Source organism: Lycium barbarum, chromosome 11 (genome assembly GCF_019175385.1).
Source record: "Lycium barbarum isolate Lr01 chromosome 11, ASM1917538v2, whole genome shotgun sequence".
Classification (NCBI taxonomy): domain Eukaryota; kingdom Viridiplantae; phylum Streptophyta; class Magnoliopsida; order Solanales; family Solanaceae; genus Lycium; species Lycium barbarum.
This window is the reverse complement of record NC_083347.1, coordinates 15,731,137-15,868,639: the sequence shown is the minus strand read 5'-3', so window position 1 is coordinate 15,868,639 and position 137,503 is coordinate 15,731,137. Positions and strand designations below refer to the sequence as shown.

At 35.2% G+C, this 137,503-nt stretch overlaps 8 protein-coding genes, 3 long non-coding RNA genes, 1 other non-coding gene and 1 pseudogene across 18 annotated transcripts; 9 read left to right on the top strand and 4 right to left on the bottom strand.

Annotated features, from left to right (window-relative positions):
* Window positions 1-9,365: 9,365 nt before the first annotated feature.
* TRNAY-GUA (transfer RNA tyrosine (anticodon GUA)) lies at window positions 9,366-9,458 on the top strand. The gene is made up of 2 exons: window positions 9,366-9,402; window positions 9,423-9,458. It is a non-coding gene; the product is annotated as a tRNA-Tyr (tRNA).
* A 13,327-nt stretch (window positions 9,459-22,785) lies between these two features.
* On the top strand, window positions 22,786-26,097 carry LOC132619479 (uncharacterized; annotated as a pseudogene).
* A 465-nt stretch (window positions 26,098-26,562) lies between these two features.
* On the bottom strand, window positions 26,563-29,539 carry LOC132618065 (QWRF motif-containing protein 3). The gene is made up of 6 exons (XM_060333119.1): window positions 28,310-29,539; window positions 27,825-27,944; window positions 27,615-27,731; window positions 27,293-27,382; window positions 27,085-27,192; window positions 26,563-26,979 (listed from the first exon to the last, which is right to left on the bottom strand). The coding sequence occupies exons 1-6, from the start codon at window positions 29,471-29,473 to the stop codon at window positions 26,887-26,889; spliced, it is 1,692 nt and encodes a 563-aa protein (XP_060189102.1). The 5' UTR covers window positions 29,474-29,539; the 3' UTR covers window positions 26,563-26,886.
* Window positions 29,540-32,942: 3,403 nt separating this feature from the next.
* On the top strand, window positions 32,943-34,060 carry LOC132619477 (homeobox-leucine zipper protein HAT14-like). The gene is made up of 3 exons (XM_060334375.1): window positions 32,943-33,257; window positions 33,624-33,703; window positions 33,811-34,060. Exons 1-3 carry the CDS (start codon window positions 32,943-32,945, stop codon window positions 34,058-34,060), a joined length of 645 nt encoding a protein of 214 aa, XP_060190358.1.
* A 960-nt stretch (window positions 34,061-35,020) lies between these two features.
* On the bottom strand, window positions 35,021-40,803 carry LOC132616911 (putative F-box protein At1g49610). 4 transcript variants are annotated; one of them, XM_060331673.1, is made up of 5 exons: window positions 40,605-40,799; window positions 39,570-39,842; window positions 36,860-37,854; window positions 36,127-36,306; window positions 35,021-35,562 (listed from the first exon to the last, which is right to left on the bottom strand). In XM_060331673.1, exons 3-5 carry the CDS (start codon window positions 37,850-37,852, stop codon window positions 35,245-35,247), a joined length of 1,491 nt encoding a protein of 496 aa, XP_060187656.1. In that variant the 5' UTR covers window positions 37,853-37,854; window positions 39,570-39,842; window positions 40,605-40,799; the 3' UTR covers window positions 35,021-35,244. The 4 variants fall into 4 exon arrangements, with proteins under 4 accessions (XP_060187656.1, XP_060187657.1, XP_060187655.1 ...); XM_060331674.1 differs by lacking the exon at window positions 40,605-40,799 and adding an exon at window positions 39,069-39,263 and having other exon boundaries at window positions 39,570-40,398; XM_060331672.1 differs by lacking the exon at window positions 39,570-39,842 and having other exon boundaries at window positions 40,605-40,803.
* Window positions 40,804-56,635: 15,832 nt separating this feature from the next.
* LOC132616736 (protein LAZ1-like) lies at window positions 56,636-67,934 on the bottom strand. 2 transcript variants are annotated; one of them, XM_060331359.1, is made up of 8 exons: window positions 67,611-67,931; window positions 67,456-67,512; window positions 64,450-64,558; window positions 61,653-61,837; window positions 61,464-61,552; window positions 60,780-61,041; window positions 60,339-60,590; window positions 56,636-57,373 (listed from the first exon to the last, which is right to left on the bottom strand). In XM_060331359.1, the coding sequence occupies exons 1-8, from the start codon at window positions 67,785-67,787 to the stop codon at window positions 57,032-57,034; spliced, it is 1,473 nt and encodes a 490-aa protein (XP_060187342.1). In that variant the 5' UTR covers window positions 67,788-67,931; the 3' UTR covers window positions 56,636-57,031. The 2 variants fall into 2 exon arrangements, with proteins under 2 accessions (XP_060187342.1, XP_060187343.1); XM_060331360.1 differs by lacking the exon at window positions 56,636-57,373 and having other exon boundaries at window positions 60,437-60,595; window positions 67,611-67,934.
* Window positions 67,935-76,080: 8,146 nt separating this feature from the next.
* Window positions 76,081-78,081, top strand: LOC132618411 (uncharacterized). Its single transcript, XR_009574092.1, has 3 exons — window positions 76,081-76,266; window positions 77,045-77,101; window positions 77,850-78,081. It is a non-coding gene; the product is annotated as an uncharacterized LOC132618411 (long non-coding RNA).
* Window positions 78,082-80,488: 2,407 nt separating this feature from the next.
* LOC132618683 (putative F-box protein At3g29830) lies at window positions 80,489-86,242 on the top strand. 2 transcript variants are annotated; one of them, XM_060333702.1, is made up of 5 exons: window positions 80,489-80,770; window positions 81,998-82,960; window positions 84,501-84,674; window positions 84,768-84,872; window positions 85,288-86,242. In XM_060333702.1, exons 2-5 carry the CDS (start codon window positions 82,004-82,006, stop codon window positions 85,471-85,473), a joined length of 1,422 nt encoding a protein of 473 aa, XP_060189685.1. In that variant the 5' UTR covers window positions 80,489-80,770; window positions 81,998-82,003; the 3' UTR covers window positions 85,474-86,242. The 2 variants fall into 2 exon arrangements, with proteins under 2 accessions (XP_060189685.1, XP_060189684.1); XM_060333701.1 differs by lacking the exon at window positions 85,288-86,242 and having other exon boundaries at window positions 80,498-80,770; window positions 84,768-85,195.
* Window positions 86,243-87,048: 806 nt separating this feature from the next.
* On the top strand, window positions 87,049-92,271 carry LOC132619305 (uncharacterized). Of its 2 annotated transcripts, none has more exons than XR_009574666.1 (3): window positions 87,049-88,051; window positions 90,924-90,991; window positions 91,909-92,271. It is a non-coding gene; the product is annotated as an uncharacterized LOC132619305 (long non-coding RNA). The 2 variants fall into 2 exon arrangements; XR_009574665.1 differs by lacking the exon at window positions 87,049-88,051 and adding an exon at window positions 88,804-90,004.
* Window positions 92,272-99,206: 6,935 nt separating this feature from the next.
* LOC132617226 (uncharacterized) lies at window positions 99,207-105,536 on the top strand. Its single transcript, XR_009573681.1, has 2 exons — window positions 99,207-99,598; window positions 105,228-105,536. It is a non-coding gene; the product is annotated as an uncharacterized LOC132617226 (long non-coding RNA).
* Window positions 105,537-107,660: 2,124 nt separating this feature from the next.
* On the bottom strand, window positions 107,661-108,050 carry LOC132619475 (putative cell wall protein). The gene has a single exon (XM_060334374.1). The coding sequence runs from the start codon at window positions 108,048-108,050 to the stop codon at window positions 107,661-107,663; it is 390 nt and encodes a 129-aa protein (XP_060190357.1).
* A 7,078-nt stretch (window positions 108,051-115,128) lies between these two features.
* On the top strand, window positions 115,129-115,620 carry LOC132619474 (uncharacterized). The gene has a single exon (XM_060334373.1). It carries the CDS (start codon window positions 115,129-115,131, stop codon window positions 115,618-115,620), a length of 492 nt encoding a protein of 163 aa, XP_060190356.1.
* Window positions 115,621-120,311: 4,691 nt separating this feature from the next.
* On the top strand, window positions 120,312-120,953 carry LOC132619473 (uncharacterized mitochondrial protein AtMg00810-like). The gene is made up of 3 exons (XM_060334372.1): window positions 120,312-120,318; window positions 120,420-120,742; window positions 120,855-120,953. Exons 1-3 carry the CDS (start codon window positions 120,312-120,314, stop codon window positions 120,951-120,953), a joined length of 429 nt encoding a protein of 142 aa, XP_060190355.1.
* The last annotated feature ends 16,550 nt before the right edge of the window (window positions 120,954-137,503 follow it).

Here is a 137,503-nt window from a genome sequence, read left to right as displayed (position 1 = left end):
GTTGTTTAAGGTAATGAGAGGTTGAAAGACTTGGATTGTAGAAGGAAATAGAAAATGGGTCATAAATGTAAGAATAGTGAGATTTTGAGTAGTAGTTTGGAATGAGTCATGAATATTGATATGTTGTGAATGTAAGTATGCTATAAGTGACATTTAGAATATGGGATAAGTATTATATGCGAGAAAACGCAATAGTGAACTATGACCATGATTATGGAGGAATTGAAGTGAAATTGTGAAATATGGATAATGTAGATGAATGATGATTGTTGTTTATAATATTGTGAATGTTGTTATGGATGTTTGGGAGTTGATATGTAAAATGAAGGAAGTTGTATAAACAAAGGAAATGCTGCCCAATTTTCCCTAGCTTTAGTAAGCACGTTCTTATAATCGATTAGCTAATGTTAATACAAACTTTCTTGAAGGTAGAAACGCGAGCATCGAAGGAGAACAATCAAGCGATAGAATTGTTAAACGAAAGAGGTATGTAAGGCTAGTCCCTTCTTTCTAAGGCATGACTCCTATGGCATGAATTCTCCTATCTTTCCATGATTTTCCTACATATCAAAAATTATGAGTCTACGATTATAAAGAGCTTCATACATAAAGAAAAGAGATGCGTTACGAGCATGACAATACTGATGATGAATCTAAGTCTAGAAGTCCTAATTAAAGCTCATGCTATGACATTCCTACGAAGCTAATGATCCTTATATGATTCCTATGATATTATTTTCCCTACCTATCTATGACTTTCTTACATTCCGGGAACTATGAGTCAACGTTGATAAAAAGCTTTTTATGAGATAAAGATGAGAAATATGTCATGAATACGATGATAATGATGACGATGAGTAAGTATAATCTTAAAGTGAGGTACGATGTCTATGAGGTTAATGATCCTAAGTATGGTTCTATTGATGCTTTTCCTTGTGTACACTCACCTTAAAATGTTAGTCCCTTCAAGGTGAGATATGATGATTATGATCACTCCATAATGTAATCGGGGGTCCACGACCTTATGTCACCCCGACATAGCCATAGTTGTCTTCAAGTTCTAATGTATGTTTTGATGATAAAGATATAGTGATGCTAGTTATGATAAGGTCATGATATGCCTATGAGATGTATAATAATGATAAGTCTATGATGTTCTCACGATGATAAAATTCCACCGTGCCTAAATGGCCGGACATGTCACCGCTAAGGCGGGCTGCTTGTGATTCCACTGTGCCCAAATAGCCGGACATGTCACCGCTAAGGCGGGCTGCTTATGATTTCACTGCGCCTAGAAGGCCGGACATGTTCACCACTAGTGGGCGACGTATGATGTTTACCCGGATGCGGGTTAACGATGATGACATATATATATATATATATATATATATATATATATATATATATATATATATATATATAATACGATGATGTATGCGCTATAATGATACATGTACCACGATTATATATGATATATGTGTGAAATGTATCCACCCTTAAAAGTTACGCAGGTTATATCTTCATGTTATGTCTTATGATTTCTCTATATGTTCATTTCATTCATACCTCACATACTCAGTACAATGTTCGTACTGACGTCCGTTTTCTTTGGACGCTGTGTTCATGCCCACAGGTAGACAGGGAGGTGATCCAGACTCGTAGGAGCTACTAGCAGACTTTGATAGCACCCCATTATTCCGGAGGTGCCATTGATTTATTCTTTTGTGTATATATATATATATATATATATATATATATATATATATATATATATATATATATGTGTGTGTTTTAGGCATGACGAGGTCCTGTCCCGTCCCTATGTCTAGCACTCTAGTAGAGGCTCGTAGATACTGTCACGCCCCGAACTATGTCCTGGGCGAAACACGGCACTGGGTGCCTTACTGCATGTGACCGAGCGAACCACATGGCTTGCTGAATCATCATGACGCATAACATGAGCGAAATATAACGTGAATGCATGATGAGCCTTTATAAAACGTAGTAAGTCATAATACTTAATAAAAATACTTATTTAAACATGAGTGCGAAAATAACATGAATGAGCCAAAATGGCTATACTACTCCGAATGTCTGACATAACATAACTGACTTGTCTAGTCTATGAAACCTCTATCATGAGTCTGACTGGAAAACATACTTACTGGGATAAGGCCCCCAGCATACCTTAGATGCATAACTAATCATAAAACAAAAGTTGACTAAACCCCGAATGAGATGGGGCTCACCAATAAGCTGATACGAATGTTGTCCTACTGAGCAGATGTGTCGTCCTGTATATCAATACCTGCATCGTGAAATGCAGGCCCCCGGGCAATAAAAAGGGACGTCAGCACATTGAATGTACTGGTATGTAAAGCAACTGAATGAAATAACATGGGACATAAAGTAATAATGATAGGAACTGAAACCTGGTCATGAACATGAATACATATATTTATATATAACATGGTAAAAAATATCATAGGTTGGGAGAGCAATAACTTATAACCGATCCATGGTCTGGTGCTTGCATCCCGCCAGCAGAACACTCAGTCCTTGCCAGGGAACATGAGATTTAATAAAATATGAAAGGATCCAGTCATTATGAGAGATCGTCCGGGACATGGGTGGAACGATCCTCATCCTACGGTGGCTACGTAGTTTCAGGCTATCTGAAGCCCTCCTCGGTAATTAAAGCAACTCTCCAAAACATGAACATGTAAAATAAGTGGCACTTGCTGCCCATGGTTTTCATGAATATAACTTGCTTGTACATGGATATCATGAATTATATCTTGCTTGCATGAACTCGTAAAACATGTATAGTATTATCTTGAAATAGCATAATATATCATAAACTAACATGCATGAACCCATGGAATGAGATACATGGGTTTTTCATAGATTACGGACCGATTCTTAATAATCATAAAGAAATATTAAGAACTCAACGATGGAATTATAACAATTCACAGATAATATAATCATGGACATGGACCTAGGGTTATCATGAACATGGTATAGAAACCCTAGTTTTCGTAAAGAATCATAATTTATGGATTATGAGGCGTGGGGAAGAACAATGATGTTCCCACACGTAGATAGTAACTCTACATACCTTAATCGCTCCAAAACTTGAATTAAAGACTTGAGCTTTGAAGAAGATTTCCAAAATCTTGAATTCTTGAACCTTGAGATGGGTTTTCTTGAAAACCCTAGTTTAGGAATGATGATTTCTTGTTTAGATTATTAGAGTATGTTGGAATTGAGTTGGAATAATTAGAGTAGGCTTACCTTGGTGTTCTTGATGATGGAGAAGGGTAGGAGGTCGTTCTAGGGCTTGAAGGATAAAAAATAGTGATTTGAACTGATATGGACGAATATATACAGTTCTGGAAAAATTAAATTTTCGGCCTAGTTAAATACTGGCCGTATTTTGAAATACGGACTGCACTGCATCTCTTCAGTAAAATGGTCATAACTCTTTGTACAGATGTCTGTTTGACCCCCATAATATACTGTTGGAAAGGTATTTCAAAGCTCTACAACTTGAATCAAGGAAGTTTTCTCAAATTCCAAATACGTTTTGAAATACGGGCCATATTTTGAAATACGATCCGTATTTAACGATGTAACCTCTAAGTGTCAGATTCCAGAATGCTCAGAAATCTTTGGTACCAGTTTACGACTTGAAATACGGCCCGTATACTAAAATGTGGTCACTGTTCATGGGCGTAAACCCCCATCTTACAACTGAACTGGGAAATTCCAATTCCCACATTCTTTATCTGATTTTCTAAGTCTAGGATCATGGTCAAAACTTAGGTTAAAGGTACGGGGTGTTACAGATACGTATGTGTGGGTAGTATGGTCTCACGATGTCCTTATTGTATGTACATTATTTTGATAGCTGAAGGGCTTATGTATATAAAGGTTATTATGTTTCGAAGTGAAAAATGGTTTTTCCTATGATTTGAGTATAAGATTAATAAATGAACTCTTGATGAGTACGATGGGTAATGGTATGAGCGGTGCTCGGTGGTTAGCCCCGGGTACCCGTCATGGCCCCTAGTCGGGTCGTGACAGCGTACGCCTGTGTGTAGCACGGGCCCAACACTTTTGATTATAATGTATCTATGTGTATGTAATTGTGTTTGGGTAGTGATAATATATATATTTTATATTGCTAATAAACATACATAAGTTTGCGCTGTTTTATGTATACTATATATATATATATATATATATATATATATATATATGTGTGTGTGTGTGTGTGTGTGTGTGTTCAAAACACGATTAATATAACATTGTAGTTTGTGCTCCGTATCCAAAATTTTATTATATTAGTGTTTGCTACGAATATAAAGTTTGCAAAAATTTATTAATACTTTTTAAAAGAGAAGACTTGTTTAAAAAGAAACTATTTTCCTCTCTTTGAGATGAAACAAACCAATATTTAAGCATCAGTTAATACTTTGATTTTTAATTCGATTAATTTAAAGGTGTAAAATATTCTATTGTTAATGTATGTAGATTGGACCTTAATAATACTTATTATTTTTTATCAAATTTTGATTTGGATAATTCTAATTCAAATTATTAAGTTAATTTTACATGTTTAAAACGAAACAAAGTAGAAATTTTATTTTCTATTTAAACGAAGAACTACTATTTTTTTTTTAATTTTTGGTGAATATTCTTGGTTTAGCTCATTTTACTTATCATGTTGTCTTTTGCACGTTTTTTAAGGAAACATCAATTAGAATTATAATTTGACTAATTTAACTTATTTATTATTTGATATCCATTTAATATTATTTTTTGTTTTACGACATTAATCTCTTTTCATATTTATTAGAGTAAGAATAAAAATGAAAAAGTTATTAAATTCTATCTTATTTTAAAATATAAATATTTTAAGTATATTTATTTTAGTAAACATAACAAATAAATGACATGGCGGAATAGCAAATACAACAGTTAAATATCTAGATTAGATCTCAGACTAATATAAGAAAAGAAAGGAAATTATATGGTTTGACTACTTAATCTTTTGAAGAAAAGTAATAATATGAGGTCCACGTTTTTTTGCTGTACAATAATTTCATTTGCTCGCACTAATGGGTTGATACGCATGTGGCAATGAATCCACTATTATTGACTTAATGGGGATACTTTGAAAATTACATAAATATTGTTTGATTTTTTAATATGGGGTGCACTTTTTTTTTTTTTGATATTGCTTGTTTTTTTAATATGGGGTCCACTTTTTTTTTTTTTATATTGCCTGATTTTTTTAATGTGGGGTCAATTTTTTTTTTTTTTTGGCTTATTTTTTTTAGTATGGGGTATACTTTTTTTTTTTTACATAAGTTGGAGGACGGACGACGATCCTCCTCCAAACTCATATTTCTATAATAGTACTAGACGGCCGCAGCACGGGCCTAACACTTTAGATTATAGTGTATTTATGTGTATGTAGTTGTTTTTGAATAGTGATAATATATATATATATATATATATATATATATATATATATATATATATATATATATATATATATATATTTATATATATTATATATTATGTTCAAAACACGATTAATATAACATTGTAGTTTGTGCTCCGTATCTAAAATTTTATTATATTAATGTTTGCTATGAACACAAAATCGGCAAATTTATTAATATTTTTTAAAAGAGAAGACTTGTTTAAAAGAAAACTATTTTCTTCTCTTTGAGATAAAACAATAGCAATATTTAAGCATCAGTTGATACTTTCAATTTTAATTCGATTAATTTAAAGGTGTAAAATACTTATTATTTTTTATCAAATTTTTATTTGGACAATTCTAATTCAAATTATTAAATTAATTTTACATGTTTAAAACGAAACAAAGTAGAAATTTATTTTTTATTTAAACGAAGAAATACTATTTTTTAAATTTTTAGTAAATATTCTCGGTTTAGCTCATTTTACTTGTCATGTTGTCTTTTGCATAGTTTTTTAAGAAAACGTCGATTAGAATTATAATTTGACTAATTTACCTTATTCATTATTTGATCTGCATTTGATATATTTTTTTACGACATTAATTTATTTTCACATTTATTAGAGTAAGAATAAAAATAAAAAAGTAATTAAATTCTATCTTATTTTAAAATATAAATATTTTAAGAATATTTATTTTAGTAAATATAACAAATAAATGACATGGCGGAATAGCAAATACAACAGTTTAATATCTAGATTAGATCTCAGGCTAATATAAAAAATAAAAAAAAATGTATGGTTTGACTACTTAACCTTTTGAAGAAAAGCAATTTCATGGATTGACACGCTCGTGGTAATGAATTCATCATTATTGACTTAATAAGATACATTGGAAATTACATGAATATTGTTTGATTTTTTAATAGGGGGTGCACTTTTTTTTTGGACATTATTAATTTGCACTTTTTATTCATATATATATATATATATATATACTATGTTCAAAACACGATTAATAAAATATTATAATTTGTACTCCGTATCTAAAAATTCATTATATTAGTGTTTACTACGAATACAAAGTCTGCATTTTTTTTTTTACATTATTTTTTTTTAATATGGGGTTCACTTTTTTTTTTATTTTTTATATTACTACATTTTGTTAATATGAGGTCCACTTTTTTTTACCGTGAGTTTGGAGATGGTGGGATCCACTTTTTTTTTTTATATTGCTTGATGTTGTTTAGTACGGGGTCCACCCTTTATGGGGTGCACTTTGTTTTTTTGGACATTATTAGTTTGTACTATTTTTATGCATATAATATATATACATATACTATGTTCAAAACACGATTACTATAACATTGTAGTTTGTGCTTCGTATCTAAAACTCTATTATATTAGTGTTTGCTACGAATATAAAGTCTGCACTTTTTTTTTAACATTATATTTTTTTAATATGAGGTTCACTTTTTTTTTTTATATTGCTTGATTTTGATAATATGGGGTCCACTTTTTTTTTCCCATGAGTTTGGAGATGGTGAGTTCAATTTTTTTTAGGGACAACGGACGACGACGCATGGGTCTAAACCCATGATTTATATATATATTTTTTTATATTGCTTGGTGTTGTTTAGTATGGGGCCCGCCCTTTTGGACATTATTAGTTTGCACTATTTTTATGCATATAATATATATATATATATATACTATGTTCAAAACACGATTAATATAACATTATAGTTCGTGCTCCGTATCTAAAACTTTATTATATTAGTGTTTGCTATGAATACAAAGTCTGCATTTTTTTTTTTTTGACATTGTTTATTTTTTTTAATATGGGATTCACTTTTTTTTTATATTGCTTGATTTTGTCAATATGAGATACTATGTTCAAAACACGATTAATATAACATTGTAGTTTGTGCTCCGTATCTAAAACTTTATTATATTAGTGTTTGCTACGAATACAAAGTTTGCACTCTTTTTTTGACATTGTTTGTTTTTTTAATATGAAATTCACTTTTTTTTATATTGCTTGATTTTGTTAATATGGAGTCCACCTTTTTTTTTCCCGTGAGTTTGGAGATGGTGGGTTCCACTTTATTTACTTTTTTTTTTTTAAATATTGGTTGGTGTTTTTTTTAATTTTTTAATATTGGTTGGTGTTTAATATGGGCACCACACTTTTTTTTAAATGCTTAATTGGTTGATGTTTTTTTGAATTTTTTAATATTGATTGGTGTTTAATATGGGGACCATACATTTTTTTAAAGTATTTTAAGTATGTTGCTGTACAATAATTTCATTTACTCCCACTAATGGGTTGATACGCACGTGACAATAAATCCATCATTATTGATTTAATTGTTTGATTTTCTAAGCACTTTTGTATTTTAAGTATGTTGTTGTACAATAATTTCATTTGCTCCCTCTAATGGGTTAATACGCATGTGGCAATGAATCTCTCAGGTTATATGGGCCCACAGTTTTTTTTTCTTCAAAAATTGGAAAACGGATATATATATATATATAAGTATTTTAAGTATGTTGCTGTATAATAATTTCATTTTCTCCTACTAATGGGTTGATACGCATGTGGCAATAAATCCATCATTATTGATTTAATTGTTTAATTTTCTAAGCATTTTTGTATTTTAAGTATGTTGCTTTACAATAATTTTATTTGCTCCCTCTAATGGGTTGATACGCATGTGACAATGAATCCATCATTATTGATTTAATTGTTTGATTTTCTAAGCACTTTTTTTTAACATTATTTTTTTTTAATGTGGGATTCACTTTTTTTTTTTTAATATTGCTTGATTTTGTTAATATGGGATCCACTTTTTTTCCCGTGAGTTTGGATGTGGTGGGTTCCACTTTTTTTTTTTTATTATTTTTTTTATTACTGGTTGGTGTTTAATATGGAGCTCATATATTTTTTTTAAATATTAGTAGTTGTTTAAAATATGTGGGCCACAATTTGTTTTTAAATATTAGTAGTTGTTTTTAAATATTAGTAGTTGTTTAAAATATGTGGGCCCACAATTTTTTTTAAAATATTAGTAGTTGTATAAAATATGTGGGCCCACAATTTATAAAAAAATATTAGCAGTTGTTTAAAATATGTGGGGCCACAATTTTTTTTTTTAGGCCCACAAACGAACGACGAAAAAGTGCCCATAAACTGGCTCTTTTAAAGGGTAGAAATATAAAAGATAGAAATTTTGTCTGGTACATTCTTTCCAAATTCAAGGAAACATGTGGGTTTAATTATAATTTTTTAGAAATACACGTGGCAAGCTTATAACGTGCCACATGATTATTTTAAAGTGCCAAAAAATTGATCTAAATCCTGAGCTGTTATTTATAGGGGCATATTGAGCCCAAAAAAACGTTAGTGATTGTTATAAATCAAAAGGTTAACAAAGGGCATTTGTGAGCCATTTTTAATACGTAAGCATATTTTTAACCCTTTTTCATTTTAACTAGTGACCGTAAACTTATTTGAGGTGCCTGAAAAAAGCACTCCCTCCATTTCATAATAAGCGAAGTTTTTAGTTTGGGCACATCTCTTAAGAAAACTACTCGCTCCAAGAAAGTAAGAAGTGTTTTTGCTAACTTACCCTTAATAAAATATCTTGAAAAAGAAGTACTATATCTTTAATGGTTTCTTGAATCATGTGAAACTACATATATTTTAAATGAAGGTAAAAATTGGAAGAAAAATATTAATACCTTCTTGATTTTGTGAAATACCATTTATTTTGAAACAAAATGAAAGATAAAAACACTACTTATTTTGAAAAGGAGAGAACAACAATCATTGATAAATTTTTAATGTTGTACTTGGCTTTCAGTAACCGACCTTAGCTCAGTTGGTAGAGCGGAGGACTGTAGTGGGCAATGCCTAACAGCTAATCCTTAGGTCACTGGTTCGAATCCGGTAGGTCGGAACTGTTTTTCATTTTTTTTGTTGACTTGATTAACTTGAAATAACAGGTCCTATAAAAGAAATTGACAATACTTGACCAAGTATGTAACATAACAGAAGTTTGGCAAAAGAAATCTGAGCTAATCAACTTCTCTTATTTTCCTTGAATTGTGTGGTTTTCACAAAAGTGTATAAATCTTTTTTCATTTTTTTTTATTGACTGTTAACAGGTCTTATAAAAGAAATTGACAAGATTTGACCAACTATGTGACATAATTTTTTTTTTTTGAAAAATAGAACTGAGCTAGAGCCCGTTTGGATTGGCTTATAAGTTGCTTATAAGCTGTTTTCAGTTTTTTTGAATGTTTGGCTGGTCAGCTTAAAGTCATTTTGTGCTTAAAATAAGCTCAACAAAATAATTAGGCCCATTTGACTTAGCTTATCTAAAGCAGCTTATAAGCTGAAAACAGCTTATAAGCCAAAAAAAATAAGTTAAACTACCCCAACTTATTTTTTTAGCTTATAAGCTAGTCTAACTTATTTTTTTTGGCTTATAACAGCTTATAGGCATAAGCCCATCCAAACAGGCTCCTAATCAACTTCTCTCATTTTCCTTATTGAAAAGTGTGGTTTTCACAAAAATATACAATCAACTGTTTATTCACATTTTTCTTGACTAATTTGGTTTTCACAAATTTATATAATCAACATTTTTCACATTTTTCTTATAGAATAGTTTCGTCTTCATAGAATATAGCATGGAAGATATTATGTTGTAACAGTAATTACATGCACATTTAATTAGAGACCCGCCTTCACATATGTGAATTCATTCATACATATACAATGAATCCAGTAATATAATAACCCGAGGTTCTGGGTTCGAACCCCAGTTCAGTAATTAAAAAAAAGAAGTAATTTCGCAAGACAGAGGTTTGTAGCAAAGTTAGGCCTTAAGGCAAACTTTTACCCAAAATTAGGCCTATTTGGGCAAAAGTTAAACCTTAAGGTAGAAGTTTGTAAAATTTCAACTAAGTAAAAAAAAAAAAATTCTACCTTAAGGTAGAGTTTGAAATTCTGCCTTGCGATTTTTTTAAATTTTTTTTACTGAGCGGGGATTCGAACCCGAAATCAAGGAATTTTTACGAAGGACAAAAATTAAAGACCACCAATTTGAGGGGTAAAAATTAAACACCAGTGCCTTTCAAGGGTAATCCGCACAAAAAAATGAATTTGCGTATCCATTCAGTGTTAATTTATGGGTAAATTATGTATATATACATGTAGGAGAAATATTTATGAAACGTGACGATAGTTTTCTATTTACAAAACATAATATTACAAATTCTATAACAAGCATACTTTAAAAAAAATATATATATATTTTTTTCGCTAAAAAATTTATGTATGAAATGTTTATATCTCACTCAAGTCTTAAAATGTTCGCTCAAAATTTAGTGTAAGAAAACTATATGAAATGTGTATATCTCGTTCAAGGCTTAAAAAATCACCTCAAAATTGTATGTATGAAAACGGTATGAAATTTGTATCTCGCTCAAGGCTTGAAATTTCGCTCACATTTTTGTGTATAAAATTCATGTTAGATTTCTCTAAAATTAATACAACTACAACAACATTGTATACAACTTTGATACAACATTCAAGACTTAAAATAATCACTTAAATTTTTGTGTATGAAATGTGTATATCTTTCTCAAGGCTTAAAAAATTCACTCAAATTTTGTGTATGAAAAACGTATGAAATGTGTATATCTCGATCAAGACTTAAACATTACGCTCAAAGTTTATGTATGAGAATGGTATAAAATGTGTATATCTCGCTCAAGACTTAAAATTTCATTCACATTTTGTGTATGAAAAACTATATTAAAAACTTCGCTTACACATACACATACACATTTCATACATTTTTCATACACAAAAATTTAAGCGATTATTTTTTTAGCCTTTGAGCAAAAAAATAAATAATATATATATATATATATATATATATATATATATATATATATATATATAATTGTTTTTTTAAAGTTTAAAATAATTTTTTTTTTTTTTAAATAAAATTATTTTCTGAAAATAAAATTAAAAAAAGGAAAATATATGAAAATCAGTCATGTTTCATAAAATATGGTTATGTTTTGTAAATAAGAAAAATTATCGTCACGTTTCGTAAATATTTCTCCCTAACATGTATATATACGTAGTTTTCCCTTAATTTATTCTTCTGATAGCCTCATAGGTTATTAGGTTGAATTTGTTACTATTTCATAAGTGAATATGAGGTTAGTTAATTATTTTTGTTTAGTCCTTATTTATTGATCCAATAAAGAGTTTGTTTACAAAGAGAAAATTGTATACGGTAAAAACCGGATGTGAGCCAAACCGGTGGAACGGAAACCGAAGGAAGGAACAGTAATGCGCCCGAGGCTACTCGCCCTTGACCGAAACAGTGCCTGGGCCGAAGCTGAGCAAGGGCACCGACTGATCTGCCCTCTGCATCGTTGAAACGGCAAGCCTGAGGACTCGGGCTTTCATGGCCGTTGGTCCGCATGGCCGTTAGCCCGAGTGACCATTTGTCCGTGTGGCCGTTGCAGACGGGTCACGCGCCAATAACGTCCAGTCATGGTCAACTACCTACCATGCGTGTGTCAGACGGCGCCGTCAGTCTAATCCCACCAAATCCGTGCAGAGCAGTCCTTTTTATTATTATTTTATTAACTCATATTGTATGAGAACCATGGGAGTGCCACTATAAATAGGGCATGTCCCCTTCCTTTAGGGGGTTGGTCACTTTTATTTTCCAAGAACACTTGTAGTAGAAAAATTCATATATACAATGTCACGACCCAACCCCGTAGGCCGTGACTAGTGCCCGATCTGGGCACCCAGACACATCTATCAAATGCTATCTCAGATTTTATTAACCGCATTCCAGTATATAGCAGAAGCCGACAAGACTATATTTTAAATTTAGATAATTTCCAGAAAAATTTCGGCAGAGTTTCCTTTGTTTTACGGACTATCCAATATACCCTGCGCACAGAAAATACCAACAAAGGCCACATAGGGCCAACAAAGCAACATTTAAACATATGCGGACCGGCCGCCGCGGCGAATGGGATCGCCCAAACACAATATATACACGCATCCATACAGAAAGACCCCAACCCACAAACATGTCCCCAGACCTCTAAACAGACCGACAGAATCATATGACGGGACAGGGCCCCGTCGTACCCCTGAGTGACGTACATTTATACAATAGCAGGAGACTGTACCAAAAATATAGGCTCCGGATAAGAGAGCGCCTCAGAATAGCAGAATAAGATCCTAAGCGGGCGGATCAGCGAACCCGTCGTATGTACCTGCGCGGCATGAAAACGCAGCCCCCGAAGAAAGGGGGTCAGTACGAAATATGTACTGAATATGTAAAGCCTGAAGTAGAGAAACCAAAATCATAACCGGAAACAGAACGAACAGAAAGAAATGCAAAAATCCAGAATACCAAATGCATATTTCAAAACATAAGGAATGTGTACAGAAACATATGCCATATCATGTCCGGCCCCCGCCAAGGGACTCGGTAGACAGAACGTGGTCACCCTCCCGACGCTGGTGCCACAACACATAAGGATCAGAATAGGGGATAACCCCATAACATAGCATGTCATGTCAAATGGCCATATCGGATCATATCATATCATATCAAAATAGTGTACATGGCACAGCATACTCCACAACCCATGTACACGTATACCTGCCCCCTCACCATCGAGGCACGGCGAACAATGCAGAGGAATACGCTTGACAACATATCCTGGCCCGGGCTCAGTGAAGGAAACATTGAGACATCCACGAGTGGAGTAGTGAGAAACTAATGCAATATGAGACATAATACATTTTACAAGGACTCGATGGAGTATTCCGAACAACAACCGTATTAATGAAACCGCACGATAGTCACGGTGCGTATATTTCGGATAACAAAAATAGATTATGTGATAATAGTCTTCTTGGGATCATTTCCATATTCCAAAATAATTTATAAGACTTAAATATAAGTAAGTGACCATACTTGAAATTCGAAATGATAATCATACCAAATTCTTTCAAAAGTCGTCCGAATTACATAAAGGAAAGTCGCGGGACCCACGGACGGGTATTGACCCGAGTCGGGCCCGCCTATGGAAAACATACTCATTATACATCATGCAAACTCCTATAAAAATATTGGAGCAATCCGAGCCTTTATGCAAAAGATATGGCATTTCATAGTTACGGAATTCTTTAAAACAACTTTTTTTGTACAAAGTTTGGAAATCAATGCTTTCGAAGACATAATGGTTCATACTTCATCACAACATACATAAGAATGCCAAGAAATATATATAAGGATCATAACGTACTCGGATTTCGAATTTGGAATTTCCTCGAGACTTGTGATATAGCCTATTGAAAACTAAGGCATGCCAAAAGAAAGAAGGGTTGCGCTTTACATACCTTTAGCGTTTAGTCGTATTATAACTTGTACTTGCTGCCCAAAAACACTTATCCTATATCAAGATATCAAGAGCTACAATTAGTCTACGAGGGAATTCAATACGTACTTTAACGTTAACAATCCCTTTCAAACATTTAGACCACGTTTCGTTCGCATTCAAACCAACTACATACAACCGATCCAACGTCAATAATCATATGCTCAATACCAATCCGGACAACCCACATAACATTCCAAATACAACATTCCATATCGATTCACATACGGCTACTACATTCTCAAGTTACTCCTAATAATTCGTAGCCTTAACGTTTTCGTGTAGCAACTTTACAACAACACAAACAACGTAAATACAATATATATATATTCTTAACTATCATTAGTCTTTCCAATTTAAAGAAGACAACATGTCCAAAACAGTTCCTAACCACGACACGTCCAAAACAGTCCCTAACCAACAACACGCCCAAAACAGTCCCTAACCAACAACATAAAGGTGCCCGGAATTCTTGCGAACGTTTACGAACATACCAAGCAAACCACATGTGATTCTTACACATTATTTCATGTCTTAATTTCATATAATTTCAGTAAAATACGACCAGCAGTCACACGATAAATATATCACCAAATTCGTACGCAAATAGCTACATTGTCGACACTAAAACCTTACAACGACAACAACATGTTTAATGACATTACTTTCATGATTCTTGGAACTGTTTTAGCATCATTTCCATTCTTACAACAGCCCACAATTCATCTCAATTTCAACTTGAATCATTATGCTTCACTTCCACTAAACGTTCATAACAAGAATCAACACTCAACACATACAATTTCATCTCTAGCACTAAAACAGTTCACTGTTTTGGACTGCTCGTATGCTTCAACATAATTCATTTCTTTAACACCTTAATTCACATATTCAACATGTATACAATACACCACAATGTCCATAACAACAACAATCAAAATGTGACACAAAACAGTCCCTAAATCCCCCCAAAACAGTCCAGTCACACGGCTACAACACCACTTCAACAACTTCATGATTTTCATCCATTTATCCATACTACAACACATTCAATCCATTTCCAATACATGTACAAGAAGATTAAGCATGATTTCATTTATCTCTACAACACACGGCTCATTTCAAATTCAAGAGAAACAGCCCAATACCAACATACACGAATACAACACAAGAAAAATGATCATTCTTACCTTACAATCTTGTTCTTCACTTTGGCCGAATCTTCACCCCTAGTGAAATGCTACACCTCCTTGTTTCTTTCCAACAACTACTACACGTTATTATGCACCTTTATAAGGGTTGAAACACTTGAAGAAAATATATTTTTTGAATCTACATGGAGAACCCAATCTGGCCGTGAGCTATAGGAGCTTGAATGGCATGTTTATGGTTTCTTCTTCACTTGAAACTTAATGGTGAATGTGTAGAACACTTTAGGGGTTTAATGGAGGAAAATAAATGGAAGATCTGGCCGTTTTTGGTGGTGGAACAGCCATGGAAACCGTTGCTTTCTTTCTCTAGTTGGTGAAGAAGAGAGCTTCTCTCTCTTGTTCAACTTTGTCTAGTTGGGAAATGAGTTGGCTGAACTTTTGGTCAACAAGGAGACCATTGTGCTGCCCAAGAAGGCCTTACACGTTCCCCCAACTAAGAATGGGCAAAAAATCTGATTTTTGTTATGTGCTAGTGGACCCCACACGGCCACTAGTGCAAAATTTGTGTACATTTAAGTCTTAATCCCCACTTAATAATCCGACTTGCATCGTCTATATCTCCTTATCCCGATATTATTTTGACGAGAGGTTTGTTGCGTTGTAAACTAGACTCGATGAACTTAATTTTAGCCTTTTGAAACACCTTAAAACTCCTCATATGCAAGGAGATATGCCTCCAACAATATGGGCTAAAAATCTGGTCCGAGATTTTATTGAAGTTGTTCCGATTCATTTCGTTTAACTTCTAATCCTCTTCCAACCTCATGTAACCTCTTATGAATACATGTACACACTTGTATACATAAATAAAAATCCATATACACGTCTCGAAAGGTCCAGAGAATCACAATAACCTTAAACATAATTAGAGAACTCACAAAGCTTCGACGAAACTCCAATCGCAAAAGTATGTTCATATATTTTGTCCATCTTCTATATCATTACTAATGATCTCAAATACTTTAAAAGGTCACTCACATTACCTCATATACATACTCATAGCGCGATTTCACGTCCTTTAGGTAACCGTGTCACCTTGGGATACTTAAGGAAACCATATGTATGTAACGATATTCTTACTAACTCGACTAACTTTCCTTGAACCTTCTTAACTCATTCTTTCTTGTTTTAATACAAGTAGCACAGATTATTATGGAGTGTAACAATCTTCCCCCCTTAGGAACATTCGTCCTCGAATGTTACATTAGTGTTATATAAGCGTACTTAACCTTTCACCCTTCCTAGTCAATGTTATCCTTCACAACCTCACAGCCTGTCTTACCAATACATTCGCATCCGTCACATTCATTTTCCTCTGTACTGTCGTCTTAATCATACTACTACTTCTTTTACGATAAACTCGTCATAATTTTTTTTTTCCTTGCTTATCAATTCAGTCGGTACCTTACTATAACACTTTATCAAGATTATCCAGCCTTTTCTAAATCATCTCTTAGTATCATAAACCCTTTCCAAATTATTCTTTTTACCATATCGATATCGACTTCCTAATTACTATTACCATCGATTCGGCAGTCGACTTATTTCTCGAGGTCAACCATATTGGCAAATTAGTCAAATCATATCCTTACTATCGACACAACCTTTCAAAACATATTACAAACTAATATTTCATTCCTTTTATACTTGTGGAAAATTTTAGCAGAGTTCCCTCTGTATTTCCTTACTATCCCAGAACCTGCACGCAGGAAATACCAACAATGCCTCACAGGGCCAACATATATATATATATATATATACACATCATATCATATCATAGCCACACAGGGCTCCCAATATTAACAACAGTATGAAAATGATGGACTTACCTCGTATGTCTAATCCAAACTGCACCTGTTACACTTTCCTATTTACCTTCCCTTTCAATCTTTAACTTTACATTTCAATCGTACTTCAAATATCTTACCCGACATACATTCTTCGTACCGTTGCTTACCTGCGTGCTTTGAAACTTCCAATATCATTAGTCACTTTCTTCTGTCGATGCCGTTCTATTGCTGAAACCAAAGGTTAGTACAAGGAATTTCAGTTCCTATGACTGGGCTCTATCGCACGATCTTAGATATGAAAGAAAGGTAACTTCCTAAATATCCTGTAGCCTCCTGTTTATAGATGTGGTGCACAACACACCGATAAACAAGACTCTACTAGACACGGTCTGTAGACACTCCGAGGAAGGACCGCTCTGATACCAATTCTGTCACGACCCAACCCCGTAGGCCGTGACTAGTGCCCGATCTGGGCACCCAGACACATCTATCAAATGCTATCTCAGATTTTATTAACCGCATTCCAGTATATAGCAGAAGCCGACAAGACTATATTTTAAATTTAGATAATTTCCAGAAAAATTTCGGCAGAGTTTCCTTTGTTTTACGGACTATCCAATATACCCTGCGCACAGAAAATACCAACAAAGGCCACATAGGGCCAACAAAGCAACATTTAAACATATGCGGACCGGCCGCCGCGGCGAATGGGATCGCCCAAACACAATATATACACGCATCCATACAGAAAGACCCCAACCCACAAACATGTCCCCAGACCTCTAAACAGACCGACAGAATCATATGACGGGACAGGGCCCCGTCGTACCCCTGAGTGACGTACATTTATACAATAGCAGGAGACTGTACCAAAAATATAGGCTCCGGATAAGAGAGCGCCTCAGAATAGCAGAATAAGATCCTAAGCGGGCGGATCAGCGAACCCGTCGTATGTACCTGCGCGGCATGAAAACGCAGCCCCCGAAGAAAGGGGGTCAGTACGAAATATGTACTGAATATGTAAAGCCTGAAGTAGAGAAACCAAAATCATAACCGGAAACAGAACGAACAGAAAGAAATGCAAAAATCCAGAATACCAAATGCATATTTCAAAACATAAGGAATGTGTACAGAAACATATGCCATATCATGTCCGGCCCCCGCCAAGGGACTCGGTAGACAGAACGTGGTCACCCTCCCGACGCTGGTGCCACAACACATAAGGATCAGAATAGGGGATAACCCCATAACATAGCATGTCATGTCAAATGGCCATATCGGATCATATCATATCATATCAAAATAGTGTACATGGCACAGCATACTCCACAACCCATGTACACGTATACCTGCCCCCTCACCATCGAGGCACGGCGAACAATGCAGAGGAATACGCTTGACAACATATCCTGGCCCGGGCTCAGTGAAGGAAACATTGAGACATCCACGAGTGGAGTAGTGAGAAACTAATGCAATATGAGACATAATACATTTTACAAGGACTCGATGGAGTATTCCGAACAACAACCGTATTAATGAAACCGCACGATAGTCACGGTGCGTATATTTCGGATAACAAAAATAGATTATGTGATAATAGTCTTCTTGGGATCATTTCCATATTCCAAAATAATTTATAAGACTTAAATATAAGTAAGTGACCATACTTGAAATTCGAAATGATAATCATACCAAATTCTTTCAAAAGTCGTCCGAATTACATAAAGGAAAGTCGCGGGACCCACGGACGGGTATTGACCCGAGTCGGGCCCGCCTATGGAAAACATACTCATTATACATCATGCAAACTCCTATAAAAATATTGGAGCAATCCGAGCCTTTATGCAAAAGATATGGCATTTCATAGTTACGGAATTCTTTAAAACAACTTTTTTTGTACAAAGTTTGGAAATCAATGCTTTCGAAGACATAATGGTTCATACTTCATCACAACATACATAAGAATGCCAAGAAATATATATAAGGATCATAACGTACTCGGATTTCGAATTTGGAATTTCCTCGAGACTTGTGATATAGCCTATTGAAAACTAAGGCATGCCAAAAGAAAGAAGGGTTGCGCTTTACATACCTTTAGCGTTTAGTCGTATTATAACTTGTACTTGCTGCCCAAAAACACTTATCCTATATCAAGATATCAAGAGCTACAATTAGTCTACGAGGGAATTCAATACGTACTTTAACGTTAACAATCCCTTTCAAACATTTAGACCACGTTTCGTTCGCATTCAAACCAACTACATACAACCGATCCAACGTCAATAATCATATGCTCAATACCAATCCGGACAACCCACATAACATTCCAAATACAACATTCCATATCGATTCACATACGGCTACTACATTCTCAAGTTACTCCTAATAATTCGTAGCCTTAACGTTTTCGTGTAGCAACTTTACAACAACACAAACAACGTAAATACAATATATATATATTCTTAACTATCATTAGTCTTTCCAATTTAAAGAAGACAACATGTCCAAAACAGTTCCTAACCACGACACGTCCAAAACAGTCCCTAACCAACAACACGCCCAAAACAGTCCCTAACCAACAACATAAAGGTGCCCGGAATTCTTGCGAACGTTTACGAACATACCAAGCAAACCACATGTGATTCTTACACATTATTTCATGTCTTAATTTCATATAATTTCAGTAAAATACGACCAGCAGTCACACGATAAATATATCACCAAATTCGTACGCAAATAGCTACATTGTCGACACTAAAACCTTACAACGACAACAACATGTTTAATGACATTACTTTCATGATTCTTGGAACTGTTTTAGCATCATTTCCATTCTTACAACAGCCCACAATTCATCTCAATTTCAACTTGAATCATTATGCTTCACTTCCACTAAACGTTCATAACAAGAATCAACACTCAACACATACAATTTCATCTCTAGCACTAAAACAGTTCACTGTTTTGGACTGCTCGTATGCTTCAACATAATTCATTTCTTTAACACCTTAATTCACATATTCAACATGTATACAATACACCACAATGTCCATAACAACAACAATCAAAATGTGACACAAAACAGTCCCTAAATCCCCCCAAAACAGTCCAGTCACACGGCTACAACACCACTTCAACAACTTCATGATTTTCATCCATTTATCCATACTACAACACATTCAATCCATTTCCAATACATGTACAAGAAGATTAAGCATGATTTCATTTATCTCTACAACACACGGCTCATTTCAAATTCAAGAGAAACAGCCCAATACCAACATACACGAATACAACACAAGAAAAATGATCATTCTTACCTTACAATCTTGTTCTTCACTTTGGCCGAATCTTCACCCCTAGTGAAATGCTACACCTCCTTGTTTCTTTCCAACAACTACTACACGTTATTATGCACCTTTATAAGGGTTGAAACACTTGAAGAAAATATATTTTTTGAATCTACATGGAGAACCCAATCTGGCCGTGAGCTATAGGAGCTTGAATGGCATGTTTATGGTTTCTTCTTCACTTGAAACTTAATGGTGAATGTGTAGAACACTTTAGGGGTTTAATGGAGGAAAATAAATGGAAGATCTGGCCGTTTTTGGTGGTGGAACAGCCATGGAAACCGTTGCTTTCTTTCTCTAGTTGGTGAAGAAGAGAGCTTCTCTCTCTTGTTCAACTTTGTCTAGTTGGGAAATGAGTTGGCTGAACTTTTGGTCAACAAGGAGACCATTGTGCTGCCCAAGAAGGCCTTACACGTTCCCCCAACTAAGAATGGGCAAAAAATCTGATTTTTGTTATGTGCTAGTGGACCCCACACGGCCACTAGTGCAAAATTTGTGTACATTTAAGTCTTAATCCCCACTTAATAATCCGACTTGCATCGTCTATATCTCCTTATCCCGATATTATTTTGACGAGAGGTTTGTTGCGTTGTAAACTAGACTCGATGAACTTAATTTTAGCCTTTTGAAACACCTTAAAACTCCTCATATGCAAGGAGATATGCCTCCAACAATATGGGCTAAAAATCTGGTCCGAGATTTTATTGAAGTTGTTCCGATTCATTTCGTTTAACTTCTAATCCTCTTCCAACCTCATGTAACCTCTTATGAATACATGTACACACTTGTATACATAAATAAAAATCCATATACACGTCTCGAAAGGTCCAGAGAATCACAATAACCTTAAACATAATTAGAGAACTCACAAAGCTTCGACGAAACTCCAATCGCAAAAGTATGTTCATATATTTTGTCCATCTTCTATATCATTACTAATGATCTCAAATACTTTAAAAGGTCACTCACATTACCTCATATACATACTCATAGCGCGATTTCACGTCCTTTAGGTAACCGTGTCACCTTGGGATACTTAAGGAAACCATATGTATGTAACGATATTCTTACTAACTCGACTAACTTTCCTTGAACCTTCTTAACTCATTCTTTCTTGTTTTAATACAAGTAGCACAGATTATTATGGAGTGTAACATACAATCTCTCTCGTTGTTTGATTCGGCCAAGGCCACCAGTTATTATTATTATTGCATTCCATCCATCTAATATCATACTTTGTTCACTAACGCTCGTATCATTAGCGAATTATCGTCATTAGCCGTTTCACTAAGGAGCTCCCAAATACTTGTTTTTTCCCCCTAACACACATCAAGAACAAAGCACATATCCTATACCCATTCACAAATTTAATTGATTATCCGAATCCGGGGTAAACAAAAATATAAAATATAATTTCAGAATTTTAATAATAACTGAAGGTATAGAAATTGAAGAATTTATCACTAATATTAGTAATTTTAATTCATAAAATTCAATTTCTTACTATAAAAAATGTAACATTTTTCAATATATATTAACTATACTTTTCAAAAATTGCATCGGATCGGGTCGGTTTTCTTTTAATTGGATCTGTATTTATAAGATTAAAATAAAAAAAGGTATACACTGAACTTTTTTTTTTTTTTGGTTTATGGTTTTAATTAGTTTTATTATATTTGTTTTTGCAAATTGAAACTTTGCATGTTTCTTAATGCAATTACTTTTCTCTGTGTAAATTTGCGTATCCATTCAGTATTAATTTGTTCTTCTAATAGCCTAATAGGTGATTAGGTTGAATTTGTTATTTCATAAGTGAATATGAGGTTAGTTAATTATTTTTGTTTAGTCCTTATTTATTGATCCAATAAAGAGTTTGTTTATAAAGAGAAAATATAAAATATAATTTTAGAATTTTAATAATAACTGAAGGTATAGAAATTGAAGAATCAAGAATTGAGACTTTAAAGAAAATATGTTAAAGCTCAATAAATTGTTAAATTTGTTAAATAAATTAGGTAATTTTCGTGAATGGTTTATGCATGGAGTATTTGCACAAACTACTTAACGTAGTCCCTTTTCTTCCTTAAGATTCCAGGGTTTCTCTTCTCTTTCACGGTTCTTCTCTAATTTCCTCTCTATATAAGTGGGGTTCTCGTTCTTGATTATGTTTCTTGAAAAAAATAACTCAAAGTTGTACGAAATCAAATTTGTTTAGGATTTGATATTTACAAGTTTATTTAATCCATGTCTAGCTAGGAATAAGTTTACCTGAGTTAAAGTAGCTTTCGTACTATTATAAACAGGGTACAGAGATTGTAGAGAGCGTTACAATGAATAGAATATTTTCCTTCAGTTTCTTTCCTTTACAAGCTATACAAATTTCCTTTCTATATTAGTGGGGTTCTCTTTCTTGATTATTTTCTTTCTTAAGCTACCTCTATGGATGACAAAGATTCAGAAGGTCCTGAAAGTGCTACATCCAAGAATGTACGTGAAAATTCTGAATTAATGGGTTTAGAGGAGAATTCGAGCAATATGTTTGATTCAAGTTTTGATATTTCTGGTAAAAGTTTGGATTTTCCATTGTTGGATGGTGTAGAGGGTGTTGTGGTTGAGAGTTTGTACATGTACCAGAATGCATTTAATTTGATTCCCAAGACGATTGGTGCACTTGGGAAGGTTAAGGTACTTAAATTCTTTGCGAATGAGGTTAATTTGTTTCCAACAGAAGAGTTAAGTAACTTGGTTGAACTAGAGAGTTTGCAAGTGAGGGTGTCATTGCCAGGGATGAATGGATTGGATTTGCAAAAATTAAAGAAGTTGAAAGAATTGGAACTATGTAAAGTTCCTTCCAGGCCTTCAGTTTTTCCACTACTTTTAAGAGATATTGCTGGTCTTAAGTGCTTGACTAAGCTCTCAGTATGTCATTTTTCTATCAGATACATGCCTCCAGAAATTGCGCGTCTCAGTATTTTGGAGTACCTGGATCTTTCATTCAATAAGATGAGGAATTTACCTGTTGAGATAACTCATCTTAACTCGTTATTGTTATTGAAGGTTGCTAATAATAAATTGATTGAAGTACCTCCAGGGTTATGTTCTCTGCAAAGATTAGAGAGTTTGGACTTTTCTAACAATAGATTAACATCCTTGGAGAATCTTGATCTCCTTTCAATGTATAATCTGCAGAGACTCAATCTTCGGCACAATAAACTGCTTAGGTGTTGTTCTATTCCTTCATGGGTATGCTGCAATTTGGAGGGGAATTTCATAGATTTGTCCGAGGATGACTTCACCAGTTCGTCTTCAGAAATGGACGTAGTGCTTGAAGGTTATGATCAGGAGGAATCTTCTGAGAATTCACAAAATGGAGCTTCTATCACATTGTCGGGTCATTTATGTGGCTCATCACCCAATCATCAATGTTTTCGGCCTAGAAAATCCAAGAGATCGAAGCGGAAGTATTATTTGCAACAGAAGGCTTGTCAAGAGCGATTAAATAACAGCAGGAGATATGTTGCCTGCAAACATTCTGAGCTAATTGACGATTCTATGGTGGAAGGCTCATCAAGCATAGTGGATCACGACACAAATGATGAAGAACTGTTTACTGAAGAAGCTGAGTGCAACGACTCTTTAGCTAGTGTTGTTGATGAACACATCAGATTAAAGGAGGATCATTATGTAGAAAGATCTTCATTTGTTGCTCCTGACTCCGTTGAAACATGCATAGATATTCAGAATTGTAAAACTTGTGATGCTTCTCTTTCTGATGCTGCTGATATGGTCGAGGAAAGCTCGTCTTCTGAGGTGTCTTATAGTCCTCCAAAATCAAAAGGCATCTCGATGGGGTCATTGATAATCCAAAACCATGCAAAACCCGCAGACCAACGGATGGTCATTCAGAGGTATCCTGCAAATACAGCATGATGTCTTTCTGTGGTATTGATGATTATTTACCAGATGGCTTTTATGACGCTGGACGAGATCGTCCATTCATGCCACTTTGGAGTTATGAGCAGAATTTGCATCTTGATTCACGGGAAGTCATTTTAGTTGACAGGCAAAGAGATGAAATGCTGGATGTCATTGTTCTACGTGCTCAAGCACTGATCTATCATTTTAAGAAGATAGATGGTCTGTTTAAAGATAGAGAACATGTTGCTGTAAACAACTTGCAAGTTGCATCGCTGCTTGCACTTTTAGTTTCGGATCATTTTGGTGGAAGTGACAGATACAATATTGTACAGAGGGCAAGAAAAGAAGTATCGGGGTCGAACTATAGCAAGCCTTTTGTCTGCACATGCCCTAATGGAAATGATGTCACGAAAGACAGTCCTAGTGTCTTAGGAGATACAATACCTTTCCTTGATCTTTGTGAGAAAGCACTCTGCTCCATAAAATCAAGGCAAAATTCAGTTATTGTTCCAATTGGGAGTTTGCAGTTTGGTGTATGCTTATGAAGTACCTGTGCGACCGAATAGAACCTCGAATATCTTGTGAGCTTGTTAAGGGTTATTTGGATTTTTCACCGCATGCATGGAATGTGATTATGGTAAAGAGGGGTGAATCATGGGTTCGAATGATAGTTGATGCGTGTCGTCCCCTTGATATCAGAGAAGAGAATGATCCAGAATACTTTTGCAGGTATGTTCCACTGAGCCGGATAAATGTTCGTGTTGTGCCAGATAGTGGTAGTGCAGGTCAAGTTAGTTCTTTTCCTTCTCTATCCGGTTCTGATAAAATTCATAAAGCTCCTTCCTCAACCCTCGTCCAGTGTAAATTGGGATCGCTTGAGACCATGGCAAAGGTGCGAACCTTAGAGGTATCCAAGTCCTCGGCGGATGAGATTAAGAATTTTGAGTTTAACTGCAATGGAGAAGTTAGGATGTTGTCTGTCTTAAACAGTTCGTGCATTGTCAAATATTATGGTCATCAAATATCTTCAAGATGTGCTCCTTTATCAGATGGCAATTCAGAAAGTCGAAGTTTGCAGTCTGCCATTTTGATGGAGCATATTAAAGGGGGTTCTCTAAAGAAATATGTAGATAAGCTATCTAATGCTGGTGAGAAGCGTCTTCCAGTTGAGCTGTCGGTATTTATTGCCCGAGATGTTGCAAGTGCATTGATAGAGTTGCATTCTAAGCATGTCATATATCGTGATATAAAAAGTGAAAACATCCTGATAGATGTGGATAAGAAGAGAGCTGATGGTAGCCCTACAGTAAAGTTATGTGACTTTGATATTGCGATTCCACTTCGTTCATACTTACATACTTGCTGCATTGCCCATATTGGAAGTCCTCCACCAGATGTATGTGTTGGTACACCTCGTCCTGAGGTCTTTCAGTCTTTCAGGCGATGACTAAGCGCAAAATCTATGGGTTGGGTGCTGATATTTGGTCCTTTGGGCGCGTCCTTCTAGAATTGTTAACACTGCAACTTCCTTACTCAGAGTCATCTGAGTTAGATATCCACAATTCTCCTCAGTTGGGTAAACGGCCACAACTGCCCGAAGAACTAGAGGTACTGGCTGCATCCAAAGCAGAGCTAGAGGATCTAGCAAAGTCTTGTTCTGGCTCGGACCTTGACAAGAAACAATCTGAATCTCGAATCCTGAGATTTCTCATTTCTCTTTATCGTTGGTGTACTGAGAAGGATCCAGATGATCGTCCCACAGCAGAGAACCTCTACAACCTCTTGCTTACCTGTGCTAATTCCCTCCCTTCACAGAGTCGAGAAAATTCTTGATCTTCCTTAAAAGTTTGTAGCCTTAGGGTGTTGTAGATTAGCATTAGATTATTCAGGAGTTAAGGACCAAATATTTGGGTATACAAACCAATCATTGAGCTATTTGCTCACTTCAATTGAGCTTTATGATAGTTTTTTCTTTCTGTATCCTTCTCTTTATTCCTTTTCCAGCTTGTAGTTGTATACCACTTGTTCTCATCTACTGTATTTCTCTTCCCAAAAATCACAATTGGTAATTATGAATGTATTCTGAGTTTCTAGACTATCAGGAAAAGAAAACTATACGTACCTAGTAAATTAGTAATCCAATTTTGATATTCGTTTTCAAGTTGTTATAAAAAACTTGGCACAAAATAACGTCATTTTGCTATCGTTTAACAGAAAAAGGAGTAACAAAATGCTTATTGGGAAAGAAAAAAAAAATGGCAGGCAAGGCTATGGTACTATCTTCATGCTTGCACTAAATTTTGTGGACGTCACGAATATGCTGTATGCATATAGTGGAAAAATCAACAAAATAATACTACTCTTGCTTCTACCTCTAGAAAGTAGAATACGTGAAACTGGGGCAGAGGTAGAAGTCCTGATATGAATTTGGTCGAACCTCGTTATTTTTGCTCAAACAATATATTTATGTTAAAAAATTCATTAAATATGTACAGATATAAAATTTAGAATTGAGTTATGAACACTAGACGTCATCGTTGAAATCGAAAACCTATAAAGTTGAAATTTTGGCTCCATCTCTGGCGTTAAATCTTTGAGCATCCGTATGCTAAGATCAAATGATTAAGCAGATACCATTTCCTTCTCTTTTTTGCAGTACCTTTCTTGTTGCAGTCTTAATTGGATAATGCTGCATTTTAAATTGCTTTCTTGACTCTGCCAATACAAAACACACATTTAAAAAGAGAACTCAAATGCAAATCTTATCAAGTATAGCATCTCAATTAAAATAAGGAACTTTGTATAATGCAAGCAATTAACCTCTAGTGCAGAAACGTTCTTGAAAAGCTCCAAGCATTCTTCTAACAGCAATTTCTCTTGTACAACTACTTCTGCCATTTCCTTGAGTACTTCTGCAGTTTTCTCAGCCTGAACAAAAATTTCATCAACAACTTATTTTCTACTTCATATCATCTGTACTATTCGTAACAATATAAGCAATGCAAGAATCTAAAGCAACCAATCTTACTCTTGATGAGAAAGTGGACAATTTCAACTTGATCGATGAAGATACATCGGATGCATGTTGAAGAGCAATAATAGCCGATTGTGGTTCCACCTAAATGCTTAATGTTGTCAGTTAAATCCTCTGTTTTCAAGGTAGAGGAAAATAGAACCAGTGTGGTGTAGCTACATAAAGTGAAGGGTGGTTAGTTGAACACCCTTCAGTGGGAAATTATGTTAAAGTATACAAAATGATATAGTGTATATGGATCAAAAACACTTTTTAGACATATATATATTAAATCTTGAACACCCTTACGGCTTTTTTGGTTCGCCACTGGACTTACCGTCGCTCCTTCAATGAGAGGAACCCTACAGACTGCAGACTGTAAACAATCTATGGATGTTGACACTGCTGAAGAATGTTGTCTTTTCATAGAAAACCAGGCTTCTAGTAACTTAATCTGCACAATACATGCCCAAATATCATATTTTTAATTATTGTAATGGTTCTGTTGCTGTCTTACTGATATTCGTTAAGGGTAATTAGTTCTTACTTGAGAATGATGAATAAAACTCAATTTCATGTCCAGCTTTTGCATCTGTAGCTGCAGCTTCTTTTGTACCACGGATTGTCTCAATTTTATAAGACCATCCCAAGCATATACTAAGTTTGCCTGAGAAAACCAAATAAACTCATCAATTGATTATGGGACTAAGGCCTAGTACTCATTACAAAATTTTAAATTAAGGAAAAAGACTAATAAAAAGCAGCTAATAAATTTCAATAGTAAGAAAGTAAGCAAACAAAACAAGTAATTATCTTTTAAGCCACATAATGAATTGCCAACTAGCAGGAAGTTCTTATGAAGCATCAGTTAGACGGAAGGGTGGTCAATTGAACACCCAAACGTCTCGAAAAATTATTTGTTTATATAGAAAATAGTATTGCGTATATAGGTCAAATATTATTTTTTATCGATATATATATATATATTAAATCTTGAACGCTATAGCAAAATTTCCAGGCTTCACCACTGACCTGAGCTTGTTTACTGATATTGTGATGGACAGTATCAGCTCTGGTATTTACATATCTCCACTGCAACAATTTATTATGAAGTATCCTTAAATGATGAACGCTCTCCGTCATGCCTGGCCTAAGAGGAGATGCTGCACCAGAAGAAAATTTCTTACCTTTGAGCAATTCAAGCCCCATGCTAAGGAAATTCCCAACTTTTTTCCCTTTTGAAGGACTCGTTGGAGGCTTCATATTCGACGTAAAAATCCCTTTATTTTCCATCAAAACAGGAGGAGAACTTGGCCTTCCAGGTGACAGAGTCCATTTAGAAGTTTTACTCTTAGATTTGAGTCCTAAATTTGGAGAATTTGGTTTCGCAACACTGGAATCTGCACTCCATCTTCTCGATTTTGATAATGAATCTTGCATATACTTCGAAGGAACTTCAATACCAGCTTTTCTTGAACTTAATGTTGGTGCCATATATGATGGTGCTATATTTCTACCATTAACAGGCGAATCAAAGCTGTTGTTTGAACAGATGTCACTGTATTCTGATTCAGATTCATTTACTATATCTGATACGTAATCTGATCTAATTCTTGCAGAATTACATCTTCGTGGAAGGGAATTCGCATCAACAGAAAGTCTACCGGGGACAGATTGATCACCATAATCTTCCGATAAATTTGAAGACTTTGATGAATTAGTTGAAAATCTCCCCGGAAATTTGATTTTTCCAGTATACCTCATTGATCCACCAAAAAATGATCTACGTTTATCTTTCGTCCTTTCTTCTTTTTCATTCTCAAACCTACTAAACTCCGTGCAGCTCTTTTGCTTACTCAGAAACAGACGATGATAATTGGGATTTTCGCGGTTTTTTTGCTCTTCGATGTCTTTTAACCTATCATTTCCTAAGTGATTTGCAAGAGTATCAACCATTGAAGTTGAAGCTGGCCAAAGTTTACCCATGAATCTTGAATTTTCAAGACTTTTATGCTTTCTTGAATCAGTAGATGATCTTGGTTTTGGCACTATGCTTTGTGGAGACTGATTTTCATTATCAAGAATTGAATGATTTGAAGTTGGAGAGAGATATCTTGAACTTACTTCTCTAGATTTTGGTTTTTTAGGCTTCAATGAATGATCAAAAACCATATTTTCACAGTCGTTTTCCTTCATAGTAACAACAAAATATTAACTATCAAACACACAATAAAGTCACTAGGGAAGATAGTTTTTTGTTTGTTTGGTTTTTTGGTTTGTTACCGAAAATGAATGAGACTAAAAACAAACACTTAAAATGTGGCGGCAAATTAGATGCTAAGCCGGCATGTTTACCGGGTATCTGGTGAATGGATGTGTGAATTTACGTAAAAGGGTCTTTTATGGGGAGATTTTGGTGAGAAGGGAAAAGGGTAAATTTGGGTTTTTGATGTGCAAGTGAAATTTTGAAAGTTCGTTGACTTGGATAGAGACGTTAGGAAACAAATGACATGAAGAAATCAAGGACTAATCTTATCAAAATGGAGTGTTGTTTGAGGATTCTGTTTGTTTAGCTTAGCCGGCATTCTTAGTACATATTAGCATAACCTGGAGAGGTGCCACTTGCTGGCTCTTAAATTTGGGATTAACTTATACAATGTTAAAAATAAATGTTTTACACTATCAAGTGTATTTAAAGTGGATTATAATTTATATTTATTTTGAGTGACCTGATAAAAAAAGGGATACACTTGCAACCTAAGGTATGGTCTAATGGTCAATGAAGTGGATTGAGAAGTGAGAACCATGAGATCTCAAGTTGAAATCTCGACCGAGGTAAAAACACTAGGTGATTTATTCTCATCTGTTCAAGTTTTGGTGAATTGAGTTTAGCCGATATCTATGCTGATAAGAGGTAGTAGTGTTCACGAAATGTCCGAACAAGAGCCGGGAAGATGGTGTGATGTAGACAGTCAACTCTTAATACAAAGGTCAGTAGCTAATTCTACGGCTCGAACTCATAATTTATAGGTCATACATACATTGGCAACTTCACTGTTGCTTAAAAACTCCCCTACCATTGAGCTATAGGGGCCTAACGGTGTAAAAAAAAAAAAAAATTAAACTTTATATTTTGGCAGAGGAGATATCTTTGTGACAATAACTAATTTTAAAAAATTGGTTTATTCCCATAATACTAATAATAAGGTAAACCTTTTATAAAATGTTAAATTAGCTTAATATAATTGCAGTGACATCTCTTAAGTCTTAACCAAGGGGTAAGTATTGCATGTAACTAAGTTCTGGATAAAGTTAGTTACATAGCAGCAAAATTAAATATTTCTTAGTTCTATACTTCAAAGTTAACCCCCCACCCCCTACGGCTACAAACATGAAACAATCAACAGCAAAGAAAAACAAATGCACTACTATTCTTTCTCCTTTTTATTTTATTTAATTTATTCCGAACTTTATGCTTTATTTATTAGTCTTTTATGATTGTTTTTGAAGTACGCTCTGTAGCTAGCTCATTTCAGATTGTAATAGCTTTAAAAGTAAATATCAAAATTACTTTTCTCAAAAAGCATATATTGTTGAAGAAGCAATTTGAAATAGTGTATGCAAACACTTTAACAAGTTTTGAACTATTATTCTTTATAGTAGTTTTAGTCTATAATTTGTAATATTAAAGAGTAATTAAAATTGCCGAGGGTCTACCGAAAACATCATTTCTGCCCCACAAAGGTAGGGATAAGGTCTCGTACATCCTACTCTTTCCAAAGTCCACTTGTGAGATTACATTGGATATGTTGTTGTTAAGAATAATTAAATGCAAACATAAATAACTGGTGTATGTTAATTTTTCCTATTCACCAATTAGGAGTCTTATGTGTTATCAAAATACTCCAACATCCTTTTTCTGTTGGAATATCGAAGCTGCTAAATCGTAAAACATAATATTTTTGATCATCTCATTACGGATAGTTTAGCCCATTAGACTTCTACTGATAATTCATATTCTTTGCAAAATTTCCTCTTTGAATTTACGAAAGAAAAAGAGTCGTGTTAATTTATGAAAGACACATTGAGGGGCAATTCTATGATTGGTTCATTTCGTCAAGCATAGAAACTGGAAAGCCACATAAACAAATAATCTTGCACTCCCCAGTGGCCATAATATCAAATTTAGTGAAGATACTATGTCCGTCTCGAAATACTTGTCGTCCTTACTAAAAATATTTGTTTCAAAATACCTGTCATCCTTACTAAAAATATTACACGGTGAAATATTTTCAAGAGGGTAAAATACTCCAAACGCTTTTTTATCAATATTTTTTTAAAAGACGTGTAAATGCAAAACATGACAAGCATTTTGAGAGGGAGGGAGTGTAAGGAAAGAAACTCATTAGAAAACTAAAAGAATACCTAAAAAAAAGATGTAGGAAAAATCAAAAAACCCCATTGCGGGGATCGAACCCGGGTCACCCGCGTTACAGGCGGGAATACTTACCACTATACGACAACGACCTTGTTGCGTTAGATGTGATTTCATTTGATTATCTTATAATCAAGCCAGAGAATAAAATCTAAATAAATACACTTGCTATCTTATTTCATTTATATGCCTATATGTATTCTGTATTTTCGGCTAGAGAAGTATTTGTTTCCAGACTTGGTAGTGCGTCTAGATCGCATTACATTTAGGGCAATACAATTACATTCAGCATTTCACCTCAAATAGCAATTGTCTAGATTTTTATTAACATCCGATCGAATACTGAAGAAAATATGTTATCATTGTTAGGGCAGCCCGGTGCACTAAGTTGCCGCTATATGAGGGATCCGGGGAAGTGCTAGATCACATGGGTCAATTGTACGCGGCTTTACCCTGCATTTCTGCAAAAGACTGTTTCCATAGCTTGAACCCGTGACCTCATTGTTGTTGTCGTCGTTATTCACTTATTATTGTTACGAAGGCCATGATAATTTGTGTTGTATAAACTCATTCCAAACTAATGAGATTCTTATTTTAATCTAATGCTATCTACTGGAGAAAATTTATTTCTAACGTTTAAATCACCACCCCGAGTCCTCACCTAGGCAATTAGTACCTCATTACATATAATTCTTTTTGACCTGAATTATTCTTATCGTAACGAAATGTATGAATCCTATCTCATTAATTTATGAGAATCATAAATGTATTAAGAGTTTCTATACGCAATAAAAGAATACGTAATTGGAATAGGAAAAGCCCTTTGAATATATCAAAATCATTCTGGGAAACTGGGGGCAAGTCAAACAAAGTCTTGTTCAAAGTAAGTTATTGGTCTCCTTAGAGGAGTCAATAGTTTTAACGCCTGCCATAATTATCATTAACTCATGCTTAATTATTATTTCACTCCTCTCTTCTACAAACTTTAATGACTTGTATAATCAATACACAATTAATCAATCTCATTCATTTTCTGAAACTAAACATACTTTTACCATATAAAGATCCTGTTCAAGGAACAGTTTCAGTACTATTCTCAAATCATACCATAATATTCACTCATCCTTCTCTCTATTTTTTTTTTTTTTTGTTTCTCATTCGGTGTCTGGTAACACTATTGGGTGCTTCGTAGCAAAGGCAACTCCATCTCATCCTTTTCTCTGTGCCAATATGGCAAGTAATGATAATGAAGCTTGTGACACCAGGCTCACACTTGGACTTGCCACAAGTGATCATCACTCATTACCAAAACAGAACCAACAAGAACATAACAAGATTGTATGTCTAGATCTATCTATTGTTCCTCTTCATTCTAGTGATAATGGCACAAGCAAGATTGATGGGTCCAGCTCAAAAACTTCTAAAAATTACAATAATTTTAAGAATGTGATCAAGAAGAATGGTATGAGGAAGAAACTGAGGCTTACCAAAGAACAGTCCACTTTGCTTGAAGACAGTTTCAAACGGCATGCTACACTAGCAATGGTATCATTAATAACTTAAGAGTTTATATATCTTACTGGATTTAACTTATATAGGTTGAAAGGATTAAAAAGATTCAATTGACCCCCTTTTGTCGGAAATTGCAATATGTAGATTGGTTAAAATCTTTTTTTTTTTAATGTGTATATGTTGAATCTCCTTGGCTTCTTCCGGTATTCACTTCTTTATATTTTGGATCCTGTTAGTGAAATTCCTGAATCCGCCACTGATTATAGCAGTTAACCTGCCTTAGTTTGAGGATTATTGAAGTTAAACGTTATCTTTTTGCATGTGCTTTTCACAAAAGATTGTGGGGTGTTTTAACCAGTGCGAGTTAATAATAATGATAGGCTTTTGATTGATATGCAGGGCCAAAAACAAGAACTTGCAGCCAAATTAAAACTCAAGCCACGTCAAGTAGAAGTTTGGTTTCAGAATAGAAGAGCAAGGTAATTAAAATCCGATTTACCATCTCAATTTCATATTTCTCTATTTATATATAACTGTTTCTTGATTATTTTTTTTTAATTGTAAAATATGATGATATGTTATAAAGGACTAAACTGAAGCAAACAGAAGTAGACTGTGAGTTCTTGAAGAAGTGGTGCCAGAGTCTGAATGATGAAAATAATAGGCTAAAGAAAGAGTTGCAAGAGCTAAGATCAATCAAGATTGATCAACGGACGACACCATTCCATCTTCAACTTCCTAAGACAAGGACACTGGCTCTGTGTTCATCATGCCAGAAAATTTCAAGAAGTGAAACTGATGAAAAACATGAAACAGGGCCGAAAAGTGGCTACTAATGCTATGTCCAAAATAGCAAATTCAGACGATATTCATATCAATTTTAAGAACAAATAGTAGGTCTTATTTACCACAAAGTCATTATTTAAAACAAAGCATGACATGCTAATATAGATGAAGAACCAAAATTTGTGATTCACAACTGATGTTCCAATCCAACAAACATGAAATTAACCTTTTGTTTTATATTGCTCTAGTTCATCAATGTTTGGTTGATAATGTACGTACAAGTGATGGAGACACATTGCTATAAGGAGTGTCATCTAATATAGTCTGTTCGCCCGACCTTTCAAAATATGCTTATTTGAAAAGGGCTTTTTGTCAGAAGTCCATTTTGGAAAAATATTCTTGAAGAATAGCAGTTTGTGTTTGACAAATTAATTTGAAAAGCACTCTTGCTAATATTACAGCAAAATTTATGCTTGGCCAAAATTCCAAAAGTGCTTCTGCAGAAAAGCTATTATTTTCAGCTTCTGCAAAACAACAACTGCTACTGCTCAAAATCACTTAACTTTTTTATAAAAGTTTGGCCAAACACTCTCTCGAAAATAAGCACTTCTTTTAAGAAAAGAAAAAAAAAAAGCAATAGCACTTTTGACTTCCAAGAAGGTTGGCTAAACAGGCTAATAGTTTTGTGGAATTTATTTATCAAATGAATACATGCCTGTATATGTATATATATACATGTATAAAATTTCTGAAATTTGTATACATACACCATATGTATGGAAATAATGAAAAATAAAATATCTGGATGGAATTAAAGCATTATGAAACGCCTAACAGCTAATAAATAGTCCTGAGGACAATCTTGCATACAATGTTAAGTCACTTCTTAGTTCTCATTGTTTAATGAGTTTTAAGGAGTAGAAAACTGAACAACTAATAGAAAGTCCATCAAACTAGTTTTCTCCTCTTCTAGGACCTCATGTCAAACCAATTTCACCAACAAAATAAAAAAAGTCGAAAGGAAAAGCTTCATAACATCCAACAGGAAAGCCCTTTAACAGTTATTACAGACAATACAGGAAACGGTGTCCACAGCGCAATTCATTGTGCACATTATGATCATGAGTTGAACTTATTTACACCGATAACAACTAACTAATTATTATAAAAGAGTTCCCAGAAACAAAATGTTCGAACTAAAAGTATCAAGGCAAATACGTCTGAAGGGTTCACCTTAGTAGATGAGCACTTCAGCAGAGGCAGAGGCTATTGGTGCATTCATTAGCCTCTCTTCATATTCATGAACATTATCAGGCGAAAGATTAATTGGGCCACAAGTCCATGTCTGCTCTTCCGCGTATATCATCATTTTCTCCAACACCATGCAGTGCCCGAGCAAATATTCCAGAAACGGAACCACCTGTTTCTCCATTACATGACCAGCTATCTCCACCGTCTTGAGGTGATGAGTCAAGCACTGGACGGGAGTATCTACCGTATTCCAATATTCATCCGCATCAAACTCATACGGGTGAATCCAAGAGAGTGTGTCCTAAAATAAGCACAATAGTGAATCTCCCATTAAGAGTTGTACCAAACCCAAGTATAACGGACACTGACAAGGACGAAAAAATGCAAATTGCTAGGGTAACACAAGATGAGAACACGTCTATAGTTACTGTCAAACAATACGTGTAAAATCATACAAGGTCAGAATATTAAGTTCCCACCTTGAATACTTTTTTTGTCTTATGAGAAAAGGAAAAGAGAATTAGCGGACATGATAACCTATGTTTCTACTTGATGGTTTCTCATGACTCCCCAAACAACGAGTAAAAAGAAGAGGGAGATAGGAAAAATTATCCTATTTGCATATAGTAGAGAGACACACATTTCATAGGAGGGACATGTATATGAAATTTGAAAGAATTATTTTTTTAAATTAGGGAAATGCCAGAGTTAGTGTTCAACACATCCCGGTTTGTTTAGTGTCCTACCAGTGTCTGACACCAAAATGTTGCCAAATCTTTAGTGTCAGTGATAATAGTTTCGAATCAAACGTTGCAAAGAACACAGTTAACAACAAGAGCAATAACACAATTAAATTTTGTCATACTTGGGATGTAGATTCATCGTAATAAGTTATATCAATGATGAGATTCTCCAAGCAAGGACAGTGCTTCAGTAAGTTCAGTATTCCTGGCAGGTGCCATTTCACAAAATTCAATCGAAGATGAAGGGATTTGCAGCTGAAGGTGGGAGATAGTAGATTTGTCAACTGCCACGAAGAAAATACCTAGGCAGACAAAAATTGAACACAAAAGTTAAAGAAACTAAATAAATAGAGTTTCTTCCTTAGGCATTGACATGATAAAGAATGTAATCAAAGAGTTCTCACTATATATCTAAATTGCTTAGAAGTTAGAAGAAGTAGCCTAGAGTCATGTGACAGCTTCACTATGCTTTTGAGTTTTTACTGTCTAGCCTCCATAAGACTCTTTACTTGCAATAGATATTGAACTTTCTTTTTTTTTCTTTTTTCGGTAAGTTAAAATAAGTTTTCTTAACAACAATAGAGAAGCACAAAACCAAGATCACGACTTAATCAACAAGGACTTGTGCTGACACTGATTGGACAATGTACAAGATATATTGACAGACGACTGAACCTGAGACGTTAAAGACAAAATCAAACAACATAATACCTCCAGTCCACAAATGTACTGATATTCCATCTCTTGAATAGAAAAGTTTATAGTTAGTATATCCACCTAAAAGGTTATCTCCCCATAGAGTAAGAAATCATAACTATACCTGGTGAAGTTGCAAGAAAGAGAAAAAATATGTACCAGAGCAAACCAGGAACATAGCTGGAGACTTTTGGCCCCGCTAATTGTTTGGAGTAATACTCTCATCTCTTGGTAATCCTTGTACTGTCTAAAGTCAAATCTTTCCCTACGATTTACAGACACTTCCACAATAGATGATACATTTGTAATATCCAGTACCTCCACAGTTCCAAACATATTTAATGATATGAGAGTCGGACAAGAGACATGTATCCTTGTTCCAAACCATCTAACGCCAAGTACCAATGTCTTTAAATTCGAATTGACCACAACCACTCTTCTATGGCCATAGCAAAACCACAGCGTCAATTCCTCAAGCATTGGGCAACCAGATAGAATATAATCCATCGATTGATCTATTAGCATAACGTTATCAAGATACAATGTTGTTAGAGACTTTAGCGCACTCTTCTTTTTTGTTTTTATCTTACACTGTGTCAACCGGAGTTCAGCCAAATGAGGACTGCTTAGAACACAATTAGGCAGATCATAATAAGCCTGTGGCTGATATGTACCATGTGCAGAGAAAGACAAGTCAAGGACCTTCAAATTCTTGTTTAATGCGAACTGGATCCAGGTACCAATTTCATTAGCCATCCTTTTCTCACTCCTCAGAAAATCATTATCTGTTCTGTTGGATACTCTTTGCCGAATTGAATGACATAAGCTAAAATGAAAATCAAGGCAGAACTTATCAAGAGTAGGGCTCCTATTCCGAAGAAGCACGTGACGAACGAAATTCAAGAACCTTTCGTCATACTCGGGACTAACAGTTTGCCAATAATAGACACAGTTGTGCCCTGGAAACGTGCACTGATCAAAAGTGAGTGTGTGGATGAATGGCCAAAGTTGATGAAATCTTTTAATTAAGATTGTGTTAACAGCATCTGTTGATGGCAATAAGGAGAGAATATGGATGAGGATGGCATCTGGTAGTCTACTGATGTGGTCTTCATCAAAGTCAGAGCTCCTTTGCCTTGTTGACATGTTCATTCCTGTATAACATAATAACATATTTTAGGTGCGAAAAATTGAAAGCTATGAGGTGAAGGAAATCTTTAGCCTTAAATTGGGATATTCGGAAAGAACAGGCCATTCCAGATTGCGGATTAATCTATAGAGAGGAACTGGCATATGTTATTCCTACAAACCAAGAGGAAGGGAACGTACCTTTCCTCAATCTCAGCATACCAGTTTTCCATTCATTATAAAACATGAGATCAAACATATTGGGAATCTTTTTGAAATAAATAACTTTGAAGTTTGGATTAAGAAATTTCTAAGACAGGCCAATGTAATCTTAAATTCAACAACTTTCAAAGAGAACCCACTGATATAACAAACAAGTGCAAACTCAACTATCTCTTGCACAAAACGTCAAAAGGATGCCGCTTAAAAAAGTTTCAAGGGAAAAATAAATGTATATGCACACACATCCAGGGGATCGACCTAAAAGACAAACAAACAGATGACAAACCAAAAGAAAAGCTTAACGAGTCTCTAGTATCTAAACCTAAAATCTATCAACAGAACTCATGAACTAATAAGTAGCGATGCAGCTCATATTACAAAGTTACATAACTACATTTTCATTCTGAGATCCAAAAATTTGAAAACAGCGCAGAAATCCAGATTTGCTATTCTTAATGGCCCCACCAAAAGCTAACCTGCACACAGATGCGATAAGTGCAAACAATCTATACCACCAATTTCAGAACAGTTTTCTTCGCTTTTAGAACAGAAATGGCACATCTTTGCACAGACTAACACATACCGATAGGCGATAAGTTGTTTCTAAAAGAGACAACATTTAAAATAGTACATGAACACAATCCAAAATCTCAAATATATCATGGAGCTTACAATAGATTCAAACCAACTTTTAACCAAAAAAATAAAAAAAAAGAAGGGAGCAAGACAAAATTTAAGAATCTAAAACCAGAATACTTGGGCATTTTATACCCCGAAACAGAAAGAAATCGAAAACCATAAGATGCATTGACAAATGAAAGATCAAATGCAGGTCGAATCAAAGGAAGATTTTCATTTCAAGATTCAACATTTGGAACACAAAGAAAAAACCTAGACTTGCCAAGCCTAAATACTCCCTACTAAAGATGAAACTGTATAAACATGAGTAACTCCAGCCACAAAACTTAACAACTATCTAAAAGGAAAGAGAATGAATAGCATAACATTTTTTGTATACCTTCTTCAGGATCGATTTTCTAGTCTTTGATCAGAAATCAAGCCCTCTTTTAGCACAAGCTAGATATCGCCTATTTAGCACAGAAACGGTATGAACTGCTTCTTAAAGTTACAGAGTTACGAAACTTTTATAGAAGATATCGAGCATTTTCGAGCAAAATATCTTGCCACTGGGCTTGCTCCAGTTTGTGCTTTTCTGTCAGTAAATTTGATTCAACCGTCGGTTACAAGCAGCAACCCCCACTTTGCAATAAACAAGTCAAAAAAAGAAAATATCTAAACTTTATAACACAAAGGTTATATATACTCGATCATAAAAAGCAGTGTAACCATCGCAATAAATACAGCATAAGCATAACCCCGGAAACCAAAAACTACTCATATATTAAATGATTAATGTCTCGGCATGACCTTGATACTACCATATAGAGCTACCAATGAAAACAAAAATCAAATTGAGAAATGCTTATTTAAATGAAAAGGAAATAATCAAGGTATCTACCTCAACTATCCAGAAACCATGCGCCTCTGGTTTGACCTTGATTCCAGCAATTACAAGTGTCTAAGATGACTCCATTGTCCATAAGCGACTGCATTTTCGCCTTAAAATGGAACAAACGTTCTAGTTTCACCATCTAGTGGCGGAGCCAGGTATTTTTGCTAAGGGGTTCAAAAATATAAAGAAATAAACGCACGACGAAAGGGGTTCAACATCTACTCCGTGTGCAAATTCCAAAAAAATTGCAATGTACTTCCTAACCCCACCCGCCATCATCTGTTAAAAAAAGATTATTTTTTTTAAAAAAAAAGGAGAATTTGGTTCAACTAGAACAAACAATAACACGGTCCAAGAGTCTAGCAGAGCTACCAGTTAATTTCTTTTTTGTTAAAACTAAAAAAGCATATAAGCACATTGAAATAGAGTAATTACTAAAATAAGTACCTCTCATGCTTCCAAATAAACTTTTAGGATAGAATCAACACCCTTCACATCAAATATCAAAATTTTGAACTCAATCTTAACATCAAAAGGATACCCATAAATCAAAATACACAATCAAACACGTAAGTCAGATCAAATAACACATTAAACACATGCATGAATTACTCTGCAATTAATAAGCAAGTACATATATATAATCACAACATGAACAACCGCTTGTCATTATTCTAGAACAAGAAAAGAAAATACATGGTCTTGGTCTTGGTCACTACCCAGTGTAATCCCACAATAGTGGGTCTGGCGAGGGTAAGATGTACGCAGCCTTACCCCTATCTGGATAGGGAGGCTGTTTTCGATTTTATCCGGGCTTGGGACCGGCAATTATTGAAATTAGAATAATTACTGTTAATTCTCCAATGTTGAGCTTTGGTAGATTCTTGAAAGAAAGAAAGAAAAAAAAAGTTTGGTCCAGTATACTGTGTTTAGTATAGTACTCCTACTAATAAAAATTAGAATAAATTTTATATTATAATTATGAAACTATCTATCACATATAAAAAGAGATAAATAATCTGATCATAATCACAAGATAACCTGAACTTTTTAACCAAACGATCCCAAAGTTACCAACTGCCCTCAAAGTCATTCGTGTTAATTTCATGTATGCTCCATGATATTTACCCACCACTTAAAAAATAAAAAATAAAATTAACTAGTTGCTTTTCCGACACTGTCATTGTTTTCCTGTTTGTTGATATCGGGCTATACGATTCCCCTTATTCGGGTGTTCTTTAATTTTTTTTCTTTCGCTTAAAAAATTTTGGGTTCCGGATTTGAATTTCCGTTTAGTTAAAAACTGGAAAAAAAAAATTGCAAGGGAGGCATAAGGCAAACTGTGTCTTGCGAATTTTTTTAAATTTTTTATTGAGCGGGGGTTCGAACCCGAAATTTCAAAATATTTTTGGTCACTTTTTTAAATGAAGGGTAATAATTAAAGACCAATAATTTGAGGGGGGAAAAATTAAAGACCAGTGACTTTGAAGGGCAATCCGTGCAAAAAATGTTTGATATCTTGTGCAATTAAAGGAAGGGAAAAGGACACATAGTGGCCATTAGGGGTGTTCATGCGTCGATTTGGCTCGGTTTTTGGTCAAAATCAAAATCAAACCAATTTAGTCAGTTTTTTAATTAATAAAATCAAACCAAATCAAATAATACATAACCATCGGTTTGGTTGTTATCGGTTTTGGTTCGGTTTGGTTCGCTTTTTCGATTTATATAAAAACTTAATGGTATTTCTCTTTTTTTTTTCTCTACGATGAGGAAAGACTTTTTCATCATTTTTCAACTTATAATTAGTTACTACTCTTTTATTGTGTGAGCTGTAATTTTCTTTGATTATGGAGAAAATGTCTTAAGATTTATAAGTTTTAATCAATTGAACAAAGTTTATAAGAAATACAACTTTTTTTTAGGTAAATTTCAAAGTTTTTTCTTTGAATAAATAAGTTTGGATTCATCAATTTATTTTAAGAAATAAACTCAACGTATAAAGTTCGTTAGCCTAATATAGATGAAGAAAATTTTGATTAAAAAGTAAACAAAATATTTAAAATTATTTATAAAAATTAATATGAAGTATATATATAATTGTAAAATTGTGTATATTATTTTATTGGTTTGGTTCGATTTTTTCTTCAGTTTGTTTTTAATAAAACCAAACCAAATATTATCGGTTTTGTAGAAGCTTCAACCAAACCCAAACAACTATCGGTTTATTTATTCGGTTTGGTTTGATTTGCGTTTCGGATCGAATTTTAACCAAATCGTGAACAACCCTACTGGCCATCAAAAATTTGTTTGGCTCGCATTTGGGTTTAATACCCCGAGTTGGTCGTTCGGCCCAAAGTATTACCAATTGCTAGCCCAAAAGCCTATTCACTACAAAAAATCTAAAAGTCGTCACTATAAGGTTCGCTAAAAAAGAACAGGACTATTTAGTCGCCACAAAAAATCGAAAAGTCACCACTAAGATCAACAAAAAAATGTTCATATTATATGTAGTAAGTATATGTTAATTGGGCCATCAAGAAATATCCCAAAACATTTATAATATGTGTATATAATTATTAATTAGTAGGTATACATTTATTAAACAAAAATTATACACCAATGATACATTTTCTAATTATACGTTAATTATATATTTATTATACACAAATTAAACAACAATGATATATTTTCTATACATATACAGGAGTAATACATAATCTATACAATAATGATACAATTTCTATACATATATAGTAGTGATACATATACAACAATGATACAGTCTATATACATATGCTGGAATTAGTTGAAAAATAGCTAAAAAATGAAATTATTTTGAAAAGGCTAAAAAATGACTTTTACAATTCTTGGGCCATCGGATGTCAATAGTTTTACCCGGATGGTCATTTGTGTTCTTTTTCCATAAAGGAAATGAGACTAAAAGCCCAAACTGAATATAATTAAACTATATATAAATTGTTAAAAAAAATATAAATAACGTGAAGGAGGAATTTTCGGGTTGGCTTATAGCACATCACTCACTTTATAATTTACAAGAAAATCAAATTCTATTAATTTCATGGAAAAATAATCTAATTGATTTGCCTATTAGATTCTTTTTATTATTTAATGGCCTTTTTTTCTTTTTCAATATTTGAATTATCAAGTTGCCACTTAATGCAATAATATTTTTTTATAATTGACGTCCGTTAAACTTGGACTGCTTATACTCATGATATAACGGTGTATATCATCCGTGTCTCCTTACAAAGACTCCACTAGGATTTGGAGTACCCTAATTTTTGCCGCTATTTAACTATTTTTTGGAGTGTTTGGGATAGATAATATTTGATGAAACTCACACCAGCATAGTTATAATCCTAAATAAATGAAAATAATTTTTTTTAAGAATGAATATACTTGTAAAGTTCAAATTGTAAAATGAGCTATAAGTTTGATGACAAGTTCATAATCCATAAACTTCAAATTGTAATTTCACCTTTGAGTATTGCGCCTTAAAGCACCCCACTCCCTTCTTAGTTATTTTATTTTTGATCTGATGTTCGATACTATTGAAGTTCCGATTAGCTCGTATTCGCATCACGTAAAGTTCATATTTTTTTTAAAAAAAGAGCTTCCTAAAAAGTTTTTTTATGTAGTCATAGCTCAAACACAAAATCCTAATTAAGGGTAGAAGAATCTATCCCACCACCTTGTTAGTTGGTAGTATACCTGTACTGAGTTTTAAGTTATCCTGTTAGTTGGTAGTATACTTGTACCGAGTTTTAAGCTATCCTGTTTTGGGGAGAATAGCAAATTGACAAAATCTGGTACTAACTTTTGTTTTAACTTCAGTCAATACTTATCCTCATAAAACTCTGGCACAGTGCCCTATCTTCTTGCAAATGTATTCCATCCACTGGGGGTGCATTTTGTTGGAGTTTGGTGATTGTTACATTTATGGTTAAATGGTGTACTCTCTCTGTTCATACTTAATTTTTACATATTTCTCAAGAAAGATATTTATATAGTACATAAGTTATTCAATATTACTTGTTTGGCATAAAACATTAAATATTTTAATAATTTATTTAAATGACTAATATTTGGAACAAGAAAATAAAATTAGTAAATGCTTAATTCTTTTCACTTGGTACTGATTTTCACTTATAAACACTCTTAGATACATACTCTTGACTAGGGAGCACAACTGCACAGGGATCCAAAAAGAAAGAAAAAAAAATTGTAGCATCTATAACGGACTTCAAACTCGTATTAATCTGGAAAATAATGATAACTCTAATCTTATCTCCACTTGTCATAATAACACATTAGATAATGTAGCATTAAACCTGTTCACATTTGTATTCAGTTACAGGCTTGATCGTGAGGCTGTATTGACCTTAGACTTGTGAACACTTTGTGTATATCTGCATGGCAAACACAATTTTGTATAACTAGACCGCAAACCAGCAATCCTTAATTAGAGGTTATTGATCCTTTATAGTGAGTTAAAGGTTCTTTGATTTTCGGTAAATACGTGTATTCAATTGATGAAAATAATTATGACGTGGACCTGATGTGTCGTTCAAGTTAGATAAGTGAGTAACACAAGGAGTTAATGGTCAAAATACGCTTAAGCTATCACTTTTTCGCGAGTTTCATACCTCAACTATCCACTGTTCCCTTTCGCTTCCTAAATTATGACACCTTTTGTATTAAAATTGGGCTAAGGCATCAATACCCCTCCTGAACTATACCCAAAGTTCCAGTGACTCAATTTTCCTTTTCAGGGGTCCTATTAACCTCCTGAACTTTTTTAAAACGCAATAGTTATCTAAACTCTTATGGAGAGTGACATACACTCGCCCTACCACATGTATATTTATTTTTTTTTCCTTTTTTTAAATTCTTTTCGTTTACATGGCAATTTTTTTACAAAATCTGAAAAATTGAATTTTGTTTAAATCTTAAAATTGGAATTTTTTAAAACCCGTTTAAAAAAAAATTGGAATTGTTGAAAATTGGATTGTTTATTAAAATATATGGGAAAATGGATTCTTTTTAAAATATGGAAAATTGGATTTTTTTTTTTTTTTTTTACAATATGAAAAAATGGATTTTTTCAAAGATGTCCTAAAAATTCCTATTTTCATGATTACATTACACTTTTTTTTTCAAATAAAATCTGGAAAAAGTGTTTTTTTTAGGTGTGAAAAAATTGGATTTATAAAAATACGGAAAACCTAATTATTTTTTAAAAATCTGGAAACACCATTTTTCTAAACTAAATCTGGAAAACTAGATTTTTTTTTCATATATAGAAAAAAATAACCAGTTTTCCACATTTTTCATAAAAAAATAATCAGTTTTCCACATTTAAAAAAGTCCAGACTTTTTAATAAGAAAACTCAGTTTTCCAGATTTATTTTCTAAAACAACGGATTTTCTACATTTTTTTAAAAAAGTTCAGTTCTCCATATTTTAAGAAAATACAGATTTTTTAATTAAAAAAATTAATTTATCCACCTTTTTTTCAATATATATATATATATATATATATATATATATGTTTACGAAAAACTTTAAGCTTTAATGATAATTAATTAGGGATAATTAAATGTGATGCAACCAATTAAAAAATGACACGTGTATGAGTTAATCAGATCTTATGCTTCTCACTCTCCCAAAGAGAGTGAAATACACTCTACTTGCAAATTCAGCGCTTAGGGTGGTATTTATTACTCCATCCGTTTCAATTTATGTGAATATTTTCAAATAGTAAAAGGTTCACATAAATTGAAACAGAGTGAATATGTTTTAAAAAAGTTTAAGGGGGTAATAGGACCCCCGAAAAAGAAATGTGTATTGCTAGAACTTTGGGTATAGTTCGGGGAGTATTGATACCTTATCCCATTTTAATACATCTCGTTGTTGAGTTGGAAAAATGTTCGAAACCACTCGATAGTACGCACGTGGGGACTTAACAAAAAAGCCATAAAAATTGATCCACATGGTGTCGGGGGAGAATGAGGTGAGAGGACATCCAAGTCTTCAATTAACAAAAAGGGCCAAGTGGGTTCCACTTTCTTTTTGTTTTTTCATTAACTCACTTAAACATTAATTAAGTAAAATGGGGGCTAACTTGTAATATTCAAAATTTAAAGATACAAAAGAACCTCTTTCTTTTTAAAAATCAAAAGGCATTCACTTAGCCCCAAATTTTCTTCCATTGTTGAGTTGTGAAGCTTTGGGGTTATAAATTTATAATTAAAATTCAAAAATAATTGGTGAATTATTGCATAATTAAGTAGATATTATTTATTTGTGCTTAAATGGGTTATTAAAACACTATTTGGAAGGAGATTTGGTGTAAGAAAAATTAAAACTCCATTGTTGAGTACAGTTGAGTTTGTTGAAGTTGAAAATTCGGATATGGAAATCGGTTATTATTTTGAGTTAGTGTTCTTGGAAAACATTGTAAACACCTTAGAGAAGCTAAATATCAAATTTGAGATTATTCAAAATAAATTTTAGAACCAATAAATAAACTTTTGTAGTCGCGAACAACTACGAGAGTTGTTGGACAACTACATTAGTTGTTCGGCAACTATTAAAGTTGTTGTAACAAGTAATATTAAAGTTCTTGAAACAATAACTATTGTTGTTCCCACAACTACGATAGTTATTCCCATAACTTCAATATTTATTCCAATATTTAACAATCATAATTAAGTTAATATTTTACTATATTAAAAAGATATCACTAGTTCAAATTTGATACTATGTGTCCCAACTATTGCAGTTATGGACCAATTTAACTAGTTGTTGGGTCAACCTCAGCAATTGTCCATCAACGGCAGTAGTTATTGAGACAACTTCAACATTTGTTCTAGCAACTACAATAGATGTTGGGGACCTACAATCATTAGTATTATAGATAAGTATTTGATGTTGCTATTATTACTGATCTAAGTTTAACAAATAACCTTGATGTATATTTAAGAGCCTGTGGTAACAAGTCGTCGTACGAATTATGTTGCTTTAATGGAGTCATTTTATTACAGTAGTAACCACATGTTAAAATTATTGAGGTTTTTTAACAACTTCAGTAGTTGTCCCAAAATTACTATTGTAGTTGTCGGACAACTTCTGAAGTTGTTGAAAAATTCTATTAGGGGTAAGCAAACACCTTTAGCAGTTGTTGTACAACTAGCGTATTTGCCCGACCAATTACTAAAGTTGTCGAACTACGGCTAAAATTGTTGTAACAACAAAGTCAGTTGTTGGAACAACTTCTATAGTTGTTGGACATAAATGTAGTAACCCAATGATAATTGAAGATAGATCAAGTGATTCTATGAATTATTACACATTAGCTAAGTGATTTAATGAAAATTGATGATTAATTAAGCTAAATTATGACTTATTAAGGATAAACGTAGTGATTCAATGACAATTGAAGATCGGTCGATCTATTCTATGAATTATTGCACACAAACTAAGTGACTTAATAAAAATCGATAACCAATTGAGTCATTCGATAAATTACTAAGGCTAAACATAGTGATCCAATAAAAATTGAAGATCGATTGAGTGCTTATATGAATTATCACACATAAATTAAGTGATCTAACGACAAGTAATGATCAATTGAGCTATTCTATGATTAATTAAGGATAAATATAGTAATTCCATGAAAATTAAAGATCGATTGAGCAAATATATGTGTTATTACACATAACTAAATGATTTAATTATAATTGACGATCAATTGAGTCATTTTATGGCTTATTAAGGATAAGCGTAGTGATATAATGACAATTGATGCTCAATTGAGTCATTCTATGTATTATTAAGAATAAATGTAGTGATTCAAAGACAATTGAAGTTTGATCAAGTCATTCTATGAGTTATTGCACATAAACGAACTGATATAATGACAATTGATTATCAATTGAACCACTATATGAATTAAAGATGAACGTAGTGATCAATAACAATTTAAGATCGATTGAACAATAATATGAATTATTACACATAAAATAAGTAATTTAACGAAAATTGATGATCAATTGTTCCATGTTACAAGGATAGACGTAATGATTTTACAGCAATTGAAGTTGATGGAGTGATTGTATTAATTATTACACATAAACAAAGCAATTTAATGAAAATTAATGATCAATTATGCCATAATGCACATTATTAAGGATATAGGTAGTGATTCGATAATAATTAAAGAAAGCTTGAGTGACTGTATTGAGCATTACACATAAATGAAGCAATAATAAAAATTGATGATCACTCAAGCCATATTATGAATAATTTTGGATAAACATAGTGGTTCAGTAAGAACTGAAGGTCCACCAAGTGATTCTATTATTATGTTGGGCATAAACATAGTGATTCAATAACAATTGAAGATTGAGGATTTTATGAAATATTACACATAAAGTAAGTGACGTAATGAAAATTGATGATCAATCAAGAGATTCGATGAATTATTAAGTATAATATAGTTATCATATTAACGATTCTATGAATTATTTAAGAGTAGTTAGGATAACTACAGAAAATGATGGAACAACTGACATCGTTGTTGGAACAACTATAGAAATTGTTGGAACTCAGACAGTTGATGGGACAATTAAGAAACATTGTTTGGCAACTATATAAATTATAGGAGCACTTAAAGTAATTGTTAGGACAACTATAAAATAACAGCTAATTCATTATAATTGAATATCAACAGAGCGATATAGTGCATAGTAAAACATTAGCTAAGAGATTTAATGATAGTTGAAGATTAATCGAGTGATTCAACATATTATTAGACATAAACTTATTGATTTGATTATAATTCAACATTAATCAAGTGATTATACGCATAGATAGATTTGAGAGAAAAAATCTTTAACTAGTGCAAGTTAATAGTGATAGCTTTGGATTGATATGTAGGGCCAGAAACAAGAAATTGCAGCCAAATTAAAACTTAAACCACGACAAGTAGAAGTGTTCTTGTTTCTTTTTCTTTTTTAATCCTAAAATTTGACTGTGTGTCATAAAGGACTAAACTGAAGCAAACAGAAGTACACTCGTGAATTCTTGATGAAGTGGTGCCAAAATTTGAATGAAAACAATAGGCTAAAGAAAGAGCTACAAGAGCTAAGATCAATCAAGATTGATCAACGAACGACACCGTTAAATCTTCAACTTCCCATAGCTAGGACACTCGCTCTGTGTTCATCATGCCAGAAAATTTCAAGAGGCGACAATGCTGACGAAAAACATGAAACAAGGCTGAAAGGAGGCTAGTGATGCATTGTCCAAAAAGAAAGTTCAGACAATATTTATTTGTTCATGTCAATTAAAAGAACAAATAGTAGCCCATATTTACCACAAAGTCATTAGTTAAAACAAAGCATGACATGCTAATATAGATGAAGAACGAAAATTTGTAAGTCATTCACCACTTATAATCCAATCGAACAAACATGAAATTAAGGCTCTTTATGTTATTCTAGTTAATTGCTATAAGTATATAGTTTCGTGGAAATTGTTTATTAGATGTGAGTATATATACATGTAAAAAGTTTCTAAAATTTATATACATACACGATATGTTTGAAAAATAAAGCAAAATCAATATTTGGATGGAAGTAAAGCCTTCTGAAAGCCAGGGACTTAAAGAATATAAAAGAGCAGGCTACACGGCTCGACCTAACAACTAGTACTAATAAATAGCAGGAAATTACATCCAATGTACTTGGAAATGGAAACGGATGGTCTAGAACTTTTGACCCAGCAAAGACCTTCAAGGTCAAAAGGCAAAACCTATTGACTTGAAGTTTCTCCCGAGGACAAGCGAGGTAAAAAATTCAAGACCCTTCAAGACCAACCACATCTAAGGCCATCCTTGTAAATCATCCCATAAATAGTCAGAGGACAATCTTGCATCCAAAAATACTCACGTACCGATAAATGTATATATTATAAATATATCTTATATATTAAGTTTAAAAATAATAAAGTACTAAATTTATTTCCTTTGGACCTTTAGACTATGAAATCATTACAAGCCAACAAGTAATTAAAACCAAAAGTTCCTACTCCCAAGCCTATTTTGCTACTGTGTTGAAACTAAATTCAAACTTCGAACATATTCTTAATCTTTTGACTTACAAAGAGTAGTGAGATAAATTTAATTTTCATAACATACCGATTATTAACTGCTGAAAGAGAGAAAGGTTCAGCTTTGATCATATTCTTAATCTTTTGATATACAAAGAGCAATGAGATAAATCTAACTTTCATAACATACCAATTACTAAATTGCTAAAACTGGATAACAAGTACTATGAGCATATCTTTTTACTAGTGTGATTTGTATCTTTCTGAGTTTTGCCAAAGTCCTGTGCAAGTAGGCATGTTATCGCGTTCTAACTTTTACTAGCGACCCTTATATAATGTCTTTAAAAAAATTAAAAAATAACCGAACCGTATCGATACAAAAAAAAAAACCGAGATGATCGGTATTTTAGTTATACAAAATAGAGTAACCGAAAAAATGGTACTGTATTAATTTTAGAAAATAACACCCCTATTTTTACCCTTCATTAAGTTTTGCAATCACTTTTAACTCTGCCGTTTATTTTTGGGACCACATCTACCTTTACATTTCAACAAAAAATCTGCCGCCACAAAAGTATTTTTATGGCGCCGTAGGTCGCTCCAAAAAGTGGTCACAAAAACCTTTTTTTTTTTTAAATCGACTAGGTATTATTTTTTAATAAAAATCAAAACTTAACAAGGGTAAAGGTGGTCTATTTTTCATAGTTCTAGGATGTTTTTAACCCTTTTCTTTATATGCATTTCCAACTGTTCAAAGTCATTCATGTTAATTTCATGTATGCTCTAGTGATGTTTACCCACCATTAAAAATAAATGAAAGATGGTCAAAATTATTCCTAATATTGAAAAAGATTAAAACTTGTCCTTTTTCCATTCTTAATGTTAATTTTTGGGTTAAAATATCCTTCTTTCACTTATTGGATCCCAATCACACTTAACGTTAATTTTCAAATTTAAAATACCCCTCTTTAATAAAATAATGAGATGACACATGTGAGATTTTAATTAAATGAGTTATTGATTTCTTGGTTCATGTGGCCCCAAATTATAAATAACTTGATCGTCCGGCTTAACTCAAAACAACTAGAAACCATTTGAGTTTAGCAATAGTGGAGTCGACTTTACCAGGCTAGAAATCATCAAGTTCAGCAACAAACCAACTTCAAATGAAAACAACTTAAAAGTTATAAGTAGTATATACAATAACTTAAGAGGTCCACAAAACTCGATGATTATAATTCAAATTCCTTGTAAGATTTTTTGCATAAATGATGTTTTGAAATCAGAAATACCTCAAAATTCACTATTTGAAATCAGAAATACCTCAAAATTCATTATTCGAAATCAACCAAGTGATCCCGCAATAATTTTTCGGGGTATAAAATTCAACCAAAGCTTTCAAATCTTGGTGATCCAAGTTTTCTGGCACAAATTCAATCCCAACATCAAAGTAACTGGCATAAATCAATTTTATTTGCAATAGGGGTCCAGTAGGTGAAAGGAAGACATTTTAACCTGAAAATCAACGTTAAGGACGGCAAATTTAAATTATTTCCAATGTGATAGGAGCATTTTTTGACCCTTTTCGTAAAATAAAATTACAAAACTATCTTTTAGTATAATTGAACTATATGTAAATTGTTCAAAAAATTAGGTAACCGGAAGGAGGAATTTCCTTGTTGGGTTTTAACACATCACTCACTCTATAATTTTCCAGAAAAATCAAATTATATAACTTAAAAATATATTTTCGTAAAAAAAAATTGCTTATTTTGTTTTTATTATTATTTAACGCCCTTTTATTTTTTAATATTTTATAATCAAGCTGCTGCTAAATGTAGCAAATGAATTTTCACAATTGACCTCTATTGAACTTGGGCGACTTATCCTTATGACAATAATTGTATTTCACTCACATCTCTTCAACAAAGAATTCATTAGGATTTGGATTTCACAAGACCAAGTACCTTTAAATAGGAAGCTCCTCATATTAACGAGGATCCTCGACAAGAGGGGTGATGGTAAGCGCCCTCCACTTTCAACCCGAAGGTTGCGAGTTCGAGTCACCAAGGGAGCAAAGGAGGGAGCTCCTGACGGGAGGGGTTAAAAGAAAAAAAAAAACAAAAAGAAAAATTAAAAAAACGAGGATCGTCAATATTATCAAAAAATCTTTTCGTATAACCTTTATTATTTAATTTTGATAAAAAAATTTAATTAGCATATAATTATAAATTTCTAATTGCAATTACTAAACTTTGAAATACTAACAATATCTCAAACTATATAATTACCCTCAAATATAGAATAACAGTACAAACCAAATACAAAATATGGATAATTAAATTATGTAATGGCTAATAGTTCATTATAAGATTCACAAAAGAGGTCAAACGAGCACACATAATTAAAGATTAAATGTGTTTAGTCAAATATTATAAGCACCAAAAATACTACTAGAATTTTCTCTTCTTTTGGTAGGGGTTGGGGGGTTGGGGGGGGGGGGGGTGTTCTTCAAGCACCACACTCTCTTGTTGTTTTGGGGAGGATAGAAAATTAACAAAATCTGGTACTAACTTTTATATTTAACTTCAATTCTCACGGAGGCGAATCCAGAATTTAAATTTTATGGGTTCAATTTTAAGATTGTTAGTATTGAACCTATTATATCTTAAAAGTTAAGGGTTCATAACTACTATATATTACACTTTTAATAATTATTTACAAATGCATTCATGCACCGAGTGGTGCTTTTTGTTACGAGTTTGGTCACTATTACTAGGGGCGGACCTAGTAAGGCCGGTGGGGATGCCACACCACCCGCACACCTCGAGCAAAACCTTGTGTGTGTATATATATATATATATATATATATATGTGTGTGTGTGTGTGTGTGTGTGTGTGTGTGTGAGTGAGTGAGTATATATATATGGGAAGTAGTATAAATATGTAAAATGGCACCCGAACCAACAAATGGTTGTTTAGTGCCACTGGTGAAGGGCTGAAAGTTGTGCCCATAACACCGGGGATCGAGTCCAACTTGCACCAATTCCTTTAAAGACTTCTCTTTTCTAAGAAGCCTACAGAAGATTCGTTTTCCTTTTTTTCTTATTTTCTTTTTCTATTTTGCTTCTTCTTTACTTTATTTTCCTTGTTTCTTCTTTTCTTTTTATTTACTTGCTGCTGGTTTTTTTTCCCTAATGAGTCACATTGACTTTTTAAAATTTTATAAATCCTTGCTTCTTTTTATAGTTCATAGTGTTTATTAAAGTTCTAGTTCTAGTTGATTAGTCTTGAGTTAGCTGATAGCTTCAAAACATAACTCTCAATTATAAATGAATAATATATTTTTGTTGATATTAGTAATACTATTGAATTTTTATGTTGTGTTTAAAATTATCATAATTATTAAATTATTTCGTTTAATCGATGTTTATATAAATCGAAAAGATGAATAACCCGAATTGCGGCAGTAGAAAAAATAAATCAAGTTGAAATCCAAAATAGTGTGACAATCGGTTTGTCAATATAAACGGATGGAAGTTGCTTCGCTCCCCAACTTGTTTAAGTCAACTGATGCATTGGGTCATTCCCTTGTTTATAGAACTAAGCTATGAAACGCGTCAAGAAAGCCGACGCTTCTGTCTTTCCACGAGTTAAAAATTGTAACAATAGAAATACTTGTAGCTAAGGTGAATAACCCGAACCGAAGCTCAAAATAAATCAAGTCAAAGGCCAAAATAGTGTGATAATCGGTCGGTCTATATAAACTGGAAGGCTGAATAACCAGAATCAAAGCCCAAAATGGACCAAATGGAAGCCCAAAATAGCGTGGCACCCGGAATCTCAAATTCCTGGATCCGCCTCTGATTGTTACACACATATACATTTATGGTTAAGTGGTACTCTTTCGAGTCATAGTTCTTGCATTGCCCTCGTGACAAAAATGTAAATGTAATAGTCTTACTTTATGTGAATATTTGTCCAGATAATTATGTTTTTATGGGCTAATTTTGTCATCCCTATTTTTTATCTTTTCTTAAACGTCTCATTTAATTGATACTACACTAACTAAAATAATAAGGTCTAATTTGGAAGAGAATAATAAATAACTATACCTAATTTTTGAAAACGTCAAGTATGTTGATAATTTGCCTAAACGACTAATAGTTGAGATCAAGAGGTATAATCAGTAAATGCTTAATTCTTGTCAAATTGGTACTGATTTGAAGTTAATTATGACAAACACACGTTTTCCTGTATAATCGACTTGGGAGCACAAGGACAAAATAAAGTGGAGGATCTGTAAGTAGTACTAATCTGGAAAATAAGGATAACTCTAATCTTATCTCCACTTATATCATGATAAACACTAGATAAGTTAGCATTGAAGTCTGTTCATGTACTGTATATCCTTTTGTATTCAGTTAGAGACTTGATATTTGTTGACCTTAAGACTTGTTTATAGCTGCATGGCAAGCACACAAAGACAGTTAATAACAACTGTTATCGGCAACAATTTGTGCTAATCTGGAAATTAATGACAACTCCCTTCCTACTAACAACCACATTGATCACAAGATAACTTAAAACTAAAGTTTAAACACATCAATTAGTGTTAAGTCAAGAACTCAAGATCCTAATTTTCATAGCTCATGCTTTGATCAGAAACTCGTCAGCTCTTTTAAAAGTGTGTGAGTCACAAAAGAAAAGAATATAGCAAGGAGTCGTTTGGTTAGTAGAATATGGGATTATAGTCCCGTGATAATTTATGAGATTATTTTATTTCATGTTTGGTACAATTTTTCATGACTGAACTAATAATTCTGAGATTGTTTATACCCAATTGTAATAGAGTACTATTTTAATATCACATATTATGTGGAATAACAATTCCAGAATTGTTTAATCCCGTAATAAAATAACAAAATGACGCATTCGCTTGTTCCCCAACGACCCCTACTAATAGACAGAGGCGGAGCTAACCTTAAAGTTGCCGCGCGGGATTGGATAGCTTTGGCCCAAACTCTGTATCTGAATTAAAAATATTCATTTAATATGTATAAATAATCTATTCAGAATTCAGTACGCAAAACAAATTAAGGTTCAAAACTAATAAACTAAATCCTAGCTCAGCCTCAACTAATTAATTGACCATTCACCTTCTTTTACCTCTTAATGGAATCAAACAAATTAGTTTATCTTGGTCAAGTTCTAATTGCCCTTCTTTTGGGGTGGTTTTTAAATTTTGCCCCTCATATTTGAAATCTTTAAATTTTGCCCTTCGGCTAAATCCCATGGGTTCCAGGTTCGAATCCCCACACAGTCAAAATTTTAAAAAAAAATCGCAAAGCAGAGTTAAATTTCGCTATGCCCCCACCGGCATACACTTGTGAAGGAATTACCAAAGTTATGCCGGACCCAGCATACTTATGCCTTATGGGCAGACTTGGCATAAGTATGTCGGGTCCGACATAACTTTGGTAATTTCTTCACAAGTTTATGCCGGGTCCGGCATAAAAGTTTGCCCATTAAAAGTATGCCTCCACCGACATAAACTTGTTAAGGAATTACCAAACTTATGCCGGACCCGACATACTTATGCCTTATGGGCAGACTTGGCATAAGTATGCCGGGTCCGGCATAACTTTGGTAATTCCTTCACAAGTTTATGCCGGGTCCGACATAAAAGTTTGCCCATTAAAAGTATGCCCCCACCGGCATAAACTTGTTAAGGAATTACCAAAGTTATGCCGGACCCGACATACTTATGCCAAGTCTGCCCATAAGGCATGAGTATGCCGGGTCCGGCATAAATTTGGTAATTCCTTAACAAATATATGCCGCGTCCGGCATACACGCGACCCAAACCTTGCCTTGCAATTTTTTTTTTAATTTATGCTTGAGCGGGGGTTCGAACTCAGAACCTCATGATTTCTGCGTGAACGCTCAGAGTTGCAATGGGAAGGCAAAGGGCATAATTTAAAGACCACAAATATGAGGGGCAAAATTTAAAGACCACCCCAAAAGAAGGGCAATCCGCGCAAAAAAATGTTCATTAGATAGGAAGTTGGAAAAGGAAATATGGGCTTCAAATTGCACACGTCAACGCATCTAACTCACGTAAAATTAGGACATTGATTTAATTATAAAAGCTTCATAAAAACAGTATAATGACAACATTTAATTGTTAAAAATATTTGAAAATCGTAATTGGAGAAAAAACTAGTTAACTTTTTTGAATATGAGAGTCTCATTTTGGATCATTGGATACTGCTTTCTCTAATTCTTGCACTTTTGAGTTGAATCAAGCACTCAGAGCTATATTACCTTTGACGATTTATAACATTCTCAAGATGGAAAAAAGCCAACTTACTTCCTCCAAGTTCTAATACACATAACTCTTAATGACATTCTTAACTAGAAGTCTCAAGTTCGAACCTTGAGAATGGAGTCGCCTTTAATACTTTAAAATGAGTCTTAATCAGCCACCAAACTAAGTGCAAAAAAAAAAAAAGAGAGAGAGAGAGAGAGCCAGATGCTGACTAAGGCTTTTTCACTTTTATCAAATGCCTTTTCCATATGTTCTGATAGGAAAAAAACACTTGGTGCATAATATTGCAGAATTAGACTAATACACTTACCTGAACGGTTCATGAACGGTTCAGCCTGAACCTATAGCCACTGAGTACATAAAATAGGCAAACAAGTACCTCCTATTTTATAAGCCTTGCACTCCTTGAGACTCTTCATTATTGTACCCATTGTAGTTATTATTTTAACATGTCTTAACAAATACAACTACCCAAGTCAAATATTGTGAGGGTGTTGTGCTAAAACACTGCAGCCTTGACATACTGCCTCGGCTATAAAGCATTCTCTTTCAATACATTACTATCAGTAAAAAGCAGGAGAAAACACCATTTGATGAGATCAATAACTGCCAAAACCACCATTTGATGAGATAAATAACTGCCATCGACTTAAATTTAATTAAGGACGGACATACATCTTCTGAAGATTCAAAACTGAATGCAAAACCTTCTATATGAGGCAGACTGATCCTGATACAATAAGGGATCATACACCGATGAGGATACATCTATACACCATTTGTAGATCATTATGTGCAACAACAATGACGAGAATGAATCTGCAAGTGCTTTCATAATGTAGCACTTGAACTCTGAAGAGAAAGCCCCAGACTGAAGCAAATACTTCAACTTTCTTGGAGCAGAAGAATGATGCCGCAGAGAGTTAAACAACTCCAAACTTACAAAGGCAGAGGCGTGCATACTGCATACAAGTCTTCTTTCTGCCTTTTTTCTTTTTCCTGACTAATCCTTAGTAACCCATCTTCGGCCACGAACTTGGATACCACCAAAGCTCTGATCACTGCTACTTTCTCCACCACTTTCTGCACTGGTATATCCAGATTTCCGACGATGCTTCTTTTTCCTTGAAGCTCCACTGTCACTAATGCTTCCATGTAAAAGGGGATCATCTATCCCACGTATGACTCTCCGTGCTGGAGATGATGTTGCAATGCAACTGTCATCCTTCGTTCGCTTCTCTTTCTCATGTTTCTTTATGTTCTGAGAGATCTTATGCAATTTTTGAATTCCTTTCTCTACAGGCTCCACTGCTTGGGTTACCGTGAATTTCAAATCATTCACTATCTGTTGAAAGTATTTGTTAACAAGGGGATCAACGATAAAAGGGAGACAGAAGAAATAAAAAATGCCAATTGTTGCAGATCCATATTTTACTTTTCACAAGATAAGTAGGAAAAGTTGGCTATAGGATCCTTTCTATCCATTCCCACTCTATTGAAGCCTATTTCCTTCCAATAGTAAATAATTTATTGTTTAAAGCAAAATACAAGTATCTAAAAATAGAGGATATCTGGATCTCACACATCTCAACACTGATATCAAGTCTAGCCAAAATACACTTGACAAACATCGAACCTAATTTTATTTTACCATGAGATTGTACGTCTTTGAAACTACTACTGTCCAATATAATTTTAGATTGATATCCTACCCTTGCTACTATCTTCCTCTATTATCTATAGCACCTATGAATCGCTACATTTGGAGGTTTACATAGGACGTGGCGTCAAACCATCTCAGGTTGACCTGTCATCCCTCTTATGATATGGCCTTTAGAGGCCTAACATTCACTGTCATACAGCTTTATTAGCCTCACAATCGTTTTATATAGCTTGCATTTCACTTAACTACATATCTTCTTATTGCATAATGTTCCTGTAGCACTCCTCCATTCAATCATCCTACGTATTACATCGTCATCTAACTAAAAGTCTAACAGCCTGTTTGGATGGGCTTATGCCTATAAGCTAAAAAAAATAAGTTGGGGTAGTCTAACTTATTTTTTTTGGCTTATAAGCTCTTTTCAGCTTATAAGCTGCTTTAGATAAGCTAAGTTAAATGGGCCCAATTATTTTTTTGAGCTTATTTTAAGCACAAAATGACTTTAAGCTGGCCAGCCAAACACTCAAAAAAGCTGAAAACAGCTTATAAGCAACTTATAAGCCAATCCAAACGGGCTCTAAATCTATAATGAATATATTTTTTTCTTACTTATACTTATCCTAAAACACATTACTATCTAATTCCTATGGTTCTTCTCCATTATTCCAACTTCTAGCCTACCCTTTCACGAGTTCCGACAATTAACACAATCATTTTTAAATAGACTGCAGCATGGAACGTATGCTATTGATTAGCTCATCCATTAGGGTAAAACAGTATGGATAGGGACAAGATGCCGGGCGATGCGGTTTGGATTATGAAAACGTCTATTTCGATTTTAACTTTTCGGATTTAAAATTACAAACCAAATAAGCTTAATTCGGTTCGGTTCTTTAGAGTTTGATTTCAGATTAGTCGGTTTGGCCACTTCAGTTTCGGTTTGAGCCTATAAGCAGGGCCGCTTCTTCTTACAAATGAGGAACCTCCAAATAAAGTATTCATGTCTAATTGCCTTAATAATTCCTCTCTACTTCAGTCGCTACCCAGCTTCAGCTATAGCGTTTTTAGAAGAGCAATAAGCGGTAATAGTGGTGAGTGGAGAAGAATGATAAATTTACTTAGGTTTAGTTATAATGAATATCGCCATTACCTAATAACTTTCACAAGCTTTCCTCGTGCTTAATGATATATCTTCCCTTTACTTCAAGGAGTTCAATTCTGAGAAATATCAAACATCCAACCTTGAAGACACTAGTGGCAGTCTAGTTCTTCATCCAAGTTCAAGTGTCAAATTTTCTTAGAAGTTCCTTCCACTAGTAGATTTTTGTTCCTTTTCTCATTTGGCTAGTTGATAACTTAAAGATTCTTTTTTTTTAAAATGAAAATTGATAACCAAAGATTCTTAGATGGGCAAATAAATCAGATTACAATTATTAATATATTTCACACACTTGTATCTAAGAATGCTCCAAGACTATTCTTAGCTTCATAGATTAGACTAACAAGTTGTCACCATCACCAACGAGCCAGAGTAAACTGGTTACCTAAGGAGAACGTGATAGCAATCACTTAGAAATCACAGTAACTGGCCCATTTTTCAGATGCACTAGAAAAACCAAATAATCACTGTAGTGATTCTGTTTTCACTTAAGCTAGAAAATGAACCTAAGATTGGCCAACCATGGTGACTCTGTGACTAATATGGTTCGTTGGAACATCGCTAAGACCGGATATCCTTTTTATCAGTTTATCCTAGTGTCAAGCATAGATCCTGCCACTTCTCCACAAGCCAAGAAGAGGCATAATGAGATAACTCAGACCACTAAGCAAAACACATCCTCCAATCCCACACCAAGAATAATATGGTGAAAGTAGGGAGACTGTCAAATAAACTAGGAAACTCAACAGTCTCCCCACAATGCAAATGTCCAATAACATAAGCAGCACTAACCAGAATCCAGAACAATTCCAAAATTTTGACATTGGCAAGAGATATTAATTCACATAGTTGGAACTGAAACAGCACTATAGGTTCAATATTCCATTTTGCTCACTTTTTGTTCCCCCTGTTCTTATCGTGGATCATATAAATCAGGACAGCCAATAATGATTATGACAGAGTTCATGGATGCTGAAAAGAAATAGGAACTTAAGAGCCCAACCACAGGTATGATCATTAGGACCCCGCTCCTGCAATTGTCAATAACCGAAGCAGGAAATTTGATTTTGGACAGCGAGGATATCTTAGAAAGTTAAGGAGCTATCCTGAAAATGGCAAATAAACTCTTTACTTCCAATATACTTCTCGGCAATATCAATAACGACATCAGTGATTCACCAATATCATGGTGTATTCCCTGGTATTAAAGAACAGAAGACAGAAGGTGCAGAAAATGCAATAGGAACCATTCCTTGGAATGTTCTCCCCGAAAAGACTATTTCACTCCCCAACTATTTAACCGTCTTTTCTTTTATTGTTACTCTCTCTCATGACAATTAGGAGTATAAGCGTCCGGATGAGACTTCAGTTGCTGAATTGAGATCTCATCATTTGTAAAACAAAGTTGTGAGGTTTTGACTCAGTGTATGGAGATTCACAGTATATAAGGTAGCTCAAACCTTTTAGCTAAGAGCAAGAGACACTTACATATTCTCGACCTCCCTTAAAGACGTCCTTAACGCTTTCTCTAATTGTCATTCCGCCCTTACTATCAATTTCAGGTTGACGAAGACGTAATTTGGTCGGACGCTCACTGTCTCTAACTTCCTCAGGATCTACTGGCAAGTCCGCAGACACATAATCCCCAAGAACAGCAACATCCCCAGTATAGCGCTCTCCCATCAGTTCGTATGGCTTTGCTGGGAAGACATAAAGATGAACTAAAGAAGCAACACCCATCTGTACTGGATGAATAAACAGAGCTGTTAAAGTCAAATTGTGGAAGCACTATCAAGCATCCCTAGACAACCGACAAAAACTTAAATGCATAACACTGCACCCAAATAGAATTATAGAAATCATAAAAGCAAATGCTTTTATAAGAATACACTATAAGTAACAAATGCATGCTCATTCCAGAACAATTACCTCGATGCATATGATGATATCTTGAATGCTGGATTTAAATTGCAAAGCTTCAGCTATTGGACTTCGAAACAAACCAAGGGTAGAGAGAAGATTTATGGCCACACCTTGCCACCAAGTTAAGAATACAATAGATTTGAACGTTAAAAACTTGTACAGCGGCTTGATGTGAGATAATTCATCCTTTGTAATGGCATAAAATTGTACTAAGCAATACAGTGCCCATGATTGACTGAAATTTAAAACCACAGCTACATAGGGATACCTAAAAAAGCAGAATTAGAGCAAGAGATAATATTAATAACATGTGATCAGCCCAGTAAGTCAAGCACAGTACTGAAATAATATTAATAACATGTGATCAGCCCAGTAAGTCAAGCACAGTACTGAAAGTTCTTCCAGATTACAATAGTTTGTAGGAGAATCTACCACGTGAATCTCTGAAAATTTTGTGCCATGAAACTTGGTGCTAATAAAGGAAGATATTTTCCTACTTTAGCGAAATGATATACAAAGGAGAGAGCTGTAAATAGATGAAACTTGCAACTTTCGAGGCATGTGCAGTAATTATCCATAAAATAACAAGAGGACTTTCTTTTTCTTTTTTCCTTCTTCTGAAAAGGTAATGATTGTAGCACAAAAGGGGCGCTAGATTTTCTGTATAGAATACTAAGAGGTATTTCTTACCCACAATTCCACTTAAAGTCTCCTTCACAATAGACACCAAAAGCTTCAAGAATCACTGCTAAAATAGCGGTAAATGTTTTTATGATCATCTACAAAGAGAATTTTGTATCACGTTAGTCACAAGGAAAAAGATGACCACAGCTTTTATGTCCTAAGGAATATAAGATCTAAGGCAAGTAACATGCTCACATATTGGACGATTCCAAATTTGATAACTTGGTAGACCCACCGACCAAGTTTCCATGGCTTTAAAAGGTAATTCATCGGAAAAAGATGCTTGACAACTCCCTTCTCAGAGCCATGCTCTAGTAGTGGCATCTTTGAAGCTGCACGTCCTTCCCTCTCCATAAATAGTATAGCCCTCTCCTCCCCACCTAAGTCACAAAATAAAATTAAAAAAAATAAATTAAAAGGGTATAAAGCAATAATTTCATAAGTAACAATCAAAAACACTTTTCAAGTAATCCAAAGTGTACATGACTTGTAAATCAAACTTCCAACACAGGTTTAATCTTGACAATCTTCCATCGGCATTTTCGTGATACAGAACTATTTAGAAAGTTCACTTAGCCAAGAAGGCATGCCAACCCTTTATATCAAAGGGTCAAACATGTGTTAACATGTGAGAGAGAAAAAGGAAAATGATTCATTGATGGAATTAGACCGCAGAGATTCTTAGATCTATTATCAAAGAAGAACAATTTACTCTATGAAAAGTCCTCAACTTGCTAAAACAAGTAAACCACATTTTTCTTTCTGTAGGCAGTAAAGCATATAAGTTACTGTCCTGAATTTAAACATTAAGCATCAAGTTGGTTGTTATAGTAAAGATAATCCCTGCATAAAATTCTGCATACACAATACGCTGTTTCATTTTATGTGACACTATTTCCTCATTTGTCCGCTCCAAAAAGAAATAACACATTTCTATATTTGGAAACAATTTATTTTAAACTTCTTATTTTACCCTTAATGAGAACATTTTACCGCCATCAAATGTTGTCTTTAATAAGGATAAAACCACACAACTGTTGTGATATGTTTAAGACCGAAGTTTCAAAAATCTTCATTTCTTTCTTAAACTCCATGCCCAATCAAAGTATGTCACATAAATTGGAATGGAGAGAGTACAATGTCTGGATGGTTGCATAAGAAAAGATAATCTCCACATAATTAATGCGATATTTTGTGGGCCGCATAAGTAAAAAGGATCTCTACATTATTAATGCAGTGTTGGGTTGGTTACATGCATAAGTTTCTTTTTTTATAACGGAGGTATCTGGACCAGCTTGCGCCACCTCGACTATGCCACCTAGAATCAACACAGGCAGGGGCGGGCCCACGTAGGCCCTTATGGGTATTCGAGCATCCATTACTTCCGACGTGAAACTCATATATTTATATCGACTATTGAATAAAATGGATAAACTAAAAGAACCAACACCAGGAGCTAAAAGAGCCATTGGGTGCATTGGTTGCCACGGCGGAGAGACAAATCCTTGTCTCACAATGCGGAAGATCGATACACACTTTTAGCAGTCTTTTTCTCGCTGATCGCTTTTTCCCCTTTCTTTTTGTTTTTTCCTTTATTTGCTTTCTTCTTTTATCTTTTTCCTTTTTTATTTTGTTACTTTGTGTAGATAAATCAAAATATATAATTTTTATGTTAGAAACATAAATTTTGGAAATAAATTTGGTGTAAGCAATAATGATATTATACATCATTTTCAAATGAAACATCGAGAATGATTGTGAACAAAGTGATCTTTTTTTAAATAATATACTCCCTCCATCCCAATTTATGTAATATAGTATGACTAGGCACGGAGTTTAAGAAAGAACGGAAGACTTTTGAAACTTGTGGCCCAAAACAAGTCATAGATATTTGTGAAGCTGAAATCATTTCATTATGGGTAAAAGGGAAACTTTTAAGTTAAATTATTTCTAAATGTTTATGTATCATTCTTTTTGGGATAGACTAAAAAGGAAAGTGCATCACATATATTGGGACTGAGGGAATAATATTTATTGGAGTTTATGTGTTGGATATTTTAACATCACTTTTTATGCACTTATACTTGGTAATCGTATTGACTGTGCACTAATGGAGTTGGATCCATAATTTAATGAGTACGGCCATAAATCTTACCGCTGAAACCCGTAACAATTTCCAAATTATATATTGGTTTAACATTTAATATTTATTGAAATTTTAGCAAATTTCTACCTATATATCTATGGTTTTTTCGCATCTCTATCTCTACGAGGTAGGGGTAAGGTCTGCGTACACTTTACCCTCCCCAGACCCACCTGTGGGATTACATTGGGCATGTTGTATATCTATGTTTTGTCGAAACGTAGTATTTAATTGAACCCATTGATTATATGTAGCATATGGATATAACCGCTAAATATTGTCGAACAATCATAACTTTAAAATCTTGATTCCGCCACCGAGCAGAGGCATCGGATAACTCTGCCACCTAGGCAGATTGGAAGAAATCATCTAGTGCTTTTGTCTTTAAAGGGATTTGAACCGTGGTCTCCGAGGTTTTCACCCACTTCATTTATCACTAGTCCATACCCTTGTGTGCTACAGCATAACTTATACGGAAGTCTTTGTAATTTTTTGAGAATAAAATGTGGAACATGAATGCTCGTACTAGTAATACGTGAATATGAGCATTTATTATTAAAATGTCCTTAAAGTGAGTAATCATTGCATAAACATTCAATGATATCACCTAGAGTTTTTGCCTCTGTTTGGATTTGAACTTGAGACCTCATAGTTCTCAACCCCACTAGGTCACACCCTTGGGTGCACAAATCATTCTATTATTATTCACAAGTTAAGAATCTCTACATTATTATTCACAACATAAAAAGAATGCCGTGCATTATAATCTATACATCACTAGTATACGAACCAACTACCCCTAAATTAAAATTTGCAAGATGAAGCTTAAGATAAGAAACATAACCATACCTAAGCATGCAACAAGATACCTCCCAAAGCAGTACATAGCAAAGGATTCATAGCAATCTCGCAATATCCCAATGTCAACACTAATTGCTGGATTGACCAATGACACAAACTGTGAAAAAGAAATGATACATTAGAAAATTGACAAGGTATATTATTGAAAGGAAATATACCTTCAAGTTGAGACAGACCAGATACTTGAAGCTGATCTTCAACAAGAATACATGCCTTTAGGCAACTATGGCATCGGTCAATGTAAGAACTCAATTTTTTTAAAGAAATATCTCGTATAAATTTCATATCTTACATGATCAGTAGAAGCAACAACAACAACAACAACATACCCAGCGAAATCCCACAATGTGGGGTCTGGGGAGGGTAAAGTGTACACAGACCTTACCCCTATCTCGGAAGATAGGGAGGCTGTTTCCGAAAGACCCTCGGCTCAAGAGAAAACACAACGAGAAAGGTTAGATAAGCACAAGCAGTTCAAAGCAAAATGCAAATGAAACTAAAGAAAGCGAATAAGTCAAATTAGAGCAGTCTGAAAAAAGGAGCAGTAGCTACCACAGATAAATAAGATAATCGAAGTACAAGAAACAACATATAGTAGCAAGAAACAAAGGACAATAAACTATAGATCGAAACAGCGACTACCTACTAGCCTTCTACCCTAAACTGAGTCCTCCAAAACCTCTTATCCAAGGTCATGTCCTCGGTAAGCTGAACCTGCGCCATGTCCTGTCTCAGCACCTCTCCCCAATACTTTTTCGACCTACCCCTACCTCTTTTGAAACCATCCACAGCTAACCTCTCACACCTCCGCACTCGGGCATCTGTGCCTCTCCTCCTCACATGCCCAAATCATCTCACCCTCGCTTCCCTCATCTTGTCCTCCACTGATGCTACTCCAACCTTATCCCGAATATCTTCATTCCTAATCCTATCTCGCCTGGTGTGCCCACACATCCATCGCAACATTCTTATTTTCGCAACTTTCATCTTTTGGACGTGAGAGCTCTTGACTGCCCAACCCCCGTACAACAAGATCGATCTCACAACCACTTTGTAGAACCTGCTTTTAAGTTTTGGTGGCACCTTCTTATCACACAGCACTCCTGAAGCAAGCCTCCATTTCAACCACCCTGCGCCAATACGATGTGAGACATCATCATCAATATCCCCATTTTCTTGTATAATAGACCCAAGATATATGAAACTTCTTTTCTTTGGGATGGCCTGGGTACCAAGCCTCACTTCCATGCCAGGCTCATGTGTCATGTCACTGAACTTGCACTGCATGTACTCCGTCTTGGTCCTACTCAACTTGAACCCTTTAGACTCCAGAGTTTGTCTCCAAACCTCCAGCTTAGCGTTCACTCCGCTGCGTGTCTCGTCGATCAAGACTACGTCATCCGCAAACAACATACACCATGGCACCTCACTTTGAATTCGCCGCGTCAGACAATCCATCACTAAAGCGAATAAAAATGGGCTAAGAGCTGATCCCTGGTGCAACCCCATCTCCACTGGGAAGTGCTCCGAGTCTCCTCCCACTGTCCTTACCCTGGTCTTGGGTACCAAGCCTGCAATGTTAAATATATGTCTTGTTTATTCAATTTAACCGATTGCAGCCCAAAGCAAAACATCTTTGCTAATGAATGTTATTATCTTATGTCTAAAGAGATGAAAGGGCCATAAAAGAACTTATTGCTACTTACATAATCGAGAATGTTGTCTTTTCTCCTTTTTTAAAAAAAAAAACAATTAACATGTTCTCTTTTAGGCCTTCAACCACTAGATACGACCCCACAAAGCCATGTTTGCTAAACCTCGAGCAGTTCTCCCGAAAACTCACCTTTAGATCAACTTTATAAGTGCTTGGCAATCTGTAGGTTATCGACTTTTATTTATGAACAATATGGATATCCTTACACCATATGTATTCCTTTTCTCCTCTATCCCTAGTAAGCTTTTGACTTTACGATATCTCGGAAACAATAATCTTGAGAAATAAGGTTATTCCTCCTTTGCCCTTACTTTCCTTTCTGTTTTGGTGTTTTAATGTGCTTACTCAATCAAACTGGTTTAAACATAAAAAGATATATCCTTCTTTTTTAAGCTTCAGAAATATAAGCATTACTGAATGTGTAAGAGAACAACTAGAAGGGCGCAACTGAACATATAGGATGTACATAAAAAGAAAAAGCACGCTCAGAAATCCTTCCTTCATAAATCAAAGTCTAAACTTAACCAACATCACCACAGTAGATTGAAAAATGAAGCTTTCTTCCCTTCAATGAACCAAAACAAAAAGACTAGACTTGAGCAGCTATAACGCAAGGTACATTCCACTAGTACGGAACATGGGATAGTACAACTTGTGCTGACTAGACATGTGATTGTGTCACTCTGTTTCCGCACTTCATTAGCCAACAAACGCAGACCAGCCCTTCAGCATTTTTTTCCTTTTTCTTCAATCAGCAATGAAGACCTACCATACGTTCTTCATTTCTCGGATGTTCTCCAAGGGCTTTACAAAACTAGTTAGGTCGAAAACGTGGAGAAGCTGAAGAACCCACAGAACCTTCACCACAAAAGGGAAGGGGGAAAAACCCTCCTACTCGCAATAGATTACTTTCATTAGTGATCAAGTCAAAATTATGGCCAAATAAACGTACTTTTCTTGTCCTTCAAGAAAGATATCAGCTATATGCCACTCCTACATTGATACAGACCACTACAATTAACAAAGAATGGAAAATTACGGCCAAATACCATTCGGCCATCTAGTTTACAAAATATGTACACAGTGTATAAAGTATACTAAATATACATACCTATACACTAGCTATACAGCGGAAGTATATAGGCAGTGTATACTTGGGCCATGTTTGGTAAACAAGATGGCCCAAGGGTATATTTATGTAAGTTTCCCAAAGGAAGTTTTTCAAATAAACCACCACAATTAACAAATAATTATTCCCTTTTTTTGGCAAAGGAACTTACTGATTCAACTGCATAACAAGGCACCATCAAAATCACACCAATCAAAAACATTTGCTCCTGCCAACACAAATCAAAATTAACTAAGTATTTTTTTATCCACAACAAATATAGATAGAATTCTTCAATTAAGAAAGAAAAAAAAAAAAAAGACAAACCTCAGGGTTTTTGTAAGAAGAGAGATGTTCAAAGAGAAGATACATAGAGAGTGTTAAAGTGATAACAACAAAGACACCACCAACTAGTGTTGCCCATACAGGTGGTGAGTAATTATTATTAATAAGGCCATTTATGACCCGATTCAAATGCTCCGATAATACTATTATCCCTTGCATCAGCTATGATTTTAGGGATTCCGATAAAAGCCTTGATTGATCAGAGCTCATATGATGAATTTTTTGGTAAATAATATTTGAAGTTTGGAGAGTTGAATTTTAAATGATTGGTTTGAAGCTGCTCCTGATAATTGTGTTTTCCATATTCCATGTTTTTTTTTCGTATTTATTATTTGGTCCCTTTAATTTTATTCTTACTCTCTCCGTCTCAAATAATTTATCCATTTTTGTTTTACCCTATATATTAATTAGAAGGGATTTTTAACTAATATTATTTTTATTTATGTTTAAGTTATAATCTTTTCATTAAATGTTTATTTCATTTATGTGTCATTTTCATTAATGATAGAATTCTACTAAAGAAAAAATTAATTAGTTATGCCTTCAATTTATAAAGATTTTAGGTAAAAGTTAAAATAATAAGTATTCAAAAAGTTGAAGTTTGGAGAGTTGAATTTTAAATGATTGGCTTGAAGCTCCTCCTGATAACTGGTTGCTAAATTCGATGTTTTTTCGAACTTTTCGTATTTATGATTTGGCCCCTTGAATTTTATTGTTATCAATTTGTCATCATCAGTGAACAGAAACGGTCTTCATTCTATTTGGAATTTCCGAGTTTCGAAGGGGCCAACAAAAATTGAATGGATAAAGACTCAAACATTATGAAGAACCTAGCCAACTATGCGCACGGGCTCAACATAATTAATTTAGTTACTCGCTTTAATTAGTCTCTATGATTTATATATTTGCAAAGGCTATCGTGATTTTCCTTTTTTTTTTTTTGAATCAAAACTACCAAGCATATTGCCTGATAGTGCTTTATTAAAAAGCGAGTTCTGTACAAAAGCTAAAAATGCAGAAAATAAAAGAATATAATGCATGAATCCAAACTAAAGGAAATCTAAAAGCTTGTCTATTGCAAATCCTTTGGCCTTGACTTGAGACTTGATACCATGTTGACACCTCAAGCTCTCACTAGGTGCTGTGGATCCACAGTCCATTGAATTAAAATTCAGGCTTCAATGATGGAATAGAATTCTTTCAGAAAGTTCCTCATGTTCAACTGTTTCTGTGATTGTTTCAAACCTATGTAGCGTTGACCTTTTCCTTCAAGAATGATTGTATAAAAAGATCCTTTGGACATGTGACAACAGAATGAGCATGTAATCACACTAATATCATTGTTGTAACCTGTCCAAAAGTCCTTCTATTCAATCTGCTAGAAATGTTCTAGGCCTGATTACTGCAGTTTTGACATCCTGCAGAATCCTTATTACATGTGTTAATCTCCTGGAATCTGATGATCTTTGGCTTGCCTAATTCTGATGTATGGCATCTGTGCTTTTTCAGTATTCAAAATCTGTCTTGCTTTCCTTGGAAGTGATTGGTAACTATTGAAATGATGTTCACCTGCAAAATCAAAAACAAAGATAGTCAAAAAATCTGCCAATCCATTTCCTTCCCTCAGTACATGCTCCACTCTCATTTCATTATCCCTCCTCAACCTTGTAATATCCTTTATGATAAAAAAGATACTCCATGGTACTTCCCATTGTCCTGTCAAGATAATTTTAAGAGTCATTGAATCAGTCTCCAAGATTACAGGCAATAGATCATTTGTCACACAGTATTTAATCCCCTCCTATAAAGCCATTGCTTCAACAACTAAGTTTGATCCTATTCTTCTAGCTGCAACATGCACCAGGTCTCCCTCAGAGTCCCTAATACAAAATGCCACTGAGCTTGGCCCTAGATTGCCTCTAGAAGCACCATCTGAGGTACACTTAAATCACCCTGGCATGGGCAAATTCCATCTCACTATCTTGCTCACTATATATGGTCTATATGTTTCAATCATCTGCATAATCTATGGAAGAGACTTTGGTACTTGCATTCTTGGATTATTAACTCTGCACATCTGATGAATGGTCAAATTTATTTCATATATCACCTTAGTGATTGTCATCTTCCCTCCATGCACCACAGTGTTTCTCCACTTCCATATTTGCCACATTGTGATCACTGGTATGGCTCTAATAATCGATTTGAACTTAGATGAAAAATCAGCATTCCACCAGACCTGTATTATTTGTTTCACCTGAAGCAAAGTTGTTGTGATTCCTGCAACATCTTTAACATATCTCCAAACCTGTGAAGCAACTTTTCCTGTGACAAACAGATGATCTACAGTTTCACATTGTTTAGGATCACAACAATAGTATTTTCCTTCTGTATTAATCCCAATCCTTCTCACTATATCCCCTACTAGTAGTTTGCATTTCCACAATCTCCAGAAAAAGAATGAGATGTTGAAAGGCAAACCTGGTATCCACATGCTTTTGAATATATTAGACTTCACAGATTTCCTTCTTAAGAGCTCCCATGCACTTCCAACTGTAAATTTACCAGATGTTGTCATCATCCACCTTGGTTTATCCCATTCTTCTGTAGATTCATGAAAGTCTAATTCTTCCAATATATGATCAACAATATAAGTAGGAAAATGTTGTTGTAGTTTACTCATGTTCCACCCATCCTGATTTCTCAGTTCCCTCACATCTTGTACTGTTTCATCCATAACAAACTCATCAGGAACTAAGTAGTATAGAGCTCCAAGTTTTGTCCAATTATCAAACCAGATATTAGCAGCTCCACTTCTTAGCTCCCGCCACATTTGATGCTCCATGTTGTCTCTAGCTTCTAACATCATCTTCCAGACCTGAAAGCCTCCTTTCCAAGGCACATACTGAGGGTAGTGCCTTTTACAATACTTGTTCCACATATAATTTGACCATAGAGTATTTGTAGTTCTGAATTTCCACCAGAGTTTAGCACATAATGCTTTAGAGACATCAAATAAGGATCTTAAGCCAACTCCACCTTCCTCCTTTGGCAAGCACAAATTCAACCATGAAAACCAATGTCTTCTTCTTTCTTCTTCACTATTATTCCAGAAAAAATCTTGCAAACACCCTATGCAGGTCATATATAACACCCTTTGGAGGTCTGATAGCTGAGAGTAGGTGAATTAGCATATTCAACAAAACACTGTTGATCAAAATGGCTTTTCCTCCAAAAGATAAAAGTCTTCCTTTCCAAGCTGCCAGTTAGTCCTTCACTTTTTTGATCAAGTCATTATAATTAGCCTTTCTTTTTCTTGCATGTGTGATTGGGCAACCTAAGTATGTGAAAGGGAAAGATTCCCTAGTAAAACCAGTAATAGCCTCCACCCGTTGTACTGTCACATTTGCAACTTTACTATGCATGTAGAAGGAAGTTTTTCCTTTGTTGATAAGCTGCCCTGACATCTGCTTATACTCCTGTAATATTCCCATGATCAACTGCAATGAAGTATCATCTGCATATGAGAATATAATAGTATCATCTGCATAAGCAAGATGATTCAAATGAGCACTCCATTTAGTCATTCCATAGCTTCTAAAGCCATTGTCCCCAAATAAAGAGTTCAATGCTCTAAACAGCACTTCTGCAGGCAAAATAAACAAAGCAGGAGAAAGTGGATCTCCTTACTTAACACCTCTTGTTGAGTGGAAAAAACTAGAAGCCTGTCCATTGAATAGAACTGAGTACCAATTGTTTGCTATCAATCTCCATATCATATCTATAAATACTTCTACAAATCCCATCTTCCTCAGAACTCTTGCCAAAAAATCCCAGGACACTCTATCATAAGCCTAAGCCATATCCAGTTTAAGTACCACATTAGCTGGTTTTCCCCTAAGTCTTATATCTAATACTGCCTCTTGAGTTAACAGTACATTCTCAATGATACATCTTCCCTTTACAAAACCAGACTGATTAGTAGATATCAAAGAAGGCAAAACATTTTCAAGCTTATTGTGCACTACCCTAGAGATCACTTTGTTAATAAAATTACTTAGACTTTTGGGCCTCATATCTGCAAAGGTCTCAACATTATTCTTTTTTGGGATCAGAACCAAATTTGTATGAGTCATGGACTTTGGCAAAGTCTGTCCTTCAAAGAAGGCTTTCACTACATTATACACATCAGCCTCCACAATATCCCATCATACTTGATAAAATGCTCCTATCATACTATCTGGACCACCTGAACTATCCCCTGACAGATCAAAAATTGCCTTCTTAACATCTTCTAGAGTTGGCATGCTGGTAAGTACCTGATTTTTCTCCATGTTAACAATATTAGGAACATGTTGCAGCAATGAGAAATCTGAAGAGTTATCCTCCTGTGGAAACTGATGATGATAAAATTGGGTTGCTTCCTCAGCTAGAGCATCTTCCCCCTCAATCCAACTTCCATCTTGCTTTTTCATCCTTTTGACCTGTAGTCTCTTCCTCCCACCATTTACCATATTGTGGAAAAACCTTGTATTCCTATCCCCCTCAGAAAAACAAGTAAAATGAGATTTCTGTCTCTAGAACTCCTCCTCATAATGCATATACTTCTTCAATTCTGCTTGGGCTAGTTGTAGTACCATCCTATTTGCAGGAGAAGGATCATCTTCAAAAAGTTGTTCTTTAACTCTCACAATATCTTCCCTTACTACCAGCTGCTTGAAGATATCCCCAAAAGTAGCTTTACTCCATTCTGATAGAACAGACTTAACTTTTTTAAGTTTCAGTTTAAAAGTAATGAGTTCATCTGCTTCAAAATCAGTATTCCACCCTTGATTCACAACCTCTAAAAAGGACTCGTGTTCTATCCAACATTTTAGAAATCTGAAAGGTTTCCTTACATGTTGAGATGAATCTCCACAAGTAAGTAGAAGAGGAGCATGATCAGAACCAGTTCTAGATAAATGTTCAACTTCCATGTGACCAACCCAATCCTGTAGTTTTGAGTTAGTGAGCATTCTGTCTAACCTTTTAAAAATACAATCCCTACCAGCTCTACCAATACACCATGTGAATAAGCTCCCTTTAAAAGAAACTCCAAATAGTTCACATGAATTCGCACAGGATGCAAAATCTTCATACTCATCTGGATAAACAGGCAGACCTCCTATTTTTTCATCTTCATTCATAATGACATTGAAATCCCCTCCCACAAGCCAGGGCACTTCCATTTGATCAGCCAGGTTATACAAGTTATCCCAAAGAGTAATTATTTCCAATGCTTCACACTTTGCATAATTCATAGTAGTCATAAGAATCTTATTATCCTCCTGAAAACTTAGCTTAACTGTGATCTGTTGATCTGTATCCTGAATCATCTCTACATTTATATTGTCATTTATAAATAACTAAATTTTACTATTGCAGTTATAATGTGCATATTTCATGCCCAATCTCCTTATAAATCTTTGAATGTGTCTAAAATGCTGAAATGGTTCCATCAAAGCAATGATGGAGAATTTATGATGCCTATGTAACATTTTCACTCTATGAAAAGCTTGCAGTGAATTCACAGACCTGATATTCCAAAATAGAGTCTTCATAAAGATTTATTGACAGTCTTCACAGCTCTATTTGGCAATATTCTTATAGGCTGAATACTACTACACTTTGTTGTTTGCCCTTCTTACTCCCTTTCTGCATGGACTTTGGAGAAATATTAGCTTCCTTAGCTACATGATTAAACACCTGCTCTATGGCCTCCTCATCTACCACATCTTTAGCACTGCTACCTACTTCGAGCTGCTCAGGTAATGCCATATCTGCTAGATTATGGGACACTACATCATGCAGTTCCTTCAAAGGAAAAGGTTTCTTCTGGGATAGAATTTGTTAATCTTGAACTTTTTCCACCAGATCCACATGCAAATCATCAGGTTCCTCCCTTTCAGGTGGATAGGATCCCACTCCATCCTGATTTATAGAAAAATTCAACCGATCCTCCTGTCTGAGCACAATTGGAAGGGGAAATTCTTTCTGAGTCTGCTCCTGATTAAAGAATGTGTTACTTAACTCATGCTCCTGAGCTAACTTGTCCACACATTCATTTAATTTCTGCTTCTCTCCATCTTCTACATGTTCTTGGCTATCTGCTACTTTGTCTCTTCCATCAGAAACTTTCTCTTGAGGATCATCTACATTGTTAGTAGGGGTGTTCATGGTTCGATTTGGGTCGGTTATTGATTAAAATCATAACCAAACCAATTTTGTCGATTTTTAAATGTCTAAAACCATAACCAAATCAAATAAAATAATAACCACCGGTTTGGTTATTGTCGGTTTGGTTCGGTTTGGTTTGATTTTTCGATTTATGACTAGCAGTCATGAGACTTATCAGTAAAACATTAAAAAGTTGAAAAAGACATGTTTTTTTTTTCAAACGATAACTTTTATTTATAGTTTAAGGTGGAACATACATCATAGAAACATTTTCACTATTAGTGATAGTGTAGTATCAAGTTACCCAAAGTTGCTAAACAATTACATATAGAGCTAAAAACTAACTTAGTAGTGGCTGCACCATTTTTGTCATCTTAATACACATACCTGAAAATAAAGTAGAGCATAGGAGCTTTTAGTTGTTGTTACAAACATACATATTACTACCTAAAATTAAAATGAAAATATATGAAATAAAAAAACTTAGTGTAATGATTCCAAACTTTAGGGCAGTACTTGCATATTGCCCCCAATTCTCCCATTTTATTAAAAAAACTTTGTGTAATGATCCAAACTTCAGATGTTTTTCTATCATTATCCCCAAGGCTAGGGTCTCGACTACAAGGAGTTGTTCTTTTCTGCTTTTTAGAAGGATTACCCACGGAAGAAGTATTAGGGCATTACCATGTTCTTGAGTTGCAGCAAATGCTGATGTTACTAAAGTATCTTTTATAGGAACCTCCAAATCTACAACCTCTGTCCTTTTCATATGAAAAATATTAGAAGTTTAGGACTCATTCAGACAAGAAAAAAGAAAGGTGTAAATTCGAAAAAAAAAAAAAAACCTAAAATCAAATGACAGACAAAGAAAGGCTAAAAATTTAAGTTAAAGACATTAGACTCTAACATGAGCTTTTGTTAGTAGGTTTACACTTAAAGAGTTAAAAGACTTAAAGATATGGGCTTGGACATATTCTTAAAAACGTGAGCCTTAAATAATCATGTAAAATAAGTAGACCAAAAATCAAATTAATGATTAAAAGGTATAAAATATTTATTATTATTTATGAAAAACTAATATTATACATATAAATAATTATAAAATTTATGTATATAATTTATCGGTTTGGTTCGGTTATTTTTTAATAGAACCATAACTAAACCAAATATTATCGGTTTTTAAAATTTAAAACCAAATCAAACCAAACCAAACCAAATGTCGATTTTTTTATTCGGTTTGGTTAAATTTTCGGTTAGCCCTAATTGTTAGTCTTTTCTTCAAAACCCTTATAACTATCTCAGTACCTGCACCATCTTCTACTTGTTCTTGGCTATCTGCTACTTTGTCTCCTCCATCAGTAACTTTCTCTTGAGGATCATCTACATTGTTAATCTTTTCTTCAGGACCCTTATAAATAACTATCTCAGTACCTGCACTTGCCTTCCCATTCATATCCTGCATTCCAATATGACCTTCTTCCCTAGTTAAATTCAAACTTTCATAAGATTTGTCAACATCATCTGCCTTCTTGGTTAAAACATCTGGTTCTTTGGATGTCCCTAATGAGTCAGTAGGAACCAAATCCTTGGTGAGTCTTCACATTTTGTTTCTTTTACTCTTATTTTTCCTCATAATTTCTCAATTGTTGTTAAAATTTATCTTATTTTGGTTATATCCGCTTTTTTTATATATATATTTAGTAAGTTAACAATTTAAATATCCTACGTGTCAAGTTTAAAATCACAAGATTCAAAGGATATTTTATTATATTTGTTATATCCCGTATTTTCGTACGATGAATTATTCATAAGCTGAGGTGGGGTCCACATGTCGAGATTTTTTTTTTAGAACATATGACAAGTTATATGAATAATATATGCGAAGTTAAACACAACCCAAGAAGGACCCTTGAGCCAAATCAAAGTGAAAGCCCTCCAAAATAATATTTTTAAGATACGTTTTCGGGTGATTTGATTTCGGGAGGTCATAACCTTATCGTCCTTTGGGAATTTGGGAAAACTCCCAGAATGAAAGTTGTAGATAATTGAAATAGCTTTCCAACCATAGGTCGTGGGTCTTCATGTGACATCGGGATAAGGAGATATGAACATTTTAAGGCAGAAAGGTCAAGCTGGGCAATGAATTCGGCCCAATCCGATTCCAAGTCGGGGCAGCCCATTTTCTTTGCCATTTAATGAAAAAATTCGGCCTTCTCTTTCATTTTCAGACCTCAAAAAACCCAGAAATTTCAGAGGTAGAGAGAGAGAGGAGAGATAGAGAAAGAAACCAAATTTTGACCACAATCTAAGCCCCGAATCGCGAAGCTCCTGAAGAGAAAAGTGTTGTACGTCGCGTTGCCTTCAATTTGAGCTAAAAATCAGCCAAGAAAGAGAGGGTGGAAGTGGTTGCTGCATAATTAAGGTAAGATTAAGGTCCATTTTTCATTGTTAACAAGTTTATTTAGAGTTTTAATGAATTAGAACGGAGAAAATAGCATTATAAACTCGTTTGTTGTTTTGTTGGGATTTATGGATTAAGGGGCTGTTTTAGGTGGATTAAATGGATGGAATTAGCTGAGTTATGATGTATAATAATTGTTGACATTGTTGTTGAAGTTGTTGATAAGTTGTTGTTCTTGAATTTGGGAGAATAAAGCGTATAAAGATATTGTATACAAAGCGTATACCGGGCTGTTTTGTGCCGATATTTGGGGTGGCTGTTTTATGTAATTTTCGTGACTGTTTATTGACAATATTTTGGGGCTGTTTTATGTAATTTTTGTGGCTGTTTTGTGACTATATTTTGGAGCTGTTTGGTATAATATTTGTGGCTGTTTTGCGATGATATTTTGGGGACTGTTTTATGGTCGTTATGGACTGTTTTGTAGGCTGGAATATCGGGGGATTGGTTGTAGTTGTTGTTGTTATATTATGGATATACGGAAATAAAGAAGTGTATACAAGCATTGGCATCCGAATGTATATTGGGCTGTTTTGGGAGTAATTTAAGAATGGATTTAAGTCTAGTTTGATATGAAATTGTTGGTATTGTTGTTGTTGGTATTTTGATTGATGTTTGGCTAAGTTGGAATTTCGAGGATTGTTAAGTTTACAGGGGAAATGCTGCCCAATTTTCTCTAGAATTTACGACGCGTCCTTATAATCTATTAACTAATGTTAATATGAATTCTCCCGTGAAGGTAACGACGTGACATTAGAGGAGAGCAAGTGAACGATAACATAGCTAAACGACAAAGGTATGTGAGGCTAGTCCTTTCTTTCAAATGGCATGAATCCTATAGCATAAGTTCTTTTCCTCTTCATGAGTTCCTATTTTCCGGAAAGCTAGAAGCCTAAGTCCATAAATGTCTATATAAGATAAGAGATATGATATGATGATGCCATATTGATAATGATGCTATTTATTACTTACACTCACCTTATGTACTAATTCCTTCAAGGTGAGGCAGAATGTCAATAATTGCTCCATAATGAAATCGGGGGATCACGACCTTACGTCACCCCGATAGAGTATAGTTGATCTTGAGTCTTATGCATGTACTATGATAAGCATATTATTACAAGTATTTTTTTATGAGCATGTCATGATCATATTACACCGCGCCTAGTTGGCCGGGCAGTCACCGCCAAGGCGGGCAGCTATACGGATACACCATGACCTTTTGGCATGGGCAGACACCACTAGTGGGCGGCATGAGATGGTACCCCGGACGCGGGAGGCCTGGACGCGGGCTAATGTTATTGATTATTACACCGTTCCGATATGGACGGGCAGCTTGCATATTATGCATATATGAGATTATGATGAGTATGAGTAAGACAGCATGCATTACTTCTTTTATGATTGTCATTCAGATTCAGATGTTTCATATTGATGTTCACATTATATTATCACTGTCTTTCTTCATTGTTTATGCCTCTCATACTCAGTACAAGGTTCGTACTGACGTTCGTTTTCTTTGGACGCTGTGTTCATGCCCACAGGTAGACAGGAAGGTGAGCTTGGTCCAGACCCTTAGTAGCTGTCAACTGATCGAGAGCACTCCATTGTCCGGAGATGCTTATGGTTCTTCTTTTGGTATATATACATATTTTGGGCATGACGGAGTCTTGTTCCGTCTATATGTTTAGTATGTCAGTAGAGGCTCGTAGATACGCAGTGTGGGTCAGATGGTCTCGTAAGATGTTATTATTATGTATATGTTATTTTGATGGCCGAGAGGCAAATGTATATAAGTATTTATGTTTTTATATAAAATATGATTTTCCTACAATTCGTGTATAAAATTGGTAAAAAGGCATTAAATGAGTAAGATGAGTATTAGAACGAGTGGTGCTCGGTGACTAGTCCCGGGTACCCGTCACGGCCCCTAGCTGGGTCGTGACAATATTATACACATTTTTAATTTAGAACCACAAGATTCAAAGTCTATCTTTATTTCTTAAACTCTGTATCTAGTCAAACTTAGACACTTAAATTGAGACAGAGGGAGTATATGTCAAATGAAGGAAATGAAAGGACAATTGAGACACTACATAGATATAATTAACAAAGAAATTTGTAGAATAAACTCACCAAAAATAATAGCAAAACTCTAATTTAAACCGGAAAAATTAAAAGAAAATCTCAAAACTCAGAGTACCAACTATATGAACCACTAAGCAGCCCAGAGACAAATCAGATAGAGCGAGTGAAGACTGGAGAACAGGAGAAGTAGAAGAAAGACTGAGAGACCACCGGAATAGTGAAGAAGAAAGACATTATTCACTTTAATTAGTCTTTATTGTTTGTATATTTTGCAAAGGATACCGCGATTCTCCTTAGTGAGTCTCTCTCTATATATATTTTTACTTTTCCTCTTATTTTTTCCCTTAATTTCTCAATTGTTGTTAAAATTTATATTATTTTAGTTATGTCCGCCTCTTTTTATATTTAGGACCCGTTAGGCCATAAGAATTATTCACTTTTTTCCAAAAAAAAAAGTTCACTTTTTTCTGGAATCAACATTTGGCCATGAAAATTTCAAATTGTATATGGAATTTGAAAAATAAGAAAAACTTATTTTTCAAGTTTTTCACAACCAAAACAAATACATTTTAAAAAAATACAATTTCAAAAACTATGGCCAAACACAACTCCAACTCCAAAATTCCAAAAAGAGTGAAAAAGTTTTTGGTTTCTATGGTCAAACGTTTACTTAGTAAGTTGACAATTCAAATATCATACATGTCAAGTTTATAATCACAAGATTCAAAGAATATTTTATTACATTATACACATTTTTAATTTAGAACCACAAAATTAAAAAAAATATTTTTATTTCTTAAACTCCGTGTCTAGTCAAACTTAGACACTTAAATTGAGACAAAGGGACTATATGCCAAATGAGGGAAATGAAAGGACAATTGAGACACTGCGGACACGCGAAGACTTAAAAAGTAAACACACAAGAGGTAGAATTAATTGTTAAGCTTCCGAAATGTACACATGTTAGTCTCTGCTTAGAGTATAATTTCATGTGCTTTCTATAATAGAGTAATAAAATAAAGTGTAGAAGTAAAGAAATATGATAACGTAAAAGTGGAATACACGTGTACAGAGAATAGGTGGCAAACCAAGTAGTAGTACTTGTTAAATGAAGTGGACCCACAACTGGAAAAAAAGGGAAAGAAACCAAGTACAATTGAAATAAGTTCAAATTTAGTGTACAACACAGATAGCTTTTTGTACAATTTGTCAATGCTGTGTTCGTCCTCCTTTGCCACTTATATATAATAGAAATTAAATTGAGAAGAGTTTAATTTCTCTTTCTTTCTTTATTTTTTAAAGCCACGTGACATTTTCTTAATTAAAAGACAAGCTAAATAATTTTTTTAAAAAAAATCTGGCAGCAAAAAGGTATATCAGCACCATTTGTGTAACGACAGGGGTATATTTGCATCATTTGTGTAACGACAAGGTATATATGCACCACTTTTGTAACAAAAGGTATATCTGCTCTAAATACAAAGTTAATGGGTATAATTGCACCTTTCCCTTGAATGTCTACTATATTTAGTGTTTGTAGTCTTAAAAAACAATTACTCCACTATATTAAGAGTAAAATGATAAGACAAAACTAACTCTGTCTTGAACACAAATAATTTGAAACAACTATTTTTAAAAATCATGACAATAATTTGAGACTGGAGTTACAATTAGATAAATTGTACTTAAAGGGATGGTTTGGTATGATGGATAAGCAAAAATAGTGATGGGATAAAAATTTAGTACCACCTTATCCTTTGTTTGGTTACTAATCGTGGGATAAGTTATCTGGATTAAAAATAGTGTTGGGATAACTTATACCCATCAAAGGATGGAATAGTAATCCTGGGATAACTTATCCCAGGATAAAACAGTGAAATTGACTAAAATAGGCCTGAGGTTCTCAAAACTCTTTTTCTATTAAATAAGGTGGGGGCTATTTCTGTAAACAAATAACTTTTTCTTAAAAGTTATGCAATGCATGTTACTTTTAATACAACAAATCAAACAATCAATAAGAAATAATATCTAGATAAATAATCCCAATATAACTTATTCTAACATAATTAATTCCATCATAACTTGTGTTCAAACCAAACGAACCCAAATAGTTATAGTTACACACTAGGATGATGAAAAAAAAAAAAAACTCACAAGATTATTGGAGTAATATTTTATTTATGGCATTACATGACTACTCCACATATTAGATTAGTGGCCGAAAACAGAAAAAGAAAGAAAAACTCAACACAGAAAGTTTTTTGACCTATGTTTGTCACCACAAAGAATGTGAATTATTAGGTATAAACTTAGCTAAGTAAGCTCAAACACCAGCTCAAAAACTCCATCAAGAATCAATCCCAACAATATTAAAGCGGTAAGAATTATTTCCCATTCAGTTTCTAAACCTTACTGCTCTTATTAGTTTATTAAGCAATCAAACAAACGTTACAAGTTTACAACTGATTCAAATTCTTCATTCCAAATTGAATTTCTCCATTTTTCAGTTGTTATCTTTAAACCCCGTTCTTGGTTGTCCATTTTGACTTTTTTAACTGCTTCGCTAGTTTTATCAACATGTAGTTGGTTAGGAGCTAAGTTATTCACGTATTAAATTATGCGTGAGTAATATCATGTTTGGTAGCATTCTTTTGCGGTGTATAAAAATTGTCAACACGCCTAATACGGTGTTTGGTTTGTAATTTAGAAACCCGCATAACTGATACATGTATAAGTTATGAGAGAATGTATGTATTATTTTATGCACGATAGACGATGGAATAATTAATGGCATAATATATAAACAAGCCCTCAAACTTGGCCTCAGCTTGAAAGTATGCCCTCCAACTTTGGGTGCGCACAAGTAGGCATCTCAACTTGTCTCCACTTTATCATTGAACACTCCAACTTACAAAATGATCATCTAGATACCTCCAAACTTTATGTGCCATGTCAGCATTTGTGTTCACATGTTCAACTTTATGCAAGTTGAGGTGCTTACTTGTGCACACCCAAAGTTGGAGGGCATAAGGCCAAGTTTGAGGGCCTGCTTATGTATTATGCCAATAACTAACACATGAATAACTAATCCCCGCATAAAATAATACATAGATTCCCTCGTAACTAATCCTTGTATCACTAATACTTGCATAACTCCAATCAACTACCAAACGACCAATGTATACCCATTCACGTGCTTCTGGGCTCGTTTGGTTCCTGGTTAAATTTATGCAGTTATTAATAATGGAAGGATTAGTTATGCAGGATTTTGTTATTCATGTATTACTTATTCCATCTTCTACATTGCATAAATAATACGTAGATTCTCTCATAACTTATACAGGTATTAGTTTGCGGGATTGTAAATTGGTTACCAAACACAATACTTTGTTGTGTTGAACTTTATACATACTTGCTGTGTTGAATTTTATAAATAACAACTAAAATGCTACCAAGCGTGGTACTAGTTGTGTTGATGTAATACATGAATAACTCACTTACTATCCAACAACCAAACGACCCCTAATGCGTCAAACTTCAGTTTGATTATTATTTTCTTAGCTATCCATTCGCAATTTTATATCAGAATCTTGTAATTTTTCAGAGTACCATGGAGCTACTAGATGTGGGCGCTTGTGGTGCTGCAGTTAAGAAGTGTAAAGTTTCTGAATTTGGGGAAGAAGATAGGATCAGCTGTATACCTGACCCTGTACTTGCTTATATCATGTCTTTCTTGTCCACAAAGGATGCAGTGAAGACTATGCTCCTTAAGCCATTTGGGAAGCTATGGACGACTAGGAGCAATCTTGATTTCTATGTGTGTCTGTTTGAGGAGCTGCCTACCACACCTCCTATGAATAGGTGGTTCTCATTTGTTGATCATGTCTTACTTCATCATGAAGCACCAACTGTAACTCAATTCCGCCTCAAATTTGGCCGCACCATCTATAGCTCGGGTTTAGAGTCAGGGAAGATAGTTGAAAAAATCGACTCGTGGATCAATTTTGCTGTAAGGAAGAAAGTGGAGGTTCTTGAGGTGGACATTGGTCGCCGTTGTCGCTATGAACCTATTTTTGATTATCACTTGCCTTCGTTTATTCTTAGAAGTGACACTCTCACGGAGTTAAATTTGGCAAGCTGTAGCTTGGCAACTGAGGTTGGGATTCAGATGAAATCACTTAAGACCTTGTCACTTGGGACAATTTTATTGGATGACACATTTATGGAGGAGATGTTAGCTGGGTGTCCATCACTAGAAACCCTGATCATTAATGACTGCCAGGGCCTACATTTGTTGAAGTTGCCTCATCATGTAAAAGATTTAAAAATCACCTTGGATGAATCTGAGATGTCACTGTTGGAAATTATTGCTCCTAAGTTAAATTCTATCAGTGTTTCCGGAGCAATTGACTTTGTAAATCTAAAAGTTCCATCATCTCTTTCTGCTGCCGCTCTAAACTTCTTTCGTGGAGGAAAAAGCTTTATTAGTAGACAAAGAAACATTTGGTTACTTCTTTCAGATATAAAGCACGCAGTGCAGCTAAGAGTATGCCATTGGTGTGTGCTGGTATTACCCATATTCCTTGAAATCTTTACCTTCAGGTTAACTAGTTTTATGATACTTACTATGAAGATGAAAATAAAGATTGCGATACTTCTCTCCTTTTTGTTTTCTGTTACGAACTTTTCAATTATAGCTCTTTCTGTTTTCGTTGAGGTATTGAAAGAGTTGATCCTGATACTCATCATGTCGTCACCTCTTGTGTCTCCATCCCAACTTCCATGTGTGAGCCTGAGCAAACATAGGGTAGCTTCCTTCTCATATATAAGAAAATGAAGAATTTAATTTGAGGTCTGATAGATTTTGGCGAAGATCAAGTTTCACTGCCCAAATCTAATCATGTGGACTTGCTTTCAAGAAGATCAAGTTTGAGTATTCCTTCCAAGATTAGGATTTCTTGTTCTTGTTTGCTCTGAAAATTAGACTGATTGTTTCTTGATCCTCTCTAAATTGGTTATCCCATGGGATTGAGCAAACATAGGGTAGCTTCCTTCTCATATATAAGAAAATGAAGAATTTAATTTGAGGTCTGATAGATTTTGGCGAAGATCAAGTTTCACTGCCCAAATCTAATCATGTGGACTTGCTTTCAAGAAGATCAAGTTTGAGTATTCCTTCCAAGATTAGGATTTCTTGTTCTTGTTTGCTCTGAAAATTAGACTGATTATTTCTTGATCCTCTCTAAATTGGTTATCCCATGGGATTGTTATCCCTTATCCCACCAACGAAACGCAGGATAAAATAATCCCGCATTTATCCCATGGGATTGCTATCCCATCCTGCATACCAAATGAGCCCTAAGAGTAACCACTAGTAAGAAGAAGATAGTGTCCAATAGTTTCCACATCAACATCTTGATCTTGGTCAATTGGTTGTTTGTTAACTCAAAAAATCATATATGGGAGTTGATCCTGAGATGAACTTGAAATAACTAATAAATACAGCTGCCAGTTTGAGTCAACATAATCTGTGTAGTCTAAACTCTAAACGATTGCTGATCTACTATTTCAGAATCAATAATTATCAAAACTAGGATTATTATGCGACTCACCAATAACCAGTCATTATCAGCCAGTACTGTGATGGGTAATTGGTTTCCTATCTTTTCCCGATTCTTGCTAATTTTTGTGAGTATTCATCATTCTTGAAGGCATTTGCATCCTCTCTGTCTGGTCTTCAGTTTCCTAGTTAAATGAATGTCTCAATCACCACTGGAAGACTTAGATAAAAAAAGACGTATTCGTCCAGTCAGTGCTTTCTATGTCCTTTCTTTTAAGGATAACCGGTCTTCATTTTTCTTCCCTGGTGAGGTAAGCAAAAGCTTTATGCTTGGTGCCTGTCGTATTACTGTCAAGATATTGAGTAGGGCTAACAAGTAAAATTACTCTATAACTGTGCTTGTATTGTCTTTTAAGCAATAATATTGTTTTACTCATTATGTGGTGAAAATTCTCATTCTTTCTCAAACCAGTATAAATTACAATATCTTGTGCTGGCATGAAATATTTGAATATCAAGAGGAAATGTTATTTGTTGTCTTGTCTAGGAATTGGCTGTAAGAGAATGGAATGGTTGCCTATCCCTTACCCGCAAATCTGTAGTTGTCGAGACAAAACCTACGAGATGGCACTTCCTTGGCATAGTGAGCTTGCTGCGGAATTCCCCTAAATTGGAGGTGCTGACAGTATTTATTGAATCTGACACATTTCTCTTCACTTGGGTATGTTAACAAGTGGCTATTTTGTTTCTTTTGCTTTTGGATTTCATCTCCATATCTACGCGACTTTCACATCTCTATTATTGAAACGTTTAGGATGACATAAGGCATGAGACACTAGGGAAGCTACCTAGTAGCCAAATGCAGAGAACAATGAAGTTCAATGAAATCTGTTGCCAATTGAAAATCGTCAACATACAGGTACACATAGTAAATTCATTTGCTATCCAGCTGGTGAAGTTTCTTCTTAGGTCCTCAAATTGCTTAGAGCAAGTTGTGATTTCCATCGAGGGTCGCGGTCAAGGTAATCAGCTGAGTGAATATCACATTGAAAAGTCAATGAGACTATATGAGGAGTTATCACATTGTCCTAGGGCCTCCAAAAAAGTTATTATTAGGTTAAGAGGCCTCAAATGTTAGGTAAAAGGACCATGGTGTGTTGTGCATCTCGTTTTGGAGTTATTCTACATAACTGTTCAAATTATATGTTTCATATTAGAAGCTTAAGTATTTCTCAGCACAAAGTTCTTTCTTCTAACATACTGTTCCATGAATCCTCTTCTTTTTCCCTCTTTGTGATTAGACGTTACAACAGTTTCGTTACCTTCACATGTAGGATGGATGGCTGCAGATTCCTTTTCCCTGTTTTGTGCAACTCTACCTATTTCTATCCATCGTTAACAGACAAATACACTGTAATTGCAAAAATATGAGAAAAGAATCATTGTTTTACCGATCCCTATTCCTAATCCTGGTTTTATTTAAAAGTCTGGTTTGTAGGCACCTCTTCAACTTTTTTTGAATATAGCTGCCTGACTTGACCTGTTAATCTGTTAATCATTTGAAGATTCTACTGGAAATCACTTCATATCTTCGTTCAGGCGCTGTGGACTCGCATGCATATTCTGCTTCTCTTTCATATAAATCTTAGAAAAGAAGTTCCTATTGTATGGAAAAGCAAATGCATGCAAACAGTGGTTGTTGCTTCTTGCACAAATGATCCTTCAATTTACCCAATAATTTAAGTTACATACACAGCAATGTCACTGTGTACTGTGTAGCAGGTTGCTTACTACTTTTTTCTAGGTTACCAATCCACATTTATTGAAGAGATTTACCTAAAATTTCCTAGAGACCTGATTGTGTAAATATCTTTTACATCGTCCGGGCATAGACCTTAAACACTTCCACATCAAACAGGTTCAAATTTTATCAGTTCTTCTAAATGGCATTTAATTACTTGTGATATCGTAGACGATATACACCTTTAATGTTCTTCTCTTGCTAGTGACTGATCCTTTGATGAATCAACTGTGTGCTAACAAGTAACAAGCCTTGCATACTTTTTGATTCCATAAATTTGCTTAGCCTCAGTTTGTTATGTGGTGCATGCTCAGGCTTGCTCCAGTTCTGCAAAAATGTAGAGTGTAAGGAAGATTCATGATACATAAACATGCCTCCTATGGGTGGTCATGACATGGGATTTGTCAATTACTATTATAGTTTGTATTCTAGCTGTGCTCTTAAGTTCATTTTATACTATATAAGCTAGTTATCCAATTCCCATTTGAGAAAGATGTTTGAATCATTTTCTTAAAGTTTTTCTGTTTATTTTAGGTCTTCCACAGTCTGCTAGGCTGATGTTCTGATTTTGGTTACTGGTTCCTGGGACTTGATGTCCATTGAATTCAGATGCATTGTACATAATTCATTTAGTAATAAAATATTTCAGTTACCAAAAAAAAAAAAAAAACACGAGAGGAAAAAGCACGGAAAAACAAGAAATTACTTCGGCGATCACAAGCTCTTATTTTTTGTTGAGTAATAGTTCGAGTAAGCCTTGAATCAGCCAATCGAAAGCTTGATGCAACTTATTTTATGCCCTTTAGGATGTTCTATTTTCTTGAATTAATACAAAATCAAGCCATTAGATGCTCTATAAATAATTTTGTTCCTTGATTAGAACAGTGAGCTATTTTTTCCTTATATAAAAAAAAAATAACTTTTCCTTAATTTCGCGTACACCCTCTTTTTTCCTATTCCATTGATGTTAACACGAACAAAATCACCGAGCAAGTTATCTTTATCTAAAATTTCCAAATAAATTCCTTTATCATTTGATTATCTAAAATCATATTAAGATATTAATAAATTTAATATTCTGATTTTAATCTTAAAAGTTGATTAAATCGATCCTGCATAACTAGAAGTAGACAAACCAAATAGAACTAAGAAATAAGATCACCCCAACAATTGCAGTGAGATGAATGATATTTGTTTACGCATAACTAGAGGTCTCGGCTTTGAGCCTTGTGAATAAAAAAGTTCTATTATAAGGTTTCTCCTGTAATGAACTGCACCTAGCGTGATTGTGAATAAGTGAGGCTATGAATATACACAAAAAACTATTCACTCCGTTCACTTTTACTACTCGAGAGTCAATTTGACTAATTTTTTAAGCTAAATTAAATTAGATTACTCCATCCGATTCACAAAAAAATTTCACTTAGTCATTTGTACGCCCCTTAAGAAAATAATAATTCTTAGGCAGAAATAGGTAAAATGACAAATTAAAGGCTAAGTGAACACCCTTTTTAAATCGGAGGGAATAATTTAATATTTTAAAATTAAAATTTAGATGTACAAAAGCTATACGAAAAATTACAATAAGTTGCAATTCTTCTCATATTAATATGATGAAAAATGCATTTTAAAGTATTTGGTCAAAATCCATATAGTTTTACTCTCAAGAAGCGAAACGTGTATATTAAAAAAAAAAAAAAAAAAAAAGGCTCAACGGCAAGTGTCCAAAGAAAGGGACAAACAAAGCCACAAATCACGTGCAGATGCACATGCTATGGAAAGAGAACAAAGAAGGGGGGTTGAATTAAAAGTGACAAATGAGTTTGTCAATTGAGTGTGAGTTCTTCAAGTTTTAAAAATTAGGTAGAAGGGTTAATTAACTAATTAATGCTAATGAGGTCAAACTTCATTAAGACACTTTTTTCAGCAACCCCCAAACTTTTTACTTTTACCTCTACACTTATTACATCAAAATAAAGGTGAAAAAAACCTACCTGCCATTTTTTCTTAGTCTTCTTCCCATGTCTCTAGCCATTGATGCTCAACTTCTTCTTCTTCTTCTTCTTCTTCTTCTTCTTCTTCTTCTTCTTCTTCTTCTTCTTCATCTTCTTTCGGAATCTAACTCTCCCAAAATGTTTTTAAATAGTAGATCCAAGATTGTATTTGTGTTTTTGTTGAGAAGATTTGTAGAGAAAAATTGTGGAAAAAAAATATCAAAATATTATTGGGTTTGTTGGACTGCATTTGCTTCGTTCTTGAACTTGGAACTACTTCAAAGGACCATTCATTAATTATTGGTAAGTGAAAAAGATTAATTTTTGTGCATTCTTCAGCTGGGTTTAGCGAACCCAATCTGGTTGTTTCTGTCAACAACTTTCGTAGTTGTCCAGACAACTCCGAAAGTTGTTGACTTAAACAATTGAACATTGTCTAACAAATATAGAAATTGACCTAACAACTACTATAGTTGCCTGACAACTGTGTGTAGTTGTTGGACTACTGAATAGTTGATAAGACAACTAATTCAATAGCGGAACAACTTTTATAGTTGTTACAACAAATAGTTGGACAATTACAGAAGTTAGCCCAACAACTACTAAAGTTGTCCGACAACTATGTTTAGTTGTTGATTAACTGATTAATTGTCAGGACAACAAGTAAAATTGTGGAACAACTTATTAGTTGTTGGAATAAATAGTTGAATACAAAAGTCGTCCCCCAAAACTATTAAAGTTGTCTGACAGTTGTCGATGGTTGTGGGACAACTAAAGAGGTGTAGGGATAAGTAACCAAGTTTTTAGCAATTTTGAAGTTGTTTGATGAATCTCTCTCTCTCTCTTGTAAGACCACTGAAATAAGTATTTTTGTGATATCTTCAGGTATTGTGACCATCAACGGAAGACCAAATAATAATAGGAGTTGATTTACTTGGTGAATGGGTGGAGAATGATACTCGATATACTTAGCGTTCGAAGGGTCGAGAGACAGTCCCAATAATGATAAGCAAGGATGTTATGTATGATGAGTTGGCTGAGATCATCGTTTCTAGGTTTGGGTTAACCAACTCATCATACGTAGCATCCTTGCTTATCATTATTGGTACTGTCTCTCGACCCTTCGACCGCCAAGTATACCGAGTAGCATTCTCCACCCATTCACCAGGTAAGTCAACTTCTATTATTATTATTTGATCTTCCATTGAGGGTCACAATACCTGAAGATATCACAAAAATACATATTTCAGTGGTCTTACGAGAGAGAGAGAGAGAGAGAGAGAGAGAGAGAGAGAGAGAGATTCATCAAACAACTTCAAAATTGCTAAAAGCCTTAGTTACTTATCCCTACACCTCTTTAGTTGTCCCACAACCAACGATAGCTGTCAGACAACTTTAGTAGTTTTGGGGGACGACTGTTGTATTCAACTATTTATTCCAACAACTAATAAGTTGTTCCACAATTTTACTAGTTGTCCTGACAACTAATCAGTTAATCAGTAACTAAACACAGTTATCGGACAACTTTAGTAGTTATTGGGATAACTTCTGTAATTGTCGAACTATTTATTGTGACAACTATAAAAGATGTTCCACTATTGAATTAGTTGTCCTATCAACTATTCAGTAGTCCAACAGCTACACACAGTTGTCGGGCAACTATAGTAGTTGTTACGTCCCGTATTTTTATACATTGGGACAACCCGGATTAACTATGATAAATTAAGGCCAAGACTATTCCGGGATTTGAAGTCGGGACTTTTGACCTTTGATTTTATTTTGAGACATAAGTTGTGTATGAAATAGTTAGCTTGAACACTTAGGAAAAATTGGGACCATAATTCATAAATTTGGAAATTAAAACTCTTGCATAAAAAAAAAAAAAAGGAAGATGTGTGGATTGAAGTGGTCCCCACACATTGTTGTGGCCAATTTTAATTGGTCCAACACATGTGTGGGCCCAAAGACAATAAGAGATATTTTAAGGGGACTTAAAAGATGACCACTTAGTCATCTTTCTCTCATTTCACATTCCCACACTTAGAAAATAAAGCAAGAAGTTGAGGAACCAAAACCATGGCTCACGGCCAAGACCATGGAAAACCAAATCCAAATCAAGCCCCTCTAAAAATATTTCTTGGGTACAAATCAACTAATTAGAGGTCCCTAAGTAACTTGGAAGCATTGTTGGAGTGATCAAGTCTTTCATTTAAGAGATTTGCAAACCCTAGCCTATTGGTGGATTGAAGAAGAAAGGTGAGATCTAATCTTGTTTTTGAGTTATAAATGTTGTATGCATATTATAGTATGTCAATATGGATGAAAAATCATGAAATGTAGTATGTTGGAAGTTGGGTCGTGTATGGTGTGTGAAGTTGTGTAAATGGGTGTTGTGACTAAGTGAAGAATTAACTCTATTTAGTATGTTGATTGTTGTAGGGTGAAGAAATGAATGAGAACTATCGATGTATGTATATAGGTGGGTATGTAGCCGTGTATATGGCCTCCAATTTGTAGCAAAGAATGAATTAATATCGCTTAGCGTCGAAATGGTTGTTGTGATGACTTTTGTGTTGGAAATGAGCAATTAATAACTCAAGATTGATGTTGAGAATTTGTGGGCTGTTTTGAGGTTAGTTGTGCGTTTGACGTAAGTTGTATATTTTATGAAAATCATATCGTTCTATTGTGGATTGTGATACAAAACATGACTTGAAAATGAGGAAAGTGAAAAAAAAAAAAAAAAAAAAAAAAAGGGGGTTGCTCGGCTAAGGGGACTGTTTTCGGGCAACATAGAGAAAAATTCTTGGCTTGTTGGAAAAATTATGTGAATTGTTTAGAATGTTCTTGAATGTTGTTAGTATGGATTTGGGTTAATAATCGAATGTACGAACGATATTGTGGCTTGAAAGTAAGCCGTTGAAACGAATATTTGGAAAGTTGTTGAAAGATGTAAAAGAGAGCTATTACTGTTGTTTTGCCTTTCGAATTGATTATTGATGTTGCTAGGTTGGTTATTGTGGTTGTTGTTGTTGATTTTGAGCGAGATAAATTCTCGGGATGGCCTATTTATAGGGGAAATGCTGCCAAATTTTCTGTAGAATTTAATGATTAGTTGGAAAGAATGGCTCAAGTGCCCTTAACTAATGTTTGGTATTCGTTGGCGTATTTGTAGACCTTGGGGAGCCCGAGGCGTGGATTGGAAATTTACTTTAGATTGGCTATTTTGGAAGTGCGTACGAGGTATGTAAAGCAACCTTCCTTCTTTTGGCATGCCTTAGTTTCACATAGGCTAGATTAGAGCTTTAAGGGAATTCCAAATTCGAGATCCGAGCATGTTATGATCCATATATATATTCTTTGGCACTCTTATGTATGTTTTTATGAAATATGAACCATGATGTATTTGAAGTAATCGCTTTCCGACATTCGCATAGAAAATGTTCACTTTAAGGAATTTTGTAATCTCTGAATGCCATATTTTTCGCATAGAGGCTCGGATCGCTCCAATAATTTTTATAGGAGTTTGCTTGATGTATAATGGGTATGTTTTTCATAGGCGGGCTCAGTTCGGGTCTATACTCGTCCGTGGGTCCCGCGACGCCCTTTATGTAAATTTGACAACTTTGAATCAAAAAGTGATAATTATCATTCCGATTTCAAATATGACTATTTTACTTATCCTTCGGATTTATAATAATGATTTTATGCATATGATTCCTCACTACTCCGCTCGTGCCTACTATGATATCGTTCGCCGGTTCCCGGGCCGGTTCTGTTGTCGTGCGCTTTTTGATACATTCCGGTGTTATGCTGTGTTTATGGTTCACCGTGCTCCTCGCTCGAGGGTCGGGTTCCACTTATGTTTGGCGTTATGCTGTGTTTGGCGTTATGCTGTGTTGTGATGTGTGACGGGGATTCGGAGATTTGAAACTTTCTGGTGTTATGCTGTGTTGTGGCGCCATCGACAGGCGGGCGACCACATTTTCCAGTGCCCTATGCATAATTTATACTTTGGAAATAAACATTTTGATATGTATTATTTTCTATATATCTGATTCGATTATTATTCAGATTTATTTCTGTACCTTCTGCTTTGCATACTCAGTACATATTTCGTACTGACCCCCTTCTCCGGGGGCTGCGTTTCATGCCCGCAGGTACAGACGCACAGCCTGGTGATCCACCTGTTTAGGACACCCTTTCTGCTATTCGGAGTGCTCCTCTCTTTCCGGAGCTTATACTTTTGGTATATATATTTATTAGTGCATTTGTATATATTCGTTCATGGGTACGGCGGGGCCCTGTCCCGTCATATGATTCTGTCGGTCTGTTTAGAGGTCTGTGGACATGTTTGTGGGTTGGGGTCTTTCTGTATAGATGTATGTACATGTCGTTTGGGCGATCCCATACGCCGAGGCGGCCGGTCCGCATATGTTGTTTGGGCGATCCTATACGCCGAGGCGGCCGGTCCGCATATGTTTATATATTGCTTGGTTAGCCCTGTGTGGCTTTTGTTGGTATTTTCTGCGTGCAGGGTATATTGGATAGTCCGTAAAACAAAGGAAACTCTGCCGAAATTTTCTGGAAATTACCTAAATTTGAAATAAAGTCTTGTTGGCTTCGGCCATATACTAGAATGAGTTGATAGAATTTGAGATAATATTTGATAGATGGGTTCGGGTGCCCAGATCGGGCACTAGTCACGGCCTACGGGGTTGGGTCGTGACAGTAGTTGCTAGGGCAATTTCTATATTTGTTAGACAATATTCAATTGTTTAAGTCAACAACTTTCGAAGTTGTCCGGACAACTACGAAAGTTGTCGACAGAAACAACCAGATTAGGTTCGCTAAACCCAGCTGAAGAATGCACAAAAATTAATCTTTTTCACTTACCAATAATTAATGAATGGTTCTTTGAAGTAATTCCAAGCTCAAAAACTAAGCAAATGCAGTCCAACAAACCCAATAATATTTTGATATTTTTTTCCACAATTTTTCTCTACAAATCTTCTCAACAAAAACACAAATACAATCTTGGATCTACTATTTAAAATTGTTTTGGGAGAGTTAGATTCCTAGAGAAGAATAAGAAGAAGAAAAATAAGGAGGAGGAGGAGGAAGATAGGTTGAGCATTAATGGCTAGAGACATGGGAAGAAGACTAAGAAAAAATGGCGGGTTTGTTTTTTCCACCGTTATTTTGATGTAATAAGTGTAGAGGTAAAAGTGTAAAAGTAAAAAGTTTAAGGGTTGCTGAAAAAGGTTTCTTAATGAAGTTTGACCTCATTAACATTAATTAGTTAATTGTCCCTTCTACCTAATTTTTAAACTTAAAGGACTCACACTCAATTGACAAACTCATTTGTCATTTTTAATTCAATCCCCCAATTGACTCCCTTTTTCAAAGTTCTAAATATCTAATATGACCCCATTTTACTTAATTAGTGTTTAAGTGAGTAAAAAGAAAAAAGAAAAAAAAGGACCCACTTGTCCCTTTTTTTTAATTGAAGACTTGAGTGTCCTCTTCACCTCAATCCCCCAACAAACAAGAGAAGATTTGGGGAATAGGCCACTTTGAGTCTTGCTTTAAGTAAAAGGCCACTCATTTTCTTTTTGAATTAATTATCGGAATTAGGATTTAGAAAAGGGGAAATGGGGTGCCTTTTATAGTTTTAGAAAGTTGGGGTTTTTTAAAACATACACTTTAGTCCCACTCACTTCTATTAAGATATAGAAAATCCCTCTCTCTCTCATCAGTCTTTTCACTTTCCCAAATTTAAAAATCTCTCAAGCTTCCAACCATTCTTGCTCTCCCCCAAGCTTCAATATTCTTCAGCCGCCGTCCCCGTGTACTTTCTTTTATTTTGAACTCCATCGGAGCATTTTGAGCTTCATACTTATTTTGCTTGTTTCGATCTTCCGTTGTTTGTTTTTTATTTTTGCAAATGCATTATGGCCTATTACTAGACTTTTGATCGATTATTCTTGTTTTTCTATCGTGGTTGATCAAGCCACTCTATTGTTTGTATATAGATCGGTGACTGTCTTATTCACTTCCATTTCTAGGAGGTTTACTAAAATTTCCAGGCAGAGGCGTGCAGATATCAACGGTTCAATCAATTTATTTGTGTCGTCGGCTGAAAAGACGATAAGGGAAAAAATGAATGAGGGAGACTCCTTGTTTGTCAATAATATAAACGAGGAGGCCGATGAGTTCACCGTAGTCGGCAGTGGCCTAACTGCCAAAGTCAATCTACTGAACAAAACATGTTCGTGTGAGAGTATGACTTGGTGAAACTACTGTGCGCTCATGCGATGGCAGCATTGAGATTGAAGTATGGTGTTGATTATGGTTCAAACATCTACGAGTATTCTTCGCCTATGTATAAAGTTCAATCTTACATTCTTGCATTTGCTGAAACTAGTTATATAGTCCCTCTAGAGTCAGAATGGGAAGTGCTAGAGAAGTATACAAACATGTACATTCCTCCACCCAGGTATGAGCCCAAACTTGGAAGAAAGAGAATTAAGCGTATTCCTGGCATCACAGAAACTTTCAAGCCCAAAGGAAGTAGTAAAGGAAAGAGAAACAAGTGCTCGATTTGCAAGGGGGCTGGTCACAATAAAATAACGTGTCGATATTTGAGATAGGATCCCACTTGATATATTTAAATTTTAATGTATTTTTATTGTATTAGTTCTGAATTCTGAATTCTGAATTCTGAATGCAAGTTCAATATTAATCAACTTTGTATAGTTTATCATGGACTCTAAGTGGATTTATAATATACCGTTTAGTTGGTCTATGATATTTCACCGTTATGATATTAGTCTTCCTTTTGGAGGTTTATACTCCTCAAGTAAAACCCTTATCATGGGGAACTGAGCAGCATAATGAGTACCTTTCATAATTCTGCAGTTTCCACGTCTAATCAAACTGATCAAATTTAGCCATTAGGTGATGTTTCACTTAACCGATGCCATGTGTTTATTTTTATTGTAAGTATTTTGCAAAGCTTTCACTGGTGAAAGTTGATGATGGAAGCTTTTGGGCTTTCATATTGCAATGAAATTAAATATATGGTTGTTGTTCATATTTCTTGTGTTGTATTTTATTTATGTCCTTTTTTATATTTGCATTTGTTTTCTAACCGTCGAAATAAAGCTAAGTGTGGTAGGTGATGTGCCGCGGATTTGTGGCACATTCGACACCTTTTTACTATGAATTTTGGTTGTTTTCAAGTAAGTCTGGTTCTTGTTAATATGTTTTGTTGTGTTTTAGGAAAACAATGGCCCAAAAGCAAAAAGCAAAGAACAAAGGAAAAATTGGCCAGAAATGAAGAATCGACATTCCGTCGATCAGCCGACGAACCGTCTTTTGAAGCGTCGACAAGCTCGATTTTCCAGTGATGAAAAAGTTGAAGACGACAAAGGACGGAGACATCAACGAAGCGTCGAACTGATCGATGCTTCGTCGTTTGTGTCGTCAATCAGGATCTATCAACAAGAAGAGAGAAAGACGGAATACTCGACGGAGCGTCGAACTGGTCGACGGCACCGTCAAATGGAACACATTGCTGAAGGTACAAAGGACGAAGAAATTGACGGATCGTCGAACGATCAACGGTCCGTTGATCTTGCTATCGGGGGCAATTTTGTCAGTCGCTGCTGTGCGTTTTTTGGAGCCTATTTAAAGAACATTTTAGGTTTTTTTTTGGCAGCCAATTTTAATTGTAACCACGTGAACAAACTTCCATTGGTGGGTGAGCATTGAATACTCCCCTTTTGGAGCTTAGTGAAGACAACAAGATTCCATTTTCCATCATCTTTATCACACTTTGTAAGCTTTATGTCTCATTTATTGCACCCTACTTTCGAGACCATAATGTGTGAGTAGTTTCTTTAATCAAAGTTGTGGACCCAAATGATGGGTGCTATGTAATGGGTGTCTAACATTGTATATATATATAATGGGTTGTAATGTGTTTTATTATTTCTCGTATTCATTGTACATTAGTGGTTGCAAACACTTGTTCATGCACAAACTCTAGTTTATTTGAAAAGATGAACTAGGGTGTAATTTGAAATAATATAACAAGGACTCGGAGCACTAACCCTCGTTTAATGAACTCGCTTAGGGATAAGATGAGTTCTACTTGGCATATTTAATCAATCTTATTTACAACTTTTCTGCATTTGGGAAAATCATGAAAATAAATACTTTCTAACTATTGGAAAATATTAGAAAGTGCATTAGAGGTTAAGTGCATATATAACGCCGACCCATTAGAAATATATCATATTGACACCCATAGCATAACATCTAATCATCGCGGGGACACAACTTTGGTTCTCCAAATCCAAACAAATTCCAAACACTTCAAAATAGCGAATACAAACCAAATCTCTTTTCAAACTATTCGGAATAGGATTAAAGCCTTTAAAGACTAGTATCGCATACAATTAGTACCCTTTTCTCTCCATATTCCCTGTGGGATTCGCCCCAACCTTGTTTAGATTACTATATTTGACAACGTTCGCTTTATGCCATTAATAGGTGTAATTTGAGCGTATCAGTAGGTATATTAATAGACTTAACTGATGATAAACGACTATGATCTGTAATAACTCATTGACGCGATCTATGATGGACCTTTAAGGTTGATTATAAATCACGGGAATAAAGGTGACTATTGGAACGAGAAGCCTGCTAAATTTGCACGTCCAACAGACCAAAAAAAAAATGAATACCCTAACCCCAAATCCTTACCCCAAACCCCAAATCTGAAAAAAGCCAAAAATAAATAAAATAAAATAAATAAAAAGACTTGATACTATTTAAATATTATAATAACACTTTAATACATCATATGAGAGTCCCTATCCATTAGGCACATGATCCGAAGAGTTTTAGGACACCTAATGGTCCTTAAATCACCAATATTAGTTTAAAAAAGATAAAATAAAATAAATAAAAAGACTTGATCCTGTTTAAACATTATAATAACACTTTAATACATCATATGAGAGTCCCCATTCATTAGACACATGATCCAAAGAGTTTTAGGAGACCTAATGGTCCTTAAATCATTAATATTAGTCTAAAAAGCCAAAAATAAATAAAAAAGATTTGATACTATTTAAACATTATAATAACACTTTAATACATCATACGAGAGTCCCCATCCACTAGACACATGATCCAAAGAGTTTAAGCATAATTAACGGTAATCATATCACTACTATCCAATTAATCTGACAATAAGTTATTGTTCTCAAAGCACAACATTGTTCTAAGGACACCATTACTTGTGATTAAACTCTTTGGATCATGTGTTTAATGAACGGGGACTCTCATGTGATGCATTAAAGTGTTATTATAATGTTTCAATAGTATCAAGTCTTTTTATTTATTTTATTTTATTTATTTTTGGCTTTTTTAGACTAATATTAGTGATTTAAGGACTATTAGGTGCCCTAAAACTTTTTGGATCGTGTGTCTAATGGATGGGGATTCTCATATGATGTATTAAAGTGTTATTATAAGGTTTAAATAGGATCAAGTCTTTTTATTTTATTTATTTTTGGCTTTTTAAACTAATATTAGTGATTTAAGGATCACTAGGTGTCCAAAAACTCTTTGGATCATGTGTCTAGTGGATGAGGACTCTCATATGATTTATTAGAGTGTTATTATAATGTTTAAATAGTAGCAAGTCTTTTTTATTTATTTTTGGCCTTTAGGCTAATATTAGTGATTTAAGGACCATTAGGTGTCCTAAAACTCTTTAGATCATGTGTCTAATAGATGCGGACTCATATATGATGTATTAAAGTGTTATTATAATGTTTAAATAGGATCAAGTCTTTTTATTTAATTAATTTTATTTATTTTTGGCCTTTTTAGACAAATACTGGCCTTAGTCTCTCTCTCTCTCTCTCTCTCTCTCTCTCTATATATATATATATATATATATATATATATATATATATATATATACACACCATGTGGATGATTGTTGACCATGCGTGAAGTCGAGCCTAAATGATGACAGTTAGCTATTGACAACCGCCGATTTATGATATACTTATCCACGATCACTTAGATTTGTGCAATTTGGTATTTGGTATTTAATCTATTTTTAAATTATTTTTTTGTCCGTTAGAATAGTGCAAATTCAGTAGGCTTCTCATTCCAAAAGTAGACTTTATTTCTCAAGTTTAGCATCGACCAATGTCATCTATAATATTCTTGGGCTTTGAGTTATTATAGATTAATGTAGTTTATTACTGGTTGGTTTATAATTGTCCAAGCATATAATATTTGTTCATTCCACCTTATAATATTTGTTATTGCTTTTGTTCGGTTTAAAATAGAATGGGGTCTTTATTGCAGCTTGCTTCAACAAAACCTTTAAATACTCCTTGTTCTCGAATGTTTGCCCATGGTAGAAACCGGTTCCACCATTGAAGTTGTGGTTGCTTTGTGAACCACTTGGCTGCCCATCACCCTCGTCGCCTCCATCACACTCTTCGTCATCACTATTAGGATCATCTGTATCCATTAAAGGATCACCCATGCCCTCATATTGTATTGAATTGTTATCGGATGGCAGCTATGGTGGGTGTGGGGGTGGTGCAGCTGAAGTAGAAGCTTTTTGGGAACTCTCAACAACATTTATTCTTAAAACAGGCCTAGAACCATCAGGAGCACCATCAAGCATGTACAATCCCACATGCCTATCATTCGTTATGAAAGAAGGATGTATGTTTCCCCTCACGGGAAGGGCATTAATCATATAACTAATGCGCAAGTCATTGGGGCCACAATTTAGCTCCCCGCTTTCGATTACGCTCGTAACTAGGTCGTTGAACGTACCATTGCGACGCACGACAATCGGAACTGTCACCTTGCTAGAAGAAATCCAACTCCAACATTTTGGGGTCTCCTCTCATTTACCCACGTAATCACTACCTACTATAATATATTCTGCAATCGACGCCATAATAATTCTATAATAGACTATGACTATGGTCTATGACTCGTCGATGACAGTGGTCTATGACTGGCGACGAACAACACCAGATTCAGAATGAAAAAGAGCAGGGATAAAGCTCTTACCGGTTACAACAATGGCGGATTGAATACAAAAGAGAATCTGTATTCCTAAAACGAACTCCAATGTCGGAATGAGGCCGGAGGTTTCGTCGGAAAACTGAGCTTTTACAACAATTGGAAAGACCCTTTTCAATGATTTCTACGGATTTTTATTAAAATGGTTGAAATAGAGAAGCTTTCAGTCGTTGGGGACTGATTTTCCGACGAAATGCCGGAATTTTGGCCGGAAACGGAATATGGAATAGGGAGCTTTTGGAGGGAAATATTTAGTTTTGTTTTTTTGGGTAACTAAAATGTTGGGGGTTGGGGGCCAAAGTTTATTTTTCAAAATTTTGAGGCTAGGTTTGACAACTTCTGGTATTATCAATTCTGACGTAATAAATGGTGGCCTTTCCCAAATTTCAGAAAACTTATGGCCATTTTGCTAATAAATTTTCGAAGTGGCCTTCCAGCAAAAGTGCCCCAACAAACAAAACACCGGTATACAACCAAAAAAAAAAAAAAAGAAAAAAAAGAAAAAAAGAGAAGCAAAAGCCAAGATAGATCTATTTTTTGATTTGCAGTATTGATTGTGAATAATGGCGAAGGTGGAGTTAAACAAAGAGACAAAGAAGGCTGTGAATAGAAATCACGGTTCCACCAAATTCTTTGTATTTGTTGATTATCTTTTCCTCTTTCTATTCTTCTGTTTCCTCTCTTACATTCTCTTCAAAATGCTCGGACTTTGAGGTGATTCTTAGCAACCCCTATTAGTAATTCTTGTTTCTTTTGCTGCCCTTTTAGTAGTTTTTTTTTTTTTTTTTTTTTTTTGTGTGTGTGTGTGCGGGGTAATGCGAATGTTGGGGTTCGAAATTATGGGACACTGATGGTGGCTGAACATTTTGATTAGATAAAAGGCTCAACCTTTATTTGTTCCTAAGTTTATTTTTGCCTTTTAATGTGTTTCTTACTGAAAATCTTGCTTTAGAAACCTGAGTATATGTTAGGACATATTTGTTGTTTATTTTGAGGTGATTCTCAGCAACCCCCTTTTTATCTCCTTTATTTTCTTTGTTTCTTTTGCTACCCTTTTCCTTCTTTTATGTCCTTTCACATTGCATTTGAGCTTGAACATATTTTTTTTTTTTTGTGTGTGTGTGTGTGTGTGTGTGATAATGTGAATGTTGGGGTTCGCAATCATGGGAGATTGATGATGCCCGAACCTTTTTATTAGATAAAAGGCTCAACCTTTATTTGTTACTAAGTATATTTTTGCTATTTAGTGGGTTTCTTGCTGAAATCTTGCTTTAGAAATCTGAGAATATATTACTTCTAGGACATATACAAATGATTCTCAGCTACCCCTTTTAGTCTTTTTGTTTCTTTTGCTGCCCTTTTCCTTCTTTTCTGTCCTTTCACATTTACATATTTGTTTGTGTGTGTGTGTGTGGGGGGGGGGGGGGGGGGGGGGGGTTGAGTAATGTGAATGTTGGGGTTTGAAATTATGGGCGATTGATGATGCCTGAACCTTTTGATTAGATAAAAGTTTCAAGCTTTTGTTTGTTCGAATAAGTTTATTTTTGCTTTTCTGTGGGTTTCTTGGTGAAAATCTTGCTTTAGAATTGTACAATTGATTTGAGAAAGTGCATCCACCAAATTCTTTGTATTTGTTGATTAGCTTTTCCTCTTCCTAGTCTTTTGTTTCCTCTGTTACATTCTCTTAAAATGGTCGGATTTTGAGGTGATTCTTAGCAACCCCCTTTAGCCATTCTTGTTTCTTTTGCTACCCTTTTCGTTATATTGTGTGGGGTAATGTGAATGTTGGGGTTCGAAATTATGGGAGATTGACGATGCCTGAATTTTTTGATTCAATAAAAGACTCAACCTTTATTTGTTCCTAAGTTTATTTTTGCCTTTTTAGTGGGGTTTCTTGCCGAAAATCTTGCTTTAGAAACATGAGAATATGGGAGGACATATTAGTTGTACAATTGATTTGACAAAGTGTAATTTTTTCTTTTTTTAATTTTCATAATCTATGACGAATTGGTTTGTGTCACCTGCATCAATTGGAAAGCTCATTTCATGGGGGTTTTGAATGACCCCAAGTGCTGTAAGCTTGTGAAGATATATTTTATTATCCAAGTGTTTGGTTAATTTGGATTTTGCCTAGTGAATTGTAGAATGAAGAAATTTGATACCTTCTTAACTGAAATTGAGTTTAAGATCATATCCTTGCTAAAAAGTTGTGTTGAGAATATCAACAGTCTTTGGCTCGGAATGGTATCCGGATTGTTAATTTGGAAAAGGTTCACATCGAGACAAAAACACTAGGTGATTTCTTTCCATATGTCCTAGCCTTGGTGGACAGAGTTGTACCTGATACTTGGTACTTCTTGTTGGTGGGAGGTAGCAGGTATCTCGTGTTAGTCAAGGTGCGCGAGCAAGCTGGCCCGGACACCACGGTTATAAAAAAACTGTTAATTTGGAAAAAAGAAATCTCCAGTTAATGGTACTTTAATGAAGGGATGTTTAGCTTGAATATAAAAGGCCTTAATAGTAGAAATTTATCTCAGTTTCGAAAAGAAAAGAAAAAAGTAGTAACTTATCTATTTCCAGTAGCCAGCTTCTATGTGTTATTTTGTCTCCTCTTGTGATGGTACAATATGGTTTCTATTTCATTCATTCTATTGAAGTCTCAGAGTCTAATTGGTGAAGTTTATCTATCTCAATGCAACTCATGATTGGTGTCCTTTCTTGGAATTTTTTAAATCGCTTCAGTGACTTTCTTGGAAGAAAAAGTAGAAAGTAGTATAATTGTTATTAGGCACAATGTGTAAAGCTGCCATTTGGATCATTTACATAGACTCTATCCTCATAAATAGCAGTTACGGGAGATACACTAAAGTGGCCATTTTTCATGGAGTGTACAGTCAATAACTGGAATGCGGTCAACTATATCTAGGAAATGCATACACCTTTTTTGTTTCCTAAAGATACAAATTTGTAGACCCTTTCTTTTAATTCCTTTCCATGTTTTATGATCCATACTATGTGATGAGGCAAAAAGCATTTCATTTCAGTCTTCCATTATTTTTTCAAATTTCTGAATAGGGAAATTTAACATTAATTAATTCAATTAAACCTCGAATTATGTTTTATATTATCTTCTTAGTTGTCAATAAGTTATTGCTCCATCTATAATTGTCATATTTGGTATGACTTATGATGCATTTGAGAGCACGCACGTATTAGGTTAAGGAGTACCTATTAAAAGGACTCTGATGTAGCTACTTTAACCTGGCATTCTAAATTATCTCTCTTTAACAATCTCTCCTGGTTATGGTAATCTGCTTTTTATATATGGAGTGATAAACATACTCAAAGGATGAGGGAAAACTCGACTGTATCCAGTATGCGCGGTGCCATGGTTTTAGATGGAAACAGGATCAGATTCTTTTTACATTTCCTTCTGTGTGTTGGACTTATTGTTCGCCAAACTCACTTGGAGAAACTAACCCAAGAAATAACAAATCTCTTTCTGTAGTTGTATTGGTATTAGATGCTTGAGTTTTAATTTATGGAGAATCATTGTTCTTCAGGGTCTGTGAATAATTTTTGCTTCATCTTTGTATGAAAAGAAGAAAAACTTCTGAATTCACTAAATAAGTTTCCGCATTACTAGCAAATAAATATAGTTTCCTATTTTTTTTTCCAGAAGAGCTGAAAATGAAAACTGTTCTCCTGATTGAAACAGAGCCAAGTAAAAGGTGTTTAAAATTGAACTTATATGAAATTTAGCCTGATAAAAGATGATTAGAAAGTCGGATACAATTGCACAATCTCTATGCCTCGAAACTCTTTATGTTTGAGAAACAGCCTCATGAGTGGGTTGATTTCAATTCTTGAACTTTATGAAATTTTGTATTAGTCTTCTATTATTTGGTAAGTGCAAAACGTTTGGTAGTTATCTTTTTGGCAAATTAAAGAGTGAGCCAGTGCAGAGAAGTTTTTGCGAATGATTTATGCAACCAGATTGATTGGTGGCTGATGGCAATGCCAAATTGTGATGTCCTATGGAAATGGGGTTAAAGAACCTTTACTTGGAAACTTTCTATTCTCACCCTACCCTCAGCACTGCAGGTACTAAGATTCTCTAGCTTACCCTATCCATATCGCTGTGCTACTAAAAAGTGATTGTTCTTTCCTTCCCAAATGTGTTTTCAGTGATAATTTGCAAGTGGAATTAAAATTATCCTACTTATTGCAATATCCAAAAGAAAAAATAGAATTAGTATTATTTCTATATAATTTTAAACAAAAGAATAATTAATTAGACTCATAACTCATGTATGGTGTGGATAACAGAGGGTGTCTATGTGGATTTTTTAAATTTAATTCTTCATGGTCATACTTGCAACAAATACCAAAATTTCCAACCTTCAATCTTCCTAACATACTGTTCTTCCCAAAATACTCTACCCATTAAAGTAGCTAGGATATATATATGAATAACCGCATGGGCGAAAAACTTCCATGTAACATGGATATCTATGTAATCGAATTTGAGTATGCCATATAATTAATAAGATAAGAGTTTGTTTTTCCAGCTTTTGCATATGTTTTGAAAAATAAGTGGGAAGCACCTATTTGTATGTTAATGCTGGAAAAAGGGTTCATGCAAAATAGGTGAATGTTTAGGAAAAGAAACTCTGTTCCCTAGAAGATTCTTTTGATGAAGAGGTTTTCTAGGAAAAGGGTTAGACAACTTAAGGTGTTTAAGTTGTTGAGTGCATTCTAGGGTAGTGCCAGTGTGTTTTGGGGCGTGACGAGGGTGAATAGTTGTTTGCAACAATTTAGTTGAACTAAGAGTGGAATAATGGGCTGGAACTTCCATTTCATTTCATTTCATCCCAATCTAGATCTTTTGTACTATGAGTATCCTTGTATATTCTGAACTTTACTATGATGTCTTTGGTTTGTTCCTCAACCAACTTATTTTGATGGTGGTTTTTGGCTTTAAGTTTACAAGCATATCGAACCTGTAATTGCCTAAAATGATGGAGATCTTGTTAGGTGATGCTATTACGAGACACATTGGTTGCAAATTGAAGTTTGGATCTAGTTGTTCTTGAGGTCGTTAATTATTAGTATAATGAAGTTGTATCCTAAGGGTGTGGTCTAGTGGTCAGTGAAGTGGGATGAGAACCATGAGGTCTCAGGTTTCAATTCCAGCAGAGACAAAACATTGGGTGATTTCTTTCCATCTTTCAAAGCCTTGGCGGATAGAGTTATCTGGTACCTGTGTTGGTGGGAGGTAGTAGGTACCCCATGAAACTAGTCGAGGTGTGCACAAGCTAGCCCGGACAATCACAGTTACCTTTCTGGTCAAGTTGTCAGCTAGCTCATTTCGGGAATGATGTTCACAATTTTTTGTTTGTTTAGGCTATTGAAAATAAGAGAATGTTCTAGTGTAGTAGTTAAAGGGGTTCAAATTTGCCTTAGGTTACAAGTTCAAATCCTAGGTGAGAGACTCTGATATTTTTATTTGTTACAGAATTTCTAATATTTATTGCTATTATAATTACTTTTCTTTTATTGGTAAAAAGTACTGTCGTATTAAAGAGCAGCAAACTGCTGCGAAGTATTTACAGAGAAAAGTCAATCATGACTTCTGAATCATTAGCTATTGCCGTGTTTTAAGAAATAAAAAAAAAACAGTAGAGATTGATGATGACATGAGTTTAGCTTAGGGAGAAGTGAGGATTCATAGACCTGACCCTAACTTGTTTGGGATTGAGGCGTAGTTGTTGTTATTGTTGTTTAGGCTATTGAGAAGCTCTAGGTAATCTATTTAACTGTTATAATACTCAAAACTAAAGATAAATGTGCAAATCTACTTTGCTTTAACCACAGCATGAAAATGAAACATCAGAAGGTAAAGATAAAATGAAATGGAAAAAAAGAAAAAAGAGAAGACATTTGAGGATTGCTTTGCTATTTGAGGCTCTCCAGTGCAAGTATGGCTGGTGAATTCACCTGATATTTTGGCAAGTGCAAAGATGTCGGGCCTCTTGAGTTTTCCGTGAATCTCCACTTTCCAAAGACGCATGCACTTAGGGAAGGAGTGAAGAGATATCTCCTCCAACTTGGAAAAGTTGGGACTTTATGAAAGTTGAAATACATGAAGTATGGTTGCTACCGTTGAAACATAAATGGGCGGTCATTGTATTGTCGATTAAAATATTTATGTCAAAGCATTTACATATGCATATAGAACTCGCAGACTGTACCCCACCCCAAACTCATGGATGGAAGCTTGCAATTATCCCATTTTCTTGTGAACTAATCTTTTGACCATTAATTTTGTCTTAATTTTCAGGTTAATGATAATCTATATCCAGATCAAGAGATTGCAAGCTCTTATGACACAGCTGCTGGTTTACGGCAGTTTAAGGATTGTTTTCATCTTGGACTGAGATATCTAGAAGGAATGAAGTCTTTGCACTGGTGATATGTGTCAAATTCTTCTGTGCCACATGACTTACCTAATTGATGTACTTATATATAATATACATATAACATTGGGTTAGTTTTTTGGATGTGCCTGATCACACAAATTACATGTGCATAACACTGAAATTCTGATGCTCAATTGACAGCTACTAGTATCTCCTTTACTGATCTGAAATCATCTTCATTCTTTTCAACTTGGTCACATTGATGGGGACTCAAAAGCATCTATTTTAGTATGATTTTCTTAAATCAAATATCTTCCAAGTCAAAAGTTTTAAATACTAGTATTAATCTTTTGGTAAGTAACTTTTTTTTCGACGTTGATAAACCCTGCAGATGGCTGCTGGAAGTGTAAAAGTAGTTGGGGAGGAGCTACTTTTGTTTGTTTCTAATTTTATTCTGGTAAAATGACTAACAGTATGGCTGAAAGAGCTAATGTATTTGGGAGTATCATGTTTGGTCTAGAAGATTTAGACACAAGTGACAAGTAGCATCAGGTAGAATATTGTAATTACTGATATGCTTTTAAGTCACCATTTTCTACCTCTTACATGTCCTTTCCAGCAAGAAAATTGAGTTATTGAACATTATATTGAGAAAGACATCAAATGGCATCTATTCGCGTAAAAAAGTGGTTGAAAGGAGTTAACTAACATTTCTACATTGTGGTTGTTAACATGACCTTAATTTAAGAGCATTTTTCTTGGGACCATCATATGGTTAGTCTTATTTTTGAACACGCAACTATATATCTCGAGTAGACAAAGTTAATTTAATATGGCCACACATTTCTCGTTGTTTTTTTCCATTTGATCTCCTAAGCCTTGGGTGGTTGGGTTTCTTCCGTAGTTAACAATGTTGTTAAGTGAATGCAGAGGCGGAGGACAGGAGAAAGGATTTTCACCAATGGAGTTCATAGTTTACTTCTATACATAAAAAAAATTACTTAGTATATATAATGTGATTTTCCGGCGAAGGGAGTTGACTTGATACCATTTTCACAAGTGTTTAGGTCTGAATTTGCTTCGTTTAAGATTTGTGCATTAGCTACTTATGGTGTGTAAATTTTTCACGTTTTCAGGTTAAGATGACCGCTAGCTTGGACAACAGGTTTATGCTAACTCTAGTATGGTAACCTCAAAATTAAGAGTAATAATCTGCTATAAGTCTATAACCAATCAAATTGCACTGGTGGTGCGTAAATTCTTTTGCATGATCCATGCTTATATCATTTAAAATCCTTTGGTTAAATCATATATGACAAAAGAATGAAACTGTAATTCTTTCAAGAAACTTGTACGGCCTTTACACCTCCGCCAAATGGGCCATATCCTCCTAATTTGTATCACTGGTAAAATGCTTAATGCGCAAGCCACAGCGGCATTAAATTAATGAGGAACAGACATCCAGTTCTGGAATTGCATTTTGTTGGTTCTCGTAGTCAGTTCTTACAAGAAAAAATTGCACGATTTGACCTTCAAATGGGCTGGTCTTAAATTTTTGTCCTTTAGTAATTGAACTTATGCTTAGTGGGACATAAGTTCTTTAAGGGCAAAGGCATAACTTGTGAGATATAATGATGCGAAAATATAAACATATGTCTCGCGAAATAAACTTGTTTGTTATGAGAGGCAAAGTTTAAAGACCAGAATAAAATAGGGCATAAGTGCCAATGACCCTTCTTACAATTATTATTACTCCAACTTTCATGAGAATTGGGCCTTTCAATTCGAAGTTTTGAGCTCTGATTTCCTCAGTGAGAATTCATATACTCCCTCTGTTTTAATTTATGTGAACCTATTTTCTTTTTAGTCCGCGCCAAAATGAATGACCTCTTTCCTAATTTGGAAACAAATTCACTTTATGAAACGATTTACAGCCACACAAATATTCAAGACTTATTTTGAACCATAAGTTTCAAAAGTCTTCACTCTTTCTTAAATGTCGTGCCCAGTCAAATGTGTTCACATAAATTAAAACGGAGGGAGTAATATATATAACCGACCCCAACTTGTATGGAACTGAGGTATAGGTATTGTTATTTTCCCACATGCAATAAAAATAATTTAAGTAATGACTTATTGTCACTAATAATTAATTTGCACAAAGAAACATGGAAAACAATGAAATTTTTATTGAGAAACGCTAGAAAGCCGCACAAGCGTCAAGCCTGAATCAACACAAAAGCATAGTACGACAATTAAAGAAACTAAAAATCACATGCAATCATGCATTATTTCATGAACGTACGATAAATAAGCTAATAATCAAAAGTAAAGAAATTCAATGACTCCGAGATCTATGGTGGTGTAGGAATTGTTCCACCAGTAGGGACTTCGACTCCAGGGTTTGGAACAAGTGTATCGTCACCACCAGGAATATTACCAATGCCAGAGCCAGAGCCAGGATCTGGAATAACGAGACCATTGCCATTATTGGTACCGGTGATAGGATTGTAGGTAAAGGGATTAACATGAGAGCCTTTAGGAGGGACAACAACCCGACCAAATCCGGGGATTAGGACCGTGCCATCGTACGGAGGTAGGAACGAGTTGGGTTGTAATTTCTTGTCGCTGATTTTAGGATTCGTGTTTGGGATGTCGCGCCCTGCTAAGGCATACCATGAGAAAGAGAGGAAAATGGCAAGGGTGAAAAGGAATGAAATGATGGAATGAATAATGTTGGCCATTGTCGAGGGAGAGAATTAATTAAGATGCAAGGACTAATGATAATAATGTTGTTGCTTAATTACTATTGATGGAAAGTAAGATGGAGAAGATGTTGGTTTTATAGGAGCAGTATGTGCCAAAGTTGGTGGCCTTTTGGCGGTGAATTATGAGCTAGGCCACAGAGTTGTTGTTCTTGTTTAACTGTGCATGCATGCGTAGGGCATACACGATATATAGGTGTTTTTCATTCTTTTTCATGGTGGGGAATTTGGGTACGGGCGAAACCCCAACAGCCCACAAATGTGCCTTAAATTCTCATCTGCTTTTTCAGTGAGCAAATATACTGCACCATCTTGTTTGTAGTACCCCTTGTACTAATTTATGTGGCTATATTTGGGTATTTTACTAGACACTGAACTTTAAGTGAGAAAGAAAGACTATTGAAATAAGTAGTCTGACATAAGACATAGATATGTGACTATAAATCATCTTATTAAGAGTAAAATAAAAAAATTAAAGTTGAATTATTTTCAAATAATTAGGAAGTATGATATTTTCTAAGACAGATTAAAAAGAAAAATATTATCACATAAATTGAGATAAATGAAAGTATTATTACGTATCTTTATTGCAGGTTAATCATTTTTGGGATATAAAATTTCACGGACCTTCTTGTCTTTTAACTAGGCGATTAAGGACAGTTCCATCAAAATGATACAGGAGCTGGAGATAGCAAGGATTTTCTCAACTTGAGAATATCGTGATAAACTTAAAGAAACGTCCACAAATCTAGTTATCAAACAATGACAATGAGAGAGCATTCATAGTGGCTAATTTATCCTCCTGCTACCAAACCTGAACTAAATCTTACTGCCTCCGTTTCAATTTATGTGAACCTATTTGACTGGATACAGAGTTTAAAGAAGAAAACAAGACATTTAAACTTGAGTGTTGAATAAGTCACATATTTTTATTTGACTATAAATCATTGCATAAAGATATATTGTTTAGAAATATAGAAAATATTCATTTTTTTGGCACAAGCTAATAAAAAATTAGGTTCACATGTTGGTTCGCATAAAAAGGTGGTTGGAAGGAGTTAATCTTTCTACTTGTGATTGTTGACATGACCTTAATTTAAGAACATAATTCTTGGGACCATCATATATATATATATATATATATATATATATGTGGTTAGTCTATTTTAAAACACACAACTATATATCTCGAGTAGGAAAAAATAATGTAATATATGTTGAAAAACTATTATATCTCAAAAGATTAATAATCATTCTATTAATCTCCTTAATATCTACAATTCATTTTGGTAAAATATGTCTGTTGCCAACGTTTCTTTTTATTCAATTTTATCAAATGAATGGTCTTGATTACCAATTGCCTTTATGGCATTTAATCCTCTTAAATTTTGAACGTTGGCAGATAACCAAATGATTTAGACATAATCTCTTCTCTGGCCTATATATATGATTTTGTGTTCATCTTGTGATAGAAAAACTAAGAACCAAAATACCGTATTCTTCTTATTTTCTTTAGTGCTGGGTTTTCTACGTTATGAAATATATCTTTGTTAGATTCGGACTCCTAGTTTTGTACTAGAAGAGCTTGTTGAATCCTGGGGTTACACCCATGTCGGGTGAAATATCCTTAAGGACAATGTCTTAAGTGACATGTCTCAAGCCTTCAAAAATTTTCTGCAAGGTTCGTGATCAAGTATTTTTCCGACAAGTTTCGTGATCAAGTATTTTCCATAAGATTTCTACAATCTTAAGGACATTTACGCTCTAATCTTACGGAGTATCATTTTGACAATGTCCAAGTCACTATTCTAATTAATCCCATCCAAAGGTATAGAGTTTCCACTCAGTCTTTAAAAAGAAGGTAAAGGTACGTATAAATCGAAACAAACTTCTTTATACAATCTACTCTCTAAAGATTGTATAATATATATGAGCATTTAGAATTGCTAATTGTTTGCTTTCGGTGGGGAATAGAGGCAGAGACACAATATTTGATTTATGTGACTCTTGAAACTGAAAAGTTTTTCCAAATACTTTGGGTAAAATAATAGTTTAATTATGACAGATTTTATTATTATGTAAATATAATATATTTATGTGCAAGTCAAGCTTTTAACTTTGTAGCTTTTATATTGAGAAAAAAGTTATTTTGATATGAAAATGAAATTGACACTAACGAATGAATTTTGTCATAAGGTGATGTTTGACAGAGTCGATTTTATGTGTCAAACGATATGGTATTGAGATTCTGCAAAATTAATTATCAGACCTTTCATGAAATATTAATTATTTTTTGTGTGACGAACTAAGTCATCATGTCCATCAATTATGTGATGTCTGAGGTGAATTTGGCCGATTCACGTACTAAAAGAAACATCGAGGGGAATGAGACTTTTGTCAATTGAGAAGATCAACAATGATGGTAACCCAACCTATGTGATTGGAGATCCCATGAATTAGGTTCATATGGGTAATAACAAGTCAATAGTTGATCAAAGGTGCACTATTAAATTATGTCCCTTCCTATGGTGTGTGAATATTGTGCAAAACTGCAAAGCAAAGTGAGGTTGAGTTATAAACTCTTAATTCAATTCATATCCTTTATAGGTGGTTCTGCAGAAGACGCTTGATGATTGGAACTATATTAGTGTGAAGTGGTGCCGCTCCTATGAAATTGTGATGAATTTCTAGAGCACTTATGAATACCTGGACACGCGCATGGCCTCTTAGCGCAAAACCGCGATAACGACAAAGATTGTGCAGGCAGTGGCGGACCTAGTAAGAGCCCAGGGGGTTCATCCGAACCCCCTTCAGCGAAAAATTGCACTGTATATACAAGGTGGAAATTATTTTTTATGTATATATAGTAGACGTTGAACCCCCTTAGCTTTTTCATTTATGGCTACTCTATATTTTTGAACCCCCTTGGCATAAATCCTGGCTCCGCCACTGTGTGCGGGTATAATGTGATCGAATAAAACTCTAGGCTTACAAAAGAATTCTTGGTTCATAGAAGTTATAAACTTCATCAATTGTTTTGTAAGTTTAATCTTGTTTTATCTAGGTTTGGTTCATAGTCAACGGGACATCAGATTCGACGCATTGTACTCATATGTGAAAACCCAGCAAAATTTCATTTTATTTCTTATTAATCTTTTGAGATATGCGGGGGATTGTTGAAAAATTATTATATCTCAAAAGATTAATAATCATTTTATTAATCTCCTTAATATCTACAATTCATTTTGGTCAACTATGTCTGTTGCCAACGTTTATTTTTATTCAATTTTATCAAATGAATGGTGTTGATTACCAATTGCCTTTATGGCATTTAATCCTCTTAAATTTTGAACGTTGGCAGCTAACCAAATGATTTAGGCATAATCTCTCCTTTGACCTATATATTTTGTGTGTTCATCTTGTGATAGAAAAACTAAGAACCAAAATACCTTATTCTTCTTATTTTCTTTAGTGCTGGGTTTTCTACGTTATGAAATATATCTTTGTTAGATTCTAGCTCCTAGATTTGTACCAGAAGAGCTTGTTGAATTCGGGGGTACACCCATATCGGGTGAAATATTCTTAAGGACAGCGTCTTAAGTGACATGCCTCAAGCTTTCAAGAATTTCTTGCATGCAAGGTTCGTGATCAAGTGTTTTTCCGACAAATTTTTGTGATCAAGTATTTTCGGTAAGATTTCCAACAATATAACCACACATTTCTCCTTGTTTTTTTTCCTTTTGATCTCCTAAGCGTTGCGTGGTTGGCTTTCTACCATGGACAACAATGTTGTTAAGTGAATGTAATGGCGGAGGCAAAATTTTCATCAAAGGGAGTTCATTATTTACTATATACACATAAAAAATAAAAAATGAAATAAAAATAAAACTTTGTACTCCCTCCGTTCATTTTTTACTTGTCATGTATACTAAAAATAGATGTTCACTTTTACTTGTCCCTTTGGAAAACCAAGAGATAATTTATTATTTCATACCTATTTTACCCTTATATTACTAATTATTGACTTGGAAACTTTAACGAATTATTAGTGGTTGCACAACTTTTAAAATATGTCTAATGGATTTCAACAATTAGACGACTTAGTAATAATTAGGGACGATATAGTAAAATTGTCATTCTATTTATGGCTCCTTAAGGGGTGTGCCAAGTCAAACAGGACAAATAAAAATGGACCGAGGAAGTATATATGATGTGATTTTCCGGCAAAAGGGAGTTTAGTTGATACCCTTTTCGCAAGTATTTAGGATTGATATAGTAAAATTGTCATTCTATTTATGGCTCCTTAAGGGGTGTGTCAAGTCAAACAGGACAAATAAAAATGGACCGAGGAAGTATATATGATGTGATTTTCCGGCAAAAAGGGAGTTTAGTTGATACCCTTTTCGCAAGTATTTAGGATTGGTATTTGCTCCGTTTAAGTTTTGTGCATTAATTAGCTACTTACGGTGGGTAAATTTTTCAAGTTTTCTGGTGAAGATGACCTAACTAGCTAGAATAACAGGTTTATGCAAACTCTATTATGGTAAACTCAAAATTAAAATAGAATAATAATCTGCTATAAGTGTATAACCAATCAAATTGCGCTGGTGGTGCATAAATTCTTTTGCTTGATCCATGAAACTGTAATTCTTTTGACTGGTATGCACAAGCCACACACTATGGCATTAACTTAATGAGGAACATACAGTTCCAGTTCTGGAGAATTGCATTTTTGTTGGTTCTTACAATTATTACCTCTCATGAGAATTGGGCCTTTCAAGTCGAAGTGTTGCATAAGCTCTGATTTCCTCATTGGGATGATTATGAAGTGTTCAATTTCCTGCCAATTTGTTTTATCTTGCATCAAGTTATGTCAGAGATGTAGTTTGTTGTTGTATGATAATGACATGAATTGAGCTTAAATTGAGATGGTAAAAATTCATATAGCCGACTCAAACTTGTATAGAACTGAGGTATAGGTATTATTATTTTCCCAAATGAAATAATAATAATTTAAGCAATAACCTATTGTCACTAATTAATTTGCACAAAGATACATCGAGAACAATGAAAGATTTTTGGACAAAGAAACATTAGAAAGCCGCACAAGCGTCAAGCCTGCATCAACACAAGAGCATAGTACAATAATTAAAGAAACTAAAAATCACATGCATTTCCATGCATTATTTCATGAACGTACGATAAATAAGCTAATAATCAAAAGTAAAGAAATTCAATGACTCCGAGATCTATGGTGGTGTAGGAATTGTTCCACCAGTAGGGACTTCGACTCCAGGGTTTGGAACAAGTGTATCGTCACCACCAGGTATATTACCAATGCCAGAGCCGGAGCCAGGATTTGGAATAACGAGACCATTGCCATTATTGGTACCGGTGATAGGATTGTAGGTAAAGGGATTACCATGAGAGCCTTTAGGAGGGACAACAACCCGACCAAATCCGGGGATTAGGACCGTGCCATCGTACGGAGGTAGGAACGAGTTGGGTTGTAATTTCTTGTCGCTGATTTTAGGATTCGTGTTTGGGATGTCGCGCCCGGCTAAGGCATAACATGAGAAAGAGAGGAAAATGGCGAGGGTGAAAAGGAATGAAATGATGGAATGAATAATGTTGGCCATTGTTGAGGGAGAGAATTAATTAAGATGCAAGGACTAATGATAATAATGTTGTTGCTTAATTACTATTGATGGAAAGTAAGATGGAGAAGATGTTGGTTTTATAGGAGCAGTATGTGCCAAAGTTGGTGGCCTTTTGGCGGTGAATTATGAGCTAGGCCACAGAGTTGTTGTTCTTGTTTAACTGTGCATGCATGCATTGGGCATACACGTATACAGGTGTTTTTCATTCTTTTTCATGGTGGGGAATTTGGGTACGGCGAAACCCCAACAGCCTACAAATGTGCCTTAAATTCTCATCTGCTTTTTCAGTCAGCAAATATACTGCACTGGACACTGACTTTAAGTGAGAAAAAAAGACTATTGAAATGAGTAATCTGACATAAGACATAGATATGTAACTATAAATTATCTTATTAAGAGAAAAATCAAAAAATTAAAGTTGAATTATTTTCAAATAATTAGGAAGTATGATATTTTCTAAGACAGATTAAAAAGAAAAATATTATCACATAAATTGAGATAAATGAAAGTATTATTACGTATCTTTATTGCAGGTTAATCATTTTTGGGATATAAAATTTCACGGACCTTCTTGTCTTTTAACTAGGCGATTAAGGACAGTTCCATCAAAATGATACAGGAGCCGGAGATAGCAAGGATTTTTTCAACTTGAGAATATCGTGATAAACTTAAAGAAACGTCCACAAATCTAGTTATCAAACAATGACAATGAGAGAGCATTCATAGTGGCTAATTTTGATAGATTATGTAAATATTAGTTAGAATATTTTGTAATATGCTATTTTAGGTTAGAATATTTTGTATATTTTGTAATCTCCTATTTTAGGTCAGAATATTTTGTATATTAACCAATTCAAGGAATGAAAAGAAACACGGAAAATATTTCCTACATGGTATCAGATTAGGATTTCTTTCTTCTTCCTCCTTCCGCTATGCCCTAGTCCCTCTTTCTTCTTCCTCTTTCCGTCACTTTTTTTTTCCGCCATGGCCGACGCAACTACCACTCCGGCTAAGCCCTCGTTCCACCCGGCCCTCGCGGTCTCCAATATCAAGAATCACATCTCTGTTACTCTTGAGATGGAGAACTCACAATACGGAACATGGGCCGGCTTTTCAAAATTCATGCTCATTCTCACAAGGTCCTTCATCACATCATTCCTCCACCCAAAGGTAAGGAGAAGCCGGCTCCCAAAATTGATGAGGAAGTCGAATTATGGACGACCATTGACGCCACCGTGCTTCAATGGATATATTCGACAATTTCGAATGATCTGTTAAACACCATCATCGAACCAGACGCTACTGCCATGGACGCGTGGGTTCGCTTGCGTGATATATTCCAAGATCATTAAACCTCTCGTGCGGTGACTCTCGAACAAGAATTCACGACGACTCGTATGGATGATTTTTCCAATGCCTCCGCCTATTGTCAACGTCTAAAGAGCCTTGCGGATCAACTAAAAAACGTCGGGGCTCCCGTGACGAATATCCGCCTTGTCCTTCAATTGGTTTCGGGTCTCACTGAAGCGTACAAAGGGGTTGGGACACAAATTCGCCATGCTAAGCCTCTCCCCCCATTCACAGAGGCTCGGTCTTCCCTTGTTTTGGAAGAACGTGAACTTGCGGCAATGGTGTCTCACGGGTCTGGTTCGGCTATGATAGCCGCGGTCGACGACGCGACACTGCCCTCTGAAAACACAAGCTCGCGCCGAGGGAAAACCAAAAATTCCCACCACCAAAATTCTGGGACTGGCCGAAAAAATGGTTTTGGCCGCAGTAAAATCACTGGCAGCAGCGGCGGACGTGGTGGTCCAGGCCGTAGCAGCGACAGTCCGCAGCCAGCGGGCTACTCTTCGCAGCAGTGGCCTGCCGGACAGTTTGGCCACTAGCAATGGGTACCGCAGCCTCGCTGGGCTACTGCTCCTCTCCCCTGCCCATACCCGAAGACTTCTTGGGCTCGTCCCCCGCCTGGCCCGCCACCGCAGTAGGGTATATTGGGCCCGCCTCCAGCCCAACAGCTCTACACGGCAGCAGTGGCCCCTCGTGGGTCGTATGTTCCAACCGACATCGAGTCCGCAATGCACACCATGACCTTGAACCCTTTCGATCAAAATTGGTACATGGATACCGAGGCCACTTCTCATATGACATCCTCGGACGGTAATCTCTCGTCTTATTTTAATTTGAGCAATCAAAATAATGGTATTGTTGTGGGAAATGGTCATTCGATTCTAATTCGTGGTTGTGGTCATACTAGTTTGCCTCCCCCAAACCCCCCTTTATCCTTGCGGAATGTCTTACATGCTCTGATACCATGTAGGTTGCATCATATGGCTTCTGATGAGAATTTTTTATGAGAATGTTTTCCCATTTTCCAATTTACATTCTCCCACTTCCACTACTTATGATTTTTTTGGATGATGTGATTTCCCCATTTTGGTTGCATCATATGGCTTCTGATCTGGATAGTCGGCCCAGCCCACCCCACGCTGCACCCGTGACCCAGCCGGCTACCCCTCTCCCACCCTGGCTCGTATGGCCACCTCCCCTCCGTCGGCAGCGCCTCCGCCAGCCGCCTTCCCTGCCGCACCTACCCCTCTCCCCTTTGCCTTGGGCCAACAACCCTCGGCTCCATCTCCCACAACCACACAAACATCACCCCAGCCGCCCCAATCTACCAATCCGCCCCGAATGGTGACCCAGAGTCAAAATGGTATTTTTAAGCCAAAACGTACGTTTAACTTTAATACCATGGTTACGAAATCCCCTCTCCCTCATAACCATGTGACCGCCCTTCGTGACCCGAATTGAAAAATGGCTATGAATGATGAATTTGATGCTCTTATTAAAAATAAGACGTGGGAGTTGGTGCCCCGTCCACATAATGTGAAAGTTATTCGTTCTATGTGGATTTTCACTCCTAAAGAAAAGTCTAATGGTGATTTTGAGAGGCATAAAACCCGTCTTGTAGGTGATGGCAAGACTCAACAGGTTGGCATCGATTGTGGTGAGACCTTCAGTCCGGTGGTCAAGCCGGCTACGATCCGTACCGTTCTCAGTCTTTCATTATCAAAGAAGTGGCCTATTCATCAGCTAGCTGTCAAGAATGTTTTCTTACACGGTGAGCTCAAGGAAACAGTGTATATGCATCAACCTCTGGGTTTTAGAGATCCCACTCATCCGGATTATGTATGTTTACTCCGTAAGTCCTTATATGGACTTAAGCAGGCCCCGAGGGCATAGTACAAGCGTTTTGCAGATTATGTCTCTTCTCTTGTTTTTTCAAACAACAGATCTGACAATTCTTTGTTCATCTACAAAAAGGGATCCGATATGGCATACATTTTTGTTATATCCCGTATTTTTATACATTGGAATATTTTAAGCTAAACGCGACAAGTTAAAGACAAGACTATTTTAAGGTACGAGGTAGAGACTTTAACTTCCGATTTTGTTTCACGTCACAAGTTGCCTATAAATTTTATTTGGTATAATAATATTATTGGAGATTAGGAATTAATTAACCATGATTAGATTATTAAGTGGGATTAAAATTTAATCACTTCATTAACTAGCCATAAGTGGCCGTGTGGGCCCCACCCGTGATGTGGCCAATTATAATTGGCTTAAACATTGGGTGGGACACATGTCCAACCCATGGAACTCATATATATAATAAGAATGCTGATTCATTCATCACTAACCAAACCATTTCCATCTTCACAAAGTCAAGAACATTTAGAGATAGAGAGGGAGAGTCTCGGCCATAGCTGGCCGAGAATGAAGTTGCTCTAATTGATCAAAAAATTAAGTTTCTCAAGATATTCAACTCCTTAGGAGGTGTATAATAACGTGGAGCATCCATTGATATAGCAAGAACAAGTGTTAAAGGTCAAGTTACAAATTGAGGACAAGTTGAAAGGCCAAGTATCCAAGGTAAGAGTTGATCATTTTCATGTGTCTTATGGTGAATTGAATGTGTATAATTTTGCATGTTGGTATGGGATTGTTGTTGTTGAAGTTTAAAGTGAGCCGTGTGTGATAGGCTAATATGAAGTAATGCTCAAATTTCTTGTACATGTATTGAGGATGGTTTGAATGTGGTAGTGTGTATGAAAGGAATGAAAATTTTGGAAGTTTGTATGTTTGGTATTGAAGCCGTGTAGGGACTGATTTAGGAGAATTAATGGACTGTTTTATGTGATGCTTTAGTTGTTGATGTTATGGACATTGTGGTGCATTGTATGCATTATGAATATGTGAGTTGAGGTGAAAAAGAAATGGTATATGTTGAAGTAGAAGAACAGTCCAAACCGTGGACTGTTTTAGTAAATAGGATAGATTAATTTATTTTGAATGTTGATTGTTGTTATGGACGTGTAGTGAAGATGAAGTTTAATGATTCAAGTTGAAATTGAAATGGTTTGTGGGCTGTTGTAGGAGCTAATGTGATGCCAATGTAGTTCTTATAATTGTATAAATGAAGTTGTTAGACGTGTGGATTATCGGTGCATTTCATGAAATCGAAAGAAAGAATGTGTTGTTGTGATTCTTGTAAACTTGATAGATATGTGTTGAACACAAGGAATTGTAAATGGTAATGTTATGTTGCTGTTTTGGCCGTGAGTAGGGACTGTTTTGATCAAGTATGATAGTTAATTTTAAGTAGAATTATAGTTGTTGTTGTCCCGAACTATATGGCGAAAAGATTGGAAAGTTAAAGTGGAAATTGTGTTGATACGACCCTATTGTCGTTTTTATTGAATTGAAGGAATTGGAAGTATAAGTATGCCCATATATTGTTATTGGTATTTCTGTGTCTACAGGAGCACAATTGGAAATTTGGAATAGGTGAACCTATAGGGGAAGTGCTGCCGAATTTTCGCCAAAATGTTAGATAGTAGGAAACTTAAGTAAGAATATATATGGACTGGAATGTAGGTCCTATAAAAGAATGAACTATAGAGTGGCGAACTAGAAAATATAATTACTAACGATAACATCACTTTTATATAAATAGGCGAAAAGAGCGACGAGGCAAAAATGACTCACGGATAGTCGTCGACAGGTATGTAAAGCCTATCCCTTCTTTCTTTTGGCATGTCCTAGATGTAAGTAAGATATGATATGAACCTTGGGGAAATTCTATTCTCTCTAATTCCAAGCATGACTCATGATTCTTATTCGTTCTTGATGACAGAACTTTTAGGATAGTCGAGCTATTGTTTCGAGTCTATTACATGATTGACTAAAATATGATGTATAGAAATTCCTACTCCTAAAGAATTGCATAATTAGAGGTATACTTGACTTTCATAAGCTATATCATGTTAAATTGATACATGTATATGAATCCTGAAACGTTCCTTGTTATAGTTTGTAATAACATTTAAGAAGAACTTAACATGATTATTATCCTGATATTCGAGAGCTGATTAGTTTACTTATCTATCGAGTCTCAAAAGATGATTTGTATGTATGTGGTTGCTTATTATTCTGCTTGTGCTTACCGTTACATCCTTCATTGAGTCCCGGGCCAGGACATGTTTTCGTGCGCATATTCACTGCATTATTCACCGAGTCCCTCACTAGAGGGCCGGGACACGTTATATATATATATATATATATATATATATATATATATATATATATATATATATATATGTATATGATGATATGATGACATGATGAGATGGGGATGGCGGCCAGGATGGCATATGATCATTATTCACCGAGTCCCTCGCTAGAGGGCCGGGACACGTTATATATGTTATATACAGAATGATTATTTAACTATGATTATTAAACTCTATAATGATATGGATATGATGTTGACACTTATGATTTATGTTCAAAGGTAAGTCTTATGGTTTTCTGGTTGTTACACTGGGTCCTACACTCTTTGTCTCAGTATGATCCTATTTACTATATTTCATGCTTTACATGCTCAGTACATATTCCGTACTGACCCCCTTTCTTCGGGGGGCTGCGTTTCATGCCCGCAGGTACAGACGCTCGCTTTGGAGATCCGCCAGCTTAGGATATCTATTCAGCTATTTTGGAGTGCTCCTTTGTTCCGGAGCCTAACTTTATGGTATAGACCCCTTTTGTTATATATATATGTTGTTCAGGGTACGGCGGGGCCCTGTCCCGTCATATGATATTGTTGTTACTCTTAGAGGTCTGTAGACATATGTGTGGGTCTGTATATAGTTGCTGTTTCGTTGTGTGGACATGACTTATGTTTGGGGCGTACCCATTCGTAGTGGCAGCCTTGTCGGCTTGCATATATATATATATATGTTTGGGATGTTGTGTGTAGTGGCAGCCTTGTCGGCTTGCGTAGATATACATATTTGTTGTAGGAGTTGTGTATAATGGTAGCCTTGTCGGCTTATGTATTACTGAGATGTTCCCCTATATATGACAGTTTTGCCGGCTTATGTGCGATAAACTGTTGGAAGTTGTAACTCCTCAAGAGACAGGTGGCTTTGACATGCATATATACGGCAGTTTTAAAATAACGTCTTGCCTTTATATACAAATAAGTTCTTGCTATGCTAGCTGTAGATGATTATAGATGACAGGTGTGTATGAGTGTCCAACTCGGGCACTAGTCACGGCTTACGGGGTTGGGTCGTGACAATTTTACTTTATGTTGATGATATTATTCTTACTGCTTCCTCAGATTCTCTCCGATACTCCATTATGTCTCTCCTTGCCTCAGAATTTGCTATGAAGGATCTGGGTCCTTTGAATTATTTCCTTGGCATTCATGTCACTCGCCATAAGGATGGCCTGTTTCTATCGCAACGCAAGTATGCCGAAGAAATCATTGATCGAGCTACGATGTCTTCTTGTAAGGCTACTTCTACTCCGGTTGATACCAAACCGAAGGTGAGCAGCACGTCGGGTGCTCCATATGATGACCCGACTCACTATCGCAGTTTCGCAGGTGCACTTCAGTATCTTACTTTCACGAGGCCGGATATCTCTTATGCTGTTCAACAGGTATGCTTACACATGCATGCACCGCGAGAGGTTCATATGCATGCTCTTAAGCGTATTATCCGTTACATTCAGGGTACACTTGATTATGGTTTGCATCTTTATCCATCCTCAGTTATTGAACTCTTTTCCTACACTGATGCGGATTGGGGGGGCTGCCCTGACACACGTCGGTCAACGCCTGGTTATTGTGTCTTCCTTGGAGATAACTTGATATCGTGGTCTTCGAAACACCAACCTACCCTCTCTCGTTCGAGTGTTGAGGCGGAGTATAGGGGGGTTGCTAATGTTGTCTCCGAGTCATGCTGGCTTCGCAATCTTCTGTTGGAATTACATTGTCCTATTCATAAGGCTACTATGGTGTATTGTGACAATGTGAGTGCCATTTATCTTTCAGGAAATCCAGTGCAACATCAGCGCACCAAGCACATTGAAATGGACATTCACTTTGTTCGTGAGAAGGTTGCGCGAGGACAGGTTCGTGTCCTTCATGTTCCATCCCGTTATCAGATTGCCGATATTTTAGCCAAGGGACTACCACAAGTCTTATTTGAAGATTTTCGGGATAGTCTCAGCGTTCGTAAACCTCCCGTTTCGACTGCGGGGGTGTGATAGATTATGTAAATATTAGTTAGAATATTTTGTAATCTGCTATTTTAGGTTAGAATATTTTGTATATTTTGTAATCTCCTATTTTAGGTCAGAATATTTTGTATATTAACCAATTCAAGGAATGAAAGGAAACACGGAAAATACTTCCTACAAATTTATCCTCCTGCTACCAAACCTGAACTAAATCTTACTCCCTCCGTTTCAATTTATGTGAACCTATTTGACTGGACACAGAGTTTAAAGAAGAAAACAAGACATTTAAACTTGAGTGTTGAATAAGTCACATATTTTTATTTGACTATAAATCATTGCATAAAGGTATATTGTTTAGAAATATAGAAAATATTTATTTTTTTGGCACGAGCTAATAAGGAATTAGGTTCACTTGTGATTGTTGACATGACCTTAATTTAAGAACATAATTCTTGGGACCATCATATATATATATATATATATATATATATATATATATATATGTGTGTGTGTGTGTGTGTGTGTGGGGTTAGTCTATTTTAAAACACACAACTATATATCTCGAGTAGGAAAAAATAATGTAATATATGTTGAAAAATTATTATATCTCAAAAGATTAATAATCATTCTATTAATCCCCTTAATATCTACAATTCATTTTGGTCAACTATGTCTGTTGCCAACGTTTCTTTTTATGATATATATATATATATATGTGTGTGTGTGTGTGTGTGGTTAGTCTATTTTAAAACACACAACTATATATCTCGAGTAGGAAAAAATAATGTAATATATGTTGAAAAATTATTATATCTCAAAAGATTAATAATCATTCTATTAATCCCCTTAATATCTACAATTCATTTTGGTCAACTATGTCTGTTGCCAACGTTTCTTTTTATTCAATTTTATCAAATGAATGGTGTTGATTACCAATTGCCTTTATGGCATTTAATCCTCTTAAATTTTGAACGTTGGCAGCTAACCAAATGATTTAGACATAATCTCTCCTCTGGCCTATATATATGATTTTGTCTGTTCATCTTGTGATAGAAAAACTAAGAACCAAAATACCTTATTCTTCTTATTTTCTTTAGTGTTGGGTTTTCTACTTTATGAAATATATCTTTGTTAGATTCTAGCTTCTAAATTTGTACCAGAAGAGCTTGTTGAATTCTGGGGGTACACTCGTATCGGGTGAAATATCTTTAAGGACAATGTCTTAAGTGACATGTCTCAAGCCTTCAAAAATTTCTTGCAAGATCAAGTATTTTTCAGACAAATTTCATGATCAAGTATTTTCCATAAGATTTCTAACAATCTTAAGGATATTTACGCTCTAATCTTACGGAGTATCATTTTGACAATGTCCAAGTCACTATTCTAATTAATCCCATCCAAAGGTATAGAGTTTCCACTCAGTCTTTAAAAAGAAGGTAAAGGTACGTATAAATCGAAACAAACTTCTTTATATATAGCAATCTACTCTCTAAAGATTGTACAATATATATGAGCATTTAGAATTGCTAATTGTTTGCTTTCGGTGGGGAATAGAGGCAGAGACACAATATTTGGTTTATGTGACTCTTGAAACTGAAAAGTGTTTCCAAATACTTTGGGTAAAATAATAGTTTAATTATGACAGATTTTATTATTATGTAAATATGATATATTTATGTGCAAGTCAAGCTTTTAACTTTGTAGCTTTTCTACTGAGAAAAAAGTTATTTTGATATGGAAATGATTTTTTTTCCCCATCAATCTCCCCTCCAACGAGAGGCACTTTTATTGACTGCACAGGAGCATCAAAGCATAGGTATTACACCTTTGTACCTATCTTGTATGGAGAGGTTCCACACTAAGCACGATAGGATTTCTTTTAAGCTTTCAAAAATATGATACATGAAAAGTTTCACCCTTCAGCTATACAAAATATACATCAAGGAACATCAAATGCATAGTTTCTATCTATGTTCCTAACTATATTATTAAGACCCTTGATGAGATTCCTCCTCATTGTTGGCACTTGAAATCTGTCCATTTTTAGTTCACCCCTTACTTCTTTTGGTAGATCCTGAAAATCAGTGATCCAAGTTATATTGCTGCAGGCAAGTCCCCAGTTTGATAAACAGTCTGCCACTCTGTTACCCTCTCTAAAATAGTGCTCGATGCTCCAACTGTCTGTCTGCACTAGAAGTCCCCGAAATCTTCATAATGGAATCATTGATACTCCATGGAGGATTTGAAATATTATTTATCCATTTTACTAGTAATTTGGAATCACTTTCCAATTCTAACCATTTATAACCCTTTTGAATACACCATTCTACACCATATTCCATAGCTTGAGTTTCTGCAATATTGTTTGTTGTAATGCCCAGATTTCCTCCAAATGCGGCAATAAACTGATCTCTATCATTCCTTATTACATCCCCTCCACCACTGTTCCCTGGATTTCCTTTTGAACATCCATCCGTGTTTAGTTTAACATAACCGGTAGCGGGGAAGGACCATTTTATGGGGATAGCATTGAATTGGCATCTTGTTTCCTCTATTATTTGCATGAACTACTCCCATTTCAGGTAAGGATTAATCTCGGCAAATTTCTTATGAGCCATCATCACCATCTGTTGATATATCCTGATTTTTATTCTTTGACTGGACATCTTCCTATCCTCATACCTTGCCTTGCATCTGTCAGTCCAGATCTGCCAAATGATGATCCCTGGCAGGACTTGTAGCACCATTTTCTGAATAGGATTTTTGCCTTTTATGAGCCACCAAGTAATTATTTGATGTCTTAGACTGTTAGTGCTTTGAAAATCCTAAGCCACTGGTTGAAATGCTTCAAGATTTCCATCCCAATCTTGCTTTTATATAACAAGTGCTCCACATCCTCCTGTTCATGGTTAGTACAACAGGCGCAAATAGAAGCTAATTGAACATTAAACTTCCTCAAATTTAAATCTAACGGAATTTTGTTTCTAAGAACTTTCCACATAAAGAAGGAGACTTTAAAGGGAGAACTTTTATGCCACATCATCTTATTAACAAGGGATGAGTTCTAAGCACTTCTAACTATATTCCAGGCTGATTTACATATAAATCTACCATCGGTAGTAACAGTCCATACGGGCCTGTCCTTAAGATAATTAGAATTAAAGGTAATTTTCAGAATATGTTGTACTACATACTCAGGGAGCTTTTGAGAAAGCTTGTTCACATCCCAGGCATCATTAACTATAAAATCAGAATCGTTACCTCTAACAGAAATATTAGCTACCCCAAATTGAGCTAAGTTACCCAAACTCGACCAGTTATCCCACCAGAAACTAGCATTGCCTCTGTTAATCTTCCACAAAATATGATGATCAATATTCACCTTAATCTTCATCATTCTCCTCCAGTTATGGGACTGAGAGTATCCCCATTTCCTAGCAACCAGATGAATCCTTCTAGCATATTTAGCTTTTAAAAAATCCGACCAAAGAGACTCTTTAGTTCTAAACAACCACCACAATTTAGCCGAAAAGGCAGCAGAAATATCATAAAGTGATCTAATGCCAATACCTCCTTCCTCAGTTGGATAACATAAATTAGCCCAATTAGACCAGTGATATTTAGGTTTTCCTTCATTGTTACCCCACAAAAATTTAGCAAAAATTTTCTCTATCTGTTTAAAAATTGTTTTAGGAGGTTCACAAATAGCAAGAAGATGCACAGGCATAGCAGATAGGACATGCTTGATTAAAATAATCTTACCTCCTATAGACAGTCTACCATAGTTTCAAGAGTTTACCTTTTTAAGGACTTTTGTAGCCATATTAGCCAAGTATTGGATTAGCTTCCTACCTTGGAAGAGAGGACAACCTAGATAAGTTATTGGAAAATCTTGCCTTTGAACTTGTAGAATCCGGGTCACAATATTAATTCGCTTTTCTGAGATCTTTCTGTCCAAAATGAAACAGCTTTTGCTCTTATTGATCCTTTGTCTAGAGTTAGTGAGATACTTTTCCAATGCCTCCATCACTAGTTTTAGAGTTTTTGTTTTCCCTGCACAGAAAATTATAAGGTTATCTACATAAGACATATGATTGATTTTAGGGCCTGTTTCCTGCATAGTGAAGCCTCTGAATCTAGGATTACTGTACAGATTATTTAATAAGCATGAGAGGGCTTCCGAAGCTATTATAAACAGAGAAGGGGAAATAGGATCTCCCTGTTTTACCCCTCTTTGTGACTTAAAGAAACCATGCCTTTTTCCATTAATAACAACACTGTATCAGTTATTGGACAATAAGTTCCAAATGATAAAAATCCAGTTTTCTTCAAAACCTATTTTCCTCATCACAGCACATATAAAATACTAGGAAATTCTATCATAGGCCTTATTCATATCAATTTTGAAAACCACATTACCCCCACTATTTTCTTTTCTCATCTCATGAATTATTTCCTGTGCTAGTAAAACATTTTCCCCTATAGCTCTACCCTTCACAAAACCACTTTGATTTGGGGAGATGATTTTGGGGATAATGTTTGATAGTCTCTCTGTTAAAACCTTAGAAACATTTTTTTGAGTGACATTGTTGAGGCTTATAGGCCTAAAATCTGAAAAGGTTTGAGGTGCATCTATTTTGGGGATCAAAACTAGGCAGGTATTAGTAAAGTATTTGGGCATAATTTTGCCATTAAAAACAGCCCTAACCATCATGAAAATATCTGTTCCCACTATATCCCAATATTTTTGAAAAAAAAGTCCACTAAATCCATCTGGACCAGCAGAACTATTGGGATTAATATCAAAAACAACTTTTTTCACCTCCTCCTCAGTAGGTGCTTTTGTAAGAAGATAATTATCACAATAATTAATGCAATTAGGAATATAATTAAGGATACTAGAGTCAATGTTGTTGTCCTGTTTAGAAAACAGATCCTGGTAGAAAAGGGCAACTACATTGCCTATCTCCTCACCCCCTCTATCCAAGTCCCATTATCACATATCCTCTTGATCTGTAAGAATTTCCTTCTACCCTTCACCACAGAGTGAAAGAATTTGGTGTTCTCGTCTCCTTCTAAGTTCCATTGGAGGTTAGCTTTTTGTCTCCAAAAGCTATCCACATACTTGTGATGAATGACAAGATCGGCCTTTGCCTTGTTCATAATCATTCTATTCATTTGATCTAAAGTATTCATGTACTTCTCTTTAGCTGTCTTAACATTTTCTTCTAGTTGTTGAACTCTGTCAAAAATATTCCCAACTTTGGATCTGGACCAGACCCCTAAAGCTCTGCTAGTGTTCTTAAGCTTCTGCTGGATTTCCCAAAAAATATTACCACTAGTCTGGGAGTACCAATGATTTTTGACCACATCTTGGTATCCTTCAATGTCAGTCCAAAAATTCAGAAATCTGAAATATTTCACATGAGTTTGCTTGTCATTTTTACCGGTGATTAATAATGGACAATGATCTAAGCTAACTCTAGGCAAATGCATCACATCTGCCATCTCAAACATTTCAGCCCATTTTTCGTTACTGATCAGCCTGTCTAGTCTTTTCCATATGACTTCCGCTCCTTTTCTTTCATTTGACCAAGTAAAGGCGATTCCAGAAAAACCATTAATGAAATTGACACTAACGAATGAATTTTGTCATAAGGTGATGTTTGACAGAGTCGATTTTATGTGTCAAACGATATGGTACGGTATTGAGATTCTGCAAAATTAATTATCGAACCTTTCATGAAATATTAATTATTTTTTGTGTGACGAACTAAGTCATCATGTCCATCAATTATGTGATGTCTGAGGTGAATTTGGCCGATTCACGTACTAAAAGAAACATCGAGGGGAATGAGAATTTTGTCAATTGAGAAGATCAACAATGATAGTAACCCAACCTATGTGATTGGAGATCCCATGAATTAGGTTCATATGGGTAATAACAAGTCATTAGTTGATCAAAGGTGCACTATTAAATTATGTCCCTTCCTATGGTCTGTGAATATTGTGCAAAACTGCAAAGCAAAGTGAGGTTGAGTTACAAACTCTTAATTCAATATTTCAATTCATACCCTTTATAGGTGGTTCTGCAGAAAACGCTTGATGATTGGAACTATATTAGTGTGAAGTGGTGCCGCTCGTATGAAATTGTGATGAATTTCTAGAGCACTTATGAATACCTGGACACGCGCATGGCCTCTTAGCGCAAAACCGCGATAACGACAAAGATTGTGCGGGTATAATGTGATCGAATAAAACTCTAGTCTTACAAAATAATTCTTGGTTCATAGAAGTTATAAACTTCATCAATTGTTCCGTAAGTTTAATCTAGTTTTATCTAGGTTTGGTTCATAGTCAACGGGACATCAGATTCGACGCATTGTACTCATATATGAAAACCCAGCAAAATTTCATTTTATTTCTTATTAATCTTTTGAGATATGAGGGGGATTGTTGAAAAATTATTATATCTCAAAAGATTAATAATCATTTTATTAACCTCCTTAATATCTACAATTCATTTTGGTCAACTATGTCTGTTGCCAACGATTCTTTTTATTCAATTTTATCAAATGAATGGTGTTGATTACCAATTGCCTTTATGGCATTTAATCCTCTTAAATTTTGAACGTTGGCAGCTAACCAAATGATTTAGACATAATCTCTCCTTTGGCCTATATATATGATTTTGTGTGTTCATCTTGTGATAGAAAAACTAAGAACCAAAATACCTTATTCTTCGTATTTTCTTTAGTGCTGGGTTTTCTACTTTATGAAATATATCTTTGTTAGATTCTAGCTCCTAGATTTGTAGCAGAAGAGCTTGTTGAATTCTGGGGGGTACACTCATACCGGGTGAAATATCCTTAAGGACAGCGTCTTAAGTGACACACTTCAAGCTTTCAAGAATTTCCTGCATGCAAGGTTCGTGATCAAGTATTTTTCCGACAAATTTTTGTGATCAAGTATTTTCAGTAAGATTTCCAACAATATAACCACAAATTTCTCCTTGTTTTTTTTTTCCTTTTGATCTCCTAAGCGTTGCGTGGTTGGCTTTCTACCATGGACAACAATGTTGTTAAGTGAATGTAACGGCGGAGACAGAATTTTCATCAAAGGGAGTTCATTATTTACTATATACACATAAAAAATAAAAAATAAAATAAAAATAAAACTTTGTACTCCCTCCGTTCATTTTTACTTGTCATGTATACTAAAAATAGATGTTCATTTTTACATGTCCCGTTTGGAAAACCAAGAGATAATTACCATTTCATACCTATTTTACCCTTATATTACTAATTATTGACTTGGAAACTTTAACGAATTATTAGTGGTTGCACAACTTTTAAAATATGTCTAATTGATTTCAACAATTAGACGACTTACTAATAATTAGGAGCGATATAGTAAAATTGTCATTCTATTTATGGCTCCTTAAGGGGTGTGTCAAGTCAAACAGGACAAATAAAAATGGACCGAGGAAGTATATATGATGTGATTTTCCGGCAAAAGGGAGTTTAGTTGATACCCTTTTCGCAAGTATTTAGGATTGGTATTTGCTCCGTTTAAGTTTTGGGCATTAATTAGCTACTTACGGTGGGTAAATTTTTCAAGTTTTCTGGTGAAGATGACCTAACTAGCTAGAATAACAGGTTTATGCAAACTCTATTATGGTAAACTCAAAATTAAAATAGAATAATAATCTGCTATAAGTGTATAACCAATCAAATTGCGCTGGTGGTGCATAAATTCTTTTGCTTGATCCATGAAACTGTAATTCTTTTGACTGGTAAAATGCTTAATGCACAAGCCACACACTGTGGCATTAACTTAATGAGGAACATACAGTTCCAGTTCTGGAGAATTGCATTTTTGTTGGTTCTTACAATTATTAACTCTCATGAGAATTGGGCCTTTCAATTCGAAGTGTTGCATAAGCTCTGATTTCCTCATTGGGATGATTATGAAGTGTTCAATTTCCTGCCAATTTGTTTTATCTTGCATCAAGTTATGTCAGAGATGTAGTTTGTTGTTGTATGATAATGGCATGAACTGAGCTTAAATTGAGATGGTAAAAATTCATATAGCCGACTCAAACTTGTATAGAAATGAGGTATAGGTATTATTATTTTCCCAAATGAAATAATAATAATTTAAGCAATAGCCTATTGTCACTAATTAATTTGCAAAAGATACATCGAGAACAATGAAAGATTATTGGACAAAGAAACATTAGAAAGCCGCACAAGCGTCAAGCCTGCATCAACACAAGAGCATAGTACAATAATTAAAGAAACTAAAAATCACATGCATTTCCATGCATTATTTCATGAACGTACGATAAATAAGCTAATAATCAAAAGTAAAGAAATTCAATGACTCCGAGATCTATGGTGGTGTAGGAATTGTTCCACCAGTAGGGACTTCGACTCCAGGGTTTGGAACAAGTGTATCGTCACCATCAGGAATATTACGAATGCCAGAGCCGGAGCCAGGATTTGGAATAACGAGACCATTGCCATTATTGGTACCGGTGATAGGATTGTAGGTAAAGGGATTAACATGAGAGCCTTTAGGAGGGACAACAACCCGACCAAATCCGGGGATTAGGACCGTGCCATCGTACGGAGGTAGGAACGAGTTGGGTTGTAATTCTTGTCGCTGATTTTAGGATTCGTGTTTGGGATGTCGCGCCCTGCTAAGGCATAACATGAGAAAGAGAGGAAAATGGCGAGGGTGAAAAGGAATGAAATGATGGAATGGATATTGTTGGCCATTGTTGAGGGAGAGAATTAATTAAGATGCAAGGACTAATGATAATAATGTTGTTGCTTAATTACTATTGATGGAAAGTAAGATGGAGAAGATGTTGGTTTTATAGGAGCAGTATGTGCCAAAGTTGGTGGCCTTTTGGCGGTGAATTATGAGCTAGGCCACAGAGCTGTTGTTCTTGTTTAACTGTGCATGCATGCGTAGGTGTAGAAACTGTACAATCTTGACCTAGGTCATTCATTCACCAAGAGAGAATATATATGGGATACAATCTTGAACCCTAGGATCTCTCCAGATCCTAGTGAAACAAGGAAACTAAGATCCTAGTGAAACAAGGAAACTAACTAATATATGGTAATTATCTCCCTACAAATATGCTACCAAATAATATCAAATAATACAAAGATATTATACCGCAATACCCCCCCCCCCCCCCCCCCCCTCAAGTTGGAGCATGGGAATAAAAAATGCCCAACTTGGAAAGCAAGAAGTCAAACTGAGTTTTGCCGAGAGCTTTGGTAAAAATGTCTGCCAATTGTGAAGATGTTGAAACGTGTGACGGAGAAATCAAACCTTCATTAATTGCATCACGAACAAAGTGACAATCTACCTCAATGTGCTTTGTTCGTTCATGGAAAACCGGATTTTTTGCAATGTGCAAAACGGACTGACTATCACAAAACAATTTGATCGCCTTGGGATGTTGTATACCTAAACTCAACAACAGACCTCTCAGCCACTTCAACTCACAAGTGACCGCAGCCATGGACCTATATTCAGCCTCTGCAGAAGATCTAGAAACTGTGTGGTGCTTCTTTGTCTTTCAAGAGATGGGAGATTGACCTGAAATACTAGCCAACCTGTCAACGAACGACGAGTAAGCGGACAAGCCGCCCAATCAGAATCACACCATCCCTGCAAAGTCAACTCACTGTCGGCACGTAACAAAATACCCTGTCCTGGGGTGCCTTTCAAATAACGGACCTCTCGTAAGGCCGCTTCCCAATGTTCAATCCGGGGTTCTTGCATGAATTGAGACAAAATATGAACAGAATATGCCAAGTCCGGTCGAGTGACCCCCAAATAAATCAAACGCCCGACTAATCTACGGTAGACCTCCGGATCCGACAACAAATCTCCATTTGCAAGGCCAAGTTTATGATTTTGCTCAATAGGGAACCCACTTGGCTTTGCACCTAACAACCCTGCTTCAGAGACAATATCAAGAGTAAACTTGCGTTGACACAAAAACAACCCTGATGAACTACGAGCTACTTCAATACCCAAAAAATATTTGAGAGACCCAAGGTCTTTCATTTTGAAACAATTACTCAAATAGGCTTTGAAAGTTGCAAGTGCAGCGGAATCATCCCCAAAAATAATAAGATCATCAACATAAACCAAGATATTAATCTGAATATTCCCTCTAGTAAATGTAAAAAGAGAATAATCAGAATAAGATTGAAGGAAACCGTACCCTTTCAAAGCAGTCACCAATTTTGCAAACCAACATCTAAGGGCTTGTTTCAACCCATACAACGATTTGCGCAAACGACACACCAACATAGAATCCGGACTTTCAAACCCGGGAGGGAGCTTCATATACACCTCCTCATCAAGGTCACCATGTAAAAAGGCCTTATGAACATCCATTTGGTGAAGTTCCCAATTTTTGGATGTTGCAATGGCTAGGAAGGCTCGAACAGTAGTCATCTTGGCGACCGGAGCAAAAGTTTCATTGTAGTCAATCCCCGCTTGTTGATGATTTCCCAACACAACCAAGCGCGATTTGAGCCGTTCCACATCTCCATTTGACAAAAACTTGGTCTTGCACACCCATTGATTACCAAGTGCTTTCTTACCCGGAGGAAGATGTTCCAAAGTCCATGTACCATTGTCTTCCAATGCACGTATCTCTTCTTTCATTGAATGTCTCCAACCTTCGTGTTTCATGGCTTCTTTGAAGGTCTTAGGATCCTTACCCGAAATAATAGCTGCAAGAAACTTACGATAATTTACAGAAAAATTGTCACAATTAATATAGTGTGCCAAAGGATAGGGAGTACCTGAGGATTGATTGTTAACCGGAGTTGTAGGAGACGGACTATTAGCAAAAACTGAGTGTGTCACATGATCACGAAGCAAAACAGAGGGAAATTTCTCCCGAAAACCACGCCCCAAGCCACCTTCCACATTCGTGGCTGGAGTATGGTGTTGCTGCCCCCCCCCCCTCGCTGCCAGCGGGCACTGGGTTCCCAGCGGGCTGTGCAGTGGCTGTTGGCTGCCGCTCAGCCTTGCTGCCAGCGGGCGCTGGGTTCCCAGCGGGCTGGGCAGTGGCCGTTGGTTGCAGCTCGGCCTGGCTACCAGCAGGCGCTGGTTGGGCTGTTGCTTGCGGCTGCTGCCCGGCAGCCTCCGAACTATCAACTTCTCCCCCTAATTCATCCCCGTACACCATAAAATCACGATCAATTTCAGCACCCTCATCAAAAAAATTAGACGAAATAGTAACATCTTCCGGAAAGGCAAAAGGAAACACATCCTCCACAAATTTTACATCACGAGAGACGAAAAATTCCTTCGTATCAAGATCAAACAACCGCCACCCCTTCTTACCAAACGGATATCCCACAAACGAACACTTTCTGCTCCGACTAGCAAATTTGTCACCTTGAGTTTTTTAATTATGAGCAAAGCACAAACACCCAAAAGGACGAATAGCATCAAAAAAAGGAGGTTTATTGAATAAAATTTCGAAAGGTGTTTTATTTTGCAATTTGGGTGTGGGGGTACGATTTATGAGATGAGATGCAGCAAGAACACATTCACCCTAGAAAAAAATAGGCAAATTGGCCTGAAATCTTAGAGCCCTCGCAACATTCAACACATGTTTATGCTTTCTCTCTACTCTCCCATTCTGTTGCGGAGTACCCACACAAGAGGTTTGAAACAAAATACCAGTGGCGGTAAAATAATCGATCAAACAATTAAATTTGGTACCATTATCACTTTGTATACTTTAATTGTTTGGTTAAATTGTTGATCAACCATAGCAACAAAAGCCATAAACATCTGAAACATTTCTGTTTTATCAACCAACAAGTAAATCCAAACAGCTCGGGAAAAATCATCAACAATTGTTAAAAAATAACGAGCTCCACACGACGAAACATGTCGATATGGACCCCAAAAATACCAAGCAGGCGCTGGTTGGGCTGTTGCTTGCGGCTGCTGCCCGGCAGCCTCCGAACTATCAACTTCTCCCCCTAATTCATCCCCGTACACCATAAAATCACGATCAATTTCAGCACCCTCATCAAAAAAATTAGACGAAATAGTAACATCTTCCGGAAAGGCAAAAGGAAACACATCCTCCACAAATTTTACATCACGAGAGACGAAAAATTCCTTCGTATCAAGATCAAACAACCGCCACCCCTTCTTACCAAACGGATATCCCACAAACGAACACTTTCTGCTCCGACTAGCAAATTTGTCACCCTGAGTTTTTTAATTATGAGCAAAGCACAAACACCCAAAAGTACGAATAGCATCAAAAGAAGGAGGTTTATTGAATAAAATTTCGAAAGGTGTTTTATTTTGCAATTTGGGTGTGGGGGTACGATTTATGAGATGAGATGCAGCAAGAACACATTCACCCTAGAAAAAAATAGGCAAATTGGCCTGAAATCTTAGAGCCCTCGCAACATTCAACACATGTTTATGTTTTCTCTCTACTCTCCCATTCTGTTGCGGAGTACCCACACAAGAGGTTTGAAACAAAATACCAGTGGCGGTAAAATAATCGATCAAACAATTAAATTTGGTACCATTATCACTTTGTATACTTTAATTGTTTGGTTAAATTGTTGATCAACCATAGCAACAAAAGCCATAAACATCTGAAACATTTCTGTTTTATCAACCAACAAGTAAATCCAAACAGCTCGGGAAAAATCATCAACAATTGTTAAAAAATAACGAGCTCCACACGACGAAACATGTCGATATGGACCCCACAAATCACAATGTATTTTCTCAAATATTCTAGATGCTTTATTATCACTTAAAGGAAATTTGTCTCTAGGATGCTTAGCACGTAAACACACTTCACAATCATTTGGTAAACTACTCTTATCACTACTGACATGAGGAAGCAACTTAACTACTCTCTCGGAAGGATGCCCCAATCGCCGATGCCACAATTCCAATGCTGACGTTGCCACGACAGTAGACACATGTTGCACCACGTCCGGTTTGCTAAAATAGTATAGTCCGTCCCTCCTAACTCCCGTTCCAATCAGCTCCTTCAGTGGATTCTGAATAGCACACATATAAGAATTAAAAGAGACAATAGTATGTAAATTATCAGTAAGTTGGGGGACGGAGAGTAAGTTGCAACGAAAATAAGGCACATAAAGGACATGATGTAAGGTGATTTTATCTGACAGTCGAACAGAACCTTCCAAAGACGCAAGCACATTTTCACCATTAGGCAAACCAACAGGACAATCAACAGTATGGGCATCAAACAACCAAGATTTCTCACCGGTAACATGATGAGTAGCACCGGTGTCAAGAATCCAAGAAGAAACATCAAACTTACCATTCAAGCGATTTTCTGGAATTGTAGCATTACCGAAAAATCCCGTAATAGCCTTCCATTGATCGGAAGTAAAGAGCTGACCCACGTCAGTGTTATTTGATGCGGTTGTTACACAATTTGCCACGGGTGAAGGCGTGGCAGTTGCACGTAGCAAGCCACGACCTGGACCAGCGGAAGACAGCCTTCCACTCTTTTCAGTCCACCCTTCGGGATAACCGACGATGTCATAACACTTACTAACGTCATGACCACGCTTCTTGCAATGAGAGCACACCAAAAGCGACCAGCACTTTTCAGTCACATGTCCTACCTTCTTGCAATGTGATCATACAGGACGATCTGCAGAACCACGACCCCGTCCTGCAGTAGCACGAACCGCAAATCCAAGAGCCTCGATCGGCTTTGTCTCGGATTCTTGTTTGGTCGTACGAACGCGCTCCTCTTGAATCACAAGCTGATAAGCCCTATCAAGACTTGGTAACGGATCTTGAGACAATATATTAGTCCGCAACGAAGAGTAATACTCGGAATACAGACCCATCAGAAAATCATGAAGTTTAGATTGCTCACGACGAACCTCATGTAAACGACCTGCCATACAACCGGAGCAACAAGTACAAGAAATCAGGGGCTCATGATGATCCAATTCTTGCCATAGAGCATGTAATTTTCCGTAATATACGGACACCGACATGGTTTTGGTCTGTTCACATTTAGCCAGGGAAGACCGAAGCTGTTGAACTCGTGGTCCATTAGTCTGCACAAACCTCCTTTTAAGGTGATCCCAAAAGGGTTTGACCTCCCTAAATTTTGACAAGGAAGATTTGACATCAGCATCAATGGTGTTTGTGATCCAAGAGATTAACATTGCGTTAATTGCAGTCCAATCGGACTTTGTACAAGAAGGTCGCGGTTCAGTGATAGTTCCGTCCAAGAACTCAAATTTACGTCGTGCCTCCAACGCCGTTTGTATGTCGGCTGCCCATTCATCAAAATTGTCGCCCTTGAAACGAGTAGGCGTGATATAGTCCCCGGGTCGGTCTTGGGACCGAGAAAATAGGGAGAATTAGACTCAATTTTGGGTGGTGGTGGAGGAGGTACGGCATCACCAGCCATGGAGATTTACGATGAAGAGAGAAAAAAAAACTTTTGGCCTGATACCATGTAGAAACTGTACAATCTTGACCCATGCCATTCATTCACCAAGAGAGAATATATATGGGATACAATCTTGAACCCTAGGATCTCTCCAGATCCTAGTGAAACAAGGAAACTAAGATCCTAGTGAAACAAGGAAACTAACTAATATATGGTAATTATCTCCCTACAAATATGATACCAAATAATACAAAGATATTATACCGCAATAGTAGGGCATATACGATATATACGTGTTTTTCATTCTTTTTCATGGTGGGGAATTTGGGTACGGGCGAAACCCCAACAGCCCACAAATGTGCCTTAAATTCTCATCTGCTTTTTCAGTCAGCAAATATACTGCACCATCTTGTTTGTAGTACCCCTGTACTAATTTATGTGGCTATATTTGAGTATTTTAGTGACACTGAACTTCAAGTGAGAAAGAGACCCCAACAGCCCACAAATGTGCCTTAAATTCTCATCTGCTTTTTCAGTCAGCAAATATACTGCACCATCTTGTTTGTAGTACCCCTTGTACTAATTTATGTGGCTATATTTGAGTATTTTACTGGACACTGAACTTTAAGCGAGAAAGAAAGACTATTGGAATGAGTAGTCTGACATAAGACATATAGATATGTGACTAAAAATCATCTTATTAAGAGTAAAATTAAAAAATTAAAGTTGAATTATTTTCAAATAATTAGGAAATATGATATTTTTCTAGGATAGATTAAAAAGAAAAATATTATCACATAAATTGAGATAGATGAAAGTATTATTATGTATCTCTATTGCAGGTTAATCATTTTTGGGATATAAAATTTCACGGACCTTCTTGTCTTTTAACTAGGCGATTAAGGGCAGTTCCATCAAAATGATACAGGAGCTGGAGATAGCAAGGATTTTCTCAACTTGAGAATATCGTGATAAACTTAAAGAAACGTCCACAAATCTAGTTATCAAACAATGACAATGAGAGAGCATTCATAATGGCTAATTTATCCTCCTGCTACCAAATCTCAACTAAATCTTACTCCCTCCGTTTCAATTTATGTGAACCTATTTGATTGAACACAGAGTTTAAAGAAGAAAACAAGACATTAAAACTTGAGTGTTGAATAAGTCACATATTTTTATTTGACTATAAATCATTGCATAAAGGTATGTTATTTAGAAATACAGAAAATATTCATTTTTTTGGCACAAGCTAATAAGGAATTAGGTTCACATGTCGGTTCGCATAAAAAGGTGGTTTGAAAGAGTTAATCTTTTACTTGTGATTGTTGACATGACCTTAATTTAAGAACATAATTCTTGGGACCATCATATATATCTATGTGGTTAATCTATTTTAAAACACACAACTTTATTTCTCGAGTAGGAAAATATAATGTAATATATGTTGAAAACTTATTATATCTCAAAAGATTAATAATCATTTTATTAATCTCCTTAATATCTACAATTCATTTTGGTCAAATATGTCTGTTGCCAACGTTTCTTTTTATTCAATTTGATCAAATGAATGGTCTTGATTACCAATTGCCTTTATGGCGTTTAATCATTCTTAAATTTTGAACGTTGGCAGATAACCAAATGATTTAGACATAATCTCTCCTTTGGCCTATATATATGATTTTGTGTGTTCATCTTGT

Bases quoted from the DNA above. Each gene is read 5' to 3' on its own strand.
- LOC132618065 (XM_060333119.1), bottom strand. From the start codon at position 29,473: ATGAAGGAAAACGACTGTGAAAATATGGTTTTTGATCATTCATTGAAG. The intron at 27,732-27,824 runs GTAAGAACTAAT...TGTATTGTGCAG, and splicing joins GTTTTATTCATCATTCTCAA to ATTAAGTTACTAGAAGCCTG. The intron at 27,193-27,292 runs GTAAGATTGGTT...ATTTTTGTTCAG, and splicing joins TGTCCACTTTCTCATCAAGA to GCTGAGAAAACTGCAGAAGT.
- LOC132619477 (XM_060334375.1), top strand. From the start codon at position 32,943: ATGGCAAGTAATGATAATGAAGCTTGTGACACCAGGCTCACACTTGGA. The intron at 33,258-33,623 runs GTATCATTAATA...ATTGATATGCAG, and splicing joins GGCATGCTACACTAGCAATG to GGCCAAAAACAAGAACTTGC. The intron at 33,704-33,810 runs GTAATTAAAATC...TATGTTATAAAG, and splicing joins TTTCAGAATAGAAGAGCAAG to GACTAAACTGAAGCAAACAG.
- LOC132616911 (XM_060331672.1), bottom strand. From the start codon at position 40,671: ATGAAATTAACACGAATGACTTTGAGGGCAGTTGGTAACTTTGGGATC. The intron at 37,855-40,604 runs GTTATCTTGTGA...TATGTTATACAG, and splicing joins CGTTTGGTTAAAAAGTTCAG to GAATGAACATGTCAACAAGG. The intron at 35,563-36,126 runs GTATGACAAAAT...TGCTTATTTTAG, and splicing joins ACGATGAATCTACATCCCAA to GACACACTCTCTTGGATTCA.
- LOC132616736 (XM_060331359.1), bottom strand. From the start codon at position 67,787: ATGCAAGGGATAATAGTATTATCGGAGCATTTGAATCGGGTCATAAAT. The intron at 64,559-67,455 runs GTAAGTTCCTTT...TCTTTTTCACAG, and splicing joins CTTGTTATGCAGTTGAATCA to TTTGTGTCATTGGTCAATCC. The intron at 61,838-64,449 runs GTATGGTTATGT...TTTGTGACTTAG, and splicing joins GTATCTTGTTGCATGCTTAG to GTGGGGAGGAGAGGGCTATA.
- LOC132618683 (XM_060333701.1), top strand. From the start codon at position 82,004: ATGGAGCTACTAGATGTGGGCGCTTGTGGTGCTGCAGTTAAGAAGTGT. The intron at 82,961-84,500 runs GTATTACCCATA...TGTCTTGTCTAG, and splicing joins TATGCCATTGGTGTGTGCTG to GAATTGGCTGTAAGAGAATG. The intron at 84,675-84,767 runs GTATGTTAACAA...TGAAACGTTTAG, and splicing joins ACACATTTCTCTTCACTTGG to GATGACATAAGGCATGAGAC.
- LOC132619475 (XM_060334374.1), bottom strand. From the start codon at position 108,050: ATGGCCAACATTATTCATTCCATCATTTCATTCCTTTTCACCCTTGCC.
- LOC132619474 (XM_060334373.1), top strand. From the start codon at position 115,129: ATGGATGATTTTTCCAATGCCTCCGCCTATTGTCAACGTCTAAAGAGC.
- LOC132619473 (XM_060334372.1), top strand. The intron at 120,743-120,854 runs GTATGCTTACAC...ATCCATCCTCAG, and splicing joins TCTCTTATGCTGTTCAACAG to TTATTGAACTCTTTTCCTAC.